Below are 142,239 nucleotides of genomic sequence, written 5' to 3' on the forward strand. Positions count from 1 at the left end.
CCAGACAGTGCTGACACTAGAGGGCACCATGCTATCCACATAACACTACACCAGACAGTGCTGACACTAGAGGACACCATGCTATCTACATAACACTACACCAGACAGTGCTGACACTAGAGGGCACCATGCTATCCACATAACACTACACCAGACAGAGCTGACACTAGAGGACACCATGCTATCTACATAACACTACACCAGACAGCGCTGACACTAGAGGGCACCATGCTATCTACATAACACTACACCAGACAGTGCTGACACTAGAGGGCACCATGCTATCCACATAACACTACACCAGACAGAGCTGACACTAGAGGACACCATGCTATCTACATAACACTACACCAGACAGTGCTGACACTAGAGGGCACCATGCTATCCACATAACACTACACCAGACAGTGCTGACACTAGAGGGCACCATGCTATCTACATAACACTACACCAGACAGAGCTGACACTAGAGGACACCATGCTATCTACATAACACTACACCAGACAGTGCTGACACTAGAGGGCACCATGCTATCCACATAACACTACACCAGACAGAGCTGACACTAGAGGACACCATGCTATCCACATAACACTACACCAGACAGTGCTGACACTAGAGGGCACCATGCTATCCACATAACACTACACCAGACAGTGCTGACACTAGAGGACACCATGCTATCTACATAACACTACACCAGACAGTGCTGACACTAGAGGGCACCATGCTATCTACATAACACTACACCAGACAGTGCTGACACTAGAGGACACCATGCTATCCACATAACACTACACCAGACAGAGCTGACACTAGAGGACACCATGCTATCTACATAACACTACACCAGACAGCGCTGACACTAGAGGGCACCATGCTATCTACATAACACTACACCAGACAGTGCTGACACTAGAGGACACCATGCTATCTACATAACACTACACCAGACAGTGCTGACACTAGAGGGCACCATGCTATCCACATAACACTACACCAGACAGAGCTGACACTAGAGGACACCATGCTATCTACATAACACTACACCAGACAGCGCTGACACTAGAGGGCACCATGCTATCTACATAACACTACACCAGACAGTGCTGACACTAGAGGGCACCATGCTATCCACATAACACTACACCAGACAGAGCTGACACTAGAGGACACCATGCTATCTACATAACACTACACCAGACAGTGCTGACACTAGAGGGCACCATGCTATCCACATAACACTACACCAGACAGTGCTGACACTAGAGGGCACCATGCTATCTACATAACACTACACCAGACAGAGCTGACACTAGAGGACACCATGCTATCCACATAACACTACACCAGACAGAGCTGACACTAGAGGGCACCATGCTATCCACATAACACTACACCAGACAGAGCTGACACTAGAGGGCACCATGCTATCCACATAACACTACACCAGACAGTGCTGACACTAGAGGACACCATGCTATCCACATAACACTACACCAGACAGAGCTGACACTAGAGGGCACCATGCTATCCACATAACACTACACCAGACAGTGCTGACACTAGAGGACACCATGCTATCCACATAACACTACACCAGACAGTGCTGACACTAGAGGACACCATGCTATCTACATAACACTACACCAGACAGTGCTGACACTAGAGGGCACCATGCTATCCACATAACACTACACCAGACAGTGCTGACACTAGAGGACACCATGCTATCCACATAACACTACACCAGACAGAGCTGACACTAGAGGGCACCATGCTATCCACATAACACTACACCAGACAGTGCTGACACTAGAGGACACCATGCTATCCACATAACACTACACCAGACAGAGCTGACACTAGAGGGCACCATGCTATCCACATAACACTACACCAGACAGAGCTGACACTAGAGGGCACCATGCTATCTTTATTGTATTGCCCCAGTATCAGTCCATCACTGCAGGTCGCTGTGATGTTCCCATAATACTGCTCCAGTAGCCCCACATAAAGAGCAGCCACTAGAGGGCGCCTTACCTTTCCCATAGTATTGACAGAATATCAACCCATAAAGACTTAAAGATTCAATAATAGTCTCTTGACTGTTTCCTTTGTCTCCTGTAGAATGAGAAGGATGAAGAGCTGACAACTAAGGGCTTCATGAATCTGGTGAGTGGTGGTCCGTGGTGGAGGTGTCTGTGCTACATATTTACCACTTTAGGGCTTGTACCTTCCCGGCATTGGGTTGAAGACACCATAAACACATAGACGGGTCTATGCTACCTGTCTGGAGAACCCCTCTAAGGAAATTTGAGGGTACATGGATCTGGAGCCATCTTGCTGCTTCTCTTCAGTGTTGATCTGATCTTCTGCTTTATCCAGGCTTGGAATGATATTAGGCTCACCTGGGACCCCAAACAATACAATGGTATCGAGACCTTGCGGATCCCCTCTGAGCAGGTGTGGAAGCCAGATATCGTCCTCATGAACAAGTGAGTATGTGGACGACACGGGCGTAGTGTTGGAGCTCCTGCGACCCTGGGTTCCCACCATCACCTCGTCTTTCTCCATTTTGGCAGCAATGATGGTGAGTTTGATGTTGCGTTAGCGGTGGAAGTCCTGATTAACTGGAAGGGGAATGTGACATGGCACCCACCATCCCTGTATCACAGCAGCTGCAGCATTAAGGTGAGGACGCACTGGGCAGCCTTCTGCCATATTGGCTTCTGAGGCCTCCACACCTTCTCCATGGTCGCCGACCTTCTCCATGGTCGCCGACCTTCTCCATCCTCCTTGTCTAGGTGGAGTATTTTCCTTTTGACTGGCAGAACTGCAGCATGGTGTTCGGGTCTCAGACATACGGAGCGGATGAGATCACGCTAGAGCATCCCCGAGATTCCCAAGGAAAGGAAATAACCCAAGTGGTCATCTTTCCAAACACCTTCACAGGTGAGGACACGCTCATGATGAGCGCGGCTCCCGTGGCTGCATAGACCGTGGCTGACGAGACTCGTATACTTGCAGAGAATGGTCAGTGGGAGATTCGCCATCGATCCTCCCGTAAGAACACTCTCCCTACAGACCCCACCTACGAAGACATCACCTTTTACCTGGTGATTCGCCGGAAACCCTTGTTTTACATCGTCAACATCATTGTCCCGTGTATCCTCATTACCATCCTCGCCATCTTTGTGTTTTATTTGCCCCCGGACGCAGGTGAGAAACTGAACTGACTGACGGGTTCATATCTCCACCGCATGCAGGAGCGCAGAAGAGGTCTAGGTGAGCCGAAAAGTGGCCGTGTAGTAGTGCAGTGTATACAGACATAGTGATGTAGTAGTGCGGTGTATACAGACATAGCAGTGTAGTAGTGCGGTGTATACAGACGTAGTGGTGTAGTAGTGCGGTGTATACAGACATAGCAGTGTAGTAGTGCGGTGTATACAGACGTAGTGGTGTAGTGCGGTGTATACAGACATAGTGATGTAGTAGTGCGGTGTATACAGACATAGCAGTGTAGTAGTGCGGTGTATACAGACATAGCAGTGTAGTAGTGCGGTGTATACAGACATAGCAGTGTAGTAGTGCGGTGTATACAGACATAGCAGTGTAGTAGTGCGGTGTATACAGACGTAGTGGTGTAGTAGTGCGGTGTATACAGACATAGTGGTGCAGTAATGCGGTGTATACAGACATAGCAGTGTAGTAGTGCGGTGTATACAGACTAGGGTAAGACGACTCCCTTGGCTGCTTCAGAAGTAGACTCAGGGCACGGTTTCCTCTGCAGGTTTATTGTAATGGCATAAAGCACTGGAGGTTCAGGAAAATAAACACAGCCTTGCTGGCATAATGGCAAAACAAAAGCTAAACGATAGCACAGTCCATATGTGTGTGGGGGGGGTTCGCTCGCACAGGTTATAGCACACCCTTCAGCTCCTCCAGAGCTGAAGCTTTCCAGTCTGGAGACTTGACTCTCCAGACACACAACCACAGAAAAAAAAATAGTGACTGCGCATTTAACCTTGCTCAGCCATACCCTGAAGTGGAGATATGGTGAATGACTTCCCTCCCATCTCTATGTCATTCACACAAAACCATGCCCTTTAGGTGATTTAACCCCCCAACATCCTGGAGGAAAGTTGAAGGTTCAGTTCGCTAAGGCTAGCTTCCGTGGGGAAACATACCTCCTTTTACATATAACACCAGTGACTCTGTCACATATTCCCCACCTCGGTACAAAGCCGGGGGTGTGGGCACCTTCAGACACCAGACAGGAAATTGTGGAGAGGGCATCAGCATTCTCGTGTAACTTCCGGGTGTATGCTCCACATGGAAATTAAAGTCCTGGAGTCCTAAGAACCACCTAGTTACCCGGGCATTCTTACCCTTCTTTTCCCTCAACCACCTCAAAGTGCCATGGTCTGACACGAGCTTAAACTGCCGACCTAGTAGGTAATATCTCAGTGTACCTTATGCCCATTTTATGGTTAAGAACTCTTTTTCCACTATCGCATAGTTCTTTTCGCAGGAAGAGAGATTCCGGCTCAGATAGAAAATGGGATGTTCTTCCCCATTGATCTCTTGAGAGAGCATGGCTCCTAGGCCAACTTCTGAAGTGTCTGTCTGGACCACGAGTTCCTTCTCAAAGTCTGGTGCGACCAGGACCAGCTGCTTGCACAGTGCTAGCTTCAGCTGTTGGAACGCCGTCTCCGTATCATCCGTCCATTTCAGATTCATTGATCTGGTGCCTTTGAGGAGATCCGTAAGTGGCGCCGCCCTCATGGCAAAATTTGGGATAAACCGCCGGTAATACCCCACAATTCCCAGAAACGCTCTCACTTGCTTCTTGGAGAGTGGTTGCGGCCAGTTCTGGATTGCCTCAAATTTATTGACTTGTGGCTTAATTTCGCCTCTCCCGATGACATAGCCCAAGTACTTGGCCTCCTCCTTTCCAATGGCACATTTTTTCGGATTGATAGTAAATCCCGCCTTCCTTAGAGCATCCAGAATCGCCTGTACCTTCCGCAGATGACTAGCCCAGTCTGGGCTAAAGACCACAATGTCGTCAAGGTAGGCTGCGGCATACTTCTTATGTGGGGCTAGGATCCGATCCATGGCCGTCTGGAAGGTGGCTGGGGCCCCCTGCAGTCCGAAAGGCATTCGGGTGTACTGGAAGCACCCATCAGGTATTGAGAACGCCATCTTCTCCTTGGCCCTCTTGGCCATGGGGATCTGCCAGTAGCCCTTCGTCAAGTCGAGGGTGGTAATATACCTCGCCGGTCCAAGCCTCTCGATGAGTTCATCGACGCGGGGCATGCGTCACAATTGAATACCTCATTCAGCCGGCAATAGTCATTGCAAAACCTCCACTCCCCATTGGGTTTTGGCAACTATAGGACTCGACCATCCACTCTTTGACACCTCTATCAGGCCGAGGTCTAACATCCTTTTCACCTCGGACGAAATCACATCCTGGCATGCTTCAGGAATCCTGTAGGGCTCCAGGTTCACTCTGACATGTGGCTCTGTTAACACGTCATGCTCTACCACTTGCTTATGCCTCGGCAACTCTGACAACAGGTCCCGATTCCACTGGAGCAGTTCTCGACATTCTTGCTTCTTGGCCGGCGATAGAGTCTCTGCTATCGTGACATCTTCCACCTTGCCTTCGGGAGCGGCTCCCAGGCAAGGAGCTCCCTGGGGTTCCCGATCTAGCCACGGCTTGAGTAGCTTTACATGGTACACTTGGTGCGTCTTTCTTCGGCCAGGCTGGTGGACCTTGTAGTTCACTTCACTGAGATTCTCCACCACCTCATACGGGCCTTGCCACTTGGCCAGGAACTTACTTTCGATGTTGGGAATAAGAACCAGAACACGATTCTCAGGCTCAGGGCCAGGTTTTTTGTGGGCCCCGGGCAAAAGAGTCTAAGTGGCCCCTTTAACACATACCATGATTCATGAAGCACAGATAAATCAGATAAATAAATATATATATATTACAATGCAAAGATGTCACTTCTTACATTATATGAGTGATATCTATTGTAAATTCCACAATAACCGGTGAATCCTCGCAGCGCACCGTGCAGACTGGACAGTACAGTCCTCCATACAGTATAATGGCTCCATACAGAATGCTGGGCCCCCATATAATGTCCTCCATACAGAATGCTGGGCCCCCATATAATGTACTCCATACAGAATGCTGGCCCCCATATAATGTCCTCCATACAGAATGCTGGGCCCCCATATAATGTCCTCCATGCAGAATGCTGGGCCCCCATATAATGTCCTCCATACAGAATGCTGGGCCCCCATATAATGTACTCCATACAGAATGCTGGGCCCCCATATAATGTACTCCATACAGAATGCTGGGCCCCCATATAATGTACTCCATACAGAATGCTGGGCCCCCATATAATGTCCTCCATACAGAATGCTGGGCCCCCATATAATGTCCTCCATACAGAATGCTGGGCCCCCATATAATGTCCTCCATACAGAATGCTGGGCCCCCATATAATGCCCCCATGCAGAATGCTGGGCCCCCCATATAATGTCCTCCATACAGAATGCTGGGCCCCCATATAATGTACTCCATACAGAATGCTGGGCCCCCATATAATGTACTCCATACAGAATGCTGGGCCCCCATATAATGTACTCCATACAGAATGCTGGGCCCCCATATAATGTCCTCCATACAGAATGCTGGGCCCCCATATAATGTACTCCATACAGAATGCTGGGCCCCCATATAATGTCCTCCATACAGAATGCTGGGCCCCCATATAATGTCCTCCATACAGAATGCTGGGCCCCCATATAATGTCCCCATACAGAATGCTGGGCCCCCATATAATGTACTCCATACAGAATGCTGGGCCCCCATATAATGTCCCCATGCAGAATGCTGGGCCCCCCATATAATGTCCTCCATGCAGAATGCTGGGCCCCCATATAATGTACTCCATACAGAATGCTGGGCCCCCATATAATGTCCTCCATACAGAATGCTGGGCCCCCATATAATGTACTCCATACAGAATGCTGGGCCCCCATATAATGTCCCCATACAGAATGCTGGGCCCCCATATAATGTACTCCATACAGAATGCTGGGCCCCCATATAATGCCCCCATGCAGAATGCTGGGCCCCCCATATAATGTCCTCCATGCAGAATGCTGGGCCCCCATATAATGTCCTCCATACAGAATGCTGGGCCCCCATATAATGTCCCCATGCAGAATGCTGGGCCCCCCATATAATGTCCCCATGCAGAATGCTGGGCCCCCATATAATGCCCCCATGCAGAATGCTGGGCCCCCCATATAATGTCCTCCATGCAGAATGCTGGGCCCCCATATAATGTCCACCATGCAGAATGCTGGGCCCCCATATAATGCCCCCATGCAGAATGCTGGGCCCCCCATATAATGTCCTCCATGCAGAATGCTGGGCCACCTCACCTGCTGCCGCTGCTATGCTCCAGACTCCTAAGACGCGTCTGTCTTACCGCTCTGCGCTGTGACTGTTCAGCAGAGGGCACAGTGGAAAGACGACCCTCTGACCTGCGACGTCACAATCAGGAGCCGCGGAAGATACAGAACCTGCTGTGGAAGCAAAGGGAGAGGTAACTATTGTGTCGGGGCCCTGAGCAAGCAGTCTCGGGTGCTGGCATCGGACTCCTCAGCTCACGGGTCCCATAGCGCGCCAGGGTGGCCGATGGCGAGTTGGCCCCCCCACCTACTCAGGGCTCGTCACTTGCCCGGGTGCTGACGCCGGGACCTCACCGACCAGTTATATTCCCTTACCTGGGATCCTGCGCCTGGAGAAGATGTTCCTTCACGATGGGCATCACTTTCGCCATTCTCTCCTGCAACTGGGCGACATGTTCGATGATGCTCCGGTGCGGCTTGACCTCAGCCTCCCAGGTTTCCTTGGCGATGTGTAGGAGACCTCTTGGATGCCGACCATACAGGAGCTTGAACGGAAAGAAGCCAGTGGAGGCTTGAGGAACTTCCCTGACGGAGACGCGTAGAAATGGTAGCAGGTAGTCCCAGTCTCGCCCATCCTTTCAACGACCTTCTTGAGCATCGCCTTTAAGGTCTTGTTAAAGCGTTCCACTAGGCCGTCCATCTGTGGATGGTAAACTGATTTCCGTCTCTGGGCAATCTGAAGGACTCTGCATAGCTCCTTCATCACCTTGCTCATTAAGGGAGTTCCCTGGTCTGTCAAAATCTCTTTTGGCAGACCTGTCCAAGCAAAAGTATGGACCAGCTCCCGGGCTATACTCTTACTTGATGAGTTCCTTAGGGGTACCACTTCGGGGTACCGGGTCACATAGTCCATGACCACCAGGATGTATTGGTGGCCCTTGGCCGATTTAACTAAGGGACCCACGAGGTACATGGCAATCCTCTCAAAAGGAACCTCAATCACAGGTAGTGGAACTAAGAGACTACAGAAGTGGGAGGAGGGCGCGATTATCAGGTGGGGCAGGACCTACAATAGTTTAGGATCTCACGGTAACATCCTGGTCAATAGAACTTCCTCACTATTCTGTCCGTATCCGTTCTCTCTGGTATGGCCATGGAATTAACAGCTGTTCCACTATCTCTTCACCTTTTAGTTTGGTCACCTGGTATAATAACTCCCCCTGTACTGGGGGTACCTGGTGTCTGCCCCCGGCTCTTGAGCAACCCCATTACACACAGTAACATTGTCCCACGCCCCCTTCAAGGTCAAGTCCCGAACTTGAGCAGACCCAAAGTTGTCCCCGGGCACCTCTAATTCAGGGAGGTCGGCCTCCTCAGTCACAGTCTCGTCCTCGTCGCCGACAAGGACACACAATGGGAACCCATCCACTTCAGTTTTCAGCAGGGGGTATTTCCCTAGGGACCTGGCTTTTGTCCACACGACTTAGCCTGGTTCCCTTTCCCCACAAGTCCCAGAATAAAGAAAAATCGCGCCCCAGTATGACGGGATGTAGCAAGTCCTTGACCACCCCGACCTCTTGGGATTGGGCACCACAGTCTGTTCCCACTGTCACTCTGGCCACAGGGTAGTCCTTGGTGTCCCCATGTATGCAGCGAACGCCCACAGTCTTGGCAGAGATCAGCTGGTGGGGAAGGGTGGCACTGATTTAGGTTACCAGACTCCCTGAGTCCAATAGTCCAAGCACCATCACCTCATTAATGGACACGGCACACGCCTGTGGCCCCTCACCAGGTTGACCATCCATGCTACTTAGAGGCTGGATAGTCATAATAGGAGCAACGCCGGCGTAGACTGCAGTCTATACGTTCAGGGGACATATGACACCAGGCGGCTATGTGTCCAGGGTTAGGACACCGCCAACATACCACATTCCTCACAGCCGTCCTTGCAGGGCCCTCTGTGGGATTGGGACCCCCATTTGTCACTCTAGACCCATTACGTGGTGAGCCCACCCCTCTTTGGGTACTACAGTACGGGGAATTTACTATGTCCCGTTTCCCGAGGGATTTTTCGGCCACTTGGTACCTCTCAACCAGGCCCATAAGTTTGTCTGCGTTCCGAGGGTCGCCCTAGGCAACCCAGGTCTGCACCGGCCTGGGAAGGGAATGGATGAACCTGTCCATCACCACACGCTCGACCATCTGGGCAGGAGAGGAAGACTCTGGCTGCAGCCATTTCTGGACTAGATCTAGAAAGTCAAACTCGCATGTAAAGTGCCATGGAATTAATGGCGCTATAATAATAATCTGTGAGCGGGGTGGTATGTCGCCAGCATACGCCCAGTGGCGGACCTTTTGCGCTCTGACAGACATAGTCACTCCTGAACGTGCCAATATCTCTGTTTTTAATTTGGCATACTCCTTTGCATCCTGTAGGGCCAGGTCATAGTAGACCTTTTGGGGTTCACCCGTTAAACAGGGGACCAGCACCTCCGCCCAATGCTCTGGCAGAAGCTTTTCCCACTCTGCTATCCTTTCGAAAACAGTCAGAAATGACTCAACATTGTCCCCTGGTGTCATCTTTTGCATTGCTCGCCTTAACGCCTTCCGGACGCAGGAGACATCACCTGGAGTTGGGGGAAGGGCGGATTCTCTGGTGTGGACCTCCCCTGCTAGGAGCTCCATCTGCCGTTGTTGTTGTTGGAGCTGTTGTGTCAGAAGTTTATTTCTCTCCTGCTGCATTTGCTGTTGCTCCCAGTGCTGCTGCTGCTGCATACTCTGCTGGCTCTGTAGGTGTTGCTGCTGCATGCTCTGTTGGCTCTGGAGCAGGTGCTTAATGAGCTCCTCCATGCTTCCGGACTTCTCTGGCTGGCGGTCTTTACCCAGGACATCCACCGGTCTCTGTGGCAGGTACACGTGTTCCTGGACTCTTGCACGCATTCTCCACCAACTGTGGTAGGACAACTCCCTTGGCTGCTTCAGAAGTAGACTCAGACGGTTTGCTCTGCAGGTTTATTGTAACGGCATAAAGCACTGCAGGCTAAACAAAATAAACACAGCCTTTCTGGCATAACAGCAAAACAAAAGATAAATTATGGCACACTCCATATGTGTGTGGGGGGTTCGCTCGCACAGGTTATATCACATCCTTCAGCTCCTCCTGTGCTGACTCTTTCCAGTCTGGAGACTTGACTCTCCAGACACACAAACACAGAAAAAAAAATAGTGACTGAGCATTTAACCTTGCTCAGCCATACACTGAGGTGGAGATATGGTGAATGACTTCCCTCCCATCTCTATGTCATTCACACAAAACCACTCCCTTTAGGTGATTTAAAACATAACATCCTGGAAGAAATTTTTCAGTTCGGTAAGGCTAGCAGCCGTGGTGAAACATACCTCCCATCAACATAACAGCAGTGACTCTGTCACAAGACGTAGTGGTGTAGTAGTGCGGTATATACAGACATAGTGGTGTAGTTGTGCGGTGTTTACAGATAGCAGTGTAGTAGTGAGGTGTGTACAGATAGCGGTGTAGTAGTGCGGTGTATACAGACATAGAGGTTCCTCTGGTCGACCTTCCTATTTCCGTGTCCCTCCAGGTGAGAAGATGACTCTCTCCATCTTCGCCCTCCTCACCCTCACCGTCTTCCTGCTGCTTCTGGCTGATAAGGTCCCGGAGACCTCGTTGGCCGTTCCTATCATCGTCAACTACCTGATGTTCACCATGATCCTCGTCACCTTCTCCGTCATCCTGAGTGTGGTGGTCCTGAACCTGCACCACCGCTCCCCCAACACCCACCATATGCCCCAGTGGGTGCGGCAGGTATGGTGCGCTGAGGCAGTTATGGTGCGCTGCGTGGTGCTCCTGCCTCCACATGTGTGAGGCCGTGTACCCGGGGAGGACGGCTCTCCTTGTGTTAATGTCGCCCTTCTGTCTTTAGATCTTCATCCTTCTTCTGCCCCGATATCTCCGGATCAGCCGTCCTAAGCCCGAGCCCCCTGTAGTGACCCTTCCACCTGTACGGACAGTCGCCGCTCCACGACACGCGGACGAGTACTTTATACGGAGACCTGAAAATGACTTCATCTTCCCCAAACCAGAACGGTAGGTAACGAGCGTTGGCCGTCCACAGCCGAGGAGATGAGGACATGTCTACTCCATACTGAGGTGATGGCGGTAGTAGAGAGGGACTCCAGAATCCCGTACTGTGGAGGCCAATGGTGTCCACCCCGGGTGTGAGGCCATGTTCCGGGGCTGATTTGTAGGGTCCTCTGACCACACAGGTACCAGGCGGAGGCCTTCTCCAGAGACATGAAGTGGTTCCTGGATGGTCCCAGTCTGGGTCTCACTCTCCCTCCAGATCTACAGTCCGCGGTCAGCGCCATCCGATACCTCGCGCAGCAGCTGCAGGAACAAGAGGACTATGATGCTGTAAGTATAGCTGTATAGACGGAGCTCTGCCAGGAGTATTAATAGTAGTATAGCTCTATAGACTGAGCTCTGCCAGGAGTATTAATAGTATTATAGCTCTATAGACGGAGCTCTGCCAGGAGTATTAATAGTAGTATAGCTCTATAGACGGAGCTCTTCCAGGAGTATTAATAGTAGTATAGTCCTATAGATTGACGTCTTCCAGGAGTATTAATAGTAGTATAGTCCTATAGATTGACGTCTTCCAGGAGTATAAGCTGATTACTTTGTTTCCTGCGGCAGCTGAAGGAGGACTGGCAGTACGTTGCGATGGTGGTCGATCGCCTCTTTCTCTGGACGTTCATCATTTTCACCACTCTGGGGACTCTGACCATCTTCCTGGACGCCAGCTTTAATCGCCCTCCAGACGTCCCTTTCCCTTGACCCTGGTTCCATGTGCTGCATCCTGAGAGCCCGATGCTACTGGTGCCTTGTGCGTGATGGGGAGCGCAGACATGGTCATAGCCCTCAAGTAGTAAGCAGCATGCCGAGCATCACCCTACAGACACGTGACGCCCACGTCACCCATCGCCCAGATAGAACATCACCCAGTTGGTGTCTCGTCTTCTCTTGTTAATTTAAATAAAGAATTTTTTTCATTTTTCAGATCCTGTGACGCCATTTATTTCTGTATGTGTAGAATATCCCACTGTATACCCTTCTGCCATAGAAAAAAATATTACCCACTTCATGACCAGCACTTAATAGAGGCACTCTGGCTGTTATGACTAGCTGTCCCTCTGGTTGGTGTGATCTGCTGATCCCCTGGCTGTTATGAACAGCTGTCCCTCTGGTTGGTGTGATCTGCTGATCCCCTGGCTGTTATGAACAGCTGTCCCTCTGGTTGGTGTGATCTGCTGATCCACTGGCTGTTATGAACAGCTGTCCCTCTGGTTGGTGTGATCTGCTGATCCCCTGGCTGTTATGAACAGCTGTCCCTCTGGTTGGTGTGATCTGCTGATCCACTGGCTGTTATGAACAGCTGTCCCTCTGGTTGGTGTGATCTGCTGATCCACTGGCTGCTATGAACAGCTGTCCCTCTGGTTGGTGTGATCTGCTGATCCACTGGCTGTTATGAACAGCTGTCCCTCTGGTTGGTGTGATCTGCTGCAGACAAAATGCACAACCGGAATCTACGAGGATTCCTGACACAGAGACTTGGTGGACTGTGAAATGCTGGGATAATTGTCCTGATGGAAGTTCCATTGGTGGCCAAGTTTTAGCTTCTCACAGAAGACAAAACGTTCTCCAGCGATTTCCTGATACTTGATACTTCCACACACTGCAGGTCTCCGGTCCTAGAGCTGCACTGCAAACATCGCTGAGCCACCACTGCGATTCACTGTAGACATCACCAAGCCACTGCCATGCTTCATTGTAGACATCTCGAGCCACTGCCATGCTTCAATGTAGACATCTCGAGCCACCACCATGATTCATTGTACACATCACCCAGTCACCACCATAGTTCCATTGTAAACCTCACCAAGCCCCCACCCTGCTCTACTGTAGAGATCACCGAACTCCCGCCATGATTCACTGTGGATGACGCGCCCCCAGGGCGGTGGGGTACTCGGCAGCCGGGCCTCTGTGGATGCCGGCGGGGAATATCACGGTGGCTGGCCTGGTCCATGGCCCAGGGCGGTCAACAAAAAGGGGAATTATTTATAGGGGGTTTGGAAAGTTTGTGACGCCACCTGTGGAATGCGGCTAAAGGGAGCCGCCGCTGCGGGGCAGTCCTCTGAGGCAGATGTTAGGGCAGCTTATGATGGAACGGCTCCCCACAGGAGGAGCGGGCCTCAGGGCAGCGTGGGATAATGGATGGTGGTACAGGGGAGAGATGGCCAGGACAGTTCAGGGAGAAATGACGGACACTCACACGGGGTTTGCTTCGGTACCTTTACTGGTGCAGATGCAGGTACAATCCAGGGTACTCGGTAAGCAGGGTGCAGTTCTGGACTCTCCCCAGTGAGCGGGTATAGGGCCTCCTGATCCGTTGCTTCCACTTGCTAAGCTTCTGACCTGCCTGGAGCTAGACCTGGCTTTGTTATTGTCTCCCTTTCTCTCTTGCACCTGCTGACCTGGTGGTAGGGCCTTCTCTTGGAGATCACTCTCCCTGGACGCTGGGGCCTCCGTGACTCCTAGCCCTGGTACAATAGTCAGCGTTGGTCGACCTGGGACTTGTAGTCCTCCAGGTATCCGGTGGTCCCTATTGGGTATAAAGGGTCCCTGTAGGCGCAGACCCGGTGTATGGGTCTTCTCTTCTCTCCTTTCCTCTTTGCCGTCGGCCACACTCATGGCCCTCACTAGGCTTCAACTCGTGCTGTAGGCCTTGGCTCGCCTAAGCACAGCAGCCAGCGTGCTGCCTCTTCACTGGTCTCAGTGGTGTTCATTTCACCGAAGAAAGAACATGAGGGACCCGCCTGAAAACCTCAATGTAGGCCCTGGGCTTGGCTACAGGGCATAGGTGATCCAGGTGCTGGATCACGTCTTCCACCACGCCAAATGGTTTTTTGTTCTGTGGTCACTTAAGGGGCACTCCAGGGAGTGCAACTATGTACAGGAACAGTTTTTGCGCTGCTCACAGTCCTCAGCCTTTATACCCTGACGGGTAATTAAATAAACACATGTATTTAATTTCAGTTTATACAATAAATAATAGTAGACAGTACCCCACTGGGTAACTATCTACACTGCAGGTATTTCTAACTTACTCCTTATACCTGGCAGGGACCTGGCCTTTTGTACTGCGTGTTGACCTACGTGGTACTGGGGTGTTGTTGATGTCTGTGTTTGCACTGTCTGCTACCCTGTCAGATCTACGTGTGGGCAAATTGTAGAACTGTCTTAACCTCTCGATGGGACTGGCAAGTACACTGGTTACTGGGCCTACTGGCTCTGCTTCTGCCGGTGATCCTTCTTCCGGGGACTCTTCCTGAGCAGGCTCTTCTGGGGCACTTACAGGTCTTACTTGCAGTCTAGGGTCTTCTGGCTGTTGGTAGAAGTGCATCACAGGTATTTTTACGGCTCCATCCAGTTGAGGCCAATCTACCGGGAAATCTCCTAAGACAGTATGGAGTACTTCTTCTTTGGGTTCTTCAGTTACTATAAGAGGTACTTCTTCCTGTGGCTTCAATAGACCTGGGCACAATTTCAAGTGGTCTCTTAAGACTGTTACAGCTGTCTTACCTCCATCTTTACTGATTAGACAGGTTTTTCTATTATCGAACCTGGAATCCAACACAGTGTAAGGCTCTCTTTCCCACTGGTCGTCAAGCTTGTGGCTTCTTCTCTTTCGCTTCAGCACAACTTCTTGGCAAAACTCCTTGAACAACTCTGCTTCAAAGGCAGGGCCTTGATCCGTCAGCACCTTATCCGGGTATCCATGGGGCCTGCAGACGTATGCTTGAAACGTCCTTGCTGCAGTTTCAGCCGTCAGATCCTTGACGGGGGCTACCACCAGGAACCGGAAGTAGTGATCCACCATGGTCAGGGCATAAGAGTAGCCTGACCTGCTGGGTGACAGTTTGACGTGATCCAAAGCGACGATCTCCAGGGGCTGGGTTGTCTTGATGGACTGCAGGGGTGCTTTCTGGCTGACGTAGTCTTTTCTTCTGAGGCTACAGGGTCCACAATTCCGGCACCACCTCTCTATGGAGCTCCGCATTTCAACCCAATAAAACCGACTCTTCAGGAGAGTTTCCAGCTTCTTCCAGCCAAAGTGCCCTGCTTGATCGTGGTAGGCCTTCAATACCATCTGGATGTCTGTCCTGGGCACTACGATCTGCCATACCATCTCATGGGTCCTCGGGTTAACATACCTTCGGCACAGCTTCTCTCTATAGATGAACAGCCGGCTTCTCTCATTCCACAGTTGCTTGGCTTGTGGAGACACGTCCTTCTCCAGGGAGGAACCTTCCTGAGTTATCAGTTCTTTGATACGGCTGACAACCGGGTCGCTGTCCTGGGTCTCCTTCCAACTGTGATGAGGTAAAGGGTTTAGTGTCTTACCACGATATCTCCTGGAGGTGCGCTGCTCGTGGACCATCCCATTTCTATGGAAGGCAGGTAGCTCAATTTCCTCCAGGTCATCCACTTCTTCAGTGTCCGACTGGTGAGGCATCCTGGATAGGGCATCGGCGTTGGCGTTCTTGTGGCCTGCCCGGTACTTGATGGTGAACTGATAGTTTGACAGTCGGGCCATCCAACGCTGTTCCATGGCTCCCAACTTGGCTGTCTCTAGATGTGTCAAGGGGTTGTTGTCAGTGTAAGCCGTGAACTTAGTGGAGGCCAAGTAGTGCTTGAATCGTTCAGTGATGGCCCAGGCCAAGGCCAGGAGCTCCAACTTGAAGGAGCTATAGTTTTCCGGATTCCTCTCGGTCGGACGAAGCTTCCTGCTGGCATAGGCGATCACCTTCTCTTGGCCATTCTGCTTCTGACTTAACATAGCTCCTAACCCCTCGTTGCTGGAATCTGTGTACAGCAGGAACGGTTGGTTGTAGTCAGGGTAGGCCAGGATTTCTTCGCCAGTCAGGATCTCTTTCATCACTGCAAAGGACTCAGCTTGCTCTTTATCCCACTGGAAGGGCTGGTTTCTGCCTCTCCCGGACTGTCCTACCAGGAGATCTTGCAAAGGCGCTGCCTTCTTGGTGTAGTCCTTTACAAATCTCCGGTAATACCCGACCAGTCCCAGGAACTGACGTACCTCCTTGAGATTCTTCGGCTCTGGCCATTTCTGGCAGTGACCTCCGGGTCTGGTGCTTGCCCTTCTGGACTGACAATGTGCCCCAGGTACTGAACCTTTCTCTTGAGCAGCTGGCACTTGGAAGGCTTCAATTTCATCCCATACCGGGACAACGACTCAAATACTTCCGCCAGGTGCTTCAAATGGTCCTCATACGTCTTGGAGTACACTATCACGTTATCTAGGTATAGCAGCACGGTCTCGAAGTTACGGTGTCCGAAACAGCACTCCATCAATCTCTGGAACGTTCCGGGGGCGTTGCAGAGTCCGAACGGCATACTGTTGAACTCGCAGAGTTCCATCGGGGTGGTGAAGGCTGTCTTCTCCCGATCCTCCTCAGCCACAGCTACTTGCCAGTACCCACTAGTGCGGTCAAGGGTGGAGAAGTAATTTGCAGACTTTAAGGCAGCTAGGGACTCCTCTATGCGTAGTAAAGGGTATGCATCTTTATGTGTAATGCGATTTACTTGTCTGTAATCTACACACATCCTCATGCTTCCATCCTTTTTCCTGACCAGGACTAGGGGAGCTGCCCAGGGACTGCAACTATCCCTTACTACCCCTGCCTTTTTCGTGTCGTGTAACATCTCCTTCGCCTTCTGGTAGTGAGCTGGTGGTATAGGCCTGTAACGTTCTTTGATGGGTGGATGGTCACCTGTGGGTATATGGTGTTGTACCCCTTTAATCCTCCCAAAATCAAGTGGGTGTTTGCTGAATACCTGTTCGTATTCCTGGACCACTCTGTAAACACCGTGTTTCTGATGGACAGGAGTGGCGTCAGTCCCAACATGGAGCTGTTGAAGCCAATCCTCCACCTGAGCTTCTGAGTCATTGTCCTCCACTGTATCTGGTGGGGTCAAGGATTCCACTGTGTGTATGGCATCATCATTCACAGTATACAATCTGGCAACAGTGGCGTATCTTGGTAATTTAACTTCATCCTCCCCACAATTTAGGAGACGTACAGGTACCCTCCCATTGCTTACATCAACCACCCCCCTGGCAGTTAAGAGTGTAGGTCTGTGCTCTGAGCTAATGGGCTCCACTACCGCCTGGTAGTTCTGTCCCTTGAGACCTATTGCTGCTCTGCACCAAATCAGCATTTCACTCATCGGGGGAATCACAATGGGTATCGGGTCTGTCACCAGTACATTACCAATCTCACCACCTGTTAGCTTTACCTGTTGCTGGTACATAAGGGCTCGGATCTCTGTTTACCGGTCATAGAATACATGTCTAGCACACCGCATATTTTTCTCTTGAATCCGGACAGGGTGTCTGGTTTGCCATTATACTGGGGAAGCCATTTCGCTCCAGGGATATACGGCAGGGTCATGGGTATCAACGGAGTCACGACCCCTGCTGGTGGAGTGGCCGCTCCAGCCTGTGCATCGCCGGGCGCAGGTTGGGCATCTGGAGCGTTAACCGGTGCTCCGGCTGCTTGCTGGTCGTCGGCCATGGTCGCGCCCCCCTAGTGAACCGGAGCCTACCTTCTTCACTTTCTTTATCAGGTAGGCCGCAGCTTCGCGGGCGACGGTCTTCTTCCAGGACCTTGCGTCGCTCGCGTCTGACGTCAGAGCATCCTCTGGGCTCCTTCCAGGACCTGACGCTTCCTGGTTCGACGTCAGGGGCAGGGCATGTCCTCGACTTCGCGCGCTTCCAGCGGTTATGCCTCTCCGATTCCTGCGGTTACGCCTCTCTTCTTCCCGCACGGCGACAGGAAGATGGCGGGAAATCTCGGGAATGGCGGGAAACCTTCACCACAGTGAGTATTACCGTCTTTTAAGGCGCACAGTACCCGGTGGCGACGGGCACTTATCCTGTTCATGATGCCAAGGCTGACGCGCCCCCTGGGGCGTGGGGTGCCCGGTTCCCGGCCGGTGGATGCTGGGGGGGTGATGTCACAGTAGCGGTAACCCGGTCCGTGACCCAGGGCGGTCAGTAAAAGGGGGGATATTTATAGGGGATTTGGAAAGTTCGTGACGCCACCTGTAGAATGCGGCTAAAGGGAGCCGCCGCTGCGGAGCAGTCCTCTGGAGCTGGTGTTACGGCAGCAGGGATGGTGTGGCTCTCCACAGGTAGAGCTAGCTCCAGGGCAGCGTGGGGTGTAATGGATGGTGGTGCAGGAGAGAGACGGCAGGACGGTCCCGGAGGAAAGACGGACACTCACACGGGGGTAAGCTAAACTCTAACTTCTGACTGAGCTGCCTGGCTCCACCCTCCCTATATATATCCCTAACGGGCTCCCTCTGGTGGCCTGAGGTGGTAGGGTGGAGGTGTGTGAATGTGTGAGGGCCTCTTGTGGAGAAGTCCATCCATGTGTCGCGCCCCCGGGGGCCTTACTGTTTTGGGGGACAGTATATATATATATATATATCTCACGGTGGCTGGCCCAGGGCGGACAGTGCACAAAAAGGTGTAGCGATTACTAACAAAGTTCAGAGAAATTCGTGACGCCACCTGTTGTGTCTGGTGAAGGTCATCAGCGCTGCAGCAGTCCTCTGAGGCAGGTGACAAGGCAGCTAAAGATGGTACAGCTTCCCACAGGTGGAGCGGGCATCAGGGCAGTGTAGATAGATAGATGGTGGAATGGTGTGCTGGGCGCTGTAGTGCGGTGAGGATCAGTGATGCCGGTGAAGAAATAGACAGAGGCTGTTCAATGCAGTCGTCCAAGGTTTTACTGACAGTTCTTAGGCAATTCACAAATGCACTTTGCAGGTGTAGGCCTCCCTCGTCGTGCTGCGTTCACCGGGCAGGGGTTCAATCCTTTCTCAAGCAAACTTAGGAATGCCTGGCGGAACCCCACTTTCATATCTACCTATCTTGACCTTTTTCACACTCTGTCCTTCTCACCGCTGCCCTACGCTGCCCACTCTCATTCCTGCTCGGGTATGCTGAAGTCCTTCCTGTACATCGGATCCGGGACCAACCTGACCCCCTGGGGTGTAGCAACCGATCCTTCCTGACACCTGGCAGGAGCGGGGCGTACGGGTGCCGTCCTGCACGCGCCGTACCCCCTGGGATCTCTTAAGTAGAATGGAGCCTGCTCCCCTCCGGGGCCTCTATCCTAGGCCCTAACTTGTGGAGCAGAGCCCTGACTGAGCCTCTGCTCCCGGACTGTTCCTCTGAACAGCCCTCACTAGAACTCTCCACTGTACTCGACTGAACTGACTTCTAGACCAAATATGGCTTCCTATTATATACTTACTGTATATGTGCTCCGTGTAACTGTTTCCTCCACCCACACCCACTATTGGTTCCCCCTACCTTTGGGTTACCCCCCTACTCCAGCCAGGGCCAGGGCTCAGCAGAATACTACATTGCGTCTTGCCCCTCCTGCTAGCCTGGGATAGTGTAGTGTTGGATGTAGGTATTGGGGTCCCGGGCAGCACTCCCATCCTACCTGAGAGAAGGGAGACACCACACCTCGGGGTGAGGTGCAGTATCTCTGTGGCGACTGAACCCTCAGGGGCGCCACATTCCCCCCCGGTAAAACACAGCACGTCCGCGGGCTGGAATAAAGCAAAACAGGGGGTAAATGACATGCAAAATTTTATAAGACATTTCTTCCCTTTATGGGAGGTACACTTTCTTTAAACTTTACATTGCAAAATACTTTTCTCATAAAACATTATAAGAGCACTTTTTCAAGAAAGTTCCTGCACCAGGGTGCAACAGTAGTAGCATGAGGGACCCGCTCCAAACCCTCAAAGTAGGCCCTGGGCGTGGCTGCAGGGCATAGATGATCCAGACACTGGACCTCGTCTTCTGCCACGCCAACGGGTTTTTGTTCTGAGGTATTATGTTTCAAGTATAAAACCAAGAGGGTGCACTTTAAGAAGTGCTAAACTATATACAAAGTCAATGTCGGGCTGCTCACAGTCCTCAGCCTGTGTACCCTGATGGGTATTTATAGAAAACTTCACACTATATAGAAAACATTATTATAAAGTCAACATGGTAAACTCAGCAAAAACAACACAGCACCCGGACGAGTGACTATAAACAGTTATTTGCAGTCCCAGTACCAAGCCTAGTTCTGGGGACCCCTCCTGCGGTACTCCTGATGCTTCCATGACCCAGCCGGTTCACGAGGGACTTCCTGCAGGGGATTATCCTTGGAGACGCGGTACACCTGCAGGGCATACCAGCCACGTTCACCATGATCCCGGGTGAACGTGACGTGAACCCCAGGGTAGAGGTTCCGGTCGGGATGGCCTTCTTCCAACTCGGGCTCTACATCCCGCCGGTTTACGAAAATGTCCCGGTTAAATTCAGGACTGCGAATGAAGCCCCACCCAGCCTTGAGGTTGAACTTGACAATGATGCCTTCCTCACGGGGGCTGGGGTTGGCTGTCTCCGCCTTGCAGGTCTGCGCCTTGGCGGCCTTGTCACGGGCCTCCAGGCGTTCACTGCGCGCCGCCCGCGCGCGTCGCTCCTTCTTGAGCTGCCGGAGCTCCTGCTTGCAGAACTCCTGCCTTTGTAGTGCTTCGGCCTCGGTCTCCCGTGGGAACCCCATCAGGTTTTCCCCCCGGTTGTCCCAGCGTAACTCCACTCCGCTGGTATAGGCGATCGGGGAGCAGCAGGTACGGCTGCTTGTCCTCCATCTGGGCGGACCAGTCGAAGGCCGGCGCTCCGCACACCCACTGGGGTGCCGGAGGTGGCGGGAGGGTTTCCAGCAGTAGGCCCGCAGCTTCAGCGCCCGGGATGAAAGGTTCCGGACAGGCGCTATACATTTGACCTTCTGGTGCAGCGCCCGGGGGCGACAGTTCCGGGACGACTCTTGGTGGGTGGCCCTCTGGTTCCGCGCCCGTTTAGTTTATTCAGCAGCTCGCCTTTCCATTTGGCGATCACTGCCTGCTGGGCCTGCTCGACCTGCTGGCCCAGCTCGAGAACCTCATTCTCGAGGAACTCCACGTCCTCCGGGGACAGCTTCTTCTTCTCCTGGGTGAGGGGGGTCACCTCTTGCAGTGGCAGGCCTGAGGCGGAGGCTGGACTCTCGCGTGCTTCCATCTCGGCTGCCGGGTGCTGTCTGACCAGACCGGTGGAGACCACCCCCTGTCTCCATTCTTTCTCTCCGCCTCCTTTCTTCTTTTGGGGCCGGTCCCATGGCAACTTGCTGTTGGAAACTCCCTGTGATGGCCCTCCTGCTTTGACGGACACATCTATGCGGACAGTCACTGTTGCAAGGGGCAGGGCCTGCTTTCGGCACCATTCTGGGACCCGGCCCACGATGAAAGGCTCCATTTTGTTGTCTTTTGGCATGCAGACAATGGCGCCCATTCTTCTGGGGCGGGCGCCACATTCAGTATCACAACGCAACTGTTTAGGCACACTTCACCCACTGGTACGGGCTGGTCACGCATCCTGTTCGTGACGCCAGTTGGGATGTCGCGCCCCCGGGGGCCTTACTGTTTGGGGACAGTATATATATATATATATGTATCACGGTGGCTGGCCCAGGGCGGACAGTGCACAAAAAGGGGTAGCGATTACTAACAAAGTTCAGAGAAATTCATGACGCCACCTGTGGTGTCTGGTGAAGGTCACCAGCGCTGCAGCAGTCCTCTGAGGCAGGTGACAAGGCAGCTAAAGATGGTACAGCTTCCCACAGGTGGAGTGGGCCTCAGGGCAGTGTAGATAGATAGATGGTGGAATGGTGTGCTGGGCGTTGTAGTGCAGTGAGGATCAGTGATGCCGGTGAAGAAACAGACAGAGGCTGTTCGATGCAGTCGTCCAAGGTTTTACTGACAGTTCTTAGGCAATTCACAAATGCACTTTGCAGGTGAAGGCCTCCCTCGTTGCGCTGCGTTCACCGGGCAGGGGTTCAATCCTTTCTCAAGCAAACTTAGGAATGCCTGGCGGAACCCCACTTTCATGTCTACCTATCTTGACCTTTTCCACACTCTGTCCTTCTCACCGTTGTCCTACGCTGCCCACTCTCATTCCCGCTCGGGTATGCTGAAGTCCTTCCTGTACGCCGGATCCGGGACCAACCTGACCCCCTGGGGTTTTGAGTGTAGCAACCTGACACGCCCCCTGGGCCGTGTGTGTGTGGGGATACCCGGAACCGGACCTTTTGGGGATGCTGGGGGTTGTAGGCCTTGCGTGGCGGCGACCTGGTCCGTGCCCAGGGCGGTCAAACCAAATGGCAGTCTATATGCTGAATGTCCGACTACGCCACCCGTGGATTGCGGTCAGAGTGAACAGCCGCTGCAGGGCAGACCGCTGAGGCTGGTGTTGTGGGTGCAGCAGAGGGTAGTATAACGCCCCACGGGAGGAGCATAGCCTCAGGGCAGCGAGTGCAGATGTTGGGGGTGATGGTGCGCGGGAGCAGCAGTAATGACACAGAGTCCTGTAATGCAGTCCAGGGTATTTACTCACAGTTCTTTATCCACGTTACTCCAGCTGGTCATAACGTCCCACGTCGCACTGTGCTCACCAGGTGAGGGGCTCGGCCTACTCCCAGATAACTTTGGAGCGTTTCACAGGACCCCCCTTTGTGTGTCCTTTCTCTGGCCTGTCATACCCCACCAGTGACCTCGTTTCTGTCCTGCTTCCTCGGGCCTTCTCGGGTAAACGTTGGTGCCGTTTCCCTGACCCTATGTGGTGCCTTCCTAGTGGGTGTAGCGAGGGGCTGCGCCACCTAAAATGTCACAGCCTCCGGTTTCTAGCTGAGGGTCGTTCCCCGCCTCCACTAGTTTCGGGGACCAGTCTCCCCCTTTGGCCTGACCCCCCTACGCAGGTAGATTCGGGCGTGCGGTGGCAACTCGCCGGTCCACTCCTTCCTCCAGGCTCCGGCTGCTCTCCCAGGCCTGCCTGCGGAGCAGAGCCCCATGCAGAGGCCCTTACTCTGTCACTTCTTCTCTCTGACTGAACACAGAACTAAGATGGTGCCCACCTTTTATACCTCCTTCTCAGTGCACCCAGGAACTGCCCTCTCCCTCCTATGCACTACAGGGTCCCCCTTCCTCGGTGTTCCCTACTCCAGCCAGGGCCAGGGCTCAGCAGAAAACTACATTGCGTCTTGCCCCTCCTGCTGGCCTGGGGTAGTGTAGTGTTGGATGTAGGTGTTGGGGTTCCGTGCAGCACTCCCTCCTTACCTGAGAGAAGGGAGACACCACACCTCGGGGTGAGGTGCAGTATCTCTGTGGCGACTGAACCCTCAGGGGTGCCACACATGCACCCTTCTAGGTTCTGTGGCACCAATGCGCAGCAGGGCACCACATATACTGTATATATATTCCATGTGTTGGAATCGGAGGTGTATATACTATACGCTCACTGCGAGTTCCCCAATAACCGACCAAGAAGTGGAAGTAGCCCCGGTCTCGTCCATCACCAATTTCTAATTGTCCTAATGATTGGAAGCAGCGGTGCGATCTGTTTCTGATCTCCCTGGCACACAGGCAGAATGTGGACGGATAAAGAGGAAATTTATTTAGAACAAAAAGTTACAATTAAAAAGGGATAAAAGTATAAAAAGTGAATACAATACCCCCATATATATGAGAGTGGGGTCCGCACTAAAAGAATTTACTGAACAGTTCTGGCTCTGCCTAGGGATCAGTGCACGGGCTGAACCGAGGATGGGAGATCAGGAAAAATTAGAGAAATCATAAAACAGAAACCAACATGAGTCCTCAAGGGTAATTCTGGATAATTCTGTGGCAGAAAACATCAGACACCTGAGATCTGCAGAGCTTCGTAACTGCAGGCGCTGCCTCACGACCCCTGCAGGCGCAGCCCCACGATCTCTGCACGCGCTGCCCCACGATCTCTGCAGGCGCTGCCCCACGATCTCTGCAGGCGCTGCCCCACGATCTCTGCAGGCGCTGCCCCACGATCTCTGCAGGCGCTGCCCCACGATCTCTGCAGGCGCTGCCCCACGATCTCTGCAGGCGCTGACCCACGACCTCTGCAGGTGCTGCCCCACGACCTCTCCAGGCGCTGCCCCACGACCTCTCCAGGCGCTGCCCCACGACCCCTGCAGAAGCAGCTCCACGACCCCTGCAGGTGCTGCCCCACGATCTCTGCAGGCGCTGCCCCACGATCTCTGCAGGCGCTGCCCCATGACCCCTGCAGGCGCAACCCCACGATCTCTGCAGGTGCTGCCCCATGATCTCTGCAGGCGCAGCCCCACGACCCCTGCAGGCTCTGACCCACGACCTCTGCAGGTGCTGCCCCACGACCTCTCCAGGCGCTGCCCCACGACCTCTCCAGGCGCTGCCCCACGACCCCTGCAGAAGCAGCTCCACGACCCCTGCAGGTGCTGCCCCACGATCTCTGCAGGCGCTGCCCCACGATCTCTGCAGGCGCTGCCCCATGACCCCTGCAGGCGCAACCCCACGATCTCTGCACGCGCTGCCCCACGATCTCTGCAGGTGCTGCCCCATGATCTCTGCAGGCGCTGCCCCATGATCTCTGCAGGCTCTGACCCACGACCTCTCCAGGCGCTGCCCCACGACCTCTCCAGGCGCTGCCCCGGCCTTTTATACAGAGACACAATATTATGTCATATCAGATACATCACAAGTGATAATCAATAAACTACCAATATGTTATAATAGCTGTAATGATTATAGTCTCCCCGCGGAGCCTGAACAACCAGCGGAGCCTGAACAACCAGCAGAGCCTGAACAACCAGCAGAGCCTGAACAACCAGCAGAGCCCGGCCTCAGCACAGAGCAGCAGCAGCAGCCAGGCGGAAGGAAGGAGCAGTTCCCGGAAACCAGCATGACAGCAGTCCGGAGCCCAGCCCTGCAGTCTGCTCTGGGTGAGTGCAGCCTTACAAGATTACTGTCCACAGCTTCCAGTCACTGACCTGCACTGCAGGACCATGGTGAGTGGTTTGGCTGGCGACCGCCCTCTAAAGCCTTGGCCCCTACAGCCGCCCAAACCACTGATCATATGCAGTCATTCCGGCCCTAAAGACGAGGAGAGAAATAAGCCAGGGGGCAAATGTCCTCCTACCCGTCCTGCTCCACTGTAGGCATCACCAAGCCCCCGCCGTGCTCAGCTGTAGATATCACTAAGCCACCGCTGTGCTTCACTGTAGACATCATCAAGCCTCCCCTGCATTTCACTGTAGATATCGCCGAGCCCCCACTGTGCTCCACTGTAGACATTATCGAGACCCCACCATGCTCCACTATAGACATCGCCGAGCCCCCACTGTGCTCCACTGTAGACATCACCGAGCCCCCGCCATGCTCCACTGTAGACATCACCGAGCCTCTCCTGCATTTCACTGTAGACATCACCGAGCCTCCGCCATGCTCCACTATAAACATCACCGAGCCCCCACCTTGCTTCACTGTAGACATCACCGAGCCCCCATCGTGTTCCACTGTAGACATCACAAGTCCCTGCCGTGCTCAACTGTAGAAATCATCAAGCCTCCCGTGTGTTTCACTGTAGACATCATTGAGCCCCCGCCGTGCTCCACTGTAGACATCACCGACACCCCGCCATGCTCCACTGTAGACATCACCGAGCCTCCCCTGCATTTCACTGTAGACATCATTAAGCCTCCTCTGCATTTCACTGTAGACATCACCGAGCCTCCGCCATGCTCCACTATAAACATCACCGAGCCTCCGCCATGCTCCACTGTAGACATCATTAAGCCTCCTCTGCATTTCACTGTAGACATCACTGAGCCCCCACTGTGCTCCACTGTAGACATTATCGAGATCCCAGCATGCTGCAATATAAACATCACCGAACCCCTACCTTGCTTCACTGTAGACATCACCGAGCCCCCGCCGTGCTCCACTGTACAAATCACGAGCCCCTGCCATGCTAAACTGTAGACATCATCAAGCCTCCTGTATTTCACTGTAAACATCATCAAGCCCCCACCATGCTCCACTATAGACCTCACCGACCCCCTCCATGCTTCACTGTAGACATCACCGAGCCCCCGCTGTGCTCCACTGTAGACATCACGAGACCGTGCCGTGCTCAACTGTAGACATCAAGCCTCCCGTTTGTTTCACTGTAGACATCACCGAGCCCCCATCGTGCTCCACTGTAGACATCACACGTCCCTGCCGTGCTCAACTGAAGAAAATCAAGCCTCCCTCCCATGTGTTTCACTGTAGACATCACTGAGCCCCCACCGTGCTCCACTATAGACATCACCAACACCCCGCCATGCTCCACTGTAGACATCATTGAGCCTCCCCTGTGTTTCACTGTAGACATCACCGAGCCCCTGCTGTGTTCAACTGTAAATATCACTGAGCCCCCGCCATGCTTCACTGTAGATATCACTGAGTTCCCACCATGCTCCACTGTAGACATCATCAAGCCTCCCGTTTATTTCACTGTAGACATCACCGAGCCCCCATCGTGTTCCACTGTAGACATCACACGTCCCTGCCGTGCTCAACTGTAGAAAATCAAGCCTCCCTCCCATGTGTTTCACTGTAGACATCACTGAGCCCCCACCGTGCTCCACTGTAGACACCATTGAGCCTCCCCTGTGTTTCACTGTAGACATCACCGAGCCCCCGCTGTGTTCAACTGTAAATATCACTGAGCCCCTGCCGTGCTTCACTGTAGATATCACTGAGTTCCCACCATGCTCCACTGTAGACATCATCAAGCCTCCCTTGTGTTTCACTGTAGACATCACCGAGCACCCGCTGTGCTTCACTGTAGGCATCACCGAGCCCCTGCCATGCTTCACAGCAGATATCACCGAGCCCTCGCCGTGCTCCACTGTAGACATCACCGATTCCCCCGCCGTGCATCATTGTAGACATTGCAGAACTCCCGCCGTGCTCCACTGTAGGCATCACCAACACCCCGTCGTGCTTCACAGTAGGCATGACCGAGCCCATTCCATGCTCCGCTGTAGACATCACCGAGCCCCCCCATGCTCCACTGTAGGCATGACCGAACCCCCGCCATGCTTCACTGTAGTCATCACTAGAGATGAGCGTTGTTCTACTCGAACTGTTCGCCAATCTCAAATTCGAGCTGTTTTGGGCGGTGTTCGAGTTGTTCGACGAACCCGAACGATTTGCAAAAAATTCGGCTGTTCGAGGTTATGTTCGATAACTGTTCGTGCACCAAAAGCGTGTCCTGCATGTCTGGCGCTATTTAGAGCACCAATCACGCAGGGATTGTCTGCCACTCACTGTAATGCCACAGCCATGGTGGTTGTGGCATTACAGTGATTGCCCAAATCGATGGGAACAGTGCCAACAGTGAAACATGAAAAGCCGGCAATTCAGCAGCGGCATACACCGGTACCCGACAATTTAGAACAGAAAGAATAGAGAATCACACATAGATTAGATAGATAGAAACATGTCAGTCACATATATATGAAGTACAGTGACAGTGTTGCTTACTGTACTTGTCATTTAGTGTAAAGGATTTATTAAAAAATATAATAGTGTTTTCGTGCACCGTCTCTTTAAAAAAGCCGGCCGGCAATTCAGCATCTGTACCCGACAATTTATAACAGACAGAATAGAGCTTCACACATAGATTAGATAGATAGAAACATGTCAGTCACATATATAATAAGTACAGTGACAGTGTTGGTTACTGTACTTGTCATTTAGTATTAAAATAAAGGATTTATTATTAAAAAAAATTGGTGTGGGGTTCCCCGTAATTTTAGTCTCTAGCGGAGGTTAAGCAGACGGCTGGGGCAGATGTTTGAAGCCTGGGAAGGGGGTAATACCCACGGAGCTTCCCAGGCTACTAATATCAGCCCCCAGCTGAATACCTAGCCTTTACTAGCTATTAAAATGGAGGACCCCCCCCAAAAAAATGACGTGGGGGTCCCCCCTAATTTAATAGCTAGCAAAGGCTAGGCAGACAGCTGGGGGCTGATATTAATAGCCTGGGAAGGGAACCATGAATATTGGCCCCCTCCCAGGCTAGAAACACCAGCCGTCAGCCGCCCCAGAAATGGCGCATCCATAGGATGCGCCAATTCTGGCACTTAGCCTCGCTCTTCCACGCTGCCCTGGTGCGGTGGCAGGGGGTAATAGGGTTGGGGTTGATGTCAGCTTATAATGCCAGCTGACATCAAGCCCAGGTTAGTAATGGAGAGGCGTCTATAAGACACCCCCATTACTAACCCCATAGTCAAAGTTACAAAAAAACACAAACACCCAGAATAAAGTCCTTTAATTGAAATAAAGACACATTCCTTTATTGTTCTAAATTAAACCATACTTACCATCACGCCCATTCCAGCTGAAGCCAACGATCTCCTGCAATAAAAGAAAAATAATAAACCAACCTCATCCTTACCTTTCCATGGTTCCCATGACAGCTTCAGCTCTGCTACATCGAGATGACAGGCTGGACCGCAGCAGAACGCTGCCATCCAGCCTGTCATCCCGCGGACACTCAGAAGCGCAGGCATGCTTGCGCTCTGCAGTGTCTGGCTGTGACGGCATAAAGATGAGACGAGTTCATGTCCAATGAACTCGGCGCACCTCAAGCACGTCACTGACAGCGTGGGAGAATTCTCACGCTGAAGTGCTGAGTGCAGGAGAATTCTCCCACGCTGTCAGTGACGTGCATGAGGTCAGCTGAGTTCATTGGACATGAGCTTGTCTCATCTTTATGCTGTCACAGCGAGACACTGAGGAGCGCAAGCATGCCTGCGCTTCTCAGTGTCTGCGGGATGACAGGCTGGATGGCAGCGTTCTGCTGCGGTCCAGCCTGTCATCTCGATGTAGCAGAGCTGAAGCTGTCGTGGGAACCATGGAAAGGTAAGGATGAGGTTGCTTTATTATTTTTCTTTTATTACAGGATATCGTTGGCTTCAGCTGGAATGGGCGTGATGGTAAGTATGGTTTAATTTAGAACAATAAAGGAATGTGTCTTTATTTCAATTAAAGGACTTTATTCTGGGTGTTTGTGTTTTCTTTTAACTTTGACTATGGGGTTAGTAATGGGGGTGTCTTATAGACGCCTCTCCATTACTAACCTGGGCTTGATGTCAGCTGGCATTATAAGCTGACATCAACCCCAGCCCTATTACCCCACTGCCACCGCTACAGGGCAGCGTGGAAGAGCGAGGCTAAGTGCCAGAATTGGCGCATCCTATGAATGCGCCATTTCTGGGGCGGCTGACGGCTGGTGTTTCTAGCCTGGGAGGGGGCCAATATTCATGGTTCCCTTCCTAGGCTATTAATATCAGCCCCCAGCTGTCTGCCTAGCCTTTGCTAGCTATTAAATTAGGGGGGACCCCACGTCATTTTTTTGGGGGGTCCCCCATTTTAATAGCTAGTAAAGGCTAGGTATTCAGCTGGGGGATGATATTAGTAGCCTGGGAAGCTCCGTGGGTATTACCCCCTTCCCAGGCTTCAAACATCTGCCCCAGCCGTCTGCTTAACCTCCGCTAGAGACTAAAATTACGGGGAACCCCACGCCAATTTTTTTTAATAATAAATCCTTTATTTTAATACTAAATGACAAGTACAGTAACCAACACTGTCACTGTACTTCATATATATGTGACTGACATGTTTCTATCTATCTAATCTATGTGTGATGCTCTATTCTGTCTGTTATAAATTGTCGGGTACCGGTGTATGCCGCTGCTGAATTGCCGGCGGCTTTTTTAAAGAGACGGTGCATGAAAACACTATTATTTTTTTTAATAAATTCTTTGCAGTAAATGACAAGTACAGTAAGCAACACTGTCACAGTACTTCATATATATGTGACTGACATGTTTCTATCTATCTAATCTATGTGTGAAACTCTATTCTGTCTGTTATAAATTGTCGGGTACCGCTGCTGAATTGCCGGCCAGCTTTTTTAAAGAGACGGTGCACGAAAACACTATTTTTTTTAATAAATCCTTTACACTAAATGACAAGTACAGTAAGCAACACTGTCACTGTACTTCATATATATGTGACTGACATGTTTCTATCTATCTAATCTATGTGTGATGCTCTATTCCTTCATGTCTAAATTGTCGGGTACCGGTGTATGCCGCTGCTGAATTGCCGGCCGGCTTTTTTAAAGAAAGCGTCTTCTGAGCAGTTTGTCAGCTTTTGGACACCTTTGAAGGTGTTTTCTATGTGTTCCTATGTGTTTTTGTTTGCCTGCCATTGGTTTTAACGGTGTTCGACGGTGTTCTAAGGTGTTCGACGAACAGTTCGACGAACAGTTCCTCGAACATCCCGGTGTTCGACGAACCGAACCGAACCCGAACACTACGGGGGTGGCTCAACACTACTGTAGACATCACCGAGCCCCCGCCATGCTCCACTGAAGGCATCACTGAGCCCCTGTCGTGCTTTACCTTAAATTTCACCGAGCCCCCGCCATGCTTCACTGTAGACATCACCGAGCCCCCGCTGTGATTCATTGTAGACATCGCCGAGCTACCTCCATGCTCTACTGTAGCCATCACCAAAACCCTGCCGTGCTTTACAATGAAGCATAGGCAGGGGCTCGGTCATGCTTACTGTGGTCATCACCACACTCCCACCGTGCTCTACTGTAGACTTCACTGAGCCCCCGCCGTGCTCTACTGTAGGCATGACCAAGCCCTTGCCAGGCTTCACTGTATACATTGCCGAGCTCCTGCCGTACTCCACTGTAGACCTCACCGAGCCCCTGCCGTGCTGTACTGTAGATATAACTGAGCCCCTGCCGTGCTTCACTGTAGACATCACCGAGCCCCCATCATGCTTCACTGTAAACATCACCGAGTCTCCACTATGCTTCACTGTAAGAGGGTTGTTCTTTTAAGCATATGCTTCATTTTTCCTCCTTTATATTCTCCACAGAACAGAACCCCATAGCTTCTAGTTATTTCTAGTTTGAACAGATTGGAGGCTTCTGGGTCATAAGTGGAGGTGTCTTGTAGATTGTCAGCAATTAGTATATTCATTACTGTGCAAACTGAATCCTCAGCATCTGCTGCTCACAGATGTTGCTGCAACGTCTTCTGCAGTCACTGGAGGGTTTTTGAGCACTTGCCTCCACGTGAATCAGGTGACAGCCAGTGACAGCGATTGCAGCCTCCAGCCATATCTCTAGAATCACCAGGATCAGTCACTGCTGTTGGATATTGCATCCTTCTCCTTATTCATACAATGATGTCTACTCATCATGACAGCCTGAGAATATTAGTAACCTGGAGGCCACTGCCCAAGAGGACTGGGCTAAGATTACTCAGGAATGCTGCCTGAAAGCTGTTGTCTCATGAGCCATCACATCTGCAGCAGGTCACACCAGCCAGAGAGGCAGCAGTTTTTACCAGGATGAGGGGCAGCAGGTCCAGAAAGGCAGCAGGTTCTACCAGCCAGAGAGGCAGCAGGTCACACCAGCCAGAGAGGCAGCAGGTCACACCAGGCAGAGAGGCAGCAGGTCACACCAGCCAGAGAGCCAGCAGGTCCAACCAGGCTGAGGGTTTCTGCTAAGTACTAGAGCCGCTGGTCATGAAGGGGTGAATAATGCGGAGACGATCTTGTTCAGACGATCGTTCTCCTTTCTGCTCTTTGTACCGGTTTTGTCAGACATTTATTTAGTCTCTTAACCATGATTGTGTCCCTTATTACCGCCCTGCGGGTGTTTATCGCCCTTTGGTCCCGTGCGTGACGCTGCTCAGCTGTCATTATCTGCATATGTCTCACGGGGCTGGACAGTGACACTTCTGAGCTGTCACTAGACTCATGTTTCCATTATTCCGCTGGGGTCTTAGTGTTATTTGTGGATGCAGCCTTTATATTTAGTGACGCTGTTTGTCCATCTTTTATCTCATCACTCGTCCAATGGTTTAAAATAGCAAACGACGGCTAGAGAATCCACAAGGTGAGTGGTGAAGATAGTGGTTTGTGTTATCACCTCCCTCCCCCAGTGTATAACATCCGGCCCCCTCACCTCCCTCCCCCCAGTGTATAACATCCGGCCCCCTCACCTCCCTCCCCCCAGTGTATAACATCCAGCCCCGTCACCTCCCTCCCCCCCAGTGTATAACATCCAGCCCCGTCACCTCCCTCCCCCCCAGTGTATAACATCCAGCCCCGTCACCTCCCTCCCCCCAGTGTATAACATCCGGCCCCCTCACCTCCCTCCCCCCAGTGTATAACATCCGGCCCCGTCACCTCCCTCCCCCCAGTGTATAACATCCGGCCCCGTCACCTCCTTCCCCCAGTGTATAACATCCGGCCCCGTCACCTCCCTCGCCCCCCAGTGTATAACATCCGACCCCCTCACCTCCCTCCCCCCAGTGTATAACATCCGGCCCCGTCACCTCCCTCGCTCCCAGTGTATAACATCCGACCCCGTCACCTCCCTCCCCCCCCCAGTGTATAACATCCGGCCCCCTCACCTCCCTCCCCCCAGTGTATAACATCCAGCCCCGTCACCTCCCTCCCCCTCAGCGTATAACATCCGACCCCGTCACCTCCCTCCCTCCAATGTATAACATCCGGCCCCGTCACCTCCCTCCCCCCAGTGTATAACATCCGGCCCCGTCACCTCCCTCCCCCCAGTGTATAACATCCGGCCCCGTCACCTCCCTCCCCCAGTGTATAACATCCGGCCCCGCCACCTCCCTCCCCCCCAGTGTATAACATCCGACCCCGTCACCTCCCTCCCCCCAGTGTATAACATCCGGCCCCGTCACCTCCCTCCCCCCAGTGTATAGCATCCGGCCCCGTCACCTCCCTCCCCCCAGTGTATAACATCCGGCCCCGTCACCTCCCTCCCCCCAGTGTATAACATCCGGCCCCGTCACCTCCCTCGCCCCCAGTGTATAACATCCGGCCCCCTCACCTCCCTCCCCCCCAGTGTATAACATCCGACCCCCTCACCTCCCTCCCCCCAGTGTATAACATCCGGCCCCGTCACCTCCCTCCCCCAGTGTATAACATCCGGCCCCGTCACCTCCCTCCCCCAGTGTATAACATCCGGCCCCCTCACCTCCCTCCCCCCAGTGTTTGCTGAATACCTGTTCGTATTCCTGGACCACCCTGTATACACCTTGTTTTTGATGGACAGGAGTGGCGTCAGTCCCAACATGGAGCTGTTGACGCCAATCCTCCACCTGAGCTTCGGAGTCATTGTCCTCCACTGTATCTGGTGGGGTCAAGGATTCCACTGTGTGTATGGCATCATCATTCACAGTATACAATCTGGCAACAGTGGCGTATCTTGGTAATTTAACTTCATCCTCCCCACAATGTAGGAGACGTACAGGTACCCTCCCATTGCGTACATCAACCACCCCCCTGGCAGTTAAGAGTGTAGGTCTGTGCTCTGAGCTAATGGGCTCCACTACCGCCTGGTAGTTCTGTCCCTTGAGACCTATTGCTCCTCTACACCAAATCAGCATTTCACTCATCGGGGGAATCACAATGGGTATCGGGTCTGTCACCAGTACATTACCAATCTCACCACCTGTTAGCTTTACCTGTTGCTGGTACATAAGGGCTCGGATCTCTGTTTACCGGTCATAGAATACATGTCTAGCACACCGCATATTTTTCTCTTGAATCCGGACAGGGTGTCTGGTTTGCCATTATACTGGGGAAGCCATTTCGCTCCAGGGATATACGGCAGGGTCATGGGTATCAACGGAGTCACGACCCCTGCTGGTGGAGTGGCCGCTCCAGCCTGTGCAGCGCCGGGCGCAGGTTGGGCATCTGGAGTGTTAACCGGTGCTCCGGCGGCTTGCTGGTCGTCGGCCATGGTCGCGCCCCCCTAGTGAACCGGAGCCTACCTTCTTCACTTTCTTTATCAGGTAGGCCGCAGCTCCGCGGGCGACGGTCTTCTTCCAGGACCTTGCGTCGCTCGCGTCTGACGTCAGAGCGTCCTCTGGGCTCCTTCCAGGACCTGACGCTTCCTGGTTCGACGTCAGGGGCAGGGCATGTCCTCGACTTCGCGCGCTTCCAGCGGTTATGGCTCTCCGATTCCTGCGGTTACGTCCCTCTTCTTCCCGCACGGCGACAGGAAGATGGCGGATAATGGCAGGAAATCTCGGGAATGGCGGGAAACCTTCACCACAGTGAGTATTACCGTCTTTTAAGGCGCACAGTACCCGGTGGCGACGGGCACTTATCCTGTTCGTGACGCCAAGGCTGACGCACCCCCTGGGGCGTGGGGTGCCCGGTTCCCGGCCGGTGGATGCTGGGGGGGTGATGTCACAGTAGCGGTAACCCGGTCCGTGACCCAGGGCGGTCAGTAAAAGGGGGGATATTTATAGGGGATTTGGAAAGTTTGTGACGCCACCTGTAGAATGCGGCTAAAGGGAACCGCCGCTGCGGAGCAGTCCTCTGGAGCTGGTGTTACGGCAGCAGGGATGGTGTGGCTCTCCACAGGTAGAGCTAGCTCCAGGGCAGCGTGGGGTGTAATGGATGGTGGTGCAGGAGAGAGACGGCAGGACGGTCCCGGAGGAAAGACGGACACTCACACGGGGGTAAGCTAAACTCTAACTTCTGACTGAGCTGCCTGGCTCCACCCTCCCTATTTATATCCCTAACGGGCTCCCTCTGGTGGCCTGAGGTGGTAGGGTGGAGGTGTGTGAATGTGTGAGGGCCTCTTGTGGAGAAGTCCATCCATGTGTCGCGCCCCCGGGGGCCTTACTGTTTTGGGGGACAGTATATATATATATATATATATCACGGTGGCTGGCCCAGGGCGGACAGTGCACAAAAAGGGGTAGCGATTACTAACAAAGTTCAGAGAAATTCGTGACGCCACCTGTGGTGTCTGGTGAAGGTCACCAGCGCTGCAGCAGTCCTCTGAGGCAGGTGACAAGGCAGCTAAAGATGGTACAGCTTCCCACAGGTGGAGCGGGCCTCAGGGCAGTGTAGATAGATAGATGGTGGAATGGTGTGCTGGGCGCTGTAGTGCGGTGAGGATCAGTGATGCCGGTGAAGAAATAGACAGAGGCTGTTCAATGCAGTCGTCCAAGGTTTTACTTGCAGTTCTTAGGCAATTCACAAATGCACTTTGCAGGTGTAGGCCTCCCTCGTCGTGCTGCGTTCACCGGGCAGGGGTTCAATCCTTTCTCAAGCAAACTTAGGAATGCCTGGCGGAACCCCACTTTCATATCTACCTATCTTGACCTTTTTCACACTCGGTCCTTCTCACCGCTGCCCTACGCTGCCCACTCTCATTCCCGCTCGGGTATGCTGAAGTCCTTCCTGTACGTCGGATCCGGGACCACCCTGACCCCCTGGGGTGTAGCAACCGATCCTTCCTGACACCTGGCAGGAGCGGGGTGTACGGGTGCCGTCCTGCACGCGCCGTACCCCCTGGGATCTCTTAAGTAGAATGGAGCCTGCTCCCCTCCGGGGCCTCTATCCTAGGCCCTAACTTGTGGAGCAGAGCCCTGACTGAGCCTCTGCTCCCGGACTGTTCCTCTGAACAGCCCTCACTAGAACTCTCCACTGTACTCGACTGAACTGACTTCTAGACCAAATATGACTTCCTATTATATACTTACTGTATATGTGCTCCGTGTAACTGTTTCCTCCACCCACACCCACTATTGGTTCCCCCTACCTTTGGGTTACCCCCCTACTCCAGCCAGGGCCAGGGCTCAGCAGAATACTACATTGCGTCTTGCCCCTCCTGCTAGCCTGGGATAGTGTAGTGTTGGATGTAGGTGTTGGGGTCCCGGGCAGCACTCCCATCCTACCTGAGAGAAGGGAGACACCACACCTCGGGGTGAGGTGCAGTATCTCTGTGGTGACTGAACCCTCAGGGGCGCCACATTCCCCCCCGGTAAAACACAGCACGTCCGCGGGCTGGAATAAAGCAAAACAGGGGGTAAATGACATGCAAAATTTTATAAGACATTTCTTCCCTTTATGGGAGGTACACTTTCTTTAAACTTTACATTGCAAAATACTTTTCTCATAAAACATTATAAGAGCACTTTTTCAAGAAAGTTCCTGCACCAGGGTGCAACAGTAGTAGCATGAGGGACCCGCTCCAAACCCTCAAAGTAGGCCCTGGGCGTGGCTGCAGGGCATAGATGATCCAGACACTGGACCTCGTCTTCTGCCACGCCAACGGGTTTTTGTTCTGAGGTATTATGTTTCAAGTATAAAACCAAGAGGGTGCACTTTAAGAAGTGCTAAACTATATACAAAGTCAATGTCGGGCTGCTCACAGTCCTCAGCCTGTGTACCCTGATGGGTATTTATAGAAAACTTCACACTATATAGAAAACATTATTATAAAGTCAACATGGTAAACTCAGCAAAAACAACACAGCACCCGGACGAGTGACTATAAATAGTTATTTGCAGTCCCAGTACCAAGCCTAGTACTGGGGACCCCTCCTGCGGTACTCCTGATGCTTCCCTGACCCAGCCGGGTCACGAGGGACTTCCTGCAGGGGATTATCCTTGGAGACGCGGTACACCTGCAGGGCATACCAGCCATGTTCACCATGATCCCGGGTGAACGTGACGTGATCCCCAGGGTAGAGGTTCCGGTCGGGATGGCCTTCTTCCAACTCGGGCTCTACATCCCGCCGGTGTACGAAAATGTCCCGGTTAAATACAGGACTGCGAATGAAGCCCCACCCAGCCTTGAGGTTGAACTTGACAATGATACCTTCCTCACGGGGGCTGGGGTTGGCTGTCTCCGCCTTGCAGGTCTGCGCCTTGGCGGCCCTGTCACGGACCTCCAGGCGTTCATTGCGCGCCGCCCACGCGCGTCGCTCCTTCTTGAGCTGCCGGAGCTCCTGCTTGCAGAACTCCTGCCTTTGTAGTGCTTCGGCCTCGGTCTCCCGTGGGAACCCCATCAGGTTTTCCCCCCGGTTGTCCCAGCGTAACTCCACTCCGCTGGTATAGGCGATCGGGCACCCTTGTGTGGGGAGCAGCAGGTACGGCTGCTGGTCCTCCATCTGGGCGGACCAGTCGAAGGCCGGCGCTCCGCACACCCACTGGGGTGCCGGAGGTGGCGGGAGGGTTTCCAGCAGTAGGCCCGCAGCTTCAGCGCCCGGGATGAAAGGTTCCGGACAGGCGCTATACATTTGACCTTCCGGTGCAGCGCCCGGGGGCGACAGTTCCGGGACGGCTCTTGGTGGGTGGCCCTCTGGTTCCGCGCCCGTTTAGTTTATTCAGCAGCTCGCCTTTCCATTTGGCGATCACTGCCTGCTGGGCCTGCTCAACCTGCTGGCCCAGCTCGAGAACCTCATTCTCGAGGAACTCCACGTCCTCCGGGGACAGCTTCTTCTTCTCCTGGGTGAGGGGGGTCACCTCTTGCAGCGGCAGGCCTGAGGCGGAGGCTGGACTCTCGCGTGCTTCCATCTCAGCTGCCGGGTGCTGTCTGACCAGACCGGTGGAGACCACCCCCTGTCTCCATTCTTTCTCTCCGCCTCCTTTCTTCTTTTGGGGCCGGTCCCATGGCAACTTGCTGTTGGAAACTCCCTGTGATGCCCCCCTGCTTTGACAGACACATCTATGCGGACAGTCACTGTTGCAAGGGGCAGGGCCTGCTTTCGGCACCATTCTGGGACCCGGCCCACGATGAAAGGCTCCATTTTGTTGTCTTTTGGCATGCAGACAATGGCGCCCATTCTTCTGGGGCAGGCGCCACATTCAGTATCACAACGCAACTGTTTAGGCACACTTCACCCACTGGTACGGGCTGGTCACGCATCCTGTTCGTGACGCCAGTTGGGATGTCGCGCCCCCGGGGGCCTTACTGTTTGGGGACAGTATATATATATATATATATGTATCACGGTGGCTGGCCCAGGGCGGACAGTGCACAAAAAGGGGTAGCGATTACTAACAAAGTTCAGAGAAATTCATGACGCCACCTGTGGTGTCTGGTGAAGGTCACCAGCGCTGCAGCAGTCCTCTGAGGCAGGTGACAAGGCAGCTAAAGATGGTACAGCTTCCCACAGGTGGAGTGGGCCTCAGGGCAGTGTAGATAGATAGATGGTGGAATGGTGTGCTGGGCGTTGTAGTGCAGTGAGGATCAGTGATGCCGGTGAAGAAACAGACAGAGGCTGTTCGATGCAGTCGTCCAAGGTTTTACTGACAGTTCTTAGGCAATTCACAAATGCACTTTGCAGGTGAAGGCCTCCCTCGTTGCGCTGCGTTCACCGGGCAGGGGTTCAATCCTTTCTCAAGCAAACTTAGGAATGCCTGGCGGAACCCCACTTTCATGTCTACCTATCTTGACCTTTTCCACACTCTGTCCTTCTCACCGTTGTCCTACGCTGCCCACTCTCATTCCCGCTCGGGTATGCTGAAGTCCTTCCTGTATGCCGGATCCGGGACCAACCTGACCCCCTGGGGTTTTGAGTGTAGCAACCTGACACGCCCCCTGGGCCGTGTGTGTGTGGGGATACCCGGAACCGGACCTTTTGGGGATGCTGGGGGTTGTAGTCCTTGCGTGGTGGCGACCTGGTCCGTGCCCAGGGCGGTCAAACCAAATGGCAGTCTATATGCTGAATGTCCGACTACGCCACCCGTGGATTGCGGTCAGAGTGAACAGCCGCTGCAGGGCAGACCGCTGAGGCTGGTGTTGTGGGTGCAGCAGAGGGTAGTATAACGCCCCACGGGAGGAGCATAGCCTCAGGGCAGCGAGTGCAGATGTTGGGGGTGATGGTGCGCGGGAGCAGCAGTAATGACACAGAGTCCTGTAATGCAGTCCAGGGTATTTACTCACAGTTCTTTATCCACGTTACTCCAGCTGGTCATAACGTCCCACGTCGCACTGTGCTCACCAGGTGAGGGGCTCGGCCTACTCCCAGATAACTTTGGAGCGTTTCACAGGACCCCCCTTTGTGTGTCCTTTCTCTGGCCTGTCATACCCCACCAGTGACCTCGTTTCTGTCCGGCTGCCTCGGGCCTTCTCGGGTAAACATTGGTGCCGTTTCCCTGACCCTATGTGGTGCCTTCCTAGTGGGTGTAGCGAGGGGCTGCGCCACCTAAAATGTCACAGCCTCCGGTTTCTAGCTGAGGGTCGTTCCCCGCCTCCACTAGTTTCGGGGACCAGTCTCCCCCTTTGGCCTGACCCCCCTACGCAGGTAGATTCGGGCGTGCGGTGGCAACTCGCCGGTCCACTCCTTCCTCCAGGCTCCGGCTGCTCTCCCAGGCCTGCCTGCGGAGCAGAGCCCCATGCAGAGGCCCTTACTCTGTCACTTCTTCTCTCTGACTGAACACAGAACTAAGATGGTGCCCACCTTTTATACCTCCTTCTCAGTGCACCCAGGAACTGCCCTCTCCCTCCTATGCACTACAGGGTCCCCCTTCCTCGGTGTTCCCTCCCCCTACTCCAGCCAGGGCCAGGGCTCAGCAGAAAACTACATTGCGTCTTGCCCCTCCTGCTGGCCTGGGGTAGTGTAGTGTTGGATGTAGGTGTTGGGGTTCCGTGCAGCACTCCATCCTTACCTGAGAGAAGGGAGACACCACACCTCGGGGTGAGGTGCAGTATCTCTGTGGCGACTGAACCCTCAGGGGTGCCACACATGCACCCTTCTAGGTTCTGTGGCACCAATGCGCAGCAGGGCACCACATATACTGTATATATATTCCATGTGTTGGAATCGGAGGTGTATATACTATACGCTCACTGCGAGTTCCCCAATAACCGACCAAGAAGTGGAAGTAGCCCCGGTCTCGTCCATCACCAATTTCTAATTGTCCTAATGATTGGAAGCAGCGGTGCGATCTGTTTCTGATCTCCCTGGCACACAGGCAGAATGTGGACGGATAAAGAGGAAATTTATTTAGAACAAAAAGTTACAATTAAAAAGGGATAAAAGTATAAAAAGTGAATACAATACCCCCATATATATGAGAGTGGGGTCCGCACTAAAAGAATTTACTGAACAGTTCTGGCTCTGCCTAGGGATCAGTGCACGGGCTGAACCGAGGATGGGAGATCAGGAAAAATTAGAGAAATCATAAAACAGAAACCAACATGAGTCCTCAAGGGTAATTCTGGATAATTCTGTGGCAGAAAACCCCAGACACCTGAGATCTGCAGAGCTTCGTAACTGCAGGCGCTGCCCCATGACCCCTGTAGGCGCAGCCCCACGATCTCTGCAGGCGCTGCCCCACGATCTCTGCAGGCGCTGCCCCACGATCTCTGCAGGCGCTGCCCCACGATCTCTGCAGGCGCTGCCCCACGATCTCTGCAGGCGCTGCCCCACGATCTCTGCAGGCTCTGACCCACGACCTCTGCAGGTGCTGCCCCACGACCTCTCCAGGCGCTGCCCCACGATCTCTGCAGGCGCTGCCCCACGACCCCTGCAGGTGCAGCCCCACGATCTCTGCAGGCGCTGCCCCACGATCTCTGCAGGCGCTGCCCCACGATCTCTGCAGGCGCTGCCCCACGATCTCTGCAGGCGCTGCCCCACGATCTCTGCAGGCGCTGCCCCACGATCTCTGCAGGCTCTGCCCCACGACCTCTGCAGGTGCTGCCCCACGACCTCTCCAGGCGCTGCCCCACGATCTCTGCAGGCGCTGCCCCATGATCTCTGCAGGCTCTGACCCACGACCTCTGCAGGCGCTGCCCCACGACCTCTCCAGGCGCTGCCCCACAATCTCTGCAGGCGCTGCCCCACGACCCCTGCAGGTGCAGCCCCACGATCTCTGCAGGCGCTGCCCCACGATCTCTGCAGGCGCTGCCCCACAACCTCTGCAGGTGCTGCCCCACGACCTCTCCAGGCGCTGCCCCACGATCTCTGCAGGTGCTGCCCCATGATCTCTGCAGGCTCTGACCCACGACCTCTGCAGGCGCTGCCCCACGACCTCTCCAGGCGCTGCCCCACGATCTCTGCAGGTGCTGCCCCATGATCTCTGCAGGCTCTGACCCACGATCTCTGCAGGTGCTGCCCCATGATCTCTGCAGGCGCTGCCCCATGATCTCTGCAGGCTCTGACCCACGATCTCTGCAGGTGCTGCCCCATGATCTCTGCAGGCGCTGCCCCATGATCTCTGCAGGCTCTGACCCACGACCTCTGCAGGCGCTGCCCCGGCCTTTTATACAGAGACACAATATTATGTCATATCAGATACATCACAAGTGATAATCAATAAACTACCAATATGTTATAATAGCTGTAATGATTATAGTCTCCCCGCGGAGCCTGAACAACCAGCGGAGCCTGAACAACCAGCAGAGCCTGAACAACCAGCAGAGCCTGAACAACCAGCAGAGCCTGAACAACCAGCAGAGCCTGAACAACCAGCAGAGCCTGAACAACCAGCAGAGCCCGGCCTCAGCACAGAGCAGCAGCAGCAGCCAGGCGGAAGGAAGGAGCAGTTCCCGGAAACCAGCATGACAGCAGTCCGGAGCCCAGCCCTGCAGTCTGCTCTGGGTGAGTGCAGCCTTACAAGATTACTGTCCACAGCTTCCAGTCACTGACCTGCACTGCAGGACCATGGTGAGTGGTTTGGCTGGCGACCGCCCTCTAAAGCCTTGGCCCCTACAGCCGCCCAAACCACTGATCATATGCAGTCATTCCGGCCCTAAAGACGAGGAGAGAAATAAGCCAGGGGGCAAATGTCCTCCTACCCGTCCTGCTCCACTGTAGGCATCACCAAGCCCCCGCCGTGCTCAGCTGTAGATATCACTAAGCCACCGCTGTGCTTCACTGTACACATCATCAAGCCTCCCCTGCATTTCACTGTAGATATCACCGAGCCCCCACTGTGCTCCACTATAGACATCGCCGAGCCCCCACTGTGCTCCACTGTAGACATCACCGAGCCCCCACCATGCTCCACTGTAGACATCGCCGAGCCTCCGCCATGCTCCATTGTAGACATCATCAAGCCTCCCTCATGTTTCACTGTAGACATCACTGAGCCCCCGCCGTGCTCCACTGAAGGCATCACTGAGCCCCCGTCGTGCTTTTCCTTAAATTTCACCGAGCCCCCGCCATGCTTCACTGTAGACATCACCGAGCCCCCGCTGTGATTCATTGTAGACATCGCCGAGCTACCTCCATGCTCTACTGTAGCCATCACCAAAACCCTGCCGTGCTTTACAATGAAGCATAGGCAGGGGCTCGGTCATGCTTACTGTGGTCATCACCACACTCCCACCGTGCTCTACTGTAGACTTCACTGAGCCCCCGCCGTGCTCCACTGTAGGCATGACCAAGCCCTTGCCAGGCTTCACTGTATACATTGCCGAGCTCCTGCCGTACTCCACTGTAGACCTCACCGAGCCCCTGCCGTTCTGTACTGTAGATATAACTGAGCCCCTGCCGTGCTTCACTGTAGACATCACCGAGCCCCCATCATGCTTCACTGTAAACATCACCGAGTCTCCACTATGCTTCACTGTAAGAGGGTTGTTCTTTTAAGCATATGCTTCATTTTTCCTCCTTTATATTCTCCACAGAACAGAACCCCATAGCTTCTAGTTATTTCTAGTTTGAACAGATTGGAGGCTTCTGGGTCATAAGTGGAGGTGTCTTGTAGATTGTCAGCGATTAGTATATTCATTACTGTGCAAACTGAATCCTCAGCATCTGCTGCTCACAGATGTTGCTGCAACGTCTTCTGCAGTCACTGGAGGGTTTTTGAGCACTTGCCTCCACGTGAATCAGGTGACAGCCAGTGACAGCGATTGCAGCCTCCAGCCATATCTCTAGAATCACCAGGATCAGTCACTGCTGTTGGATATTGCATCCTTCTCCTTATTCATACAATGATGTCTACTCATCATGACAGCCTGAGAATATTAGTAACCTGGAGGCCACTGCCCAAGAGGACTGGGCTAAGATTACTCAGGAATGCTGCCTGAAAGCTGTTGTCTCATGAGCCATCACATCTGCAGCAGGTCACACCAGCCAGAGAGGCAGCAGTTTTTACCAGGATGAGGGGCAGCAGGTCCAGAAAGGCAGCAGGTTCTACCAGCCAGAGAGGCAGCAGGTCACACCAGGCAGAGAGGCAGCAGGTCACACCAGGCAGAGAGGCAGCAGGTCACACCAGCCAGAGAGCCAGCAGGTCCAACCAGGCTGAGGGTTTCTGCTAAGTACTAGAGCCGCTGGTCATGAAGGGGTGAATAATGCGGAGACGATCTTGTTCAGACGATCGTTCTCCTTTCTGCTCTTTGTACCGGTTTTGTCAGACATTTATTTAGTCTCTTAACCATGATTGTGTCCCTTATTACCGCCCTGCGGGTGTTTATCGCCCTTTGGTCCCGTGCGTGACGCTGCTCAGCTGTCATTATCTGCATATGTCTCACGGGGCTGGACAGTGACACTTCTGAGCTGTCACTAGACTCATGTTTCCATTATTCCGCTGGGGTCTTAGTGTTATTTGTGGATGCAGCCTTTATATTTAGTGACGCTGTTTGTCCATCTTTTATCTCATCACTCGTCCAATGGTTTAAAATAGCAAACGACGGCTAGAGAATCCACAAGGTGAGTGGTGAAGATAGTGGTTTGTGTTATCACCTCCCTCCCCCAGTGTATAACATCCGGCCCCCTCACCTCCCTCCCCCCAGTGTATAACATCCGGCCCCCTCACCTCCCTCCCCCCAGTGTATAACATCCAGCCCCGTCACCTCCCTCCCCCCCAGTGTATAACATCCAGCCCCGTCACCTCCCTCCCCCCCAGTGTATAACATCCAGCCCCGTCACCTCCCTCCCCCCAGTGTATAACATCCGGCCCCCTCACCTCCCTCCCCCCAGTGTATAACATCCGGCCCCGTCACCTCCCTCCCCCCAGTGTATAACATCCGGCCCCGTCACCTCCTTCCCCCAGTGTATAACATCCGGCCCCGTCACCTCCCTCGCCCCCCAGTGTATAACATCCGACCCCCTCACCTCCCTCCCCCCAGTGTATAACATCCGGCCCCGTCACCTCCCTCGCTCCCAGTGTATAACATCCGACCCCGTCACCTCCCTCCCCCCCCCAGTGTATAACATCCGGCCCCCTCACCTCCCTCCCCCCAGTGTATAACATCCAGCCCCGTCACCTCCCTCCCCCTCAGCGTATAACATCCGACCCCGTCACCTCCCTCCCTCCAATGTATAACATCCGGCCCCGTCACCTCCCTCCCCCCAGTGTATAACATCCGGCCCCGTCACCTCCCTCCCCCCAGTGTATAACATCCGGCCCCGCCACCTCCCTCGCCCCCAGTGTATAACATCCGGCCCCCTCACCTCCCTCCCCCCCAGTGTATAACATCCGACCCCCTCACCTCCCTCCCCCCAGTGTATAACATCCGGCCCCGTCACCTCCCTCCCCCAGTGTATAACATCCGGCACCGTCACCTCCCTCCCCCCCAGTATATAACATCCGGCCCCGTCAACTCCCTCCCCCAGTGTATAACATCCGGCCCCGTCACCTCCCTCTCCCCCAGTGTATAACATCCGGCCCCGTCACCTCCCTCTCCCCCAGTGTATAACATCCAACCCCGTCACCTCCCTCCCCCAGTGTATAACATTCGGCCCCGTCACCTCCCTCCCCCCCCAGTGTATAACATCCGGCCCCGTCACCTCCCTCCCCACAGTGTATAACATCCGGCCCCGTCACCTCCCTCCCCCCAGTGTATAACATCCGGCCCCGTCACCTCCTCCCCCCAGTGTATAACATCCGGCCCCGTCACCTCCCTCCCCCAGTGTATAACATCCGGCCCCGTCACCTCCCTCCCCCCCCAGTGTATAACATCTGGCCCTGTCACCTCCCTCCCCCAGTGTATAACATCCGGCCCCGTCACCTCCCTCCCCCCCAGTGTATAACATCCGGCCCCATCACCTCCCTCCCCCCCAGTGTATAACATCCGGCCCCGTCACCTCCCTCCCCCCCAGTGTATAACATCCGGCCCCGTCACCTCCCTCCCCCCCAGTGTATAACATCCGGTCCTGTCACCTCCCTCCCCCAGTGTATAACATCCGGTCCTGTCACCTCCCTCCCCCAGTGTATAACATCCGGCCCCATCACCTCCCTCCCCCCCCAGTGTATAACATCCAGCCCCGTCACCTCCCTCCCCCACAGTGTATAACATCTGACCCCATCACCTCCCTCCCCCCCAGTGTATAACATCCGGCCCCCTCACCTCCCTCCCCACAGTGTATAACATCCGGCCCCGTCACCTCCCTCCCCCCCAGTGTATAACATCCGACCCCGTCACCTCCCTCCCCACAGTGTATAACATCCGGCCCCGTCACCTCCCTCCTCCACAGTGTATAACATCCAACCCCGTCACCTCCCTCCCCCAGTGTATAACATCCGGCACCGTCACCTCCCTCCCCCAGTGTATAACATCTGGCCCCCTCACCTCCCTCCCCCCAGTGTATAACATCCGGCCCCGTCACCTCCCTCCCCCCCCAGTGTATAACATCCGACCCCGTCACCTCCCTCCCCACAGTGTATAACATCCGGCCCCGTCACCTCCCTCCTCCAGTGTATAACATCCAACCCTGTCACCTCCCTCCCCCAGTGTATAACATCCGGCCCCGTCACCTCCCTCCCCCCCCAGTGTATAACATCCGACCCCGTCACCTCCCTCCCCACAGTGTATAACATCCGGCCCCGTCACCTCCCTCCTCCAGTGTATAACATCCAACCCCGTCACCTCCCTCCCCCAGTGTATAACATCCGGCCCCGTCACCTCCCTCCCCCCCAGTGTATAACATCCGGCCCCGTCACCTCCCTCCCCCCCAGTGTATAACATCCGACCCCGTCACCTCCCTCCCCCCAAGTGTATAACATCCGGCCCCGTCACCTCCCTCCCCCCCAGTGTATAACATCCGACCCCTTCACCTCCCTCCCCCCCAGTGTATAACATCCGGCCCCGTCACCTCCCTCGCCCCCCAGTGTATAACATCCGGCCCCGTCACCTCCCTCCCCCCAGTGTATAACATCCGGCCCCGTCACCTCCCTCCCCCAGTGTATAACATCCGGCCCCCTCACCTCCCTCCCCCCAGTGTTTGCTGAATACCTGTTCGTATTCCTGGACCACCCTGTATACACCTTGTTTTTGATGGACAGGAGTGGCGTCAGTCCCAACATGGAGCTGTTGACGCCAATCCTCCACCTGAGCTTCGGAGTCATTGTCCTCCACTGTATCTGGTGGGGTCAAGGATTCCACTGTGTGTATGGCATCATCATTCACAGTATACAATCTGGCAACAGTGGCGTATCTTGGTAATTTAACTTCATCCTCCCCACAATGTAGGAGACGTACAGGTACCCTCCCATTGCGTACATCAACCACCCCCCTGGCAGTTAAGAGTGTAGGTCTGTGCTCTGAGCTAATGGGCTCCACTACCGCCTGGTAGTTCTGTCCCTTGAGACCTATTGCTCCTCTACACCAAATCAGCATTTCACTCATCGGGGGAATCACAATGGGTATCGGGTCTGTCACCAGTACATTACCAATCTCACCACCTGTTAGCTTTACCTGTTGCTGGTACATAAGGGCTCGGATCTCTGTTTACCGGTCATAGAATACATGTCTAGCACACCGCATATTTTTCTCTTGAATCCGGACAGGGTGTCTGGTTTGCCATTATACTGGGGAAGCCATTTCGCTCCAGGGATATACGGCAGGGTCATGGGTATCAACGGAGTCACGACCCCTGCTGGTGGAGTGGCCGCTCCAGCCTGTGCAGCGCCGGGCGCAGGTTGGGCATCTGGAGTGTTAACCGGTGCTCCGGCGGCTTGCTGGTCGTCGGCCATGGTCGCGCCCCCCTAGTGAACCGGAGCCTACCTTCTTCACTTTCTTTATCAGGTAGGCCGCAGCTCCGCGGGCGACGGTCTTCTTCCAGGACCTTGCGTCGCTCGCGTCTGACGTCAGAGCGTCCTCTGGGCTCCTTCCAGGACCTGACGCTTCCTGGTTCGACGTCAGGGGCAGGGCATGTCCTCGACTTCGCGCGCTTCCAGCGGTTATGGCTCTCCGATTCCTGCGGTTACGTCCCTCTTCTTCCCGCACGGCGACAGGAAGATGGCGGATAATGGCAGGAAATCTCGGGAATGGCGGGAAACCTTCACCACAGTGAGTATTACCGTCTTTTAAGGCGCACAGTACCCGGTGGCGACGGGCACTTATCCTGTTCGTGACGCCAAGGCTGACGCACCCCCTGGGGCGTGGGGTGCCCGGTTCCCGGCCGGTGGATGCTGGGGGGGTGATGTCACAGTAGCGGTAACCCGGTCCGTGACCCAGGGCGGTCAGTAAAAGGGGGGATATTTATAGGGGATTTGGAAAGTTTGTGACGCCACCTGTAGAATGCGGCTAAAGGGAACCGCCGCTGCGGAGCAGTCCTCTGGAGCTGGTGTTACGGCAGCAGGGATGGTGTGGCTCTCCACAGGTAGAGCTAGCTCCAGGGCAGCGTGGGGTGTAATGGATGGTGGTGCAGGAGAGAGACGGCAGGACGGTCCCGGAGGAAAGACGGACACTCACACGGGGGTAAGCTAAACTCTAACTTCTGACTGAGCTGCCTGGCTCCACCCTCCCTATTTATATCCCTAACGGGCTCCCTCTGGTGGCCTGAGGTGGTAGGGTGGAGGTGTGTGAATGTGTGAGGGCCTCTTGTGGAGAAGTCCATCCATGTGTCGCGCCCCCGGGGGCCTTACTGTTTTGGGGGACAGTATATATATATATATATATATATCACGGTGGCTGGCCCAGGGCGGACAGTGCACAAAAAGGGGTAGCGATTACTAACAAAGTTCAGAGAAATTCGTGACGCCACCTGTGGTGTCTGGTGAAGGTCACCAGCGCTGCAGCAGTCCTCTGAGGCAGGTGACAAGGCAGCTAAAGATGGTACAGCTTCCCACAGGTGGAGCGGGCCTCAGGGCAGTGTAGATAGATAGATGGTGGAATGGTGTGCTGGGCGCTGTAGTGCGGTGAGGATCAGTGATGCCGGTGAAGAAATAGACAGAGGCTGTTCAATGCAGTCGTCCAAGGTTTTACTTGCAGTTCTTAGGCAATTCACAAATGCACTTTGCAGGTGTAGGCCTCCCTCGTCGTGCTGCGTTCACCGGGCAGGGGTTCAATCCTTTCTCAAGCAAACTTAGGAATGCCTGGCGGAACCCCACTTTCATATCTACCTATCTTGACCTTTTTCACACTCGGTCCTTCTCACCGCTGCCCTACGCTGCCCACTCTCATTCCCGCTCGGGTATGCTGAAGTCCTTCCTGTACGTCGGATCCGGGACCACCCTGACCCCCTGGGGTGTAGCAACCGATCCTTCCTGACACCTGGCAGGAGCGGGGTGTACGGGTGCCGTCCTGCACGCGCCGTACCCCCTGGGATCTCTTAAGTAGAATGGAGCCTGCTCCCCTCCGGGGCCTCTATCCTAGGCCCTAACTTGTGGAGCAGAGCCCTGACTGAGCCTCTGCTCCCGGACTGTTCCTCTGAACAGCCCTCACTAGAACTCTCCACTGTACTCGACTGAACTGACTTCTAGACCAAATATGACTTCCTATTATATACTTACTGTATATGTGCTCCGTGTAACTGTTTCCTCCACCCACACCCACTATTGGTTCCCCCTACCTTTGGGTTACCCCCCTACTCCAGCCAGGGCCAGGGCTCAGCAGAATACTACATTGCGTCTTGCCCCTCCTGCTAGCCTGGGATAGTGTAGTGTTGGATGTAGGTGTTGGGGTCCCGGGCAGCACTCCCATCCTACCTGAGAGAAGGGAGACACCACACCTCGGGGTGAGGTGCAGTATCTCTGTGGTGACTGAACCCTCAGGGGCGCCACATTCCCCCCCGGTAAAACACAGCACGTCCGCGGGCTGGAATAAAGCAAAACAGGGGGTAAATGACATGCAAAATTTTATAAGACATTTCTTCCCTTTATGGGAGGTACACTTTCTTTAAACTTTACATTGCAAAATACTTTTCTCATAAAACATTATAAGAGCACTTTTTCAAGAAAGTTCCTGCACCAGGGTGCAACAGTAGTAGCATGAGGGACCCGCTCCAAACCCTCAAAGTAGGCCCTGGGCGTGGCTGCAGGGCATAGATGATCCAGACACTGGACCTCGTCTTCTGCCACGCCAACGGGTTTTTGTTCTGAGGTATTATGTTTCAAGTATAAAACCAAGAGGGTGCACTTTAAGAAGTGCTAAACTATATACAAAGTCAATGTCGGGCTGCTCACAGTCCTCAGCCTGTGTACCCTGATGGGTATTTATAGAAAACTTCACACTATATAGAAAACATTATTATAAAGTCAACATGGTAAACTCAGCAAAAACAACACAGCACCCGGACGAGTGACTATAAATAGTTATTTGCAGTCCCAGTACCAAGCCTAGTACTGGGGACCCCTCCTGCGGTACTCCTGATGCTTCCCTGACCCAGCCGGGTCACGAGGGACTTCCTGCAGGGGATTATCCTTGGAGACGCGGTACACCTGCAGGGCATACCAGCCATGTTCACCATGATCCCGGGTGAACGTGACGTGATCCCCAGGGTAGAGGTTCCGGTCGGGATGGCCTTCTTCCAACTCGGGCTCTACATCCCGCCGGTGTACGAAAATGTCCCGGTTAAATACAGGACTGCGAATGAAGCCCCACCCAGCCTTGAGGTTGAACTTGACAATGATACCTTCCTCACGGGGGCTGGGGTTGGCTGTCTCCGCCTTGCAGGTCTGCGCCTTGGCGGCCCTGTCACGGACCTCCAGGCGTTCATTGCGCGCCGCCCACGCGCGTCGCTCCTTCTTGAGCTGCCGGAGCTCCTGCTTGCAGAACTCCTGCCTTTGTAGTGCTTCGGCCTCGGTCTCCCGTGGGAACCCCATCAGGTTTTCCCCCCGGTTGTCCCAGCGTAACTCCACTCCGCTGGTATAGGCGATCGGGCACCCTTGTGTGGGGAGCAGCAGGTACGGCTGCTGGTCCTCCATCTGGGCGGACCAGTCGAAGGCCGGCGCTCCGCACACCCACTGGGGTGCCGGAGGTGGCGGGAGGGTTTCCAGCAGTAGGCCCGCAGCTTCAGCGCCCGGGATGAAAGGTTCCGGACAGGCGCTATACATTTGACCTTCCGGTGCAGCGCCCGGGGGCGACAGTTCCGGGACGGCTCTTGGTGGGTGGCCCTCTGGTTCCGCGCCCGTTTAGTTTATTCAGCAGCTCGCCTTTCCATTTGGCGATCACTGCCTGCTGGGCCTGCTCAACCTGCTGGCCCAGCTCGAGAACCTCATTCTCGAGGAACTCCACGTCCTCCGGGGACAGCTTCTTCTTCTCCTGGGTGAGGGGGGTCACCTCTTGCAGCGGCAGGCCTGAGGCGGAGGCTGGACTCTCGCGTGCTTCCATCTCAGCTGCCGGGTGCTGTCTGACCAGACCGGTGGAGACCACCCCCTGTCTCCATTCTTTCTCTCCGCCTCCTTTCTTCTTTTGGGGCCGGTCCCATGGCAACTTGCTGTTGGAAACTCCCTGTGATGCCCCCCTGCTTTGACAGACACATCTATGCGGACAGTCACTGTTGCAAGGGGCAGGGCCTGCTTTCGGCACCATTCTGGGACCCGGCCCACGATGAAAGGCTCCATTTTGTTGTCTTTTGGCATGCAGACAATGGCGCCCATTCTTCTGGGGCAGGCGCCACATTCAGTATCACAACGCAACTGTTTAGGCACACTTCACCCACTGGTACGGGCTGGTCACGCATCCTGTTCGTGACGCCAGTTGGGATGTCGCGCCCCCGGGGGCCTTACTGTTTGGGGACAGTATATATATATATATATGTATCACGGTGGCTGGCCCAGGGCGGACAGTGCACAAAAAGGGGTAGCGATTACTAACAAAGTTCAGAGAAATTCATGACGCCACCTGTGGTGTCTGGTGAAGGTCACCAGCGCTGCAGCAGTCCTCTGAGGCAGGTGACAAGGCAGCTAAAGATGGTACAGCTTCCCACAGGTGGAGTGGGCCTCAGGGCAGTGTAGATAGATAGATAGATGGTGGAATGGTGTGCTGGGCGTTGTAGTGCAGTGAGGATCAGTGATGCCGGTGAAGAAACAGACAGAGGCTGTTCGATGCAGTCGTCCAAGGTTTTACTGACAGTTCTTAGGCAATTCACAAATGCACTTTGCAGGTGAAGGCCTCCCTCGTTGCGCTGCGTTCACCGGGCAGGGGTTCAATCCTTTCTCAAGCAAACTTAGGAATGCCTGGCGGAACCCCACTTTCATGTCTACCTATCTTGACCTTTTCCACACTCTGTCCTTCTCACCGTTGTCCTACGCTGCCCACTCTCATTCCCGCTCGGGTATGCTGAAGTCCTTCCTGTATGCCGGATCCGGGACCAACCTGACCCCCTGGGGTTTTGAGTGTAGCAACCTGACACGCCCCCTGGGCCGTGTGTGTGTGGGGATACCCGGAACCGGACCTTTTGGGGATGCTGGGGGTTGTAGTCCTTGCGTGGTGGCGACCTGGTCCGTGCCCAGGGCGGTCAAACCAAATGGCAGTCTATATGCTGAATGTCCGACTACGCCACCCGTGGATTGCGGTCAGAGTGAACAGCCGCTGCAGGGCAGACCGCTGAGGCTGGTGTTGTGGGTGCAGCAGAGGGTAGTATAACGCCCCACGGGAGGAGCATAGCCTCAGGGCAGCGAGTGCAGATGTTGGGGGTGATGGTGCGCGGGAGCAGCAGTAATGACACAGAGTCCTGTAATGCAGTCCAGGGTATTTACTCACAGTTCTTTATCCACGTTACTCCAGCTGGTCATAACGTCCCACGTCGCACTGTGCTCACCAGGTGAGGGGCTCGGCCTACTCCCAGATAACTTTGGAGCGTTTCACAGGACCCCCCTTTGTGTGTCCTTTCTCTGGCCTGTCATACCCCACCAGTGACCTCGTTTCTGTCCGGCTGCCTCGGGCCTTCTCGGGTAAACATTGGTGCCGTTTCCCTGACCCTATGTGGTGCCTTCCTAGTGGGTGTAGCGAGGGGCTGCGCCACCTAAAATGTCACAGCCTCCGGTTTCTAGCTGAGGGTCGTTCCCCGCCTCCACTAGTTTCGGGGACCAGTCTCCCCCTTTGGCCTGACCCCCCTACGCAGGTAGATTCGGGCGTGCGGTGGCAACTCGCCGGTCCACTCCTTCCTCCAGGCTCCGGCTGCTCTCCCAGGCCTGCCTGCGGAGCAGAGCCCCATGCAGAGGCCCTTACTCTGTCACTTCTTCTCTCTGACTGAACACAGAACTAAGATGGTGCCCACCTTTTATACCTCCTTCTCAGTGCACCCAGGAACTGCCCTCTCCCTCCTATGCACTACAGGGTCCCCCTTCCTCGGTGTTCCCTCCCCCTACTCCAGCCAGGGCCAGGGCTCAGCAGAAAACTACATTGCGTCTTGCCCCTCCTGCTGGCCTGGGGTAGTGTAGTGTTGGATGTAGGTGTTGGGGTTCCGTGCAGCACTCCATCCTTACCTGAGAGAAGGGAGACACCACACCTCGGGGTGAGGTGCAGTATCTCTGTGGCGACTGAACCCTCAGGGGTGCCACACATGCACCCTTCTAGGTTCTGTGGCACCAATGCGCAGCAGGGCACCACATATACTGTATATATATTCCATGTGTTGGAATCGGAGGTGTATATACTATACGCTCACTGCGAGTTCCCCAATAACCGACCAAGAAGTGGAAGTAGCCCCGGTCTCGTCCATCACCAATTTCTAATTGTCCTAATGATTGGAAGCAGCGGTGCGATCTGTTTCTGATCTCCCTGGCACACAGGCAGAATGTGGACGGATAAAGAGGAAATTTATTTAGAACAAAAAGTTACAATTAAAAAGGGATAAAAGTATAAAAAGTGAATACAATACCCCCATATATATGAGAGTGGGGTCCGCACTAAAAGAATTTACTGAACAGTTCTGGCTCTGCCTAGGGATCAGTGCACGGGCTGAACCGAGGATGGGAGATCAGGAAAAATTAGAGAAATCATAAAACAGAAACCAACATGAGTCCTCAAGGGTAATTCTGGATAATTCTGTGGCAGAAAACCCCAGACACCTGAGATCTGCAGAGCTTCGTAACTGCAGGCGCTGCCCCATGACCCCTGTAGGCGCAGCCCCACGATCTCTGCAGGCGCTGCCCCACGATCTCTGCAGGCGCTGCCCCACGATCTCTGCAGGCGCTGCCCCACGATCTCTGCAGGCGCTGCCCCACGATCTCTGCAGGCGCTGCCCCACGATCTCTGCAGGCTCTGACCCACGACCTCTGCAGGTGCTGCCCCACGACCTCTCCAGGCGCTGCCCCACGATCTCTGCAGGCGCTGCCCCACGACCCCTGCAGGTGCAGCCCCACGATCTCTGCAGGCGCTGCCCCACGATCTCTGCAGGCGCTGCCCCACGATCTCTGCAGGCGCTGCCCCACGATCTCTGCAGGCGCTGCCCCACGATCTCTGCAGGCGCTGCCCCACGATCTCTGCAGGCTCTGCCCCACGACCTCTGCAGGTGCTGCCCCACGACCTCTCCAGGCGCTGCCCCACGATCTCTGCAGGCGCTGCCCCATGATCTCTGCAGGCTCTGACCCACGACCTCTGCAGGCGCTGCCCCACGACCTCTCCAGGCGCTGCCCCACAATCTCTGCAGGCGCTGCCCCACGACCCCTGCAGGTGCAGCCCCACGATCTCTGCAGGCGCTGCCCCACGATCTCTGCAGGCGCTGCCCCACGATCTCTGCAGGCGCTGCCCCACGACCCCTGCAGGTGCAGCCCCACGATCTCTGCAGGCGCTGCCTCACGATCTCTGCAGGCGCTGCCCCACGATCTCTGCAGGCGCTGCCCCACGATCTCTGCAGGCGCTGCCCCACGATCTCTGCAGGTGCTGCCCCATGATCTCTGCAGGCGCTGCCCCACGATCTCTGCAGGCTCTGACCCATGACCTCTGCAGGTGCTGCCCCACGACCTCTCCAGGCGCTGCCCCACGACCCCTGCAGAAGCAGCTCCACGACCCCTGCAGGTGCAGCCCCACGATCTCTGCAGGCGCTGCCCCATGATCTCTGCAGGCTCTGACCCACGACCTCTGCAGGCGCTGCCCCACGACCTCTCCAGGCGCTGCCCCACGATCTCTGCAGGTGCTGCCCCATGATCTCTGCAGGCACTGCCCCACGACCTCTGCAGGTGCTGCCCCACGACCTCTCCAGGCGCTGCCCCACGATCTCTGCAGGTGCTGCCCCATGATCTCTGCAGGCTCTGACCCACGATCTCTGCAGGCGCTGCCCCACGACCTCTCCAGGCGCTGCCCCACGATCTCTGCAGGTGCTGCCCCATGATCTCTGCAGGCACTGCCCCACAACCTCTGCAGGTGCTGCCCCACGACCTCTCCAGGCGCTGCCCCACGATCTCTGCAGGTGCTGCCCCATGATCTCTGCAGGCTCTGACCCACGACCTCTGCAGGCGCTGCCCCACGACCTCTCCAGGCGCTGCCCCACGATCTCTGCAGGTGCTGCCCCATGATCTCTGCAGGCTCTGACCCACGATCTCTGCAGGTGCTGCCCCATGATCTCTGCAGGCGCTGCCCCATGATCTCTGCAGGCTCTGACCCACGATCTCTGCAGGTGCTGCCCCATGATCTCTGCAGGCGCTGCCCCATGATCTCTGCAGGCTCTGACCCACGACCTCTGCAGGCGCTGCCCCGGCCTTTTATACAGAGACACAATATTATGTCATATCAGATACATCACAAGTGATAATCAATAAACTACCAATATGTTATAATAGCTGTAATGATTATAGTCTCCCCGCGGAGCCTGAACAACCAGCGGAGCCTGAACAACCAGCGGAGCCTGAACAACCAGCAGAGCCTGAACAACCAGCAGAGCCTGAACAACCAGCAGAGCCCGGCCTCAGCACAGAGCAGCAGCAGCAGCCAGGCGGAAGGAAGGAGCAGTTCCCGGAAACCAGCATGACAGCAGTCCGGAGCCCAGCCCTGCAGTCTGCTCTGGGTGAGTGCAGCCTTACAAGATTACTGTCCACAGCTTCCAGTCACTGACCTGCACTGCAGGACCATGGTGAGTGGTTTGGCTGGCGACCGCCCTCTAAAGCCTTGGCCCCTACAGCCGCCCAAACCACTGATCATATGCAGTCATTCCGGCCCTAAAGACGAGGAGAGAAATAAGCCAGGGGGCAAATGTCCTCCTACCCGTCCTGCTCCACTGTAGGCATCACCAAGCCCCCGCCGTGCTCAGCTGTAGATATCACTAAGCCACCGCTGTGCTTCACTGTACACATCATCAAGCCTCCCCTGCATTTCACTGTAGATATCACCGAGCCCCCACTGTGCTCCACTATAGACATCGCCGAGCCCCCACTGTGCTCCACTGTAGACATCACCGAGCCCCCACCATGCTCCACTGTAGACATCGCCGAGCCTCCGCCATGCTCCATTGTAGACATCATCAAGCCTCCCTCATGTTTCACTGTAGACATCACTGAGCCCCCGCCGTGCTCCACTGAAGGCATCACTGAGCCCCCGTCGTGCTTTACCTTAAATTTCACCGAGCCCCCGCCATGCTTCACTGTAGACATCACCGAGCCCCCGCTGTGATTCATTGTAGACATCGCCGAGCTACCTCCATGCTCTACTGTAGCCATCACCAAAACCCTGCCGTGCTTTACAATGAAGCATAGGCAGGGGCTCGGTCATGCTTACTGTGGTCATCACCACACTCCCACCGTGCTCTACTGTAGACTTCACTGAGCCCCCGCCGTGCTCCACTGTAGGCATGACCAAGCCCTTGCCAGGCTTCACTGTATACATTGCCGAGCTCCTGCCGTACTCCACTGTAGACCTCACCGAGCCCCTGCCGTTCTGTACTGTAGATATAACTGAGCCCCTGCCGTGCTTCACTGTAGACATCACCGAGCCCCCATCATGCTTCACTGTAAACATCACCGAGTCTCCACTATGCTTCACTGTAAGAGGGTTGTTCTTTTAAGCATATGCTTCATTTTTCCTCCTTTATATTCTCCACAGAACAGAACCCCATAGCTTCTAGTTATTTCTAGTTTGAACAGATTGGAGGCTTCTGGGTCATAAGTGGAGGTGTCTTGTAGATTGTCAGCGATTAGTATATTCATTACTGTGCAAACTGAATCCTCAGCATCTGCTGCTCACAGATGTTGCTGCAACGTCTTCTGCAGTCACTGGAGGGTTTTTGAGCACTTGCCTCCACGTGAATCAGGTGACAGCCAGTGACAGCGATTGCAGCCTCCAGCCATATCTCTAGAATCACCAGGATCAGTCACTGCTGTTGGATATTGCATCCTTCTCCTTATTCATACAATGATGTCTACTCATCATGACAGCCTGAGAATATTAGTAACCTGGAGGCCACTGCCCAAGAGGACTGGGCTAAGATTACTCAGGAATGCTGCCTGAAAGCTGTTGTCTCCCTCCCCCCAGTGTATAACATCCGGCCCCGTCACCTCCCTCCCCCACCAGTGTATAACATCCGGCCCCCTCACCTCCCTCCCCCCAGTGTATAACATCCGGCCCCCTCACCTCCCTCCCCCCAGTGTATAACATCCAGCCCCTCACCCCACAGTGTATAACATCCGGCCCCGTCACCTCCCTCCCCCAGTGTATAACATCCGGCCCCGTCACCTCCCTCCCCCCCAGTGTATAACATCCGGCCCCCTCACCTCCCTCCCCCCAGTGTATAACATCCGGCCCCGTCACCTCCCTCCCCCCCAGTGTATAACATCCGGCCCCATCACCTCCCTCCCCCCAGTGTATAACATCCGACCCCGTCACCTCCCTCCCCCCCAGTGTATAACATCCGACCCTGTCACCTCCCTCCCCCAGTGTATAACATCCGGCCCCGTCACCTCCCTCCCCCCCAGTGTATAACATCCGGCCCCCTCACCTCCCTCCCCCCAGTGTATAACATCCAGCCCCGTCACCTCCCTCCCCCCCAGTGTATAACATCCGGCCCCCTCACCTCCCTCCCCCCAGTGTATAACTTCCGGCCCCGTCACCTCCCTCGCCCCCAGTGTATAACATCCGGCCCCGTCACCTCCCTCCCCCCCCAGTGTATAACATCCGGCCCCGTCACCTCCCTCCCCCCCCCCCAGTGTATAACATCCGGCCCCGTCACCTCCCTCCCCCCCCAGTGTATAACATCCGGCCCCATCACCTCCCTCCCCCCAGTGTATAACATCCGGCCCCGTCACCTCCCTCCCCTCCCCCCAGTGTATAACATCCGGCCCCGTCACCTCCCTCCCCCCCCAGTGTATAACATCCGGCCCCATCACCTCCCTCCCCCCAGTGTATAACATCCGACCCCGTCACCTCCCTCCCCCCAGTGTATAACATCCAGCCCCTCACCCCACAGTGTATAACATCCGGCCCCGTCACCTCCCTCCCCCAGTGTATAACATCCGGCCCCGTCACCTCCCTCCCCCCCAGTGTATAACATCCGGCCCCCTCACCTCCCTCCCCCCAGTGTATAACATCCGGCCCCGTCACCTCCCTCGCCCACAGTGTATAACATCCGGCCCCGTCACCTCCCTCCCCCCCCCAGTGTATAACATCCGGCCCCATCACCTCCCTCCCCCCAGTGTATAACATCCGGCCCCGTCACCTCCCTCCCCCCCCAGTGTATAACATCCGGCCCCATCACCTCCCTCCCCCCAGTGTATAACATCCGACCCGTCACCTCCCTCCCCCCAGTGTATAACATCCAGCCCCTCACCCCACAGTGTATAACATCCGGCCCCGTCACCTCCCTCCCCCAGTGTATAACATCCGGCCCCGTCACCTCCCTCCCCCCCAGTGTATAACATCCGGCCCCCTCACCTCCCTCCCCCCAGTGTATAACATCCGGCCCCGTCACCTCCCTCGCCCCCAGTGTATAACATCCGGCCCCGTCACCTCCCTCCCCCCCCAGTGTATAACATCCGGCCCCATCACCTCCCTCCCCCCAGTGTATAACATCCGACCCCGTCACCTCCCTCCCCCCCAGTGTATAACATCCGACCCTGTCACCTCCATCCCCCAGTGTATAACCTCCGGCCCCCTCACCTCCCTCCCCCCAGTGTATAACATCCGGCCCCGTCACATCCCTCCCCCAGTGTATAACATCCGGCCCCGTCACCTCCCTCCCCCCCAGTGTATAACATCCGGCCCCCTCACCTCCCTCCCCCCAGTGTATAACATCCGGCCCCGTCACCTCCCTCGCCCCCAGTGTATAACATCCGGCCCCGTCACCTCCCTCCCCCCCAGTGTATAACATCCGGCCCCATCACCTCCCTCCCCCCAGTGTATAACATCCGACCCCGTCACCTCCCTCCCCCCCAGTGTATAACATCGACCCTGTCACCTCCCTCCCCCCCAGTGTATAACATCCGACCCCGTCACCTCCCTCCCCCCCAGTGTATAACATCCGGCCCCGTCACCTCCCTCCCCCCCAGTGTATAACATCCGGCCCCGTCACCTCCCTCCCCCCCAGTGTATAACATCCGACCCTGTCACCTCCCTCCCCCAGTGTATAACATCCGGCCCCGTCACCTCCCTCACCCCCCAGTGTATAACATCCGGCCCCGTCACCTCCCTCCCCCCCAGTGTATAACATCCGACCCTGTCACCTCCCTCCCCCAGTGTATAACATCCAACCCTGTCACCTCCCTGCCCCAGTGTATAACATTTGGCCCCGTCACCTCCCTCCCCCCCCAGTGTATAACATCCGGCCCCATCACCTCCCTCCCCCCCAGTGTATAATTTCCGGCCCCGTCACCTCCCTCCCCCCCAGTGTATAACATCCGACCCCGTCACCTCCCTCCCCCAGTGTATAACATCAGGCCCCGTCACCTCCCTCCCCCCCCAGTGTATAACATCCAGCCCCGTCACCTCCCTCCCCCCCCAGTGTATAACATCCAACCCTGTCACCTCCCTCCCCCAGTGTATAACATCCGGCCCTGTCACCTCCCTCACCCCCCAGTGTATAACATCCGGCCCCGTCACCTCCCTCCCCCCCCAGTGTATAACATCCGACCCCGTCACCTCCCTCCCCCCCCAGTGTATAACATCCGACCCCGTCACCTCCCTCCCCCAGTGTATAACATCCGGCCCCATCACCTCCCTCCCTCCAGTGTATAACATCCAGCCCCGTCACCTCCCTCCCCCCCAGTGTATAACATCCTCCCCCGTCACCTCCCTCCCCCAGTGTATAACATTCGGCCCCGTCACCTCCCTCCCCCCCAGTGTATAACATCCGGCCCCGTCACCTCCCACCCCACAGTGTATAATATCCGGCCCCGTCACCTCCCTCCCCCCAGTGTATAACATCCGGCCCCGTCACCTCCCTCCCCCAGTGTATAACATCTGGCCCCGTCACCTCCCTCCCCCAGTGTATAACATCCGGCCCCGTCACCTCCCTCCCCCCCCAGTGTATAACATCCGGCCCCATCACCTCCCTCCCTCCCCAGTGTATAACATCCGGCCCCATCATCTCCCTCCCCCCCAGTGTATAACATCCGACCCTGTCACCTCCCTCTTCCAGTGTATAACATCTGGCCCCGTCACCTCCCTCCCCCCCGCAGTGTATAACATCCGGCCCCATCACCTCCCTCCCCCCCCAGTGTATAACATCCGGCCCCATCATCTCCCTCCCCCCCAGTGTATAACATCCGACCCCGTCACCTCCCTCCCCCAGTGTATAACATCCGGCCCCGTCACCTCCCCCCCCCCCCAGTGTATAACATCCAGCCCCGTCACCTCCCTCCCCCCCAGTGTATAACATCCAGCCCCGTCACCTCCCTCCCCCAGTGTATAACATCCGGCCCCGTCACCTCCCTCCCCCCCCAGTGTATAACATCCAGCCCCGTCACCTCCCTCCCCCCCAGTGTATAACATCCGGCCCCGTCACCTCCCACCCCACAGTGTATAACATCCGGCCCCGTCACCTCCCTCCCCCCAGTGTATAACATCCGGCCCCGTCACCTCCCTCCCCCAATGTATAACATCCGGCCCCGTCACCTCCCTCCCCCCAGTGTATAACATCCGGCCCCGTCACCTCCCTCCCCCAATGTATAACATCCGGCCCCGTCACCTCCCTCCCCCAGTGTATAACATCCGGCCCCGTCACCTCCCTCCCCCCCCAGTGTATAACATCCGGCCCCATCACCTCCCTCCCCCCCAGTGTATAACATCCGGCCCCGTCACCTCCCTCCCCCCCAGTGTATAACATCCGACCCCGTCACCTCCCTCCCCCAGTGTATAACATCCGGCCCCGTCACCTTCCTCTCCCCCCAGTGTATAACATCCGGCCCCGTCACCTTCCTCTCCCCCCAGTGTATAACATCCAGCCCCGTCACCTCCCTCCCCCCCAGTGTATAACATCCAGCCCCGTCACCTCCCTCCCCCAGTGTATAACATCCGGCCCCGTCACCTCCCTTCCCCCCCAGTGTATAACATCCGGCCCCGTCACCTCCCTGCCCCCCAGTGTATAACATCCGGCCCCGTCACCTCCCTCCCCCAGTGTATAACATCCGGCCCCGTCACCTCCCTCCCCCCAGTGTATAACATCCGGCCCCGTCACCTCCCACCCCACAGTGTATAACATCCGGCCCCATCGCCGGGAGGGCCGAGAGCGGCTGCAGGGTGGGCCACGAGCGGCTGCAGGGAAGGCCGAGAGCGGCTGCAGGGAGGGCCGAGAGCGGCTGCAGGGAGGGCCGCGAGCGGCTGCAGGGAGGGTGGCGAGCGGCTGCAGGGAGGGTGGCGAGCGGCTGCAGGGAGGGTGGCGAGCGGCTGCAGGGAGGGTGGCGAGCGGCTGCAGGGAGGGCGGCGAGCGGCTGCAGGGAGGGCGGCGAGCGGCTGCAGGGAGGGCGGCGAGCGGCTGCAGGGAGGGCGGCGAGCGGCTGCAGGGAGGGCGGAGAGCGGCTGCAGGGAGGGCGGAGAGCGGCTGCAGGGAGGGCGGAGAGCGGCTGCAGGGAGGGCCCGTTATCTGCCTCATTTGTGGTGACCACAGTGATGTGAGACAAGGTGTGACTGATAATGACTACTTCTTCCAGGTACTACTCACCCCATCATGGACTACACCATTCGGCCGGCAGAAGCAGCGGACTCTGCACAGATCATGAGGATGATCCGGGTAAAAACGTAATAACACTTTAATGATCCAACCCTGATGTCACATTATATTATATCACACGTCTCCGTCTCCAGGAACTGGCGGAATACGAGAAAATCACGCACCTCATCAAGCTGACGGAGGAAGGTAAGGGGGGCACAGGCACTAGATATGGGGAGATGTGGACATTAGATATGGGGGACATGGACACTAGATTTTGGGGGGGTGTAGATTCAAGATATAGGGGATGTGGACATTAGATATGGGGGGTGTGGGCACTAGATATGGGGGGTGTAGGGGACAGGGGAACTAGATTTGGGGGTGATGTAGGTGCAAGATATAGGGGGATGTGAGCACTAGCTATGGGGGGATGTAGGCACTAGATATAGGGGGATATAGGGGACGTGAACATCAGATATTGGGGGATGTAGTGGACGTGGGCACTAGATTTGGAGGGACGTGGGCTCTAGATATAGGGGGTTTATGGGGACATGGGTGCTAGATATGGGGGGGATGTAGGAGGACGTAGGTGCAAGATATAGGGAGAATGGGGGTGCTAGATATCGGGGGATGTGGGCATTAGATACAGGGGGGACTTGGGCTATAGATATGGGGAGGTTTAAGGGAATGTGGGCATTAGATAAGGGGGGTGTAGGTGGAAGATATAGATGGAATGTGGGTGCTGGATATGGGGGGGAATGTTGGCACTAGATATTGTGGGGGGGATGTAGCGGCACACTTGGGGGTGTGTATAAGGTCAGTATATTTGGGGGCAGTAGCGTTGGCGGTGGCACACTACTGTCGGTAATGTCGGGAATGACGTCTTTTCTCCTCACAGTATTGCACCAGGATGGATTTGGGCCGACTCCGTGGTTTCGTTGTTTGGTAGCTGAACTACCAGAAAGTGAAAAAGGCGAAAGTGGTGAGTGACCGATCGACCCGCACCAGGCGGTGCACACATACCGCAATAATGCCTCCATCATAAGGTCACATATCAGGTACCGTATGTATGTGATATAATGGTGTTAGTATGTATTACTGCACTGACACTGTAATAATGAGCACACCGGAACATACCGTAATAATGAGCACACCAGAACATACCGTAATAATGAGCACACCAGAACATACCGTAATAATGAGCACACCGGATCATACCGTAATAATGAGCACACCGGAACATACCGTAATAATGAGCACACCGGATCATACCGTAATAATGAGCACACCGGAACATACCGTAATAATGAGCACACCGGAACATACCGTAATAATGAGCACACCGGAACATACCGTAATAATGAGCACACCGGAACATACCGTAATAATGAACACACCGGAACATACCGTAATAATGAGCACACCGGAACATACCGTGATAATGAGCACACCGGAACATACCGTGATAATGAGCACACCGGAACATACCGTAATAATGAGCACACCAGAACATACCGTAATAATGAGCACACCGGAACATACCGTAATAATGAGCACACCGGAACATACCGTAATAATGAGCACACCGGAACATACCGTAATAATGAGCACACAGGAACATACCGTAATAATGAGCACCCAGGAACATACCGTAATAATGAGCACACCAGAACATACCGTAATAATGAGCACACAGGAACATACCGTAATAATGAGCACCCAGGAACATACCGTAATAATGAGCACACCAAATCATACCATAATAATGAGCACACCGGAACACACCGTAATAATGAGCACACCAGAACATACCGTAATAATGAGCACACCGGACATATACCGTAACAATGAGTACACCAGTACATACCGTAACAATGAGCACACCAGTACATACCGTAACAATGAGCACACCAGTACATACCGTAACAATGAGCACACCAGAACATACCGTAACAATGAGCACACCAGAACATACCGTAACAATGAGCACACCAGTACATACCGTAATAATGAGCACACCAGAACATACCGTAATAATCTGCATACCAGAACATACCGTAATAATCTGCATACCAGAACATACCGTAATAATCTGCATACCAGAACATACTGTAATTGTAAACATCTGAGGTTGTGGGTTTTAGTAATCACCTAGGCAGGTTAACGATGCAACAATATTTTATTCCTCACATCCATGGTAATACAGCAATTCCATGTAAATGTCCAAAATACAATTGTCTCAATCCACAAGATCTCCTCCCCGGGACAGTAGTTCCACTGCCTTTGTGCCAGTATAGTCTGTAGTCACAGCCTCCTATCCTCGAGATGACAGGTAAAATGATGGACAATCCAACAATCCTTTAAGAAAGTTTAAATCCAAATGACAGATCCCACAACTGGAGCACGCTTATCCAGCCCAGTCGGTAAATGATCTCCAACACTCCATAAGCCATCGATCCATCCATCCTTCCAGGTCCTCAGGCTAGATACTATCCCTTCGACGACACTCCACCATCTCCTGACGAGCAAGCAGAACATTAATAAAATGCAGAAAGCAAATCTCTAATAAAACACTAATAATTCTGTGATGGAAAAGTCTCAGTCTTTAGTAAGTGGGCAGCTCCTCACCGGAATAACGTGCAAATGTTGGCGATTATAATAATTAATTCTATGTATATAGTAATGGAGGATGGGGGTTTAGGTGAGTGATGTATGATGGCAGTAGTAATTCCATGGTGTTATTACAGGTCGCCCCTTTGCCGGTTACGCCCTCTTTGCTCACAGTTACAGCAGTTGGACGGGTCGGACTCTTCATCTGGAGGATCTGTATGTCTGTCCGCAGTTCAGAGGTCAGTGATTGGGGATCCCTCTATAATGATATGTACACTGCCCAAAACTCACAGGAGATAATGGGGGCAGGAACCTACCATTGTGTTGGGGAGGGAAAGATGGGGGCGGTGGGGATGGAGTCAGTGGGGGGGCAGGACCCAACCACTGTATTATATGGGGGTGGGGGCAGGACCCTACCTCTGTATTATATGGGGTGGGGGCAGGACCCTACCACTGTATTATATGGGGGTGGGGGCAGGACCCTACCACTGTATTATATGGGGGTGGGGGCAGGACCCTACCACTGTATTATATGGGGGTGGGGGCAGGACCCTACCACTGTATTATATGGGGGTGGGGGCCGGACCCTACCACTGTATGATATGGGGGTGGGGGCAGGACCCTACCACTGTATTATATAGGGGAGGGGGCAGGACCCTACCACTGTATTATATGGGGGTGGGGGCAGGACCCTACCACTGTATTATATGGGGGTGGGGGCAGGACCCTACCACTGTATTATATGGGGGTGGGGGCAGGACCCTACCACTGTATTATATGGGGGAGGGGGCAGGACCCTACCACTGTATTATATGGGGATGGGGGCAGGACCCTACCACTGTATTATATGGGGGTGGGGGCAGGAACCTACCATTGTATTATATGGGGGTGGGGGCAAGACCCTACCACTGTATTATAGGGAGGTTGGGGCAGGACCATACCACTGTATTATATGGGGGTGGGGGCAGGACCCTACCACTGTATTATATGGGGGGGGGCAGGACCCTACCACTGTATTATATGGGGGGTGGGGGCAAGACCCTACCACTGTATTATATGGGGGTGGGGGCAAGACCCTACCACTGTATTATATGGGGGTGCAGGACCCTACCACTGTATTATATGGGTGGGGCAGGACCCTACCACTGTATTATATGGGTGGGGCAGGACCCTACCACTGTATTATATGGGTGGGGCAGGACCCTACCACTGTATTATATGGGGTGGGCCGTCAGAACGAGCAGTGGCTGGTACTGGGATATACGGCTAGTCTGTGACTACTGATGGTCTTTCTCTCGGGCAGGTCGCGGTCTGGGGAGGCGGCTGATGATACGAGTGGCGCAGGTGAGTGGCGGTGTCTCATCGGGTCATGTGACTATTATTGGTAGCGATTATGTGACGTCTACATCAGTCTGCACCATTATTCTGTGCTGGGGGACCTGCAGATCTGTACTGCCAGTATATGGCAGCCAATGGGCTATTATCACCTCCGCCCATGTCACTTTACAGGAAGGAGTGAAGTCCGGCTGCTCTCAGATCCACCTCTCCGTGCTGAAGTGGAACAGTCCGGCCATCGGCCTCTACCGCTCCCTGGGGGCGGAGAATCTGACCGAAGAGCCCGGCTACCAAGTCATGAGCTTCCATGAGGAGGCGCTGAGGAACATGGCGAAGGAGGAGCCTCAATGATGGACATAAAGGGCTGATCCACACTGAGACCCCGATATGTAGCACAGAGTGTGGCGATCGCCACATCATTGTAAGAAAGGTGCAAGAAGCGAAGCCTTGGGGACCAGACGTTACCTGCCCAGCTGTCATCGGACGCAAATAGCTTACAAGCTCTGTGCTGCTGTGAGTGAACGGCTGTGTAGTGATGTTAGTATAAATATAATCCGGAGATCTCCGGGCATCTCGTCTGCAGTTCTTGGATTCCGAATGTGAAAAACAGAACAAGTTCTAGAAAGTAGGGAAAGCGCAACAAGCGCAGCGCTACACATGGAGAGCAGGGAGAGCGCAACAGGCGCAGCGCTACACATGGAGAGCAGGGAGAGCGCAACAGGCGCAGCACTACACATGGAGGGCAGGGAGAGAGCAACAGGCGCAGCACTACATATGGAGAGCAGGGAGAGCGCAACAGGCACAGCACTACACATGGAGGGCAGGGAGAGAGCAACAGGCACAGCACTACACATGGAGGGCAGGGAGAGAGCAACAGGCACAGCACTACACATGGAGGGCAGGGAGAGAGCAACAGGCACAGCACTACACATGGAGGGCAGGGAGAGAGCAACAGGCGCAGCACTACACATGGAGGGCAGGGAGAGAGCAACAGGTACAGCACTACACATGGAGGGCAGGGAGAGAGCAACAGGCGCAGCACTACACATGGAGAGCAGGGAGAGCGCAACAGGCACAGCACTACACATGGAGGGCAGGGAGAGAGCAACAGGCACAGCACTACACATGGAGAGCAGGGAGAGCGCAACAGGCACAGCACTACACATGGAGGGCAGGGAGAGAGCAACAGGCGCAGCGCTACACATGGAGGGCAGGGAGAGAGCAACAGGCGCAGCACTACACATGGAGGGCAGGGAGAGAGCAACAGGCGCAGCGCTACACATGGAGGGCAGGGAGAGAGCAACAGGCACAGCACTACACATGGAGGGCAGGGAGAGAGCAACAGGCGCAGCACTACACATGGAGGGCAGGGAGAGAGCAACAGGCGCAGCGCTACACATGGAGGGCAGGGAGAGAGCAACAGGCGCAGCGCTACACATGGAGGGCAGGGAGAGAGCAACAGGCGCAGCACTACACATGGAGGGCAGGGAGAGAGCAACAGGCGCAGCGCTACACATGGAGGGAAGGGAGAGAGCAACAGGCGCAGCACTACACATGGAGAGCAGGGAGAGCGCAACAGGCGCAGCACTACACATGGAGGGCAGGGAGAGAGCAACAGGCGCAGCACTACACATGGAGAGCAGGGAGAGCGCAACAGGCGCAGCACTACACATGGAGGGCAGGGAGAGAGCAACAGGTGCAGCACTACACATGGAGAGCAGGGAGAGCGCAACAGGCGCAGCGCTACACATGGAGGGCAGGGAGAGAGCAACAGGCGCAGCACTACACATGGAGAGCAGGGAGAAAGCAACAGGCGCAGGACTACACATGGAGGGCAGGGAGAGAGCAACAGGCTCCACAACTACACATGGAGGGCAGGGAGAGAGCAACAGGCGCAGCACTACACATGGAGGGCAGGGAGAGAGCAACAGGAGCAGTGTAACATACCTGGCGGCGTCTTTGCATAGTGGTCCATCTCCCACTGTGCAAGAGCGCGCACTCTATCTCCAATCCAGAATGTCTCTCTGGCTTCCCTTCATGCTGTCTGTTTGCCTCTGTGTCTGCTGCTTAAGGGCGGCGCCCGATCACTTCCTGCTTTTTGTACCTACTGCAGGCACACCCCTTGTGCGTCCTCAGCCTATTGCTGTCTGTCACCTGGTATTTAACCCAGCTGCTCCAATGAATCCCTGCCTGAGCATTGTGTTTCATTCAGTGTGGTCTTTCACTCTGAATGTGCCAGGTCCCCTTCTGTGTTCTGTTGTCTGCCTATCCTGGAGGCTGTATTTCCAGGCCTGTCTGAACACGCTCCTTGCCTGTTCGTCTCGCCTTGTAGGGGCCGCATACCTAGACCCGCACCTGTATCTTGTCTGTCCTGTCTGAACACGCTCCTGGCCTGTTCCTCTCACCTTCTAGGGGCCGCATACCTAGACCCGCTCCTGTATCTTGTCTGTCCTGTCTGAACACGCTCCTGGCCTGTTCCTCTCACCTTCTAGGGGCCGCATACCTAGACCCGCTCCTGTATCTTGCTACTGTGTCTGTTCTTGTCTGTATACTCTTCTAGCCTGTTTTCCCGTGTTTCTCTATGTCCGTACCTTTCCTTTTTCTGCAGAGTCTGAACTCGTACCTAACTCCTGCTCGTTGTCTCTGTACTCCCGTTTGTGAGTTTGTGGTCCACTCGCTACTTCACTGCAAGTACCCTGTGGGTATCTGGTTCTGCCTTTCCCTTCCTGTCTGTTCCGTGTGAACAGAGCCCTGTCCCCCCTGCTCTGCCTTGCTCACCGCTCCGGCGGTTCTAGCCTGCTCTGCCTTTGCTCACCGCTCCGGCGGTTCTAGCCTGCTCTGCCTTTGCTCACCGCTCCGGCGGTTCTAGCCTGCTCTGCCTTTGTTCACCGCTCCGGCGGTTCTAGCCTGCTCTGCCTTTGCTCACCGCTCCGGCGGTTCTAGCCTGCTCTGCCTTTGCTCACCGCTCCGGCGGTTCTAGCCTGCTCTGCCTTTGCTCACCGCTCCGGCGGTTCTAGCCTGCTCTGCCTTTGCTCACCACTCCGGCGGTTCTAGCCTGCTCTGCCTTTGCTCACCGCTCCGGCGGTTCTAGCCTGCTCTGCCTTTGCTCACCGCTTCGGCGGTTCTATCCTGCTCTACTCTTGCTCACCGCTCCAGGCGGCCTCATCCTGCTCTACTCTCGCTCACCGCTCCTGGCGGCCTCGTCCTGCTCTACTCTTGCTCACCGCTCCTGGCGGCCTCGTCCTGTTCTACTCTTGCTCACCGCTCCTGGCGGCCTCGTCCTGCTCTACTCTCGCTCACCGCTCCAGGCGGCCTCGTCCTGCTCTACTCTCGCTCACCACTCTAGGCGGTCTCGTCTTGCCCTGCTCTCGCTCACCACTCTGGGCGGCCTCGTCCTGCTCTACTCTTGCTCACCACTCTGGGCGGCCTCGTCCTGCTCTACTCTTGCTCACCGCTCCAGGCGGCCTCGTCCTGCTCTACTCTTGCTCACCGCTCCAGGCGGCCTCGTCCTGCTCTACTCTCGCTCACCGCTCTAGGCGGTCTCATCTTGCCCTGCTCTCGCTCACCACTCTGGGCGGCCTTACTCTGCTGTGTTTGTCCGCCACATCTGTGGTTCTGTTCCTGAGTCCCAGTGTGTACTGGGTCCTATCCCACCTGTGTTCCTACCTGCTAGTGCCTCCCTGTCTGCACTCCAGCCGTGATTGCCTGTACCCCCCTGCCTGCATACCCGCCTGCCTGCATACCAGTCTTGCCTACCTATACCCACCAGTCTGTGTGCCAGCCTAACCTGTCTGTTCCTCCTTGGTGCACTGGCGTCGTATGCCGTCGTGCGACCCTGGTCGGATCGGGTGAATACCTAGTTACGCCCCTCCAGGCATTCACTCTCCGGCACGGTCCAGTGGAATCACACGCACACGCCGCTCAGCCCGGGCGTGTACATTACAAGCAGCACTACACATGGAGGGCAAGGAGAGAGCAACAGGCGCAGCAGTACACATGGAGGGCAGGGAGAGAGCAACAGGCGCAGCACTACACATGTAGGGCATGGAGAGAGCAACAGGTGCAGCACTACACATGGAGGGCAGGGAGAGAGCAACAGGCGCAGCACTACACATGGAGGGCAGGGAGAGAGCAACAGGTGCAGCACTACACATGGAGGGCAGGGAGAGAGCAACAGACGCAGCACTACACATGGAGGGCAGGGAGAGAGCAATAGGCACAGCACTATACATGGAGGGCAGGGAGAGAGCAACAGGCACAGCAGTACACATGGAGGGCAGGGAGAGAGCAACAGGAGCAGCACTACACATGGAGGGCAGGGAGAGAGCAACAGGCGCAGCACTACACATGGAGGGCAGGGAGAGAGCAACAGGTGCAGCACTACACATGGAGGGCAGGGAGAGAGCAATAGGCACAGCACGAAACATGGAGGGCAGGCAGAGAGCAACAGGCGCAGCAGTACACATGGAGGGCATGGAGAGAGCAACAGGTGCAGCACTACACATGGAGGGCAGGGAGAGAGCAACAGACGCAGCACTACACATGGAGGGCAGGGAGAGAGCAATAGGCACAGCAGTACACATGGAGGGCAGGGAGAGAGCAACAGGAGCAGCACTACACATGGAGGGCAGGGAGAGAACAACAGGCGCAGCACTACACATGGAGGGCAGGGAGAGAGCAACAGGTGCAGCACTACACATGGAGGGCAGAGAGAGAGCAACAGGAGCAGGACTACACATGGAGGGCAGGGAGAGAGCAACAGGCGCAGCACTACACATGGAGGGCAGGGAGAGAGCAACAGGTGCAGCACTACACATGGAGGGCAGAGAGAGAGCAACAGGCGCAGCACTACACATGGAGGGCAGGGAGTGAACAACAGGCGCAGCACTACACATGAAGGGCAGGGAGAGAGCAACAGGCGCAGCGCTACACATGGAGGGCAGGGAGAGAGCAACAAGAGCAGCACTACACATGGAGGGCAGGGAGAGAGCAGCAGGCGCAGCACTACACAAGGAGAGCAGGGAGAGAGCAACAGGCGCAGCACTACACATGGAGGGCAGGGAGAGAGCAACAGGCACAGCACTACACATGGAGGGCAGGGAGAGAGCAACAGGCGCAGCACTACACATGGAGGGCAGGGAGAGAGCAACAGGCGCAGCACTACACAAGGAGGGCAGGGAGAGAGCAACAGGCGCAGCACTACACATGGAGGGCAGGGAGAGAGCAACAGGCTCCAAAACTACACATGGAGGGAGGGAGAGAGCAACAGGTGCAGCACTACATATGGAGGGTAGGGAGAGAGTAACAGGTGCAGCACTACACATGGAGGGCAGGGAGAGAGCAACAGGCCCCACAACTACACATGGAGGGCAGGGAGAGAGCAACAGGTGCAGCATAACACATGGAGGGCAGGGAGAGAGCAACAGGCGCAGCACTACACATGGAGGGCAGGGAGAGAGCAACAGGCGCAGCACTACACATGGAGGGCAGGGAGAGAGCAACAAGAGCAGCACTACACATGGAGGGCAGGGAGAGAGCAGCAGGCGCAACACTACACAAGGAGAGCAGGGAGAGAGCATCAGGCGCTGCACTACACATGGAGGGCAGGGAGAGAGCAACAGGTGCAGCACTACACATGGAGGGCAGGGAGAGAGCAACAGGTGCAGCACTACACATGGAGGGCAGGGAGAGAGCAACAGGCGCAGCACTACACATGGAGGGCAGGGAGAGAGCAACAGGCGCAGCACTACACAAGGAGGGCAGGGAGAGAGCAACAGGCGCAGCACTACACATGGAGGGCACGGAGAGAGCAACAGGCTCCAAAACTACACATGGAGGGAGGGAGAGAGCAACAGGTGCAGCACTACATATGGAGGGTAGGGAGAGAGTAACAGGTGCAGCACTACACATGGAGGGCAGGGAGAAAGCAACACGCCCCACAACTACACATGGAGGGCAGGGAGAGAGCAACAGGTGCAGCACAACACATGGAGGGCACGGAGAGAGCAACAGGCGCAGCACTACACATGGAGGGCAGGGAGAGAGCAACAGGCGCAGCACTACACATGGAGAGCAGGGAGAAAGCAACAGGCGCAGCACTACACATGGAGGGCAGGGAGAGAGCAATAGGCGCAGCACTATACATGGAGGGCAGGGAGAGAGCAACAGGCACAGCAGTACACATGGAGGGCAGGGAGAGAGCAACAGGAGCAGCACTACACATGGAGGGCAGGGAGAGAGCAACAGGCGCAGCACTACACATGGAGGGCAGGGAGAGAGCAACAGGTGCAGCACTACACATGGAGGGCAGGGAGAGAGCAATAGGCACAGCACGAAACATGGAGGGCAGGCAGAGAGCAACAGGCGCAGCAGTACACATGGAGGGCATGGAGAGAGCAACAGGTGCAGCACTACACATGGAGGGCAGGGAGAGAGCAACAGACGCAGCACTACACATGGAGGGCAGGGAGAGAGCAATAGGCACAGCAGTACACATGGAGGGCAGGGAGAGAGCAACAGGAGCAGCACTACACATGGAGGGCAGGGAGAGAGCAACAGGTGCAGCACTACACATGGAGGGCAGAGAGAGAGCAACAGGCGCAGCACTACACATGGAGGGCAGGGAGAGAGCAACAGGCACAGCACTACACATGGAGGGCAGGGAGTGAACAACAGGCGCAGCACTACACATGAAGGGCAGGGAGAGAGCAACAGGCGCAGCACTACACATGGAGGGCAGGGAGAGAGCAACAAGAGCAGCACTACACATGGAGGGCAGGGAGAGAGCAGCAGGCGCAGCACTACACAAGGAGAGCAGGGAGAGAGCAACAGGCGCAGCACTACACATGAAGGGCAGGGAGAGAGCAACAGGCGCAGCACTACACATGGAGGGCAGGGAGAGAGCAACAGGCGCAGCACTACACATGGAGGGCAGGGAGAGAGCAACAGGCGCAGCACTACACAAGGAGGGCAGGGAGAGAGCAACAGGCGCAGCACTACACATGGAGGGCAGGGAGAGAGCAACAGGCTCCAAAACTACACATGGAGGGAGGGAGAGAGCAACAGGTGCAGCACTACATATGGAGGGTAGGGAGAGAGTAACAGGTGCAGCACTACACATGGAGGGCAGGGAGAGAGCAACAGGCCCCACAACTACACATGGAGGGCAGGGAGAGAGCAACAGGTGCAGCATAACACATGGAGGGCAGGGAGAGAGCAACAGGTGCAGCACTACACATGGAGGGCAGGGAGAGAGCAACAGGCGCAGCACTACACATGGAGGGCAGGGAGAGAGCAACAAGAGCAGCACTACACATGGAGGGCAGGGAGAGAGCAGCAGGCGCAGCACTACACAAGGAGAGCAGGGAGAGAGCATCAGGCGCTGCACTACACATGGAGGGCAGGGAGAGAGCAACAGGTGCAGCACTACACATGGAGGGCAGGGAGAGAGCAACAGGCACAGCACTATACATGGAGGGCAGGGAGAGAGCATCAGGCACAGCACTACACATGGAGGGCAGGGAGTGAACAACAGGCGCAGCACAACACATGGAGGGCAGGGAGAAAGCAACAGGCGCAGCACTACACATGGAGGGCAGGGAGAGAGCAACAGGTGCAGCACTACACATGGAGGGCAGGGAGAGAGCAACAGGCACAGCACTACACATGGAGGGCAGGGAGAGAGCAACAAGAGCAGCACTACACATGGAGGGCAGGGAGAGAGCAACAGGCTCCAAAACTACACATGGAGGGAGGGAGAGAGCAACAGGTGCAGCACTACATATGGAGGGTAGGGAGAGAGTAACAGGTGCAGCACTACACATGGAGGGCAGGGAGAGAGCAACAGGCCCCACAACTACACATGGAGGGCAGGGAGAGAGCAACAGGTGCAGCATAACACATGGAGGGCAGGGAGAGAGCAACAGTCGCAGCACTACACATGGAGGGCAGGGAGAGAGCAATAGGCACAGCACTACACATGGAGGGCAGGGAGAGAGCAACAAGAGCAGCACTACACATGGAGGGCAGGGAGAGAGCAGCAGGCGCAGCACTACACAAGGAGAGCAGGGAGAGAGCAACAGGCGCAGCACTACACATGGAGGGCAGGGAGATAGCAACAGGCGCAGCACTACACATGGAGGGCAGGGAGAGAGCAACAGGCGCAGCACTACACATGGAGGGAAGGGAGAGAGCAACAGGCGCAGCACTACACAAGGAGGGCAGGGAGAGAGCAACAGGCGCAGCACTACACATGGAGGGCAGGGAGAGAGCAACAGGCTCCAAAACTACACAGGGAGGGAGGGAGAGAGCAACAGGTGCAGCACTACACATGGAGGGCAGGGAGAGAGCAATAGGCACAGCACGAAACATGGAGGGCAGGCAGAGAGCAACAGGCGCAGCAGTACACATGGAGGGCATGGAGAGAGCAACAGGTGCAGCACTACACATGGAGGGCAGGGAGAGAGCAACAGACGCAGCACTACACATGGAGGGCAGGGAGAGAGCAATAGGCACAGCAGTACACATGGAGGGCAGGGAGAGAGCAACAGGAGCAGCACTACACATGGAGGGCAGGGAGAGAGCAACAGGTGCAGCACTACAAATGGAGGGCAGAGAGAGAGCAACAGGCGCAGCACTACACATGGAGGGCAGGGAGAGAGCAACAGGCACAGCACTACACATGGAGGGCAGGGAGTGAACAACAGGCGCAGCACTACACATGAAGGGCAGGGAGAGAGCAACAGGCGCAGCACTACACATGGAGGGCAGGGAGAGAGCAACAAGAGCAGCACTACACATGGAGGGCAGGGAGAGAGCAGCAGGCGCAGCACTACACAAGGAGAGCAGGGAGAGAGCAACAGGCGCAGCACTACACATGAAGGGCAGGGAGAGAGCAACAGGCGCAGCACTACACATGGAGGGCAGGGAGAGCGCAACAGGCGCAGCACTACACATGGAGGGCAGGGAGAGAGCAACAGGCGCAGCACTACACATGGAGGGCAGGGAGAGAGCAACAAGAGCAGCACTACACATGGAGGGCAGGGAGAGAGCAGCAGGCGCAGCACTACACAAGGAGAGCAGGGAGAGAGCAACAGGCGCAGCACTACACATGGAGGGCAGGGAGATAGCAACAGGCGCAGCACTACACATGGAGGGCAGGGAGAGAGCAACAGGCGCAGCACTACACATGGAGGGAAGGGAGAGAGCAACAGGCGCAGCACTACACAAGGAGGGCAGGGAGAGAGCAACAGGCGCAGCACTACACATGGAGGGCAGGGAGAGAGCAACAGGCTCCAAAACTACACAGGGAGGGAGGGAGAGAGCAACAGGTGCAGCACTACATATGGAGGGTAGGGAGAGAGTAACAGGTGCAGCACTACACATGGAGGGCAGGGAGAGAGCAACAGGCCCCACAACTACACATGGAGGGCAGGGAGAGAGAAACAGGTGCAGCACAACACATGGAGGGCACGGAGAGAGCAACAGGCGCAGCACTACACATGGAGGGCAGGGAGAGAGCAACAGGCGCAGCACTACACATGGAGAGGAGGGAGAAAGCAACAGGCGCAGCACTACACATGGAGGGCAGGGAGAGAGCAACAGGCGCAGCAGTACACATGGAGGGCATGGAGAGAGCAACACGTGCAGCACTACACATGGAGGGCAGGGAGAGAGCAACAGGCACAGCAGTACACATGGAGGGCAGGGAGAGAGCAACAGGAGCAGCACTACACATGGAGGGCAGGGAGAGAGCAACAGGCGCAGCACTACACATGGAGGGCAGGGAGAGAGCAACAGGTGCAGCACTACACATGGAGGGCAGGGAGACAGCAATAGGCACAGCACGAAACATGGAGGGCAGGCAGAGAGCAACAGGCGCAGCAGTACACATGGAGGGCATGGAGAGAGCAATAGGTGCAGCACTACACATGGAGGGCAGGGAGAGAGCAACAGACGCAGCACTACACATGGAGGGCAGGGAGAGAGCAATAGGCACAGCAGTACACATGGAGGGCAGGGAGAGAGCAACAGGAGCAGCACTACACATGGAGGGCAGGGAGAGAGCAACAGGTGCAGCACTACACATGGAGGGCAGAGAGAGAGCAACAGGAGCAGGACTACACATGGAGGGCAGGGAGAGAGCAACAGGCGCAGCACTACACATGGAGGGCAGGGAGAGAGCAACAGGTGCAGCACTACACATGGAGGGCAGAGAGAGAGCAACAGGTGCAGCACTACACATGGAGGGCAGGGAGAGAGCAACAGGCACAGCACTACACATGGAGGGCAGGGAGTGAACAACAGGCGCAGCACTACACATGGAGGGCAGGGAGAGAGCAACAAGAGCAGCACTACACATGGAGGGCAGGGAGAGAGCAGCAGGCGCAGCACTACACAAGGAGAGCAGGGAGAGAGCAACAGGCGCAGCACTACACATGAAGGGCAGGGAGAGAGCAACAGGCGCAGCACTACACATGGAGGGCAGGGAGATAGCAACAGGCGCAGCACTACACATGGAGGGCAGGGAGAGAGCAACAGGCGCAGCACTACACAAGGAGGGCAGGGAGAGAGCAACAGGCGCAGCACTACACATGGAGGGCAGGGAGAGAGCAACAGGCTCCAAAACTACACATGGAGGGAGGGAGAGAGCAACAGGTGCAGCACTACATATGGAGGGTAGGAAGAGAGTATCAGGTGCAGCACTACACATGGAGGGCAGGGAGAGAGCAACAGGCCCCACAACTACACATGGAGGGCAGGGAGAGAGCAACAGGTGCAGCATAACACATGGAGGGCAGGGAGACAGCAACAGGCGCAGCACTACACATGGAGGGCAGGGAGAGAGCAACAGGTGCAGCACTACACATGGAGGGCAGGGAGAGAGCAACAAGAGCAGCACTACACATGGAGGGCAGGGAGAGAGCAGCAGGCGCAGCACTACACAAGGAGAGCAGGGAGAGAGCATCAGGTGCTGCACTACACATGGAGGGCAGGGAGAGAGCAACAGGTGCAGCACTACACATGGAGGGCAGGGAGAGAGCAACAGGCACAGCACTACACATGGAGGGCAGGGAGTGAACAGGCGCAGCACTACACATGGAGGGCAGGGAGAGAGCAACAGGCGCAGCACTACACATGGAGGGCAGGGAGAGAGCAACAGGCACAGCACTACACATGGAGGGCAGGGAGAGAGCAACAAGAGCAGCACTACACATGGAGGGCAGGGAGAGAGCAGCAGGCGCAACACTACACAAGGAGAGCAGGGAGAGAGCAACAGCCGATGCACTACACATGGAGGGCAGGGAGAGAGCAACAGGTGCAGCACTACACATGGAGGGCAGGGAGAGAGCAACAGGCACAGCACTACACATGGAAGGCAGGGAGTGAACAACAGGCGCAGCACTACACATGGAGGGCAGGGAGAGAGCAACAAGAGCAGCACTACACATGGAGGGCAGGGAGAGAGCAGCAGGCGCACCACTACACAAGGAGAGCAGGGAGAGAGCAACAGGCGCAGCACTACACAAGGAGAGCAGGGAGAGAGCAACAGCCGCTGCACTACACATGGAGGGCAGGGAGAGAGCAACAGGTGCAGCACTACACATGGAGGGCAGGCAGAGAGCAACAGGCACAGCACTACACATGGAAGGCAGGGAGTGAACAACAGGCGCAGCACTACACATGGAGGGCAGGGAGAGAGCAACAAGAGCAGCACTACACATGGAGGGCAGGGAGAGAGCAGCAGGCGCACCACTACACAAGGAGAGCAGGGAGAGAGCAACAGGCGCAGCACTACACATGGAGGGCAGGGAGAGAGCAACAGGCGCAGCACTACACATGGAGGGCAGGGAGAGAGCAACAGGCTCCAAAACTACACATGGAGGGAGGGAGAGAGCAACAGGTGCAGCACTACATATGGAGGGCAGGGAGAGAGCAACAGGCCCCACAACTACACATGGAGGGCAGAAAGAGAGCAACAGGTGCAGCATAACACATGGAGGGCAGGGAGAGAGCAACAGTCGCAGCACTACACATGGAGGGCAGGGAGAGAGGAACAGGCGCAGCACTACACATGGAGGGCAGGGAGAGAGCAACAAGAGCAGCACTACACATGGAGGGCAGGGAGAGAGCAGCAGGCGCAGCACTACACAAGGAGAGCAGGGAGAGAGCAACAGGCGCAGCACTACACATGGAGGGCAGGGAGAGAGCAACAGGCGCAGCACTACACATGGAGGGCAGGGAGAGAGCAACAGGCGCAGCACTACACATGGAGGGCAGGGAGAGAGCAACAGGCGCAGCACTACACAAGGAGGGCAGGGAGAGAGCAACAGGCGCAGCACTACACATGGAGGGCAGGGAGAGAGCAACAGGCCCCACAACTACACATGGAGGGCAGGGAGAGAGCAACAGGTGCAGCACAACACATGGAGGGCAGGGAGAGAGCAACAGGCGCAGCACTACACATGGAGGGCAGAGAGAGAGCAACAGGAGCAGCACTACACATGGAGGGCAGGGAGAGAGCAACAGTAGCAGCACTACACATGGAGAGCAGGGAGAGAGCAACAGGAGCAGTACTACACATGGAGGGCAGAGAGAGTGCAACAGGCGCAGCACTACACATGGAGGGCAGGGAGAGAGGAACAGGCGCAGCACTACACATGGAGAGCAGGGAGAAAGCAACAGGCGCAGCACTACACATGGAGGGCAGGGAGAGAGCAACAGGCTCCACAACTACACATGGAGGGCAGGGAGAGAGCAACAGGCGCAGCACTACACATGGAGGGCAGGGAGAGAGCAACAGGAGCAGCACTACACATGGAAAGCAGGGAGAGAGCAACAGGCGCAGCACTACACATGGAGGGCAGGGAGAGAGCAATAGGCACAGCACTATACATGGAGGGCAGGGAGAGAGCAACAGGTGCAGCACTACACATGGAGAGCAGGGAGAGCGCAACAGGCGCAGCACTACACATGGAGGGCGTAACAGACCCCGAACACCAATTTTAGGCTATGTGCCCACGTTGCAGAAATGAAGGAGGGGTGGAGGGCAGGGAGAGAGCAACAGGCGCAGCGCTACACATGGAGGGCAGGGAGAGAGCAACAGGTGCAGCACTACACATGAAGAGCAGGGAGAGCGCAACAGGTGCAGCACTACACATGGAGGGAGGGAGAGAGCAACAGGCGCAGCACTACACATGGAGGGCAGGGAGAGAGCAACAGGTGCAGCACTACATATGGAGGGTAGGGAGAGAGTAACAGGTGCAGCACTACACATGGAGGGCAGGGAGAGAGCAACAGGCCCCACAACTACACATGGAGGGCAGGGAGAGAGCAACAGGTGCAGCACAACACATGGAGGGCAGGGAGAGAGCAACAGGCGCAGCACTACACATGGAGGGCAGGGAGAGAGCAACAGGCGCAGCACTACACATGGAGGGTAGGGAGAGAGCAACAGGCGCAGCACTACACATGGAGGGCAGGGAGAGAGCAACAGGCGCAGCACTACACAAGGAGGGCAGGGAGAGAGCAACAGGCGCAGCACTACACATGGAGGGCAGGGAGAGAGCAACAGGCTCCAAAACTACACATGGAGGGAGGGAGAGAGCAACAGGTGCAGCACTACATATGGAGGGTAGGGAGAGAGTAACAGGTGCAGCACTACACATGGAGGGCAGGGAGAGAGCAACAGGCCCCACAACTACACATGGAGGGCAGGGAGAGAGCAACAGGTGCAGCACAACACATGGAGGGCAGGGAGAGAGCAACAGGCGCAGCACTACACATGGAGGGCAGGGAGAGAGCAACAGGCGCAGCACTACACATGGAGGGCAGGGAGAGAGCAACAGGCGCAGCACTACACAAGGAGGGAAGGGAGAGAGCAACAGGCGCAGCACTACATATGGAGGGCAGGGAGAGAGCAACAGGCTCCAAAACTACACATGGAGGGAGGGAGAGAGCAACAGGTGCAGCACTACATATGGAGGGTAGGGAGAGAGTAACAGGTGCAGCACTACACATGGAGGGCAGGGAGAGAGCAACAGGCCCCACAACTACACATGGAGGGCAGGGAGAGAGCAACAGGTGCAGCACAACACATGGAGGGCAGGGAGAGAGCAACAGGCGCAGCACTACACATGGAGGGAGGGAGAGAGCAACAGGTGCAGCACTACACATGGAGGGCAGGGAGAGAGCAACAGGTGCAGCACTACACATGGAGAGCAGGGAGAGAGCAACAGGCGCAGCACTACACATGGAGGGCTGGGAGAGAGCAACAGGCGCAATACTACACATGGAGAGCACGGAGAGCGCAACAGGCGCAGCACTACACATGGAGGGCAGGGAGAGAGCAACAGGCGCAGCACTACACATGGAGGGAGGGAGAGAGCAACAGGCGCAGCACTACACATGGAGGGCTGGGAGAGAGCAACAGGCTCCACAACTACACATGGAGGGCAGGGAGAGAGCAACAGGCGCAGCACTACACATGGAGGGCAGGGAGAGAGCAACAGGAGCAGCTCTACACATGGAAAGCAGGGAGAGAGCAACAGGCGCAGCACTACACATGGAGGGCAGGGAGAGAGCAATAGGCACAGCACTATACATGGAGGGCAGGGAGAGAGCAACAGGTGCAGCACTACACATGGAGAGCAGGGAGAGCGCAACATGCGCAGCACTACACATGGAGGGCGTAACAGACCCCGAACACCAATTTTAGGCTATGTGCCCACGTTGCAGAAATGAAGGAGGGGTGGAGGGCAGGGAGAGAGCAACAGGCGCAGCGCTACACATGGAGGGCAGGGAGAGAGCAACAGGCCCCACAACTACACATGGAGGGCAGGGAGAGAGCAACAGGTGCAGCACTACACATGAAGAGCAGGGAGAGCGCAACAGGTGCAGCACTACACATGGAGGGAGGGAGAGAGCAACAGGCGCAGCACTACAAATGGAGGGCAGGGAGAGAGCAACAGGCGCAGCACTACACATGGAGGGCAGGGAGAGAGCAACAAGAGCAGCACTACACATGGAGGGCAGGGAGAGAGCAGCAGGCGCAGCACTACACAAGGAGAGCAGGGAGAGAGCAACAGGTGCAGCACTACACATGGAGGGCAGGGAGAGAGAAACAGGCGCAGCACTACACATGGAGGGCAGGGAGAGAGCAACAGGCGCAGCACTACACATGGAGGGCAGGGAGAGAGCAACAGGCGCAGCACTACACAAGGAGGGCAGGGAGAGAGCAACAGGCGCAGCACTACACATGGAGGGCAGGGAGAGAGCAACAGGCTCCAAAACTACACATGGAGGGAGGGAGAGAGCAACAGGTGCAGCACTACATATGGAGGGTAGGGAGAGAGTAACAGGTGCAGCACTACACATGGAGGCCAGGGAGAGAGCAACAGGCCCCACAACTACACATGGAGGGCAGGGAGAGAGCAACAGGTGCAGCACAACACATGGAGGGCAGGGAGAGAGCAACAGGCGCAGCACTACACATGGAGGGCAGGGAGAGAGCAACAGGCGCAGCACTACACATGGAGGGCAGGGAGAGAGCAACAGACGCAGCACTACACAAGGAGGGCAGGGAGAGAGCAACAGGCACAGCACTACACATGGAGGGCAGGGAGAGAGCAACAGGCTCCAAAACTACACATGGAGGGAGGGAGAGAGCAACAGGCTCCAAAACTACACATGGAGGGAGGGAGAGAGCAACAGGTGCAGCACTACATATGGAGGGTAGGGAGAGAGTAACAGGTGCAGCACTACACATGGAGGGCAGGGAGAGAGCAACAGGCCCCACAACTACACATGGAGGGCAGGGAGAGAGCAACAGGTGCAGCACAACACATGGACGGCAGGGAGAGAGCAACAGGCGCAGCACTACACATGGAGGGAGGGAGAGAGCAACAGGTGCAGCACTACACATGGAGGGCAGGGAGAGAGCAACAGGCGCAGCACTACACATGGAGGGCTGGGAGAGAGCAACAGGCGCAGCATTACACATGGAGAGCAGGGAGAGCGCAACAGGCGCAGCACTACACATGGAGGGCAGGGAGAGAGCAACAGGCACAGCACTACACATGGAGGGCAGGGAGAGAGCAACAGGCGCAGCACTACACATGGAGGGAGGGAGAGAGCAACAGGCGCAGCACTACACATGGAGGGCAGGGAGAGAGCAACAGGCGCAGCACTACACATGGAGGGCAGGGAGAGAGCAACAGGAGCAGCACTACACATGGAGAGCAGGGAGAGAGCAATAGGCACAGCACTATACATGGAGGGCAGGGAGAGAGCAACAGGCGCAGCACTACACATGGAGGGCAGGGAGAGAGCAACAGGCGCAGCACTACACATGGAGGGCAGGGAGAGAGCAACAGGAGCAGCACTACACATGGAAAGCAGGGAGAGAGCAACAGGCGCAGCACTACACATGGAGAGCAGAGAGAGAGCAACAGGCGCAGCGCTACACATGGAGGGCAGGGAGAGAGCAACAGGCGCAGCGCTACACATGGAGGGCAGGGAGAGAGCAACAGGCGCAGCGCTACACATGGAGGGCAGGGAGAGAGCAACAGGTGCAGCACTACACATGGAGAGCAGGGAGAGAGCAACAGGCGCAGCACTACACATGGAGGGCTGGGAGAGAGCAACAGGCGCAATACTACACATGGAGAGCACGGAGAGCGCAACAGGCGCAGCACTACACATGGAGGGCAGGGAGAGAGCAACAGGCGCAGCACTACACATGGAGGGAGGGAGAGAGCAACAGGCGCAGCACTACACATGGAGGGCAGGGAGAGAGCAACAGGCTCCACAACTACACATGGAGGGCAGGGAGAGAGCAACAGGCGCAGCACTACACATGGAGGGCAGGGAGAGAGCAACAGGAGCAGCTCTACACATGGAAAGCAGGGAGAGAGCAACAGGCGCAGCACTACACATGGAGGGCAGGGAGAGAGCAATAGGCACAGCACTATATATGGAGGGCAGGGAGAGAGCAACAGGTGCAGCACTACACGTGGAGAGCAGGGAGAGCGCAACATGCGCAGCACTACACATGGAGGGCGTAACAGACCCCGAACACCAATTTTAGGCTATGTGCCCACGTTGCAGAAATGAAGGAGGGGTGGAGGGCAGGGAGAGAGCAACAGGCGCAGCGCTACACATGGAGGGCAGGGAGAGAGCAACAGGTGCAGCACTACACATGAAGAGCAGGGAGAGCGCAACAGGTGCAGCACTACAGATGGAGGGAGGGAGAGAGCAACAGGCGCAGCACTACAAATGGAGGGCAGGGAGAGAGCAACAGGCGCAGCACTACACATGGAGGGCAGGGAGAGAGCAACAAGAGCAGCACTACACATGGAGGGCAGGGAGAGAGCAGCAGGCGCAGCACTACACAAGGAGAGCAGGGAGAGAGCAACAGGCGCAGCACTACACATGGAGGGCAGGGAGAGAGAAACAGGCGCAGCACTACACATGGAGGGCAGGGAGAGAGCAACAGGCGCAGCACTACACATGGAGGGCAGGGAGAGAGCAACAGGCGCAGCACTACACAAGGAGGGCAGGGAGAGAGCAACAGGCGCAGCACTACACATGGAGGGCAGGGAGAGAGCAACAGGCTCCAAAACTACACATGGAGGGAGGGAGAGAGCAACAGGTGCAGCACTACATATGGAGGGTAGGGAGAGAGTAACAGGTGCAGCACTACACATGGAGGGCAGGGAGAGAGCAACAGGCCCCACAACTACACATGGAGGGCAGGGAGAGAGCAACAGGCGCAGCACTACACATGGAGGGCAGGGAGAGAGCAACAGGCACAGCACTACAGATGGAGGGCAGGGAGAGAGCAACAGGCTCCAAAACTACACATGGAGGGAGGGAGAGAGCAACAGGCTCCAAAACTACACATGGAGGGAGGGAGAGAGCAACAGGTGCAGCACTACATATGGAGGGTAGGGAGAGAGTAACAGGTGCAGCACTACACATGGAGGGCAGGGAGAGAGCAACAGGCCCCACAACTACACATGGAGGGCAGGGAGAGAGCAACAGGTGCAGCACAACACATGGACGGCAGGGAGAGAGCAACAGGCGCAGCACTACACATGGAGGGAGAGAGCAACAGGTGCAGCACTACACATGGAGGGCAGGGAGAGAGCAACAGGCGCAGCACTACACATGGAGGGCTGGGAGAGAGCAACAGGCGCAGCATTACACATGGAGAGCAGGGAGAGCGCAACAGGCGCAGCACTACACATGGAGGGCAGGGAGAGAGCAACAGGCACAGTACTACACATGGAGGGCAGGGAGAGAGCAACAGGCGCAGCACTACACATGGAGGGAGGGAGAGAGCAACAGGCGCAGCACTACACATGGAGGGCAGGGAGAGAGCAACAGGCGCAGCACTACACATGGAGGGCAGGGAGAGAGCAACAGGAGCAGCACTACACATGGAGAGCAGGGAGAGAGCAATAGGCACAGCACTATACATGGAGGGCAGGGAGAGAGCAACAGGCGCAGCACTACATATGGAGGGCAGGGAGAGAGCAACAGGCGCAGCACTACACATGGAGGGCAGGGAGAAAGCAACAGGAGCAGCACTACACATGGAAAGCAGGGAGAGAGCAACAGGCGCAGCACTACACATGGAGGGCAGGGAGAGAGCAATAGGCGCAGCACTACACATGGAGGGCAGGGAGAGAGCAACAGGCGCAGCACTACACATGGAGGGCAGGGAGAGAGCAACAGGCGCAGCACTACACATGGAGGGCAGGGAGAGAGCAACAGGCGCAGCACTACACATGGAGGGCAGGGAGAGAGCAACAGGCGCAGCACTACACATGGAGGGCAGGGAGAGAGCAACAGGCGCAGCACTACACATGGAGGGCAGGGAGAGAGCAACAGGCGCAGCACTACACATGGAGGGCAGGGAGAGAGCAATAGGCGCAGCACTACACATGGAGGGCAGGGAGAGAGCAACAGGCGCAGCACTACACATGGAGGGCAGGGAGAGAGCAACAGGCGCAGCACTACACATGGAGGGCAGGGAGAGAGCAACAGGCGCAGCACTACACATGGAGGGCAGGGAGAGAGCAATAGGCACAGCACTATACATGGAGGGCAGGGAGTGAACAACAGGCGCAGCACTACACATGGAGGGCAGGGAGAGAGCAACAGGCGCAGCGCTACACATGGAGGGCAGGGAGAGAGCAACAGGCGCAGCACTACACATGGAGGGCAGGGAGAGAGCAATAGGCACAGCACTATACATGGAGGGCAGGGAGAGAGCAACAAGAGCAGCACTACACATGGAGGGCAGGGAGAGAGCAACAGGCTCCAAAACTACACATGGAGGGCAGGGAGAGAGCAACAGGTGCAGCACTACACATGGAGGGCAGGGAGAGAGCAACAGGCGCAGCACTACACATGGAGGGCAGGGAGAGAGCAATAGGCACAGCACTATACATGGAGGGCAGGGAGTGAACAACAGGCGCAGCACTACACATGGAGGGCAGGGAGAGAGCAACAGGCGGAGCACTACACATGGAGGGCAGGGAGAGAGCAACAGGCGCAGCACTACACATGGAGGGCAGGGAGAGAGCAACAGGCGCAGCGCTACACATGGAGGGCAGGGAGAGAGCAACAGGCCCCACAACTACACATGGAGGGCAGGGAGAGAGCAACAGGCGCAGCACTACACATGGAGGGCAGGGAGAGAGCAACAGGCGCAGCACTACACATGGAGGGCAGGGAGAGAGCAACAGGCGCAGCACTACACATGGAGGGCAGGGAGAGAGCAACAGGCGCAGCACTACACAAGGACGGCAGGGAGAGAGCAACAGGCACAGCACTACAGATGGAGGGCAGGGAGAGAGCAACAGGCTCCAAAACTACACATGGAGGGAGGGAGAGAGCAACAGGCTCCAAAACTACACATGGAGGGAGGGAGAGAGCAACAGGTGCAGCACTACATATGGAGGGTAGGGAGAGAGTAACAGGTGCAGCACTACACATGGAGGGCAGGGAGAGAGCAACAGGCCCCACAACTACACATGGAGGGCAGGGAGAGAGCAACAGGTGCAGCACAACACATGGACGGCAGGGAGAGAGCAACAGGCGCAGCACTACACATGGAGGGAGGGAGAGAGCAACAGGTGCAGCACTACACATGGAGGGCAGGGAGAGAGCAACAGGCGCAGCACTACACATGGAGGGCAGGGAGAGAGCAACAGGCGCAGCACTACACATGGAGGGCAGGGAGAGAGCAACAGGAGCAGCACTACACATGGAAAGCAGGGAGAGAGCAACAGGCGCAGCACTACACATGGAGAGCAGAGAGAGAGCAACAGGCGCAGCGCTACACATGGAGGGCAGGGAGAGAGCAACAGGCGCAGCACTACACATGGAGGGAGGGAGAGAGCAACAGGCGCAGCATTACACATGGAGAGCAGGGAGAGCGCAACAGGCGCAGCACTACACATGGAGAGCAGGGAGAGAGCAACAGGAGCAGCACTACACATGTAGGGCAGGGAGAGAGCAACAGGCGCAGCACTACACATGGAGGGAGGGAGAGAGCAACAGGCACAGCACTACACATGGAGGGCAGGGAGAGAGCAACAGGCGCAGCACTACACATGGAGGGCAGGGAGAGAGCAACAGGAGCAGCACTACACATGGAGAGCAGGGAGAGAGCAATAGGCACAGCACTATACATGGAGGGCAGGGAGAGAGCAACAGGCGCAGCACTACACATGGAGGGCAGGGAGAGAGCAACAGGCGCAGCACTACACATGGAGGGCAGGGAGAGAGCAACAGGAGCAGCACTACACATGGAAAGCAGGGAGAGAGCAACAGGCGCAGCACTACACATGGAGAGCAGAGAGAGAGCAACAGGCGCAGCGCTACACATGGAGGGCAGGGAGAGAGCAACAGGCGCAGCGCTACACATGGAGGGCAGGGAGAGAGCAACAGGCGCAGCACTACACATGGAGGGCAGGGAGAGAGCAACAGGCGCAGCACTACACATGGAGGGCAGGGAGAGAGCAACAGGCGCAGCACTACACATGGAGGGCAGGGAGAGAGCAACAGGAGCAGCACTACACATGGAGAGCAGGGAGAGAGCAACAGGAGCAGCACTACACATAGAGGGCAGGGAGAGAGCAACAGGCGCAGCACTACACATGGAGGGCAGGGAGAGAGCAACAGGCGCAGCACTACACATGGAGGGCAGGGAGAGAGCAACAGGCGCAGCACTACACATGGAGGGCAGGGAGAGAGCAACAGGCGCAGCACTACACATGGAGGGCAGGGAGAGAGCAACAGGCGCAGCACTACACATGGAGGGCAGGGAGAGAGCAATAGGCGCAGCACTACACATGGAGGGCAGGGAGAGAGCAACAGGCGCAGCACTACACATGGAGGGCAGGGAGAGAGCAACAGGCGCAGCACTACACATGGAGGGCAGGGAGAGAGCAACAGGCGCAGCACTACACATGGAGGGCAGGGAGAGAGCAACAGGCGCAGCACTACACATGGAGGGCAGGGAGAGAGCAACAGGCGCAGCACTACACATGGAGGGCAGGGAGAGAGCAACAGGCGCAGCACTACACATGGAGGGCAGGGAGAGAGCAATAGGCGCAGCACTACACATGGAGGGCAGGGAGAGAGCAACAGGCGCAGCACTACACATGGAGGGCAGGGAGAGAGCAACAGGCGCAGCACTACACATGGAGGGCAGGGAGAGAGCAACAGGCGCAGCACTACACATGGAGGGCAGGGAGAGAGCAATAGGCACAGCACTATACATGGAGGGCAGGGAGTGAACAACAGGCGCAGCACTACACATGGAGGGCAGGGAGAGAGCAACAGGCGCAGCGCTACACATGGAGGGCAGGGAGAGAGCAACAGGCGCAGCACTACACATGGAGGGCAGGGAGAGAGCAATAGGCACAGCACTATACATGGAGGGCAGGGAGAGAGCAACAAGAGCAGCACTACACATGGAGGGCAGGGAGAGAGCAACAGGCTCCAAAACTACACATGGAGGGCAGGGAGAGAGCAACAGGTGCAGCACTACACATGGAGGGCAGGGAGAGAGCAACAGGCGCAGCACTACACATGGAGGGCAGGGAGAGAGCAACAGGCGCAGCACTACACATGGAGGGCAGGGAGAGAGCAACAGGCGCAGCACTACACAAGGACGGCAGGGAGAGAGCAACAGGCACAGCACTACAGATGGAGGGCAGGGAGAGAGCAACAGGCTCCAAAACTACACATGGAGGGAGGGAGAGAGCAACAGGCTCCAAAACTACACATGGAGGGAGGGAGAGAGCAACAGGTGCAGCACTACATATGGAGGGTAGGGAGAGAGTAACAGGTGCAGCACTACACATGGAGGGCAGGGAGAGAGCAACAGGCCCCACAACTACACATGGAGGGCAGGGAGAGAGCAACAGGTGCAGCACAACACATGGACGGCAGGGAGAGAGCAACAGGCGCAGCACTACACATGGAGGGAGGGAGAGAGCAACAGGTGCAGCACTACACATGGAGGGCAGGGAGAGAGCAACAGGCGCAGCACTACACATGGAGGGCTGGGAGAGAGCAACAGGCACAGCACTACAGATGGAGGGCAGGGAGAGAGCAACAGGCTCCAAAACTACACATGTAGGGAGGGAGAGAGCAACAGGCTCCAAAACTACACATGGAGGGAGGGAGAGAGCAACAGGTGCAGCACTACATATGGAGGGTAGGGAGAGAGTAACAGGTGCAGCACTACACATGGAGGGCAGGGAGAGAGCAACAGGCCCCACAACTACACATGGAGGGCAGGGAGAGAGCAACAGGTGCAGCACAACACATGGACGGCAGGGAGAGAGCAACAGGCGCAGCACTACACATGGAGGGAGGGAGAGAGCAACAGGTGCAGCACTACACATGGAGGGCAGGGAGAGAGCAACAGGCGCAGCACTACACATGGAGGGCTGGGAGAGAGCAACAGGCGCAGCATTACACATGGAGAGCAGGGAGAGCGCAACAGGCGCAGCACTACACATGGAGGGCAGGGAGAGAGCAACAGGCACAGTACTACACATGGAGGGCAGGGAGAGAGCAACAGGCGCAGCACTACACATGGAGGGAGGGAGAGAGCAACAGGCACAGCACTACACATGGAGGGCAGGGAGAGAGCAACAGGCGCAGCACTACACATGGAGGGCAGGGAGAGAGCAACAGGAGCAGCACTACACATGGAGAGCAGGGAGAGAGCAATAGGCACAGCACTATACATGGAGGGCAGGGAGAGAGCAACAGGCGCAGCACTACACATGGAGGGCAGGGAGAGAGCAACAGGCGCAGCACTACACATGGAGGGCAGGGAGAGAGCAACAGGAGCAGCACTACACATGGAAAGCAGGGAGAGAGCAACAGGCGCAGCACTACACATGGAGAGCAGAGAGAGAGCAACAGGCGCAGCGCTACACATGGAGGGCAGGGAGAGAGCAACAGGCGCAGCGCTACACATGGAGGGCAGGGAGAGAGCAACAGGCGCAGCGCTACACATGGAGGGCAGGGAGAGAGCAACAGGCGCAGCACTACACATGGAGGGCAGGGAGAGAGCAACAGGCGCAGCACTACACATGGAGGGCAGGGAGAGAGCAACAGGAGCAGCACTACACATGGAGAGCAGGGAGAGAGCAACAGGAGCAGCACTACACATGGAGGGCAGGGAGAGAGCAACAGGCGCAGCACTACACATGGAGGGCAGGGAGAGAGCAACAGGCGCAGCACTACACATGGAGGGCAGGGAGAGAGCAACAGGCGCAGCACTACACATGGAGGGCAGGGAGAGAGCAACAGGCGCAGCACTACACATGGAGGGCAGGGAGAGAGCAACAGGCGCAGCACTACACATGGAGGGCAGGGAGAGAGCAATAGGCGCAGCACTACACATGGAGGGCAGGGAGAGAGCAACAGGCGCAGCACTACACATGGAGGGCAGGGAGAGAGCAACAGGCGCAGCACTACACATGGAGGGCAGGGAGAGAGCAACAGGCGCAGCACTACACATGGAGGGCAGGGAGAGAGCAACAGGCGCAGCACTACACATGGAGGGCAGGGAGAGAGCAACAGGCGCAGCACTACACATGGAGGGCAGGGAGAGAGCAACAGGCGCAGCACTACACATGGAGGGCAGGGAGAGAGCAATAGGCGCAGCACTACACATGGAGGGCAGGGAGAGAGCAACAGGCGCAGCACTACACATGGAGGGCAGGGAGAGAGCAACAGGCGCAGCACTACACATGGAGGGCAGGGAGAGAGCAACAGGCGCAGCACTACACATGGAGGGCAGGGAGAGAGCAATAGGCACAGCACTATACATGGAGGGCAGGGAGAGAGCAACAAGAGCAGCACTACACATGGAGGGCAGGGAGAGAGCAACAGGCTCCAAAACTACACATGGAGGGCAGGGAGAGAGCAACAGGCGCAGCACTATACATGGAGGGCAGGGAGAGAGCAATAGGCACAGCACTATACATGGAGGGCGTAACAGACCCCGAACACCAATTTTAGGCTATGTGCCCACGTTGCAGAAATGAAGCAGAAAATTTCTGCTTCATTTCCTCATGTCCTCTCCCGGAAAAATGCATGCACAATTACCTTGCGTTTTTTCATGCATTGCAATAAGGTAATTCCATATGCGGAACCGCAAAATGAATGAACATGCTGCGGATTTTTGAACGCATGGGCATAGAACTTGCGGATTCTCATTGGGGACAATGGGGGGCGGATTACCAAGCGTTTTACAAGCGTTTCCGCTGTGGAAAATCAGCAGCAAAAACGCTTGTAATCCGCAACGTGGGCACGCAGCCTTATAGTATTCCCCATCCTGCAGTGTCCTCCCCAGTAATGGCTGATAACAGAGAGCAGTGTAGTGACATGACTTGCTCAGCAGATTTATCTAGCACTATGCTGCTGTTCTGTGTTGTCAACCAGGTGCAGAGGTTTTTTGTTCCGGAAGTGGCGGTGTGCCCAGAATATGTGTCCCCTCCTGACTCCTCCCCCAGCTGCTCGCTGTTTCTGTAGTGGAGTCTGGACGCTCAGGTTACAGAGAATTATACACAGGAGCGGCCTCTAGTGTTAGCAGCGGAGCATTACACCGACGGCTGCAAGATACTGAAGAAGTAGGGGGCGGAGCTGGAGTGAGTGACAGGGGGCGGGGCCGGAGTGAGAGTGACAGGGGGCGTGGCGCACACACGTGCTGGGAGAACATGGCTGGGCACAGAGTGAGAGCAGCGGAGGCGGGAGACTGCGAGGAGATACTGCGCATGATCCGGGTGAGGAGGAGACTGGTGCCGAGGACCGGGGGAGGGGGGGAGGAGTGGACTGGGGCCGAGGGAGGGGAGAAGAGAAGGAGACAGGGGCCGAGGACCGGGGGAGGGGGAAGAGGAGGAGTCAAGGGCCGAGGACCGGGGGAGAGGAGGAGGAGGGAGGGGGAGGGGGAAAGAGGAGGAGACAAGGGCCGGGGGAGGGGGAAAGAGGAGGAGACAAGGGCCGGGGGAGGGGGTAAGAGAAGGAGACAAGGGGAGGGGGGAAGAGGAGGAGTCAGGCGCCGGGGAAGGGGGGAAGGGGGGAAGAGGAGGAGACAGGGGCCGGGGGAGGGGGAAGAGGAGGAGACAGGGGCCGAGGACCGGGGGAGGGGGGAGGAGGAGGGAGACAGGGGCCGGGGGAGGGGGGAGGAGGAGGAGGGAGACAGGGGCCGAGGACCGGGGGAGGGAGGAGGAGGAGGGAGACAGGGGCCGAGGACCGGGGGAGGGGGGAGGAGGAGGGAGACAGGGGCCGGTGGAGGGGGAAGAGGAGGAGACTGGTGCCGAGGACCGGGGGAGGGGGGAGGAGTGGACTGGAGCCGAGGGAGGGGGGAAGAGAAGGAGACAGGGGAGGGGGGAAGAGGAGGAGACAGGGGCCGAGGACCGGGGGAGAGGAGGAGGGAGGGGGAAAGAGGAGGAGACAAGGGCCGGGGGAGGGGGTAAGAGAAGGAGACAAGGGGAGGGGGGAAGAGGAGGAGTCAGGTGCCGGGGGAGGGGGGAAGAGGAGGAGACAGGGGCCGGGGGAGGGGGGAAGAGAAGGAGACGGGCGAGGACCGGGGGAGGGGGGAAGAGGAGGAGACAGGGGCCGAGGACCGGTGGAGGGGGGAAGAGGAGGAGACAAGGGCCGGGGGAGGGGGTAAGAGAAGGAGACAAGGGGAGGGGGGAAGAGGAGGAGTCAGGCGCCGGGGAAGGGGGGAAGAGGAGGAGACAGGGGCCGGGGGAGGGGGAAGAGGAGGAGACAGGGGCCGAGGACCGGTGGAGGGGGGAAGAGGAGGAGACAGGGGCCGAGGACCGGGGGAGGGGGGAGGAGGAGGGAGACAGGGGCCGAGGACCGGGGGAGGGGGGAGGAGGAGGGAGACAGGGGCCGAGGACCGGGGGAGGGGGGAGGAGGAGGGAGACAGGGGCCGGTGGAGGGGGGAAGAGCAGGAGACTGGTGCCGAGGACCGGGGGAGGGGGGAGGAGTGGACTGGGGCCGAGGGAGGGGGGAAGAGAAGGAGACAGGGGCCGAGGACCGGGGGAGGGGGAAGATGAGGAGTCAAGGGCCGAGGACCGGGGGAGAGGAGGGGGAGGGGGAAAGAGGAGGAGACAAGGGCCGGGGGAGGGGGTAAGAGAAGGAGACAAGGGGAGGGGGGAAGAGGAGGAGTCATGTGCCGGGGGAGGGGGGAAGAGAAGGAGACAGGGGAGGGGGGAAGAGAAGGAGACAAGGGCCGAGGACCGGGGGAGGGGGGAAGAGGAGGAGACAGGGGCCGGGGGAGGGGGTAAGAGAAGGAGACAAGGGGAGGGGGGAAGAGGAGGAGTCAGGTGCCGGGGGAGGGGGGAAGAGGAGGAGACAGGGGCCGGGGGAGGGGGGAAGAGGAGGAGACAGGGGCCGAGGACCGGGGGAGAGGAGGAGGGAGGGGGAAAGAGGAGGAGACAAGGGCCGGGGGAGGGGGTAAGAGAAGGAGACAAGGGGAGGGGGGAAGAGGAGGAGTCAGGTGCCGGGGGAGGGGGGAAGAGGAGGAGACAGGGGCCGGGGGAGGGGGGAAGAGAAGGAGACGGGCCGAGGACCGGGGGAGGGGGGAAGAGGAGGAGACAGGGGCCGAGGACCGGTGGAGGGGGGAAGAGGAGGAGACAAGGGCCGGGGGAGGGGGTAAGAGAAGGAGACAAGGGGAGGGGGGAAGAGGAGGAGTCAGGCGCCGGGGAAGGGGGGAAGAGGAGGAGACAGGGGCCGGGGGAGGGGGAAGAGGAGGAGACAGGGGCCGAGGACCGGGGGAGGGGGGAAGAGGAGGAGACAGGGGCCGAGGACCGGGGGAGGGGGGAGGAGGAGGGAGACAGGGGCCGGTGGAGGGGGGAAGAGGAGGGAGACTGGTGCCGAGGACCGGGGGAGGGGGGAGGAGTGGACTGGGGCCGAGGGAGGGGGGAAGAGAAGGAGACAGGGGCCGAGGACCGGGGGAGGGGGAAGAGGAGGAGTCAAGGGCCGAGGACCGGGGGAGGGGAGGGGGAGGGGGAAAGAGGAGGAGACAAGGGCCGGGGGAGGGGGTAAGAGAAGGAGACAAGGGGAGGGGGGAAGAGGAGGAGTCAGGCGCCGGGGGAGGGGGGAAGAGGAGGAGACAGGGGCAGGGGGAAGAGGAGGAGACAGGGGCCGAGGACCGGGGGAGGGGGGAAGAGGAGGAGACAGGGGCCGAGGACCAGTGGAGAGGGGAAGAGGAGGAGACAGGGGCCGAGGACCGGGGGAGGGGGGAGGAGGAGGGAGACAGGGGCCGGTGGAGGGGGGAAGAGGAGGAGACTGGTGCCGAGGACCGGGGGAGGGGGGAGGAGTGGACTGGGGCCGAGGGAGGGGGGAAGAGAAGGAGACAGGGGCCGAGGACCGGGGGAGGGGGAAGATGAGGAGTCAAGGGCCGAGGACCGGGGGAGAGGAGGAGGGAGGGGGAGGGGGAAAGAGGAGGAGACAAGGGCCGGGGGAGTGGGTAAGAGGAGACAAGGGGAGGGGGGAAGAGGAGGAGTCAGGTGCCGGGGGAGGGGGGAAGAGAAGGAGACAGGGGAGGTGGGAAGAGAAGGAGACAGGGGCCGAGGACCGGGGGAGGGGGGAAGAGGAGGAGACAGGGGCCGGGGGAGGGGGTAAGAGAAGGAGACAAGGGGAGGGGGGAAGAGGAGGAGTCAGGCGCCGGGGGAGGGGGGAAGAGGAGGAGACAGGGGCCGGGGGAGGGGGGAAGAGGAGAAGACAGGGGCCGAGGACCGGGGGAGGGGGGAAGAGGAGGAGACAGGGGCCGAGGACCGGTGGAGGGGGGAAGAGGAGGAGACAGGGGCCGAGGACCGGTGGAGGGGGGAAGAGGAGGAGACAGGGGCCGAGGACCGGGGGAGGGGGAGGAGGAGGAGACGGGCCGGTGGAGGGGGGAAGAGGAGGAGACTGGTGCCGAGGACCGGGGGAGGGGGGAGGAGTGGACTGGGGCCGAGGGAGGGGGGAAGAGAAGGAGACAGGGGCCGAGGACCAGGGGAGGGGGAAGAGGAGGAGTCAAGGGCCGAGGACCGGGGGAGGGAGGGGGAAAGAGGAGGAGACAAGGGCCGGGGGAGGGGGTAAGAGAAGGAGACAAGGGGAGGGGGGAAGAGGAGGAGTCATGTGCCGGGGGAGGGGGGAAGAGGAGGAGACAGGGGGAGGGGGGAAGAGAAGGAGACAGGGGCCGAGGACCGGGGGAGGGGGGAAGAGGAGACAGGGGCCGAGGACCGGTGGAGGGGGGAAGAGGAGGAGACAGGGGCCGAGGACCGGGGGAGGGGGGAAGAGGAGGAGACAGGGGCCGGTGGAGGGGGGAAGAGGAGGAGACTGGTGCCGAGGACCGGGGGAGGGGGGAGGAGTGGACTGGGGCCGAGGGAGGGGGGAAGAGAAGGAGACGGGCCGAGGACCGGGGGAGGGGGTCAAGGGCCGAGGACCGGGGAAGGGGGGAAGAGGAGACAGGGGCCGAGGACCGGGGGAGGGGGGAAGAGGAGGAGACAGGGGCCGGGGGAGGGGGGAAGAGGAGGAGATGGGCCGGTGGAGGGGGGAAGAGGAGGAGACAGGGGCTGAGGACCGGGGGAGGGCGAAGAGGAGTAGTCAAGGGCCTAGGACCGGGGGAGGGGGGAAGAGGAGGAGGGAGGGGGGAAGAGGAGGAGACAAGGGCCGTGGACCGGGGGAGGGGGTAAGAGAAGGAGACAAGGGGAGGGGGGAAGAGGAGGAGACAGGGGCCGGGGGAGGGGGGAAGAGGAGGAGACAGGGGTCGAGGACCGGGGAAGAGGGGGAGACAGGGGCCGGTGGAGGGGGGAAGAGGAGGAGACTGGGGCTGAGGACCGGGGGAGGGGGGAAGAGGAGGAGACAGGGGCCGAGGACCGGGGGAGGGGGGATGAGAGGGAGTCAGGGGCCGGGTGGAGGGGGAAGAGGAGGAGACAGGGGCCGAGGACCGGGGGAGGGGGGAAGAGGAGGAGACAGGGGCCGAGGAGTGGGGGAGAGTAGGAGACAGGGACCGAGGACCAGGGGAGGGGGGAGAGGAGGAGACAGGGACCGGGGGAGGGGGGAAGAGGAGGAGACAGGGGCCGAGGACCTGGGGAGGGGGGAAGAGGAGGAGACAGGGCCGAGGACCGGGGGATGGGGGGGGAGAAGGAGACAGGGGCCGAGGACCGCGGGGGATGGGGGGGGAGACAGGGGTCGAGGACCGGGGGATGGGGGGAGGAGGAGAAGACTGGGGCCGAGGGGACGGGAGGGGGGAGGAGGAGGATACAGGGGCCGAGGAACAGGGGAGGGGACAGGGGCCGAGGACCAGGGGAGGGGGGGAGGAGGAGGAGACAGGGGCCGAGGACCGTGGGGGAAGGGGAGGAGACAGGGGCCAAGGACCTGGAGAGGGGGGAAGGGGAGGAGACAGGGGCCGAGGACCGGGGGAGGGGGTAAGAGGAGGAGACTGGGGCCGAGGACTGGGGGAGGGGGGAAGAAGAGGAGACAGGACCGGGGGAGGGGGGAGAGGAGGAGACAGGGACCGAGGACCAGGGGAGGGGGGGAGAGGAGGAGACAGGGACCGGGGGAGGGGGGAAAAGGAGGAGACAGGGGCCGAGGACCTGGGGAGGGGGGAAGAGGAGGAGACAGGGGCCGAGGACCTGGGGAGGGTGGAAGAGGAGGAGACAGGGGCCGAGGACCAGGGAAGGGGGGAAGAGGAGAATACAGGGGCCGAGGACCGGGGGGGGGGAAGAGGAGGAGACAGGGGCCGAGGACCGGGGGAGGGGGGAAGAGGAGGATACAGGGGCTGAGGACCGGGGAGGGTGGGGGCAAGGAGACAGGGCCGAGGACCGGGGGATGGGGGGGAGGAGGAGACGGGCCGAGGACCGGGGGATGGGGGGAGGAGGATACAGGGGCCGAGGAACGGGGGAGGGGACAGGGGCTGAGGACCGTGGGAGCGGGGAAGAAGAGGAGACAGGGGCCGAGGACCTGGGGACGGGGGGAAGGGGAGGAGACAGGGGCCGAGGACCGGGGGAGGGGGTAAGAGGAGGAGACAGGGGCCGAGGACCGGGGGAGCAGGGAAGAAGAGGAGACGGGGACCGAGGACCTGGGGAGGGGGGAAGAGGAGGAGACAGGCGCCGAGGACCTGGGGAGGGGGAAAGAGGAGGAGACAGGAGCCGAGGACCTGGGGAGGGGGGGATAGGAGGAGACAGGGGCCGAGGACCGGGGGAGGGGGGAAGAGTAGGATACAGGGGCCGAGGAGGGGGGGAGGAGTGGGACAGGGGCCGAGGACCGGGGGAGGGGGGAAGAGGAGGAGACTGGGGGAGGGGGGAAGAGGAGGAGACGGACCGGGGGACGGGGGAAGAGGAGGAGACAGGGCCGAGGACCGGGGGAGAGGAGGAGACTGGGACCGAGGACCGGGGGAGAGGAGGAGACAGGGACCGAGGACCAGGGGAGGGGGGGAAAGGAGGAGACAGGGACCGAGGACCGGGGGAGGGGGGAAGAGGAGGAGACAGGGGCCGAGGACCTGGGGAGGGAGGAAAAGGAGGAGACAGGGGCCGAGGACCTGGGGAGGGGGGAAGAGGAAGAGACAGGGGCCGAGGACCGGGGGAGGGGGGAAGAGGAGGAGACAGGGGCCGAGGACCGGCGGGGAGGGTGGGGGCGAGGAGACAGGGCCGAGGACCGGGGGATGGGGGGGCTGGAGGAGGAGACAGGAGCCGAGGACCGGGGGATGGGGGGAGGAGGAGAAGACTGGGGCGGAGGGGAGGGGGGGAGGAGGAGGATACTGGGGCCGAGGAACGGGGGAGGGGACAGGGGCCGAGGACCGGGGGAGGGGGGGGTAGGAGGAGACAGGGGCCGAGGACCGTGGGAGGGGGGAAGGGGAGGAGACAGGTGCCGAGGACCTGGGGAGGGGGGAAGGGGAGGAGACAGGGGCCGAGGACCTGGGGAGGGGGGAAGGGGAGGAGGCAGGGGCCGAGGACCGGGGGAGGGGGTTAGAGGAGGAGACAGGGGCCAAGGACCGGGGGAGGGGGGAAGAAGAGGAGACAGGGGCCGAGGACCTGGGGAGGGGGGAAGAGGAGGAGACAGGGGCCGAGGACCTGGGGAGGGGGGAAGAGGAGTAGACAGGGGCCGAGGACCGGGGGAGGGGGGAAGAGTAGGATACAGGGGCCGAGGACCGGAGGAGGGGGGGAGGAGAGGGACAGGGGCCGAGGACCGGGGGATGGGGGGGAGGAGGAGGAGACAGGGGCCGAGGAACGGGGAAGGAGGAGGAGACAGGGGCCGAGGACCGGGGGAGGAGGAGGGGACAGGGGCCAAGGACCGGAGGAGGAGACAGGGGCCAGGGGAGGAGGAGGAGACAGGGACCGGGGGAGGGGGAGGAGACAGGGACCGGGGAAGGAGGAGACAGGCGCGAGGACCTCGGGAGGGGAGAAGGAGGAGACAGGGGAGGAGGTGGAGACAGGGACTTGGGGAGGGGGAGGAGACAGGGACCGGGGAAGGAGGAGACAAGCGCCGAGGACTGGGGTAGGGGAGAAGGAGGAGACAGGGGGAGGGGGAGGAGACAGTAGTCGAGGGGAGGCGGAGGAGACAGGGGTCGAGGAACGGGGGAGGGGGAGGAGACGGGCCGAGGAACGGGGGAAGAGGAGGAGACAGGGGCCGAGGAACGGGGGAGGAGGAGGTGACAGGGGCCGAGGAACGGGGAAGGAGGAGGAGACAGGGGCCGAGGACCGGGGGAGGAGGAGGGGACAGGGGCCAAGGACCGGAGGAGGAGGAGGAGACAGGGGCCAGGGGAGGAGGAGGAGACAGGGGGAGGGGGAGGAGACAGGGACCGGGGAAGGAGGAGACAGGCGCGAGGACCTCGGGAGGGGAGAAGGAGGAGACAGGGGAGGAGGTGGAGACAGGGACTTGGGGAGGGGGAGGAGACAGGGACCGGGGAAGGAGGAGACAAGCGCCGAGGACTGGGGTAGGGGAGAAGGAGGAGACAGGGGGAGGGGGAGGAGACAGGAGTCGAGGGGAGGCGGAGGAGACAGGGGTCGAGGAACGGGGGAGGGGGAGGAGACGGGCCGAGGAACGGGGGAAGAGGAGGAGACAGGGGCCGAGGAACGGGGGAGGAGGAGGTGACAGGGGCCGAGGAACGGGGTAGGAGGAGGAGACAGGGGCCGAGGACCGGGGGAGGTGGGAGGAGGAGACAGGGGCCGAGGACCGGGGGAGGAGGAAGCAGGGGCCGAGGACCGGGAAAGGGGGGAGGGGGGAGGAGGAGACAGGGGCCGAGGACCGGGGGAGGAGGAAGCAGGGGCCGAGGACCGGGGGAGGAGGAGCCGGGATAGGAGGAGACAGGGGGAGGAGGAGACAGAGGTCGAGGAACGGGGGAGGAGGAGGAGGAGACAGGGGAGGGGGAGGAGGAGACAGGGGAGGTGGGGAGGAGGAGGAGGAGACAGAGGTCGAGGAACGGGGGAGTGAGGGTGGGAGGAGACAGGTCGAGGAACGGGGGAGGGAGGGTGGGAGGAGACAGAGGTCGAGGAACGGGGGAGGGAGGGGGGGAGGAGACAGAGGTCGAGGACCGGGGTACGGAGGGGGGAGGAGACATGGGCCAAGGACCGGGGAGGGTGGGGGGGGAGACAGGGGCCGTGCATCGGGGGATGGGGGGGAGGAGGAGGAGACAGGGGCCGAGGACCGGGGGATGGGGGGGAGGCGAAGGAGAAGACAGGGGCCGAGGACCGGGGGATGGGGGGGAGGAGGAGGCGAAGACAGGGGATGGGGAGGAGGAGGAGGCGAAGACAGGGGATGGGGAGGAGGAGGAGGAGAAGACAGGGGCCGAGGACCAGGGGAGGGGAGAAGGAGGAGACAGGAGCCGAGGACCAGGGGAGGGGAGAAGGAGGAGACAGGGACCGAGGACCGGGAGAGGAGGAGGAGGAGACAGGGACCGAGGACCGGGAGAGGAGGAGACAGGGACCGAGGACCGGGGGAGGAGGAGGAGGACACAGGGGCCAAGGACCGGGGGAGGAGGAGACAGGGGCCAAGGACCGGGGGAGGAGGAGGAGACAGGGGCCGAGGACCAGGGAAGGGGAGGAGGAGACAGGGACCGGGGGAGGGGAGGAGGGAGGAGACAGGGGCCGAGGAACGGGGGAGGAGGAGGAGACAGGGGCCGAGGACTGGGGGAGGGGAGGGGGGAGGAGACAGGGGCCGAGGAACGGGGGAGGAGGAGGAGACAGGGGCCGAGGACCAGGGGAGGGGGGAGGAGGAGAAGACAGGGGCCGAGGGGAGGGGGGGGAGGGGGAGACAGGGACCGGGGGAGGAGACAGGGGCCGAGGACCAGGGAGGGTGGGGGCGAGGAGACAGGGCCGAGGACCGGGGGATGGGGGGGAGGAGGAGGAGGAGACAAGGGCCAAGGAGCGGGGGATGGGGGGGAGGAGGAGACAGGGACCGGAGGAGGGGAGGTGACAGGGGCCGAGGAACGGGGAAGGAGGAGGTGACAGGGGCCGAGGAACGGGGAAGGAGGAGGAGACAGGGGCCGAGGACCGGGGGAGGAGGAGGGGACAGGGGCCAAGGACCGGAGGAGGAGGAGGAGACAGGGGCCAGGGGAGGAGGAGGAGACAGGGGGAGGGGGAGGAGACAGGGACCGGGGAAGGAGGAGACAGGCGCGAGGACCTCGGGAGGGGAGAAGGAGGAGACAGGGGAGGAGGTGGAGACAGGGACTTGGGGAGGGGGAGGAGACAGGGACTGGGGAAGGAGGAGACAAGCGCCGAGGACTGGGGTAGGGGAGAAGGAGGAGACAGGGGGAGGGGGAGGAGACAGGAGTCGAGGGGAGGCGGAGGAGACAGGGGTCGAGGAACGGGGGAGGGGGAGGAGACAGGGGCCGAGGAACGGGGGAAGAGGAGGAGACAGGGGCCGAGGAACGGGGGAGGAGGAGGTGACAGGGGCCGAGGAACGGGGTAGGAGGAGGAGACAGGGGCCGAGGACCGGGGGAGGGGGGAGGAGGAGACAGGGGCCGAGGACCGGGGGAGGAGGAAGCAGGGGCCGGGGGAGGGGGGAGGAGGAGACAGGGGCCGAGGACCGGGGGAGGAGGAAGCAGGGGCCGAGGACCGGGGGAGGAGGAGGAGGAGCCGGGGGAGGAGGAGACAGAGGTCGAGGAACGGGGGAGGAGGAGGAGGACACAGGGGACCAAGGACCGAGGGAGGAGGAGGAGGAGACAGGGGCCAAGGACCGGGGGAGGAGGAGGAGACAGGGGCTGAGGACCGGGGAAGGGGAGATAGGAGGAGGAGACAGGGGTCCCCCGAGGACCAGAGGAGGGGTGGGGGATGTGTGTGGCCCCTGTGTCCGTCTTCTGTTTCTTCATCTTCCTTCTTTTCTGCAGGAATTGGCGGATTATGAGAAATTATCTGATCAAGTGAAGATGACGGCGGGAGGTGCGGATCTGTGTAGTTGTGCTGGTGGGGGTGGTAGTAGTGCTGGTGGGGGTGGTAGTAGTGCTGGTGGGGGTGGTGGTAGTGCTGGTGGGGGAGGTAGTAGTGCTGGTTGGGGTGATGGTAGTGCTGGTGGGGGTGGTGGTAGTGCTGGTGGGGGTGGTGGTAGTGCTGGTGGGGGCGGTGGTAGTGCTGGTTGGGGCGGTGGTAGTGCTGGTGGGGGTGGTGGTAGTGCTGGTGGGGGTGGTGGTAGTGCTGGTGGGGGTGGTGGTAGTGCTGGTGGGGGCGGTAGTAGTGCTGGTGGGGGCGGTAGTAGTGCTGGTGGGGGCGGTAGTAGTGCTGGTGGGGGTGGTGGTAGTGCTGGTGGGGGTGGTAGTAGTGCTGGTGGGGGTGGAGGTAGTGCTGGTGGGGGCGGTAGTAGTGCTGGTGGGGGCGATAGTAGTGCTGGTGGGGGTGGTGGTAGTGCTGGTGGGGGCGGTAGTTGTGCTTGTGGGGGCGGTAGTTGTGCTTGTGGGGGCGGTAGTAGTGCTGGTGGGGGCGGTGGTAGTGCTGGTGGGGGTGATAGTAGTGCTGGTGGAGGTGGTGGTAGTAGTGCTTGTGGGGGTGGTGGTAGTGCCGGTGGGGGCGGTGGTAGTGCTGGTGGGGGCAGTAGTAGTGCTGGTGGGGGTGGTGGTAGTAGTGCTGGTGGGGGTGATGGTAGTAGTGCTGGTGGGGGTGGTGGTAGTAGTGCTGGTGGGGGTGGTGGAAGTAGTGCTGGTGGGGGTGGTAGTAGTGCTGGTGGGGGTGGTAGTAGTGCTGGTGGGGGTGGTAGTAGTGCTGGTGGGGGTGGGGGTGGTAGTAGTGCTGGTGGGGGTGGTAGTAGTGCTGGTGGGGGTGGTAGTAGTGCTGGTGGGGGTGGGGGTGGTAGTAGTGCTGGTGGGGGCGGTGGTAGTGCTGGTGGGGGCAGTAGTAGTGCTGGTTCGGGGTGGTAGTAGTGCTGGTGGAGGTGGTAGTAGTGCTGGTGGGGGCGGTGGTAGTGCTGGTGGGGGCAGTAGTAGTGCTGGTTCGGGGTGGTAGTAGTGCTGGTGGAGGTGGTAGTAGTGCTGGTGGGGGTGGTGGTAGTGCTGGTGGGGGTGATAGTAGTGCTGGTGGGGAAGGTAGTAGTGCTGGTGGGGGTGGTGGTAGTAGTGCTGGTGGGGGTGGTGGAAGTAGTGCTGGTGGGGGTGGTAGTAGTGCTGGTGGGGATGGTAGTAGTACTGGTGGGGGTGGTAGTTATACTGGTGGGGGTGGTAGTATTATTAGTCTTGGACCCCTCTACTTGTTGCTCCGTTCTTTCAGGTCTTCGCCAGGACGGATTTGGTGACTCTCCGCTCTTCAGATGTTTAGTTGTGGAAAATGAAGATGAGAAAGAAGTGTCTGGTCAGTAACATGACAGCACCGTATAGGGGGGGAGGAAACTGTCAGTAACGACATAGCACTGTATACGGGGGAGGACACTGTCAGTAACATGACAGCACTGTATACGGGGAGAGGACACTGTCAGTAATGAGACAGCACTGTATACGAGGAGAGGACACTGTCAGTAACGAGACAGCACTGTATACGGGGAGAGGACACTGTCAGTAACGATACGGCACTGTATATCGGGGGAGGACACTCAGTGACTAGACGGCACTGTATACAGGGGAGGACATTGTATTGGGGGAATACATTAGACTTCGACCCCTGGAGTCGGGCGCTGAGGCTGATGAGATTTCGTGCTGCTCCCGGAATCTTCTGTTTTTTGTGATATTTTTGGAGGGGTCCCTCCCCTGTGACCCCCCCCCCTCCGCGTAGTGGATGTCATCGGCCTCATTTCCAGGATCATTTTTTGTGCCCCTCGTGGTAAATGTTATCGGCCTCGTTCCTGGGATCGGTTTTTGCCCCCATGTGGTAGATGTCATCGGCCTCGTTCCTGGGATCGGTTTTTGCCCCCATGTGGTAGATGTCATCGGCCTTGTTCCCAGGGACATTGTTTGCAATTTCCGGAGTTGGTTTTTGCTCCCTGTGCGGTAGATGTCATCGGCCTCATTCCCAGGATCGTTTTTTGCTCCCTGTGTCTTAGATGTCATTGGCTTCGTTCCTGGGGCTGTTTTTTGTGTCCCTCATGATAGATGTCATCGGCCTGATTTCTGGGGTCGGTTTTTGTGCCCCTCATGGTAGATGTCATCAGCCTGATTTCTGGGGTCGGTTTTTGTGCCCCTCGTGGTAGATGTCATCGGCCTCGTTTCTGGGGTCGGTTTTTGTGCCCCTCATGGTAGATGTCATCGGCCTCATTCCTGGGATCGTTTTTTGCTCCCACGTGGTAGATGTCATCGGCCTCATTCTCAGGGTCGGTTTTTGCCCCTGCGTGGTAGATGTCATCGGCCTCATTCTCAGGGTCGGTTTTTGCCCCTGCATGGTAGATGTCATCGGCCTCATTCTCAGGGTCGGTTTTTGCCCCTGCGTGGTAGATGTCATCCGCCTCATTCTCAGGGTCGGTTTTTGCCCCTGCATGGTAGATGTCATCGGCCTCATTCTCAGGGTCGGTTTTTGCCCCCGCGTGGTAGATGTCATCGGCCTCATTCTCAGGGTCGGTTTTTGCCCCCGCGTGGTAGATGTCATCAGCCTCATTCCCAGGGTCGGTTTTTGCCCCCGCGTGGTAGATGTCATCGCCCTAATGCCTGGGGTTGGTTTTTGCTCCTGCATGGTAGATGTCATCAGCCTTGTTCCCGGGATCGGTTTTTGCCCCCGTGTGGTAGATGTCAACGGCCTCGTTCCTGGGGTTGGTTTGTGCTCCCCGCATGGTAGATGTCATCGGCCTCGTTCCTGGGGTCGGTTTTTGCTCCCACGTGGTAGATGTCATCGGCCTCATTCTCAGGGTCGGTTTTTGCCCCTGCGTGGTAGATGTCATCGGCCTCATTCTCAGGGTCGGTTTTTGCCCCTGCATGGTAGATGTCATCGGCCTCATTCTCAGGGTCGGTTTTTGCCCCTGCGTGGTAGATGTCATCCGCCTCATTCTCAGGGTCGGTTTTTGCCCCTGCATGGTAGATGTCATCGGCCTCATTCTCAGGGTCGGTTTTTGCCCCCGCGTGGTAGATGTCATCGGCCTCATTCTCAGGGTCGGTTTTTGCCCCCGCGTGGTAGATGTCATCAGCCTCATTCCCAGGGTCGGTTTTTGCCCCCGCGTGGTAGATGTCATCGCCCTAATGCCTGGGGTTGGTTTTTGCTCCTGCATGGTAGATGTCATCAGCCTTGTTCCCGGGATCGGTTTTTGCCCCCGTGTGGTAGATGTCAACGGCCTCGTTCCTGGGGTTGGTTTGTGCTCCCCGCATGGTAGATGTCATCGGCCTCGTTCCTGGGGTCGGTTTTTGCTCCCTGTGTTGTAGATGTCATCAGCCTCGTCCCTGCGGTTGTTTTTTGCTTCCTGCGTGGTAGATGTCATCGGCCTCATTCCCGGGATCGGTTTATGCCCACGTATGGTAGATGTCATCGGCCTTGTTCCTGGGGCCGGTATTTGCTCTCCGCATGGCATATGTCATTGGCCTCATTCCTGGGGTCGGTTTGTGCTTCCCACGTGGTAGATGTCATCGGCCTCATTTCTGGGGTCCGTTTTTGCTCCCTGCATGGTAGATGTCATCGGCCTCATTCCCAGGATTGTTTTTTGCTCCCCGTGTGGCAGGTGTCATCGGCCTCGTTCCTGGGGCTGTTTTTTGTGACCCTCGTGGTAGATGTCATCGGCCTCATTTCCGAGGTCGGTTTTTGTGCCGCTCGTGGTAGATCTCATCGGCCTCATTTCTGGGGACGGTTTTCGTGCCCCTCGTGGTAGATGTCATCAGCCTTGTTCCTGGGATCGGTTTTTGCTCCCGCGTGGTGGATGTCATCGGCCTTGTTCCTGGCATCGGTTTTTGCTCCTATGTGGTAGATGTCAATGGCCTTGTTCCCGGGGTTGTTTTTTGCCCCTGCATGGTAGATGTCACCGGCCTCATTCCTGGGGTTGATTTTTGCTCTCCGCGTGGTAGATGTCATCGGCCTCTTCCCAGGGTAGTTTTTTGCCCCTACGTGGTAGATGTCATCGGCCTCGTTCCTGAGGCCGGTTTTTGCTCCCTGTGTGGTAGATGTCATTGGTCTTATTCCCGAGGTCGATTTTTGTGCCACTCGTGGTAGATGTCATCGGACTCATTCCTGGGGTCGGTTTTTGTGCCACTCATGGTAGATGTCATCAGCCTCATTCCTGGGGTTGGTTTTTGCCTCCCGCCTGGTAGATGTCATCGACCTTATTCCCGGCGTCGGTTTTGCTCCCCGCGTGGTAGATGTCATCAGCTTTGTTCCTGGGATCGTGTTTTGCTCCCGCGTGATAGCTGTCATCGGCCTCATTCATGGGGTCATTTTTTGCTCCCCGCTTGGTAGATGTCATCGACCTCATTCCTGGGGTTGGTTTCTGCCCCCGCGTGGTAGATTTCATGGGCCTCATTCCTGGGGTCGGTTTTTGCTCCCTGCATGGTAGATGTCATCGGCCTTATTCCTGGGGTCGGTTTTTGCTCCCTGTGTGGTAGATGTCGTCGGCCTCGTTCCTGGGGCCGTTTTTTCTCCCTGTGTGGTAGATGTCATCGGCCTCATTCCTGGGATCAGTTTTTGACCACGTATGGTAGATGTCATCGGCCTCGTTCCTGGGGCCAGTGTTTGCCCCGCGTGGTAGATATCATCGGCCTTGTTCCTGGGGCTGGTATTTGCTCCCCGCATGACATATGTCATTGGCCTCATTCCTGGGGTTGGTTTGTGCTTCCCTTATGGTAGATGTCATTGGCCTCATTCCCAGGATTGTTTTTTGCTCCCCGTGTGGTAGGTGTCATCGGCCTCGTTCCTGGGGCTGTTTTTTGTGCCCCCCATGGTAGATGTCATCGGCCTCATTTCCAGGGTCAGTTTTTATGCCCCTTGTCTTTGATGTCAACAGCCTTGTTCCTGGGATCGGTTTTCTCTCCCATGTGGTAGTTGTCATCGGCCTTGTTCCCGGCATCGTTTTTTGGCCCCGCGTGGTAGATGCCATCGGCCTCATTCCTGGGGTCGATTTTTGCTCTCCACGTGGTAGATTTCATCGGCCTCGTTCCTGGGATCGGTTTTTGCTCCCCGCATGGTAGATGTCATCAGCCTCCTTCCTGAGGCCGGTTTTTGCTCCCTGTATGGTAGATGTCATCGACCTCATTCCCGGGGTCGGTTTTTGTGCCACTCAAGGTAGATGTCATCGGCCTCATTCCTGGGGTCGATTTTTGTGCCACTCGTGGTAGATGTCAACGGCCTCATTCCCAGGGTTGGTTTTTGCTTCCCGCCTGGTAGATGTCATCAGCCTCATTCCTGGGGTAGGTTTTTGTGCGCTTCGTGGTAGATGTCATCAGCCTTGTTCCTGGGATCGTTTTTTGTTCCCGCGTGGTAGATGTCAATGGCCTTGTTCCCGGGGTTCGTTTTTGCCCCCGCGTGCTAGATGTCATTGGTCTCATTCCCGGGGTGAGTTTTTGTGCCACTCGTGGTAGATATCATCGGTCTCATTCCTGGGGTCGGTTTTGTGCACCTTGTGGAAGATGTCATCAGCCTTGTTCCTCGGATCGGTTTTTGTTCCCGCGTGGTAGATGTCAATGGCCTTGTTCCCGGGGTTGGTTTTTGCCCCCGCGTGCTAGATGTCATCGGTCTCATTCCCGGGGTGAGTTTTTGTGCCACTCGTGGTAGATATCATCGGTCTCATTCCTGGGGTCGGTTTTGTGCACCTTGTGGAAGATGTCATCAGCCTTGTTCCTGGGATCGTTTTTTGTTCCCGCGTGGTAGCTGTCAACGGCCTCATTCCCGGGGTTGGTTTTTGCTTCCCGCCTGGTAGATGTCATCGACCTCTTCCCGGGGTGGTTTTTGCTCCCCGCGTGGTAGATGTCATCTGCCTCATTCTTGGGGTCGGTTTTTGCTCTCCACGTGGTAGATTTTATCGGCCTCGTTCCTGGGGTCGGTTTTTGCTCCCTGCATGGTAGATGTCATCAGCCTCCTTCCTGAGGCCGGTTTTTGCTCCCTGTATGGTAGATGTCATCGACCTCATTCCCGGGGTCGGTTTTTGTGCCACTCAAGGTAGATGTCATCGGCCTCATTCCTGGGGTCGATTTTTGTGCCACTCGTGGTAGATGTCAACGGCCTCATTCCCAGGGTTGGTTTTTGCTTCCCGCCTGGTAGATGTCATCAGCCTCATTCCTGGGGTAGGTTTTTGTGCACTTCGTGGTAGATGTCATCAGCCTTGTTCCTGGGATCGGTTTTTCTTCCCGCGTGGTAGATGTCATCGGCCTTGTTCACAGCATCGGTTTTTGCCCCCGCGTGATAGATGTCAACGGTCTCATTCCCGGGGTGGGTTTTTGTGCACCTTGTGGTAGATGTCATCAGCCTTGTTCCTCGGATCGGTTTTTGTTCCCGCGTGGTAGATGTCAATGGCCTTGTTCCCGGGGTTCGTTTTTGCCCCCGCGTGCTAGATGTCATCGGTCTCATTCCCGGGGTGAGTTTTTGTGCCACTCGTGGTAGATATCATCGGTCTCATTCCTGGGGTCGGTTTTGTGCACCTTGTGGAAGATGTCATCAGCCTTGTTCCTCGGATCGGTTTTTGTTCCCGTGTGGTAGATGTCAATGGCCTTGTTCCCGGGGTTGGTTTTTGCCCCCGCGTGCTAGATGTCATCGGTCTCATTCCCGGGGTGAGTTTTTGTGCCACTCGTGGTAGATATCATCGGTCTCATTCCTGGGGTCGGTTTTGTGCACCTTGTGGAAGATGTCATCAGCCTTGTTCCTGGGATCGTTTTTTGTTCCCGCGTGGTAGCTGTCAACGGCCTCATTCCCGGGGTGGTTTTTGCTCCCCGCGTGGTAGATGTCATCTGCCTCATTCTTGGGGTCGGTTTTTACTCCCTACGTGGTTGATGTCATCGGCCTCATTTCCAGGATCGTTTTGTGCCCCTCATGGTAGATGTCATCGGTCTCGTTCCTGGGATCGTTTTTTTCCCCCATATGGTGGATGTCATCTGCCTCGTTCCTAGGGCCAATGTTTGCCCCAGCGTGGTAGATGTCATCGGCCTTGTTCCCGGGGCCATTGTTTGCTCCCCGCGTGGTATATGTCATTGGCCTCATTCCTGGGGTCGGTTTTTGCTTCCCGCATGGTAGATATCATCGGCCTTTTTCCCGGGATCGTTTTCTGCTCCCCGTGTGGTAGATGTCATCGGCCTAATTTCCGGGGTTGTTTTTTTCTCCCTGCCTGGTAGATGTCATCGGCCTCATTCCCAGGATCTTTTTTTGCTTCCTGTGTGGTAGATGTCATTGGCTTCGTTCCTGGGGCTGGTTTTTGTGCCCCTCGTGTTAGATGTCATCGGCCTCATTTCCGGGGTCGGTTTTTGTGCCCCTCATGGTAGATCTCATCAGCCTCATTCCCAAAGCAGGTTTTTGTACCCCTCATGATAGATGTCATCGGCCTTATTTCTGGGGTCGGTTTTTGTGCCCTTTGTGGTAGATGTCACCGGCCTCGTTTCTGGGGTCGGTTTTTGTGCCCCTCATGGTAGATGTCATTGGCCTCATTCCTGGGATCGTTTTTTGCCCACGCATGGTAGATGTCTTCGCCCTCATTCCCGGGGTCAGTTTTTGCCCCCACTTGGTAGATGTCATCAGCCTCATTCCTGGGGTTGGTTTTCGCTCCTGCGTGGTAGATGTCATTGGCCTTGCTCCCGGGATAGTTTTTTCCCCCCGTGTGGTAGATGTCATGGGCCTCATTCCTGGGGTCAGTTTTTGCTTCCCGTGTGGTAGATGTCATCGGTCTTTTCCCGGGGTTGGTTTTTGCTCCCCGCGTGGTAGATGTCATCGACCTTGTTCCTGGGGTCGGTTTTTACTCCCTGTGTGGTAGATTTCATCGGCCTCGTTCCTGGGGTCTGTTTTTGCTCCCTGCGTGGTAGATGTAATCGACCTCATTCCCGGGATCGTTTTTTGCCCACGTATGGTAGATGTCATCGGCCTCGTTCCTGGGGCCAGTGTTTGCCCCACATAGTAGATGTCATCAGCCTTGATCCTGGGGTTGGTATTTGCTCCACGCATGGCATATGTCATTGGCCTCATCCCTGGGGTCGGTTTTTGCTCCCCGCGTGGTAGATGTCATCAGCCTTGTTCCTGGGATTGGTTTTTGCTCCCCACGTGGTAATTGTCATCAGCCTCCTTCCTGAGGTCGGTTTTTGTGCCACTCATGGTAGATGTCAATGGCCTCATTCCTGGGGTTGGTTTTTGCTCCCTGTGTGGTAGATGTCATTGGCCTCATTTCCGGCTTCGGTTCTTGCTCCCCACGTGGTAGATGTCATCGGCCTCATTCCTGGGGTCGGTTTTTGTGCCCCTCGTGGTAGATGTCATCAGCCTTGTTTCTGGGATCGGTTTTTGCCCCTGCGTTGTAGATGTTATCGGCCTCATTCCTGGGGCCAGTTTTTGCTCCCCGCTTGGTAGATGTCATCAGCCTCATTCCCGGGGTCGGTTTTTGTGCCACTCGTGGTAGATGTCAACGACCTCATTCCCGGCGTTGGTCTTTGCTTCCCGCCTGGTAGATGTCATCGACCTCATTCCCGGCGTCGGTTCTTGCTCCCCGCGAGGTAGATGTCATCGGTCTCATTCCTGGGGTCGGTTTTTGTCTGCCTCGTGGTAGATGTCATCAGCCTTGTTCCTGGGATCTTTATTGTTCCCGAATGGTAGATGTCATCGGCCTCATTCCCGGGGTCGGTTTTTGCCCCTATGTGGTAGATGTCAATGGCCTTGTTCCCGGGGTTGGTTTTTGCCCCCGCGTGGTAGATGTCATCGGCCTCATTCTCGGGCTCTGTTTTTGTGCCACTTGTGGTAGATATCATCGACCTCATTCCTGGGGTGGGTTTTTGTGCCACTCGTGGTGGATGTCAACTGCCTCATTCCCGGGGTTGGTTTTTGCTCCCCGCGTGGTAGATGTCATCGGTCTCATTTCTGGGGTCGGTTTTTGTGCCCCTCATGGTAGATGTCATCGGCCTCATTCCCGGGGTCGGTTTCTGCTTCCCGCGTGGTAGATGTTATCTGCCTTGTTCCCGGGATCGGCTTTTGCCCCCGTGTGGTAGATGTCATCGGCCTCCTTTCCAGGACTAGTTTTTGCCCCCGCGTGGTAGAAGTCATTGGCCTCCTTTCCGGGACTAGTTTTTGCCCCCGCGTGGTAGATGTCATCGGCCTCCTTTCCGGGACTAGTTTTTGCCCCCGCGTGGTAGATGTCATCGGCCTCCTTTCCGGGACTAGTTTTTGCCCCTGCGTGGTAGATGTCATCGGCCGTCATGACGGATGTATAGCAGCCGGCTACTGACGCTGCACAAGCTACCACATGACTGTCCACACCGCTGACCCCTTCCTCCGTCTCTTCCAGGGCCCCGGCTGGTGGGCTACGCTCTTGCCTTCTTCACCTACAGCACCTGGGAGGGGCGGGCGCTCTACCTGGAGGACCTGTACATCATGCCGGAGTACCGAGGTACCTGCATCCAACTGCACCCACAGCAGCACAAAGGGTTTCAGCAAAGAAGCACACGGTGCATAGACTGTGCGGCAGGAAAGCAACATCGCCCCTTTCACTACACCCATGACCTGTACATAGGGGAATGAGTGCTGCCCCCAAGCAGCACAGAGTATTTCAGTATTTTTCTCCAGTGATATCCAGAGCTGCGGTCACTATTCTGCTGTTACATCGTGTCGAATCCTCCAGTCACCTCCAGAGCTGCAGTTATTATTCTGCTGTTATATCATATCTTATCCTCCAGTCACCTCCATAGCTGCAGTCACTATTCTGCCCCCTGTGTAGCGCTCCTGCCCCCCTGTGTAGCGCTCCTGCCCCCCTGCGTAGCGCTCCTGCCCCCCTGTGTAGTTCTCCTGCCCCCCTGCGTAGCGCTCCTGCCCCCCCTGTGCAGCGCTCCTGCCCCCCCTGTGCAGCGCTCCTGCCCCCCTGCGTAGCGCTCCTGCCCCCCTGTGTAGTTCTCCTGCCCCCCTGTGTAGCGCTCCTGCCCCCCTGCGTAGCGCTCCTGCCCCCCCTGTGCAGCGCTCCTGCCCCCCCTGTGCAGCGCTCCTGCCCCCCTGCGTAGCGCTCCTGCCCCCCTGTGCAGCGCTCCTGCCCCCCTGTGCAGCGCTCCTGCCCACCTGTGCAGCGCTCCTGCCCCCCTGTGCAGTGCTCCTGCCCCCTGTGCTAACGCTCCTGTTTTGCAGGCAGAGGCATCGGCTCCCGTCTGTTTGCTGCTGTCGCGGAGGTGAGTGGTCTGCGACCGTGGGGCTGTAGTTATATAACTGCAGGAGGCGGCTGTGTTATTACAGGATTATAGATTATTCTGATCCATCGGTGGCTCCGGTAATCCAGCGCTGGTCTGTAACTGCACGGTGTCCTCCATTGTCTAGTGCGGGACTTGTATACTCTGCCTTTAGTTATATCCTCCATGTCTAAGGCTTCTGACGGTGGGGGTCTCTCCTTGTCCCTCTCTAGGTCTGCCTGTCATTGGGGTCTCTCCTCCCTGTCCCTCTCTAGCTCTGCTTGATATTCGTGTCTCTCCTCCTTGTCCCTCTCTAGCTCTGCTTTACGTTGGGGTCTCTCCTCCTTGTCCCTCTCTAGCTCTGCCTGACGTTTGGGTATCTCCTCCCTGTCCCTCTCTGGCTCTGCCTGTCGTTGAGGTCTCTCCTCCCTGTCCTTCTCTAGCTCTGCGTCTCGTTGGGGTCTCTCTTCCCTGTCCCTCTCTAGCTCTGCCTCCCGTTGGGGTCTCTCCTCCTTGTCCCTCTCTAGCTCTGCCTGACGTTGGGGTCTTTCCTTCTTGTCCCCCTCTAGCTCTGCCTGTCGTTGGGGTATCTCCTCCCTGTCCCTCTCTAGCTCTGCCTCTCGTTGGGGTCGCTCCTCCTTGTCCCTCTCTAGCTCTGCCTCTCGTTGGGGTCTCTCCTCCCTGTTCCTCTCTAGCTCTGCCTCTCGTTGGGGTCTCTCCTCCCTGTCCCTCTCTAGCTCTGCCTCTCGTTGGGGTCTCTCCTCCTTGTCCCTCTCTAGCTCTGCCTGACGTTGGGGTCTTTCCTTCTTGTCCCCCTCTAGCTCTGCCTGACGTTGGGGTCTCTCCTCCCTGTCCCTCTCTAGCTCTGCCTCTCGTTGGGGTCGCTCCTCCTTGTCCCTCTCTAGCTCTGCCTCTCGTTGGGGTCTCTCCTCCCTGTTCCTCTCTAGCTCTGCCTCTCGTTGGGGTCTCTCCTCCTTGTCCCTCTCTAGCTCTGCCTGACGTTGTGGTCTGCCCTTCTTGTCCCTCTCTAGCTCTGCCTGTCGTTGGGGTGCGCTCGTCTGCAACTCTCCGTCCTGGATTGGAACCAGTCCGCCATCTCCTTCTACCGCTCCCGCGGGGCACGGGACCTGTCTCAAGAGGAGGGCTGGCGCCTCTTCCGCTTCCTTCCTGAAGATCTCCGCCAGGTGAAGGCGAATAATCCCAGCTGACGACGCAGATGACGCCTCCTTACAGAATCCCTGCTGGACAAGGGCCCCCCAGGACCCCGCTGTACCCCAGTGTTCGGGCTGTGACATGTGAACCTCTGTCCCCGATGTCAGTAAACGTCCTACCTCTGCTGCTTTTCTGTTATCTCTCAGGTTCTGCGCATGATCAGCAGTGTGAACATACTGTGCCCAGGTCTCTTGTGTTCAGTTGTGTGTATGGCGCCCCGTATAGTGATCAGTAGTGAATACATACTGCATTCCCCAAGGTGCTCAATGGTGTGTATAGCACCCCCCCCCCCCCCCCCAAAATGATCAGCAGTGTGTATGCTTCACCCCTTGCTGATCAGCTGACATATTTACACCTGACTACTTTTATGTAGAAAAAATACCCTATGGGCTCAGGGTAAGAAAACCTAGTCGTACATATAGGCCGTACCCCTCCCCCCATTAATGTGACATCCATAGAGCACATCGGAGGCAATCTTCAGATCAGCCTGTCACTGCGGCCCACCTCTTTCCTCCCCTTGCGTGTCAGCTGCGGCTCCCCGCTCTCCTCCCCTCGCGCATCCGCTGCAGCTCGTCTCTATTCCCTTCACCTCGCGCAGCACCTGTGGCCCTCTCTCTTACCCCAGATCTCGCTCGGCACCTGAGGCTCCCCTCTATTCCCCCCCACCTCGCGTGGCACCTGCATCTCCCCTCTCTCCCCCCACACCTCTTGCTGCACCTGCTGCTCCCCTCTCTTTCCCCCGACCTCGCGCGGCTCCCCTCTCTCCCCCCCCACCTCGTGCGGCTTCCCTCTCTTCCCCCACATCTCGGGGGGGGGGGCACCTGCTGCTCCCCTTTCTCCCCCCACCACCTCGCGTGGCACCTGCAGCTCCCCTCTCTCCTCCCCTCGCGCATCAGCTGCGGCTCCTCTCTCTTCCCTCCACCTCACGCGGCACCTGCGGCTCCCCTCTCTCCTCCCCTCGCGCATCAGCTGCGGCTCCTCTCCCCTCCACCTCACGCGGCACCTGCGGCTCCCCTCTCTCCTCCCCTCGCGCGTTGGCTGCAGCTCCCCTCTCTTCCCTCCACCTTGTGCGGCACCTGTGGCCCCCTCTCTTGCCCCACACCTCGCTTGCCACCTCGCGCGGCACCTGCGGCTCGCCTCTCTTCCACCCAATCTCGCGGCACCTGTGGGTCCCCTCCCACACCCCCCCCCCCACCTTGCGCGGCACCTGCGGCTCTCCGCTCTTCCTCTCCATCTCATGCGTCACCTGTGGCTCCCCCCCCCCATCTCACGGCACCTGCAGCCCCCCCCCCACCTCGTGCGGCACCTGCTGCTTCCCTCTCTTCCCCCACATCTCGGGGGGCACCTGCTGCTCCCCTTTCTCCCCTCACCAACTCGCGCGGCACCTGCGGCTCCTCTCTCCTCCCCTCGCGCGTCGGCTGCGGCTCCTCTCTCTTCCCTCCACTTCACGCGGCACCTGCGGCTCCTCTCTCCTCCCCTCGCGCGTCGGCTGCGGCTCCTCTCTCTTCCCTCCACCTCACGCGGCACCTGCGGCTCCTCTCTCCTCCCCTCGTGCGTCGGCTGCGGCTCCTCTCTCTTCCCTCCACCTCACGCGGCACCTGCGGCTCCTCTCTCCTCCCCTCGTGCGTCGGCTGCGGCTCCTCTCTCTTCCCTCCACCTCACGTGGCACCTGCGGCTCCCCTCTCTCCTCCCCTCGCGCGTTGGCTATTGCTCTTCTCCCCTCGCTCGTTATCTGCGACTCCCCTCTCTTCCCTCCACCTCGTGCGGCACCTGTGGCCACCTCTCTTGCCCCACACCTCGCTTGCCACCTCGCGCGGCTCGCCTCGCCCCCCCCCATCTCGCGGCACCTGCGGGTCCCCTCTTTCCCTCCCATCTCGCGGTACCTGCGGGTCCCCTCTCCCCCCCCCCCCCCACCTTGCGCGGCACCTGCGGCTCCCCTCTTCCCCCCCCCCCCCCGCCTCGCACGGCAGCAGAGCTAGAGAGGGACATGGAGGAGAGACCCCCAACTACAGGCAGAGCTAGAGAGGGACAAGGAGAGACCCCTTCTTCAGAAGGTGGGGGGGTGTCTGAGCATTTCACGTTTGGCTTCCTTCCTCTTTTTACCATCTTGGTTCAGCATGAGTGAGATATTGGTGTGATTCTTAATCCTTCTGGCTACACCTGTCACTGGTCATCTACCGAATAGAGTGCATGTATATCATTGTATATGGGGGCTTGTGATGTCACTGTTGGTCTAACGGTGGGAAGATATCGTCTATATTGATTGATTGTATTAGGACCAGGAGATCGATGCTCAGTGTGTCTGGATCCACCACTGATAGTGATACCTCAAGGAGAATCTACAGGGCGAAAAAAAGAACTTACCCAGAAAACTTATGTCTGTGTCCAAAGAGATTCCGGTTGCCGGGATGGTGCATTGAATCTTGCCCATGGCGGTGAGAGATGGCAGGAAGATCCAAGATATCTTGGATCATGGTGATGATCATTACCTTGAGGGTGTTTCTATTCTGGGCCCGTGACGGAGAGAGTTGCTGTGAGAATTCATCATATCTTAGACCATGGCTGTGAGGGTAGCCGGGAGGGTCATTCATATCTTGGCCTATGATGGTGAGGGTTGATGGGAGAGGTCTTTGTATTTTAGACCATGGTGGTGAGGGTTCTTTGTTTTTTGACCCATGATGCTGAAGGTTGCTAGCAGGATTCTTCTTTCTTGGCCCATGGAGGGGGGTTCTTTGTATCTAGAACTGTGGCGATGAGGGTTGTCGGGAGGGTTCTTCGTGTCTTGACCCATGATGATGAAGGTTGCCAGAAGGGTCCTTCATATCTTGGCCCATGGTGTTGAGGCTAGTCCGGAGGGTCTTTAATATCTTGGCCCATGACAGTGGGGTTTCCCCAGAGGGTTTTTCATATTTTTGACCGTGGCAGTGAGGGATGCCAGGAGGGTTTTTGTTTCTTGGCCCATGTTGATGAGAGTTCCTGAGACAGTTTTTATTTTAGACCGTGTTGGTGAGGGTTACTAGGTGTGTTTTTTTGTTTTTTTTGGCCCATGGTGGCGAAGATTGCTGGCAGGGTTCTTCATGTCTCAAACCCATGATGACGGTTGCCAGAAAGGGCCTTCATATCTTGGCCAGTTTTATCTTGGTCTAAGGGGGTTTCGTATCTTAGACCATGACAGTGAAGGGTGCCGGGAGAGTTCTTTGTTTCTTGGCCCAGGGCAGTGAGAGTTGCTCAATCACTTTCATGCATGGAATCCATTTCCATAACAACATTAAACATAACCTGAGTTTTGATCCAGCTGATTGTCAGGTTGACGTCCCTCGGCCGCACGTTTCTAATGCCTTTTGTCTGGGACAATAGAACTTAACGAGTCGGATGACTTGTTGGATGAGGAGTGGCCCCATATAGCACAACTTCCTTCTCTACCACAATCAAACTGGTCCGGTGAGATCCACGGACATAAAGCCTCACATCTACCGGGTCCCAGTCAGTGACCGAAGAGAAGAGCGTCCAAGGCGGAGGTGAGTGAAGGTCCAGGGGGCAAGGGGACGAGATGCCTCATTTCTGAAGAGAAAAGACAAATCTGATTTATAAAGGATAATAATACATGGAGATTAAAAAACAGGAGCTCAGTGTTAGAATTTATCTTTGGAGAGAAAAAGAGAATAACCACTAAAATGACACTCGACTATATAAACTAGAAGAAACCGCCGAAGAAAAAAGTACTAAAAACAAACCACGAAGCCGCGATAAACCTGCAGCTCCATAAGACAACTCCAAGCGATGACTATAATCAGCTCTGATGGATGACCAGGGACTGGGGAGTAATAGTGGGCACATCAGACGGGATTAAATGGTGGATGACCAGAGACTGGAGAGATTAATAGTGGTAACATCATAGAAGGGGGATTACATGGTGGATGACCGGAGATTGGGGAGAGTAAGGGTGGACACATAGAGGGAATTACATGGTGGATGATCGGGGATTGGGGAGAGTAATGGTGGATGACCAGAGATTGGGGAGAGTAAGGGTGGACACATAGAGGGAATTACATGGTGGATGACCAGAGATTGGGGAGAGTAAGGGTGTACACATAGAGGGGATTACATGGTGGATGATTGGAGAAAGTAATGGTGGACACAGCATAGAAGGAGGATTATATGATGAATGATTGGGGATTGAGGAGAGTATTTGGTGGACATGTAGAGGGAATTACATGGTGGACGATTGGGGAGTGTATTGATGGACATATAGAGGGGATTAAATGGTGGATGACCAGAGACTGGAGAGATTAATAGTGGTAACAGCATAGAAGGGGGATTACATGGTGGATGATCGGGGATTGAGGAGAGTAATGATGGACATACTAAGGGGATTACATGGTGGATGACCGGGGATTGAGGAGAGTAATGATGGACATACAGAGGGGATTACATGGTGGATGACCGGAGATTGGGGAGTGTAATGGTGGATGACCAAAGATTGGGGAGAGTAAGGGTGGACACATCATATAGGGGATTACATAGTGGATTCCCAGAGATGATGAGAGATTAATGTGAGTAATGATGGACACATCATAGAGTGGATGACCAGGGATTGAGCTGAGTATTTGGTGGATATATAGAGGGCATTACATGATGGGTGACCGGAGATTGGGGACACAGCACAGAGGGGATTAAATGGTGGATGACCAGGGATTGAGAACACAGCATAGAGAGGATTAGATGGAGGATGTCTGGAGATTGAGCAGAGTAATGGTGGATCAGTATAGAGAGTATTAGAAGGGGGATGACCGGGGATTGGTGGACACGGGACAGAGAGGACTAGATGGCGGATTTCTGGAGATGGAGGACAGTAACGCTGGATACAGCATATAGAAGAGTCTAGATGACCGGGGATTGAGTACAGTAATGGTGGACACGGCACGGAGCATACATGGTGGCTTCTCGCTGGATTACTCTGCACTGTAGGTTGTTTCAGACTTTGCACTTTCTTCTCTTCTTTCGTCAGATCATGCAGTCGGTTTCAGTGCAGCCCGCGGCGGTTGGTCAAGCGGTTTCGGTCGCCTACATGAACATAAATGAATGGAGCTCGGGGATCTGTGACTGTTGTCAGGACTTGGGCATATGTAAGTTCTGTAACATCCTTCTCCGAGGTCCTCGCTATAAATAAGGGCTGGTTCTGAATTGCAGGGTGAGATTGGGTGAAGAAGGAAGCCTTGTTGATTCTCGGTGAAGGTGGCGGCACTGATGTATGTTGGACGTACGGTAGATTAGAAGGATCTCCATCCCCGGGTTCTCCCTGTGGGTAGTGGGTGCCATGTTTGAGGTTGGACCCCGGCTAGGGCTGGTTGTGAGGAATCTGGGCTGTGAGAGAATCGTCTGTTGGTGGAACATTATGGATGGGGACCTTTCCTGGGTGACATTTTAGGGCTCTGCCTCCAGTTTTGGGTTGGGGAAAACATCTCCGTATAATCTGATATTCTATAATGTTTGAGAAAAAGTCTTTGGAACCATTTCTTTGTGGATTTCTTATTTTTTGAGGCACAGTTTCTAGGCCGTTGCTTTCTTGTGGTTGATGTTGGTGGGATACTTGTGGTGGGTGAAATGTCTCTTTTCGCTGTCCCAGATACCGGAGACGCTTGCAATGAATTTGTCTTCCTCCCTTTGCCCTCAGGCTGCTTTGGCTTTTGGTGTTTCCCATGTTTCCAGTGTAAGACGGTCAGTGATTTTGGAGAATGTCTCTGTCTCCCACTCTTGGATCCTGGATCGTGCGGTGGTTACACAGGAACTAGCTTAGCCGGCTCCCCAGTCTCTCTGGCCATGCGGGCTTCTGTCAGAGAACGATACCGGATCAGGGTGAGTATCCTCTGCGTCCTGGAGGGGTCGTTGTGGCATGGAGGTGGGGAAGACCTGGTCCAGCCTTGATCTCGTGCCCACCAGCTGAGGTGTACATCTATATCTTCTGTTCCTCTGCACAGGGCTCCATCTGCGATGACTGCTGCATGCTGTGCTGTTGTTTCACCTGCTCCTGGTGCCAAATGGCTCGCGAGATCAAGAAAAACAAGCAGTCCGTCAACTTTGTGACCGCCCAGACGACAATGGTGACTGGGCCCATGGCACCTCAACACTACCAAGCATATCCTCCACGAACATATTAGATTCTCCAGCTCCATGAACGTCAGAGTGTGATCTTGTAAGGATGAGAACATGAGGAACATCTGGTTAAGGGAGCATGCATGTCACGTAAACCCCACCAATACTTGTACTAGTAGTGTATAGATAGGGCTCGGCAGGCAAGGAGGGGAACACCTTCTGAGAGTGAGGTCTGTCCCCCGAACACTTGATGCACCTACAGATACCAAACACAACCCAGAGATTTGGTCCTCTGCTCCTTCTCAAGAAGATGCTCATATTTCCTTAATAAATGAATCTCTTTCTCTTGGAAAGTCATTATTGTCTGTACATCCCATCTTCTATTCACTTGCGTAATCTCATCAAGCTGGAAGGTCCTGGCGCAGAGTGGCTGCTAGGGACCGATGCCAAGTTAGGCAATGTTCACACGTTGCTTTTTTTGCTGCAGACAAAAAGCATGTTTTGCTGGGTTTCTTGCTGCGTTTTTTTGCTGCATTTTTTCAGGATCCTAAAGTTCAGCTTTGCTTCCACCATACAAGCATGAACAATACAAAGTGTTCGGCCACCAACACAAGACGTCTGTGACACCATAAAACATTTTTGGAAAAAGGCAATTTGATCTAATTATTTAGTGGAAAAAGTTTTTGTATGCCTGAAAAAATAGTGACTATTCTGAACTAAAAAGTTAATTTGAGTTAATAAAAAAATGCAGAATTGCAAATGTAAAAACTGCAGGGGAAGTGAATTGGTCGGCCATAGTTTACATAACACATAGTCAGTGCATTGAGTAGGTCAGCCATTGTTCACTTTTAGACATTGATGTGGCATTACTTACTTTCACACATTGATAGGGCTGTGTTTACTTTAACACATTGGTTGGGCATTGAGTTGGTCAGGCATTATTTACTTTCACACACTGGTTGGGCATTGTTTACTTTCACACACTGGTTGGGCATTGTTTACCTTTATATACTGGTTGGGAATTGTTTACTTTTGCACATTGATAGGTCAGTGTTCACTCACACGTTGGTAGGGCATTGTTTACTTTCACAAATTGGTAGGGCATTGAATTAATCATTGTTTACTTTAACACATTGGTTGGGCATTGAGTTGGTCGGGCATTATTTACTTTCACACACTGGTTGGGCATTGTTTACCTTTATATACTGGTTGGGAATTGTTTACTTCTGCACATTGATAGGTCAATGTTCACTCACACGTTGGTAGGGCATTGTTTACTTTCACAAATTGGTAGGGCATTGAATTAATCATTGTTTACTTTAACACATTGGTTGGGCATTGAGTTGGTCGGGCATTATTTACTTTCACACACTGGTTGGGCATTGTTTACCTTTATATACTGGTTAGGAATTGTTTACTTTTGCACATTGATAGGTCAGTGTTCACTCACACGTTGGTAGGGCATTGTTTACTTTCACAAATTGGTAGGGCATTGAATTAATCATTGTTTACTTTAACACATTGGTTGGGCATTGAGTTGGTCGGGCATTATTTACTTTCACACACTGGTTGGGCATTGTTTACCTTTATACACTGGTTGGGAATTGTTTACTTTTGCACATTGATAGGTCAATGTTCACTCACACGTTGGTAGGGCATTGTTTACTTTCACAAATTGGTAGGGCATTGAATTAATCATTGTTTAACACATTGGTAGGGCATTGCGTTGGTTGGTCATTGTTTACTTTCACACATTACTAATTTAATTAAACTGTACTAATAATACAATCCCACTTATCCTGAGTTTCTGAAATCTCAGAGCTTTTGCTGGTATTGTGACGAGCAGCTTTTAATTTGCATTAAAAAAAACGCAGCAAAAACGCAACGTGTGAACATATCCTTAAGCTGGTAAAGACACAAGATTGACACTTATGTATCATAACATTTGCCAAAACAGGGAAGGCACGGGCAACAAAACGGGAAAGGGCAACTTATGCCACAACCATTATAGCTAAAAGGCTCAGGAAGCCGCACCTTCCTATCATGGGGACATCCGGTCCATACTCGCTGTGTGCACAGGCTGCTCAGTGGTTAAGAATTGAGCGTGCAGGGTTGTGGGGTTGGGACCCCGATGACCCCATATAACATCCCCTCTCCAGCTGTAGGATTGTCACCCATAAGAGCACAGCAGCCCAAGGAATTAAATTAGGACAACTTTGCTAAGTGAATACAAAGTGAACCAAAAATAAACCTGCTACGATGGTCCCTGAAATCTGAAGGAGAAGAGCAGCTCATGCTGAGACCTACGAGAGTCCGAGCTCTGAGACTGCACAATGTCTCCTGGTTTGTAGGCCAGGGCCCCATAGAGGAAACCACTTATAATACTTGTGTAATGTAGGACAGGTCCTCCAGAACAGGAGACGCTCATATTCATGGCCGAATGAATACTGGACCGTCCACTGGAGTTATGGTTGTACACTGGTGGAATCTGGATTTTCTCTCCACTATGATGAAAGTGAAGATTTTACTCATCCAAGTTATAGTGTTGATGTCCTTCACTTTTCACCCAACATCAACTGGAGCCCAAAAAAACAGTATATATGTCCACTGGGCCAGATCATAGTACATTTGGGGGTAAAGGCCAACAATATGGCCACCTAGCAGCTGAAGATCCTGAAAAATTGTCCTATAATGTTCTTAAAGTATAAAAAAATCCATTATCACGAGGTGGCAATGTCTTTATGACTTCCACAGACCTCAGAGTCCACCAAATTTCCCTGACCTCTCTAGGTCCCTGTACACATCAGAACTGTCTGTCCTCCCTCCTTACTCAGGACTCATCTGTCTTCTTCCAGACTTCTTTGTCCTTCTCCCCTTAGTCTTCTCTGCACCCCCCCTAGGTCCCGCTATTGTAGGATCTCACCGTGGAAGATATAGTTTCCATTAAGAACTTAAAATATTATTTACTTTTAGAAACAAAAAAAAAGCTAATAAAAATGTTGAGGAGTTCTCCATGGAGCGGGTGGTCCCAGATTGCTACTACATGACCTAGGAGCACAAAGATGGGCGATTGTTCCGTCTTCTAATGATCCAAGCCTCGTTAACATCTACTAGCCGTTGTTATCAGAAACTAAACATTGTCAAGGCTGAGAGAGGATCGTCCCCTCTTCCCAGCTGCAGTGAGCTGTATGTGGGAGGTGCGGGGAGAAGAAGCAAATAAGTAATGAACCATCTCGAATCAAGGTCGAAGGGGCCTCAAGAAAGGAAAGTTATTGAATTCTTCATACCGTGTGGACACTACAGCTTCTATAAAGGAATTCATTTATGCATAGTCCAGACATAGGTCTAACAAACCACTTGTGTTTCCCTTAACTGTCCCCAGTCCAGACCCCGCTACCCCGGAGACTTCTCAGTTCTCTCCTCCATGTCTCTCTGTATTACATGTCTCCCTCCAGATCCCAATGTCCCCTTCAGCCCCCCCACCTGTTCTCTTTAGACACGACTGTGACCTTAGGACCCCTCAGTCCTCCTTCAGACTCCCCTATTCCCTCCCGACCAATACCTCTCCCATCTAGACTTTGCTTCTCTGTTCCCATTTCCTTCAGACGACTTGCCCTCTCCAAATCTTTATCCTCCTCCAGAAATCTGCGTCACCATCCTGTTCCCTCTGTCTCTCCAAACCCATCGGACCAGGGGTCACTGACTGCTTAGGGCCCCTGTGCAAGAAATATGTCTGGGCCCCCTCCCTGCTCAGCATTCTGCTTATGATGAGGGCAATCTGGCCATGGGACCCCCCGGAGACTCGGGCCCTGAGCAACAGGCAACATCTCCGTTAGGATTGGGTTCTGCTGAGCTCAACCATGTATATATTATATGACATTATATGTCTGGTATCTACACACGTGGTCAAAATTGTTGGTGCCCCTCGTTTAATGAAAGAAAAACCCACAATGGCCACAGAAATAACTTGAATCTCACAAAAGTAATAATAAATTAAAAATCTATGAAAATTAACAAATGAAAGTCAAACATTGCTTTTCTGCTTCCACAGAATTTTAAAAAAAATGAAATTCGTGAAATCGGCCTGGACAGAAATGATGGTTCTTCTTCTTCTTCTTAACTTAATATTTTGTTGAACCTTTTGAGGCGATCACTGCAATCAGACAATTCCTGTAACTGTCAATGAGACTTCTGCACCTAGCGACAGGTATTTTGGCCGACTCCTCATGAGCAAACTGCTCCAGTTGTCTCGTGGTTGAAGGTTGCCTTCTCCAGACGACATGTTTCAGCTCTTTCCAAAGATGCTCAATAGGATTTAGGTCAGGGCTCATAGAAGCCACTTCAGAATAGTCCAATGTTTTCCTCTTAGCCATTCTTGGGTGTTTTTAGCTGTGTGTTTTGGGTCATTATCCTGTTGCAAGACCCATGTGACCTGCGACTGAGACGCAGCTTTCTGACACTGGGCATCACATTTCTCTCTAGAATCCCTTGATAGTCTTGAGATTTCATTGTACCCTGCACAGATTCAAGACCCCCTGTGCCAGATGCAGCAAAGCAGCTCCAGAACATAACAGAGCCTCCACCATGTTTCACAGTAGGGACAGTGTTCTTTTCGTGATATGCTTCATTTTTCCGTCTGTGAACATAGAGCTCATGTGCCTTGCTAAAAACTTCCATTTTTGTCTCATCTGTCCATAGGACATTCTTCCAGACGCTTTGTGGCTTGTCAACATGTAGTTTGGCAAATTCCAGTCTGACTTTTTTATAATTTTTTTTCAACAATGTTGTTCTCCTTGGTCATCTCCCATGAAGTCCACTTTGAATCAAACAATGACAGATGGTGAGATCTGACACTGATGTTCCTTGAGCTTGAAGTTCACCTTTAATCTCTTTAGAAGTTATCCTGGGCTCTTTTGTTACCATTTGTATTATCCGTCTCTTTGATTTGTCATCAGTTTTCCTCCTGGGGCCATGTCCAGGGAGGTTGGCTACAGTCCCATGGATCTTACATTTCTGAATAATATGTGCAACTGTAGCCACAGGAACATCAAGCTGCTTGGAGATGGCTTATAACCTTTACCTTTAACATGCTTGTCTATACTTTTCTTTCTAATCTCCTGAGACATCTCTTTCCTTTGCTTCCTCTGGTCCATGTTGAGTGTGGTACACACCATGTCACCAAACAGCACAGTGAGTATCTGTAGCCCTATATACAGGCACAGTGAGTATCTGTAGCCCTATATACAGGCACAGTGAGTATCTGTAGCTCTATATACAGGCACAGTGAGTATCTGTAGCCCTATATACAGGCACAGTGAGTATCTGTAGCCCTATATACAGCACAGTGAGTATCTGTAGCTCTATATACAGGCACAGTGAGTATCTGTAGCTCTATATACAGGCACAGTGAGTATCTGTAGCTCTATATACAGGCACAGTGAGTATCTGTAGCTCTATATACAGCACAGTGAGTATCTGTAGCTCTATATACAGCACAGTGAGTATCTGTAGTCCTATATACAGCACAGTGAGTATCTGTAGTCCTATATACAGGCACAGTGAGTATCTGTAGCTCTATATACAGCACAGTGAGTATCTGTAGCCCTATATACAGGCACAGTGAGTATCTGTAGCTCTATATACAGGCACAGTGAGTATCTGTAGCTCTATATACAGCACAGTGAGTATCTGTAGCCCTATATACAGGCACAGTGAGTATCTGTAACCCTATATACAGGCACAGTGAGTATCTGTAACCCTATATACAGGCACAGTGAGTATCTGTAACCCTATATACAGGCACAGTGAGTATCTGTAGTCCTATATACAGGCACAGTGAGTATCTGTAGCCCTATATACAGCACAGTGAGTATCTGTAGCCCTATATACAGCACAGTGAGTATCTGTAGTCCTATATACAGGCACAGTGAGTATCTGTAGCCCTATATACAGGCACAGTGAGTATCTGTAGCCCTATATACAGCACAGTGAGTATCTGTAGCCCTATATACAGCACCGTGAGTATCTGTAGCCCTATATACAGGCACAGTGAGTATCTGTAGCCCTATATACAGCACAGTGAGTATCTGTAGCTCTATATACAGCACAGTGAGTATCTGTAGCTCTATATACAGGCACAGTGAGTATCTGTAGTCCTATATACAGGCACAGTGAGTATCTGTAGCTCTATATACAGGCACAGTGAGTATCTGTAGCTCTATATACAGGCACAGTGAGTATCTGTAGCTCTATATACAGCACAGTGAGTATCTGTAGTCCTATATACAGGCACAGTGAGTATCTGTAGCTCTATATACAGCACAGTGAGTATCTGTAGTCCTATATACAGGCACAGTGAGTATCTGTAGCTCTATATACAGCACAGTGAGTATCTGTAGCTCTACATACAGCACAGTGAGTATCTGTAACTCTATATACAGCACAGTGAGTATCTGTAGTCCTATATACAGGCACAGTGAGTATCTGTAGCTCTATATACAGCACAGTGAGTATCTGTAGCTCTACATACAGCACAGTGAGTATCTGTAGCTCTATATACAGGCACAGTGAGTATCTGTAGCTCTATATACAGCACAGTGAGTATCTGTAGCTCTATATACAGGCACAGTGAGTATCTGTAGCTCTACATACAGCACAGTGAGTATCTGTAACTCTATATACAGGCACAGTGAGTATCTGTAGTCCTATATACAGCACAGTGAGTATCTGTAGCCCTATATACAGCACAGTGAGTATCTGTAGCTCTATATACAGCACAGTGAGTATCTGTAGCTCTATATACAGGCACAGTGAGTATCTGTAGCTCTATATACAGGCACAGTGAGTATCTGTAGCTCTATATACAGGCACAGTGAGTATCTGTAGCTCTATATACAGCACAGTGAGTATCTGTAGCCCTATATACAGCACAGTGAGTATCTGTAGCCCTATATACAGGCACAGTGAGTATCTGTAGCTCTATATACAGCACAGTGAGTATCTGTAGCTCTATATACAGCACAGTGAGTATCTGTAGCTCTATATACAGCACAGTGAGTATCTGTAGTCCTATATACAGCACAGTGAGTATCTGTAGCTCTATATACAGCACAGTGAGTATCTGTAGCTCTATATACAGCACAGTGAGTATCTGTAGCCCTATATACAGCACAGTGAGTATCTGTAGCCCTATATACAGCACAGTGAGTATCTGTAGCCCTATATACAGCACAGTGAGTATCTGTAGCCCTATATACAGGCACAGTGAGTATCTGTAGTCCTATATACAGCACAGTGAGTATCTGTAGTCCTATATACAGGCACAGTGAGTATCTGTAGCCCTATATACAGCACAGTGAGTATCTGTAGCCCTATATACAGCACAGTGAGTATCTGTAGCCCTATATACAGCACAGTGAGTATCTGTAGCCCTATATACAGCACAGTGAGTATCTGTAGCCCTATATACAGCACAGTGAGTATCTGTAGCCCTATATACAGCACAGTGAGTATCTGTAGTCCTATATACAGCACAGTGAGTATCTGTAGCTCTATATACAGGCCCACTGACTGATTACAAGATTGTGGACACAACTTGATTGAACATGTCCCTTTTGTCACATTATTTTCAGGGGTGCCATCATTTCTGTCCAGGCCGATTTCATGAGCAATGTCTGACTTTCATCTGTTCATTTTCATAGATTTGTAATTTATTATTACTATTGTCAGATTCAAGTTATTTCTGTGGCCATTGTGGGTTTTTCTTTCATTAAACGAGGGGAACCAACAATTTTGACCACGTGTGTATACCGTCTAGTATCTGATAGTATACTACAAATAACAGTATGGACGATTGTAGCAGACTGCACTATTCTGTAATATATATATTTTTTACAGTGTTTGTTGCAACCTCTGTTCGCATCTATAGGAGACAACTGTTCAACATATACATCATGGTGGAGACGCGGAACAGAGGCCATTTGATCTTATAGGGTTATTCCCCAAATAAATCAAGTTATCCCCAATCCTGATGATAAGGGATAATGACTGACTGTTGGGGGACTGACCACTGGGACCCTCAGCAATCCTGAGAACAGAATTCTGCAGCTCAGCAATGACTGGATTGGAGGCGCATGTGACTTCTGCTCTATTCATTGTCTATGGAACTGATGGAAACAGCGAGTGCAGCGCTCAGCAGCTCCATAGATAATGGAGGGAGCAGAGGCCATGTATGCTCAACTCTGCTCCACTCAGGATGGGACGCAGAGCCCTGATCTCAGAACCTCTGGGGCCCAGGGGTCGGTTCCTGTGGATTACAGAGAACTTCATTGTTTGGTGAATAACCCTTTATAGAGCCGGGAGGATTTTCCGATCCTTTATAATTACAGAATCACACATGACCCAAAAACAAATATGTTCACACTCATAGATACACACACATAGATATGTGGCACCCATGCGGGTTCAGTCGCCACAGAGGTACTGCATCTAACCCAGAGGTGTGGTGTCTCCTCTCAGGTAAGGATGGAGTGCTGCCAGAGACCTTAACACCTGCATCCAACACTACACTGCTCCAGGCCGGCAGGAAGGGCAAGATGCGTCGCTCTCCTGCTGAGCCCTGTCCCTGGCTGGAGTAGGGGGAACCATGTAGTGGGTGTGGGTGGAGGAAGTAGTTCGGGGGAGCTCAGTAAGAAGTGATATAAAAGAGAGGGTGGAACATTCTAGAGGGAGTCCAGTCTGAGGAGATTGAGTCAGAGGAAGAGTTGGGAGCAGTGAGGAGGCCCAGTGAGTGAGGAGGCCCAGGAGAAGGCGAGGAGGAAGGAACGGGAGCAGAGGGAAGGCTCCAGGAGTGAAGAAGGCATCCCAGGGGTACGGGCAGTGCTGAAGGCCACCCGTACGCCCGAATCTACCAGGCGGTGGAGGGATCGAGCCGCAGAGGGGACCGGCCCCTAACTAGTGAGAATTGCAACGTTCAACTAGAAACCGGAGGCTTCTACTCTTTTAGGGTGTAGTAGCCGCATCCGCACTCAAGTCACCAAAAAGGTAACCACATAGGATCCAGGGAACTCCAGGTTGCCCAGAAAGATCCGAGGATACCGGCTTGGGACATTGTTTGGCGAGGTGCAGGGCAGGAGGGTGAGGGCCAGCGCAGGAAGACGGCTGAGAAAGACATCTAGAACGGGGTCCTGTCAGGCACTCTGGGATTACCTGAGGGATTGCTGAACCCCTGCCCGGTGAATGCAGCACGACGTGGGAGGTTATAAGGTGGCAGTTGTAACCAGGAGCAAACTGTGAGTAAACCCTGAAGACTGAACCCCACTGTCTCCGTGAATCATTGCTGCACCATCACCCCCTGCCCTACACCGCACAACCACAGTTACTTCATCATCTACCATCACCGCACGGCCCTGGAGCTAAGCTCTACCTGTGGAGAGCTGAACCAACTCTGCTGCATTCACACCAGCTCCGGAGGATCTGCACCGCAGCGGCGGCTCCCTTTGGCCGCATACCACAGGTGGCGTCACGAACATTAAACATAAAAACTATAATCCTTTTCTTTAAAACCCCTTTTATTGACCGCCCTGGGTCACAGACCGGGTCACTGCCACTGTGACATCTCCCCTAGCAACGACTGACCCGGCACCCAGTACCCCACGGCCCAGGGGGCGCGTCAGATACACACATATAGATACAGATACATAGATACACACATAGATACACACACATACAAAGGGTACGGAAAGTATTCAGACCCCTTTAAATTTTTCACTCTTTGTTTCATTGCAGCCATTTGGTAAATTCTAAAAAGTTCATTTTTTCTCATTAAAGTCCACTCTGCCCCATCTGGACTGAAAAAAACAGAAATGTAGAAATTTTTGCAAATTTATTAAAAAAGAAAAACTGAAATCTCACATGGTCATAAGTATTCAGACCCTTTGCTCAGACACTCATATTTAAGCCACATGCTGTCCATTTCCTTGTGATCCTCCTTGAGATGGTTCTACTCCTTCACTGGAGTCCAGCTGTGTTTAATTAAACTGATAGGACTTGATTTGGAAAGGCGCACACCTGTCTATATAAGACCCCACAGCTCACAGTGCATGTCAGATCAAATGAGAATCATCAGCTCAAAGGAACTGCCCAAGGAGCTCAGAGACAGAATTGTGGCAAGACACAGATCTGGCCAAGGTTACAAAAGAATTTCTGCATTACTCAAGGTTCCTAAGAGCACAGTGGCCTCCATAATCCTTAAATGGAAGAAGTTTGGGACTACCAGAAGTCTTCCTAGACCTGGCCATCCAGCCACACTGAGCAATCATGGGAGAAGCGCCTTGGTGAGAGAGGTAGAGAAGGACCCCAAGATCACTGTGGCTGAGCTCCAGAGATGCAGTAGGGAGATAGGAGAAAGTTCCACAAAGTCAACTATCACTGCAGCCCTCCACCAGTTGGGCCTTTATGGCAGAGTGGCCCGACAGAAGCCTCTCCTCAGTGCGAGACATATGAAAGCCCACATAGAATTTGCTCAAAAACACAAGGACTCCCAGACTATGAGAAATAAGATTCTCTGGTCTGATGAGATGAAGATAGAACTTTTGGTGATAATTCTAAGCGGTATGTGCAGAGAAAACCAGGCATTGCTCATCACCTGCCCAATACAATCCCAACAGTGAAACATGGTGGTGGCAGCATCATGCTATGGGGGTGTTTTTCAGCTGCAGGGACAGGATGACTGGTTGCAATTGAAGGAAATATGAATGCAGCCAAGTACAGACATATCCTGGATGAAAACCTCTTCCAGAGTGCTCTGGACCTCAGACTTGGCCGAAGGTTCACCTTCCAACAAGACAGTGACCCTAAGCACACAGATAAAATAACAAAGGAGTGGCTTCAGAACAACTCTGTGACCATTCTTGACTGGTCCAGCCAGAGCCCTGAACTGAACCCAATTGATCATCTCTGGAGAGACCTGAAAATGGCTGTCCACCAACGTTCACCATCCAACCTGACGGAACTGGAGAGGATCTGCAAGGAAGAATGGCAGAGGATCCCCGAATCCAGGTGTGGATTGATGCATCATTCCCAAGAAGACTCATGGCTGTACTAGCTCAATAGGGGTCTTCTCCTCAATACTGAGCAAAGGGGCTGAAGACTTATGACCATGTGAGATTTCAGTTTTTCTTTTTTTAATAAATTTGCAAAAATGTCTACATTTCTGTTTTTTTCAGTCCAGATGGGGTGCAGAGTGGACTCTAATGAGAAAAATAATGAACTTTTTAGAATTTACCAAATGGCTGCAATGAAACAAAGAGTGAAAAATGTAAAGGGGTCTGAACACTTTCCGTAACCACTGTATATACTCATATACACATATACACAGATGCACATATATACACACACATACAGTAGATATACAGACATACTAATCTTCTATATCAGCTGTGCAGCCGTGGAGGAGCTCTGCCACAAAGTTCATAGATCAGCTGAAAAGTGCTGCTTAACCCACTGTGGGGGATGAGGGCACAGTAGAGAGGCCTGATGTCATGGACATATTAAGAAAAGTATTAACAATTTCTCCCAAACCCCTCATTCACCCTCACCTATAGTAATTGTCAAAAGACCAAGAGCTAACACTTGGACCTTCTGCCCCCATACAAATTGACACACACAGCAGTAGTGACTTGTAAACAAATGCCAGCCAAGAGGTGCTACAACCCAATTAAAATGCGAGTGTATTTCCCCCTGGCAGAGGCAGGGGATAATTAGACACAGGCTTGTGACAATTTACATGTAGCTGTGGAAGTTCTATTCCCAGGACGTCAAAGGGAATTTAACAGAGGTCTCCAGACTTTTGGGCACTGACACGAAATATTGAATATTGTAAGTTCCATAATTCCGATAATAATGGGACCTATATTTTTAGTGACAGAGTCAGCTAGGGAACGATATGGATATTTTCCCATAGCTGTGAGCCCCTCCGAGGGGCTGTGGCGCAAAAGTAATAAAATAGCAGACGGCAGCTATATCGTGTGTTGTCTCTGGAGAAAGGTAAAATCATAACGGAAAATATGGTATCACTTTCGGGCCTCTATGATCAACCCATGATAAGTTATTGCAAAAAAAAGATATCTAATAAAAATATGAAGGCTGGAGACCAGCCTCCGTGATGTCATCACAGGGGGTGTGTGAGCAGGTCTCTCCTTAGGCATAAAATAATCCACGGTGGATGAATCAGGACTCATGTTGGAAGTTACATATTTTGTTTAGCACGGGTCATGTTCGCTGAACAGTGCTTCCCTCCACCTATACTGAGTCGTCCCTGCGAACTGTATAGAGTAAGTTTCTTCTTTAATCCTGTTTATTTTGTGTAACTGTATATTCTGTACTGTATTGTCTCCATTTGTAAAATCTTCGTATATTTTTTGTAACGGGTCTGGGAGGTGGAACCTCTGAGCTACTATACAAAGGGGCAGTCCTTGTAAGGAAGCGGGTGGCTCCCAGGGAAGGTGGGCAGGTAGTCACGGCAAGTGACAGGAACAGTCTCTGGGTAGAAAGGCAGGAGGTCACGGCAAGTGACGGGGACAGTCTCTAGACAGGCGGGTGGTTACGGCAAGTGACAGCAGGGTAAGAGTCTCTAGACTGGCAGGTAGTCACGGCAAGTGACGGCAGAGCCTCCAGGTAGGCTAGCTGGCGGGTAGCATGTGAGCGCTCCCAGGTGAGCGGGGAAGAGTCTCTCGGCTGGCTGGCAGGTGGTCTCAGGCAGGTATCAGGCAGGTATCTGGCAGGTATCAGGCAGGTGCTTCCTGAACCGCAGGCGGACTGGTCCATAGACAGACTGGTGGATGCTGGTAGACAGACTGTCGGACCGCAGGTAATGCAAGCAGGTAGACAGAGCTGGAAAACAGACTGGCAACGGAACCTGAGGGCTGAAGCAGAGGTGAAAGGCTTTGCAACAACTTTGCTCGGGCACCTCCATTTTGGAGGAGGTGCCTTATATATGGGAGCTCCACCGGCAATTGGCCGGGGACTCCTTAGGAGAGAGGGAGCGCGCGCGCGCGCCCTAAGCACAGTGCCTGGGAAGCAGCGAGGACGCCGAGGACGGAGCAGGGAGGTGAGGGGAACAGCGTCCCTGCCTAGCAGGAGGCAGGGATGCCGACGCTACAGTACCCCCCCCTTTAGGCCCACCCTTTTTTAGGCCAGAGAGAAATTTATCAAGGATGAGCGGGGCATGGATGTTCTCCCGGGGCTCCCACGTTCTCTCCTGAGGACCAAACCCCTTCTAATCCACTAGAAAAAAGGTCTTTCCTCTTACCCTTTTGGTGGCCAGTACCTCAAACTCGTCTTCAGCGGAAACCGGAGCAGGAGGCGTACCTGTAGACTTGGAAAAAGAGTTAAGTACCACAGGTTTGAGGAGAGATACATGGAAGGAGTTAGGGATCCGCAAGTTGGCCGGGAGTTTCAATTTATAGGCCACAGGGTTGATTTGTTTGATAACTTCCAGTGGGCCGATGAACCGAGGCCCTAACTTGTAGGAAGGAATCTTGAGCCGGACATATTTGGACAAGAGCCAGACTTTATCTCCGGGACGGAATTGGGGCGGATCCAGACGTCTTTTGTCAGCCTGTTTCTTCATCCGCTCGGAGGACTGAAGAAGTGCGGATCTGGTACTCTCCCAAATGGAGGAAAATTCGCTAACAAGAGATTCCGCGGCCGGATTATCCACCGAGGCGGAGACGGGAAACGGGATCCGAGGATGTTGACCGTAGACAATAAAAAAACGGGGATTTGGAGGAAGACTCGCTCTCGTGATTATTATAGGAAAATTCGGCCCACGTTAAAAGATCCACCCAGTCGGAATGGTGGGCATTAATAAAGTACCGGAGGTAACTGGTTAAAATTTGGTTGATCCGCTCTACTTGACCATTGGACTGTGGGTGATAAGCAGAGGAGAAGTCCAAGGTGACCCCCTGCAGTTTACACATGGCTCTCCAGAAGCGAGAGGTGAACTGAACTCCTCGGTCGGATACGATGTGGAGAGGGAGACCATGAAGACGGAAAATATGATGGATAAAGTCTTTAGCCAATTCAGATGCAGACGGGAGGCCCGGCAGGGGAATGAAGTGAGCCATCTTAGAGAAGCGGTCAGCGACCACCCAAATGACCGTACAACCAGCAGAGACAGGGAGATCTGTTATAAAGTCCATGGCTATATGCTGCCACGGGGCAGCAGGTACTGGAAGAGGCAGAAGGCGGCCGGCTGGCAGATGTCTAGGAACCTTGTTGCGGGCGCAGGACGCACAGGCTGAGACAAAGTCTATTACGTCCTTGTGCAGGGTAGGCCACCAGTAATGCCAGGTAATAAGCAGGAGGGTCTTTTTCTGGCCAGCATGGCCAGCTAGCTTAGACGAATGTCCCCAGTGTAGGACTTTCTCACGATCTGTTATGCACACGCCCGGACTGACTGGCGTGTGCGGGTGTTGTGGTTCCACTGGACCATGAACCGGAGAGTGCCTGGAGGGGCGTGACTAAGTATCTGGCCGATCCGACCAAGATGGCACGACGGCATACGACGCCAGTGCACCAGGGAGAAACCGGGCAGAGGGACCAGGTGCTACTCCAGGTCAAACTCCGGACACGGGGGTTGACCCACACAGGGATTACTGGAACAGGCTGGTTAGGCTGGCGCACAGACTGGAGGGTATAGGCAGGCACGACTGGTATGCAGGCAGGCGGGTAAAGGCAAGCGCAGCTAGAGTGCAGACAGGGAGGCACTAGCAGGTAGGAACACAGGCGGGATAGGACCCAGTACACACTGGGACTCAGGAACAATACAGGCAGAGGGGTACAGGCAAGCACAGCTAGAGTGCAGACAGGGAGGCACTAGCAGGTAGGAACACAGGCGGGATAGGACCCAGTACACACTGGGACTCAGGAACAGGCAGGTTAGGCTGGCACAGACTGGTGGATGTAAGCAAACACGGCAGGTATGCAGATGGGTGGATACAGGCGAGTATGCAGGCAGGGAGGTACTGGCCGAAAGGACGGGCTGGAGCACAGAAAGGTTAAGACCCAGTACAGACTGGGTCACAGAACCGCAGATGCGGTAGACAACCACAGCAGAGAGGGAACGCCCGAAGCGGTGGGCAAGAACAGACCAGGACGGGGCTGCAGGAGCAGCGAGCACAAGCAGGGCAGGACAGGACTGCCAGAGCAGCGGGCAGAAGCAGGGCAGGACAGGACTGCCGGAGCAGCGGGCAGAAGCAGGGCAGGACAGGACTGCCGGAGCAGCGGGCAGAAGCAGGGCAGGACAGGACTGCCGGAGCAGCGGGCAGAAGCAGGGCAGGACAGGACTGCCGGAGCAGCGGGCAGAAGCAGGGCAGGACAGGACTGCCGGAGCAGCGGGCAGAAGCAGGGCAGGACAGGACTGCCGGAGCAGCGGGCAGAAGCAGGGCAGGACAGGACTGACGGAGCAGCGGGCAGAAGCAGGGCAGGACAGGACTGCCGGAGCAGCGGGCAGAAGCAGGGCAGGACAGGACTGCCGGAGCAGTGAGCAAAAGGGTCAGAGCGGAGCAAGGCTGCGGAGCAGTGAGCAAGGAGTCAGAGCAGGCTAGAACCGCCGGAGCGGTAAGCAAAGGAGTCAGAGCAGACTAGAACCGCCGGAGCGGTGAGCAAAGGAGTCAGAGCAGGCTAGAACCGCCGGAGCGGTGAGCAAAGGAGTCAGAGCAGGCTAGGCTGAGCAGGGGGGACAGGGCTCTGTTCACACGGAACAGACAGGAAGGGAAAGGCAGAGCCAGACACCCACAGGGTACTAGCAGAGAAGTAGCGAGTGGACCACAAACTCACAAACGGGAGTACAGAGACAACAAGCAGGAGTTAGGTACGAGTTCAGACTCTGCAGAAAAAGGAAGGGAACGGACATAGAGGCAAAACAGGTAAAGGATAGGAGAGAGTTCAGACTGGAACTGAGTGTACGGAGGAGACCGACACTGCAGCGGAATACAGGAGCGGGTCTGGGAATACGGCCCCCAGAGAGGCAGGACGAACAGGCAAGGAGCGTGTTCAGACAGGACAGACAAGATACAGGAGCGGGTCTAGGTAATCAGCCCCTAGAAGGCGGGAGGAACAGGCTAGGAGCGTGTTCAGACAGGCCTGGAAATACAGCCTCCAGGATAGGCAGACAAGAGAACACAGAACGGGACCTGGCACCTTCAGAGTGCAAGCACACACTGAATGAAACACTATGCTCAGGCAGGGATAGATGGGAGCAGCTGAGCTATATACCAAGTGTCAGACAGCAATAGGCTGAGGACGCAGAAGGGGTGTGACCCACAGCAGGTACAAAAAGCAGGAAGTGATCGGGCGCCGCCCTTAAGCAGCAGACACAGAGGCAAACAGACAGCATGGAGGGAAGCCAGAGAGACATTCTGGACTGGAGATCAAGTGCGCGCTCTTGCACAGTGGGAGATGGACCACCATGCAAGGACGCCGCCAGGTATGTTACACGATCATCTACTGTTACGAACGTCTTACCGGGTGGAAGACGATTTAGATCCACGGGAGCTACCAGCATTACCTTGGCGGGGTCGATGATGTGCTTTGGCTCCTCCTCTAGATCGGAGAACAAAAAGGATCGGGACAAGGCATCAGCTTTGATATTTTTGTCTGCTGGGTGAAAATGAAGGATGAAATCAAAGCGGGTGAAGAACAAGGACCACCGGGCTTGGCGGGGGTTAAGTCTTTGGGCACTCTGGAGATAAGCCAAGTTTTTGTGATCCGTGTAGATTATTACCGGGTGAAGAGCCCCCTCGAGCAGGTAACGCCACTCCTCCAGTGCCAACTTAATGGCTAACAATTCTCGGTCTCCTATAGAATAATTGCGCTCAGATGAGGAGAAGAGTTTGGAGAAGAAGTCGCAGGTAACCATTCTTCCGGATGACGACTTTTGGGTGAGCACCGCTCCGGCTCCGGAGGAGGAAGCGTCTACTTCTAAGAAGAATTGTTTGTAGCTGTCCGGATGGTGCAGCACAGGAGCGGAGGAGAAAGCTTGTTTCAAAGACAGGAAGGCCTCCTCTGCCTCGGGCGGCCATTCTTTGGGATTAGCGCCCTTACGGGTGAGCGCAGAGATAGGGGCAGAGGCTGCTACCAGTGAGCGCTCACAGGTCTGGTGAGGAAAGTGTTCATTGGCAGTGTCTGGCTTCCTCCATGACAAGGCCCCCTTTTTGAGTGGAAGCTCTCCTCACAGCTCTCTCCCCGGCTTTTGCATTCAGAATGATTGCGTGCTTGAGAGAGAGGGTCCCCTGTCAAGCAGCACTGGGCCCTTTCACTGAGGGGTCCCTTAGCGGCTGCGTGGGCTGCTGCTTTGGACAGTATGCCCCTGCCTGCAAGGGCCCCCCTGCACCTCTGAGCCCCGGTGCAGCTGCACCGGTGGATTGTCCGCCCCTGAATCTGACTCTTTATTCCCCACTAAACTTCTCTGTACCCTCAAGTCTTGTATATCTTCTTCAGACCCACTTCCCCTCCTCTAGACTCTTGTGTCCTGACTTCAAATCAGTCTTCCTCCTGATGTCTGTGCAGCCCTTTAGTTTTGAAAATCCTGCCAAGCAGACCTTCATCTCCTTCAGATCAGAGCTCCCAGCTTAGCAGACACTGCTCTGCCCTCCTTCTTAATTCTCCACCTCATCCCCATACTTCCTCTGTCCCCATTAGAGGTTTGCCTCAAGAATAATATAGCTTATTTATTTCATTATTATGGATCTTTACATAAATTTGGTGGAGGGTGAGCCTCTTCTTCCTTCGGTCTGTGGAGGTCCTGCTTAGAAGACCTGATTGGGTAGAGAAGCCAACATGTGTAGTAGAGGCGAGAGAGCCTTTAAGAGAACTCTTACATGATGCTTCAAAGATGGAGAGAGACTGCCATCTGCTGGCCAGACACAGTCAAACGGAACCAACATATACAAGAGAAGTTGAAGGGAGAGCAGATTTAGACGCTGGACCAGGTCAGGTGACTTCCAGGAAGGAGTTCCTGGAGATAAAAGGCCATTGCGCCAAGCCTGAGGAGTTTTTGGCACCAAGCAGCAGAGAGGATCAGACGTGTTCTCTGCGTGCTGAGAAGCCCCGCGTGGCGGGCCTAAGCCAGAGGCCTGTGAGGTGCCACAGCCGGGCGCCGGTAGAAGAGCTCCAGATCCCTCACAGATGTGACCCGAGTGCTGTGCCTGCTGAGGAGACTCGGAACCTGCTTGCGGTGCTGAGTGAGTTCGCGGAACCCGACGTCGCCCGCCGACAGACGAGGTCTGGACCCCCCTACCCAAGGCTTGAGAGATTGCCTCCAACAGTCACGCAGAGAGGAGTTGAGAGAAGGCTGCCCCAGGAAAGTCACGCCAGTGAAAGCAGAGGAGCTGCATACGTGAACAGGGCCGTCACTTCTACTGTTCACTCACGGTACCAAGGACAATTGGGTTTAGGTACTCAGGTTGGGAGGGGAACGGTTGGGGCTAAGGAAGCTCAACGTGATCTAATTGAATTTGTCCAGAAAAGACTTTCGGCCTAGCGGGAATAACCGGTGACCCCCGCTAGGGCCATATGCAGAGTTAAAAAAGGACTCACGTGGTGTCTCCCATGATTTAGGGCAACACATCACTTTGAGAAACTTCGTATTTTGCTAACATTTCAAATTACTGTTCATTACCCTTTTTGCCAATCCCTTGCTCAGTGTACCTGTTATATATATATATATATATATATATATATACTGTTTATATTCATCTCTCGCCTTGTGTCTCTGTGCGTTGCATTCCTGCACCTGCATTACACATGCTTTCCCAATCCTGGAAGGATAAGCTCCAGCCTTGCAGTATGAAGGTGCTCAGAGACATCGTCCTGTTCTATATGTTGGATATAATTTCCTCCTATGTCTCTGCCGTTTTCTTTACCTGTCTGCAGGTAATATTTAGCACAAAACAGTTCCCGCAGGCAAAATGAGTCATTTCTGTCACAGGACATAAGATATTCTGCTCTTGTACCTGGAAACAGGAGAACAACCTGAGTAAACACAATGGATGCAAATCCCAGTCTCCTCCCACAGTCAATATTATGTTTGGAGACGCAGAACTGTTACCTGATATCACCGTCTCCTGTCCTGCGCAGACTGGGAGCATAGCCAGTAAAGAGGAAAGAATGGAGACTGATGGAAAAATCACCACCTGGCAGAGAAATGCAAGAGTAGTAATCACACCCACACATCACCCTGTAATTATTACCTAAAAAGTAATAGTGAACAGGAGTGGGAGACTAGAGAAAAGATGAAGGAGGAGGTGGAGCAGGAGACCAGAGAGAAGATGAAGGAGGAGGTGGAGCAGGAGACCAGAGAGAAGATGAAGGAGGAGGTGGAGCAGGAGAGTAGAGAGAAGATGAAGGAGGAGGTGGAGCAGGAGACCAGAGAGAAGATGAAGGAGGAGGTGGAGCAGGAGACTAGAGAGAAGATGAAGGAGGAGGTGGAGCAGGAGACTAGAGAGAAGATGAAGGAGGAGGTGGAGCAGGAGACTAGAGAGAAGATGAAGGAGGAGGTGGAGCAGGAGACTAGAGAGAAGATGAAGGAGGAGGTGGAGCAGGAGACTAGAGAGAAGATGAAGGAGGAGGTGGAGCAGGAGACTAGAGAGAAGATGAAGGAGGAGGTGGAGCAGGAGACTAGAGAGAAGATGAAGGATGACGTGCAGCAGGAGAGTAGAGAGAAGATGAAGGAGGAGGTGGAGCAGGAGACCAGAGAGAAGATGAAGGAGGAGGTGGAGCAGGAGACTAGAGAGAAGATGAAGGAGGAGGTGGAGCAGGAGACTAGAGAGAAGATGAAGGAGGAGGTGGAGCAGGAGACGAGAGACAAGATGAAGGAGGAGGTGGAGCAGGAGACTAGAGAGAAGATGAAGGAGGAGGTGGAGCAGGAGACTAGAGAGAAGATGAAGGAGGAGGTGGAGCAGGAGACTAGAGAGAAGATGAAGGAGGAGGTGGAGCAGGAGACTAGAGAGAAGATGAAGGAGGAGGTGGAGCAGGAGACTAGAGAGAAGATGAAGGATGACGTGCAGCAGGAGAGTAGAGAAAAGATGAAGGAGGAGGTGGAGCAGGAGACCAGAGAGAAGATGAAGGAGGACGTGCAGCAGGAGAGTAGAGAGAAGATGAAGAATGAGGTGGAGCAGGAGACCAGAGAGAAGATGAAGGAGGACGTGCAGCAGGAGAGTAGAGAGAAGATGAAGGAGGAGGTGGAGCAGGAGACCAGAGAGAAGATGAAGGAGGACGTGCAGCAGGAGAGTAGAGAGAAGATGAAGAATGAGGTGGAGCAGGAGACCAGAGAGAAGATGAAGGAGGACGTGCAGCAGGAGAGTAGAGAGAAGATGAAGGAGGAGGTGGAGCAGGAGACCAGAGAGAAGATGGAGGAGGTGGAGCAGGAGACCAGAGAGAAGATGAAGGAGGAGGTGGAGCAGGAGACCAGAGAGAAGATGAAGGAGGAGGTGGAGCAGGAGACCAGAGAGAAGATGAAGGAGGAGGTGGAGCAGGAGACTAGAGAGAAGATGAAGGAGGAGGTGGAGCAGGAGACTAGAGAGAAGATGAAGGAGGAGGCGGAGCAGGAGACCAGAGAGAAGATGAAGGAGGAGGTGGAGCAGGAGACCAGAGAGAAGATGAAGGAGGAGGTGGAGCAGGAGACTAGAGAGAAGATGAAGGAGGAGGTGGAGCAGGAGACTAGAGAGAAGATGAAGGAGGAGGTGGAGCAGGAGACCAGAGAGAAGATGAAGGAGGAGGTGGAGCAGGAGACCAGAGAGAAGATGAAGGAGGAGGTGGAGCAGGAGACTAGAGAGAAGATGAAGGAGGAGGCGGAGCAGGAGACCAGAGAGAAGATGAAGGAGGAGGTGGAGCAGGAGACTAGAGAGAAGATGAAGGAGGAGGTGGAGCAGGAGACTAGAGAAAAGATGAAGGAGGAGGTGGAGCAGGAGACCAGAGAGAAGATGAAGGAGGAGGTGGAGCAGGAGACCAGAGAGAAGATGAAGGAGGAGGTGGAGCAGGAGACCAGAGAGAAGATGAAGGAGGAGGTGGAGCAGGAGACCAGAGAGAAGATGAAGGAGGAGGTGGAGCAGGAGACTAGAGAGAAGATGAAGGAGGAGGTGGAGCAGGAGACCAGAGAGAAGATGAAGGAGGAGGTGGAGCAGGAGACCAGAGAGAAGATGAAGGAGGAGGTGGAGCAGGAGACCAGAGAGAAGATGAAGGAGGAGGCGGAGCAGGAGACCAGAGAGAAGATGAAGGAGGAGGTGGAGCAGGAGACTAGAGAGAAGATGAAGGAGGAGGTGGAGCAGGAGACTAGAGAGAAGATGAAGGAGGAGGTGGAGCAGGAGACCAGAGAGAAGATGAAGGAGGAGGCGGAGCAGGAGACCAGAGAGAAGATGAAGGAGGAGGTGGAGCAGGAGACCAGAGAGAAGATGAAGGAGGAGGTGGAGCAGGAGACCAGAGAGAAGATGAAGGAGGAGGTGGAGCAGGAGACTAGAGAGAAGATGAAGGAGGAGGTGGAGCAGGAGACTAGCGAGAAGATGAAGGAGGAGGTGGAGCAGGAGACTAGAGAGAAGATGAAGGAGGAGGTGGAGCAGGAGACTAGAGAGAAGATGAAGGAGGAGGTGGAGCAGGAGACTAGAGAGAAGATGAAGGAGGAGGTGGAGCAGGAGACCAGAGAGAAGATGGAGGAGGTGGAGCAGGAGACCAGAGAGAAGATGAAGGAGGAGGTGGAGCAGGAGACCAGAGAGAAGATGAAGGAGGACGTGCAGCAGGAGAGTAGAGAGAAGATGAAGGATGAGGTGGAGCAGGAGGCCAGAGAGAAGATGAAGGAGGACGTGCAGCAGGAGAGTAGAGAGAAGATGAAGGAGGATGTGGAGCAGGAGACCAGAGAGAAGATGGAGGAGGTGGAGCAGGAGACCAGAGAGAAGATGAAGGAGGATGTGGAGCAGGAGACCAGAGAGAAGATGAAGGAAGATGTGCAGCAGGAGAGTAGAGAGAAGATGAAGGATGAGGTGGAGCAGGAGACCAGAGAGAAGATGAAGGAGGACGTGCAGCATCAGAGTAGAGAGAAGATGAAGGAGGATGTGGAGCAGGAGACCAGAGAGAAGATGGAGGAGGTGGAGCAGGAGACCAGAGAGAAGATGAAGGAGGAGGTGGAGCAGGAGACCAGAGAGAAGATGAAGGAGGAGGTGGAGCAGGAGACCAGAGAGAAGATGAAGGAGGAGGTGGAGCAGGAGACTAGAGAGAAGATGAATGAGGAGGTGGAGCAGGAGACTAGAGAGAAGATGAAGGAGGAGGTGGAGCAGGAGACCAGAGAGAAGATGAAGGAGGAGGTGGAGCAGGAGACCAGAGAGAAGATGAAGGAGGAGGTAGAGCAGGAGAGTAGAGAGAAGATGAAGGAGGAGGTGGAGCAGGAGACCAGAGAGAAGATGAAGGAGGAGGTGGAGCAGGAGACTAGAGAGAAGATGAAGGAGGAGGTGGAGCAGGAGACTAGAGAGAAGATGAAGGAGGAGGTGGAGCAGGAGACCAGAGAGAAGATGGAGGAGGTGGAGCAGGAGACCAGAGAGAAGATGAAGGAGGAGGTGGAGCAGGAGACCAGAGAGAAGATGAAGGAGGACGTGCAGCAGGAGAGTAGAGAGAAGATGAAGGATGAGGTGGAGCAGGAGGCCAGAGAGAAGATGAAGGAGGACGTGCAGCAGGAGAGTAGAGAGAAGATGAAGGAGGTTGTGGAGCAGGAGACCAGAGAGAAGATGGAGGAGGTGGAGCAGGAGACCAGAGAGAAGATGAAGGAGGAGGTGGAGCAGGAGACCAGAGAGAAGGTGAAGGAGGAGGTGGAGCAGGAGACCAGAGAGAAGATGAAGGAGGAGGTGGAGCAGGAGACTAGAGAGAAGATGAAGGAGGAGGTGGAGCAGGAGACTAGAGAGAAGATGAAGGAGGAGGTGGAGCAGGAGACTAGAGAGAAGATGAAGGAGGAGGTGGAGCAGGAGACCAGAGAGAAGATGAAGGAGGACGTGCAGCAGGAGAGTAGAGAGAAGATGAAGGAGGAGGTGGAGCAGGAGACCAGAGAGAAGATGAAGGAGGACGTGCAGCAGGAGAGTAGAGAGAAGATGAAGGATGAGGTGGAGCAGGAGACCAGAGAGAAGATGAAGGAGGACGTGCAGCAGGAGAGTAGAGAGAAGATGAAGGAGGATGTGGAGCAGGAGACCAGAGAGAAGATGGAGGAGGTGGAGCAGGAGACCAGAGAGAAGATGAAGGAGGAGGTGGAGCAGGAGACCAGAGAGAAGATGAAGGAGGAGGTGGAGCAGGAGACCAGAGAGAAGATGAAGGAGGAGGTGGAGCAGGAGACCAGAGAGAAGATGAAGGAGGAGGTGGAGCAGGAGACCAGAGAGAAGATGAAGGAGGAGGTGGAGCAGGAGACCAGAGAGAAGATGAAGGAGGAGGTGGAGCAGGAGAGTAGAGAGAAGATGAAGGAGGAGGTGGAGCAGGAGACCAGAGAGAAGATGAAGGAGGAGGTGGAGCAGGAGACCAGAGAAAAGATGAAGGAGGAGGTGGAGCAGGAGACCAGAGAGAAGATGAAGCAGGAGGTGGAGCAGGAGACCAGAGAGAAGATGAAGGAGGAGGTGGAGCAGGAGAGTAGAGAGAAGATGAAGGAGGAGGTGGAGCAGGAGACCAGAGAGAAGATGAAGGAGGAGGTGGAGCAGGAGACTAGAGAGAAGATGAAGGAGGAGGTGGAGCAGGAGACTAGAGAGAAGATGAAGGAGGAGGTGGAGCAGGAGACCAGAGAGAAGATGGAGGAGGTGGAGCAGGAGACCAGAGAGAAGATGAAGGAGGAGGTGGAGCAGGAGACCAGAGAGAAGATGAAGGAGGACGTGCAGCAGGAGAGTAGAGAGAAGATGAAGGATGAGGTGGAGCAGGAGGCCAGAGAGAAGATGAAGGAGGACGTGCAGCAGGAGAGTAGAGAGAAGATGAAGGAGGTTGTGGAGCAGGAGACCAGAGAGAAGATGGAGGAGGTGGTGCAGGAGACCAGAGAGAAGATGAAGGAGGAGGTGGAGCAGGAGACCAGAGAGAAGGTGAAGGAGGAGGTGGAGCAGGAGACCAGAGAGAAGATGAAGGAGGAGGTGGAGCAGGAGACTAGAGAGAAGATGAAGGAGGAGGTGGAGCAGGAGACTAGAGAGAAGATGAAGGAGGAGGTGGAGCAGGAGACTAGAGAGAAGATGAAGGA

General features: G+C 55.6%; 4 protein-coding genes across 11 annotated transcripts; all 4 read left to right on the forward strand.

The window, feature by feature from the left end:
• Window positions 1-2,034: 2,034 nt before the first annotated feature.
• On the forward strand, window positions 2,035-12,530 carry CHRNB1 (cholinergic receptor nicotinic beta 1 subunit). Of its 2 annotated transcripts, none has more exons than XM_073651084.1 (9): window positions 2,035-2,176; window positions 2,390-2,499; window positions 2,587-2,695; window positions 2,836-2,956; window positions 3,032-3,223; window positions 11,053-11,276; window positions 11,395-11,558; window positions 11,738-11,885; window positions 12,168-12,530. In XM_073651084.1, exons 1-9 carry the CDS (start codon window positions 2,168-2,170, stop codon window positions 12,306-12,308), a joined length of 1,218 nt encoding a protein of 405 aa, XP_073507185.1. In that variant the 5' UTR covers window positions 2,035-2,167; the 3' UTR covers window positions 12,309-12,530. The 2 variants fall into 2 exon arrangements, with proteins under 2 accessions (XP_073507185.1, XP_073507184.1); XM_073651083.1 differs by having other exon boundaries at window positions 2,036-2,176; window positions 2,809-2,956.
• Window positions 12,531-25,314: 12,784 nt separating this feature from the next.
• On the forward strand, window positions 25,315-66,069 carry LOC141167183 (thialysine N-epsilon-acetyltransferase-like). 7 transcript variants are annotated; one of them, XM_073654603.1, is made up of 9 exons: window positions 25,315-25,444; window positions 41,727-42,037; window positions 55,284-55,492; window positions 61,560-61,639; window positions 61,714-61,765; window positions 62,457-62,540; window positions 64,306-64,407; window positions 65,472-65,512; window positions 65,678-66,069. In XM_073654603.1, exons 3-9 carry the CDS (start codon window positions 55,453-55,455, stop codon window positions 65,852-65,854), a joined length of 576 nt encoding a protein of 191 aa, XP_073510704.1. In that variant the 5' UTR covers window positions 25,315-25,444; window positions 41,727-42,037; window positions 55,284-55,452; the 3' UTR covers window positions 65,855-66,069. The 7 variants fall into 7 exon arrangements, with proteins under 7 accessions (XP_073510704.1, XP_073510706.1, XP_073510701.1 ...); XM_073654605.1 differs by having other exon boundaries at window positions 41,727-41,971; window positions 55,284-55,558; XM_073654600.1 differs by having other exon boundaries at window positions 41,727-41,971.
• A 24,608-nt stretch (window positions 66,070-90,677) lies between these two features.
• Window positions 90,678-112,031, forward strand: LOC141167185 (thialysine N-epsilon-acetyltransferase-like). Its single transcript, XM_073654608.1, has 6 exons — window positions 90,678-90,828; window positions 100,365-100,416; window positions 101,731-101,811; window positions 109,826-109,927; window positions 110,653-110,693; window positions 111,722-112,031. The coding sequence occupies exons 1-6, from the start codon at window positions 90,763-90,765 to the stop codon at window positions 111,896-111,898; spliced, it is 519 nt and encodes a 172-aa protein (XP_073510709.1). The 5' UTR covers window positions 90,678-90,762; the 3' UTR covers window positions 111,899-112,031.
• A 3,096-nt stretch (window positions 112,032-115,127) lies between these two features.
• Window positions 115,128-118,352, forward strand: LOC141167186 (cornifelin homolog). Its single transcript, XM_073654609.1, has 4 exons — window positions 115,128-115,420; window positions 116,911-117,028; window positions 117,577-117,758; window positions 117,881-118,352. Exons 2-4 carry the CDS (start codon window positions 116,914-116,916, stop codon window positions 118,058-118,060), a joined length of 477 nt encoding a protein of 158 aa, XP_073510710.1. The 5' UTR covers window positions 115,128-115,420; window positions 116,911-116,913; the 3' UTR covers window positions 118,061-118,352.
• The last annotated feature ends 23,887 nt before the right edge of the window (window positions 118,353-142,239 follow it).

Source organism: Phyllobates terribilis, unplaced genomic scaffold, assembly GCF_046119375.1.
Source record: "Phyllobates terribilis strain yellow unplaced genomic scaffold, ASM4611937v1 Scaffold_11__3_contigs__length_659146591, whole genome shotgun sequence".
NCBI lineage: Eukaryota > Metazoa > Chordata > Amphibia > Anura > Dendrobatidae > Phyllobates > Phyllobates terribilis.

Excerpts from the sequence above, each read along its gene's own strand:
- CHRNB1 (XM_073651083.1), top strand. Across the intron at positions 3,224-11,052 it reads TTATTTGCCCCCGGACGCAG|GTGAGAAGATGACTCTCTCC; the intron begins GTGAGAAACTGA and ends GTGTCCCTCCAG. Across the intron at positions 11,277-11,394 it reads TGCCCCAGTGGGTGCGGCAG|ATCTTCATCCTTCTTCTGCC; the intron begins GTATGGTGCGCT and ends TTCTGTCTTTAG.
- LOC141167183 (XM_073654603.1), top strand. The coding sequence starts at position 55,453 with ATGACAGCAGTCCGGAGCCCAGCCCTGCAGTCTGCTCTGG. Across the intron at positions 61,640-61,713 it reads AGATCATGAGGATGATCCGG|GAACTGGCGGAATACGAGAA; the intron begins GTAAAAACGTAA and ends CTCCGTCTCCAG. Across the intron at positions 65,513-65,677 it reads TGATGATACGAGTGGCGCAG|GAAGGAGTGAAGTCCGGCTG; the intron begins GTGAGTGGCGGT and ends GTCACTTTACAG.
- LOC141167185 (XM_073654608.1), top strand. The coding sequence starts at position 90,763 with ATGGCTGGGCACAGAGTGAGAGCAGCGGAGGCGGGAGACTGCGAGGAG. Across the intron at positions 90,829-100,364 it reads AGATACTGCGCATGATCCGG|GAATTGGCGGATTATGAGAA; the intron begins GTGAGGAGGAGA and ends TCTTTTCTGCAG. Across the intron at positions 100,417-101,730 it reads AGTGAAGATGACGGCGGGAG|GTCTTCGCCAGGACGGATTT; the intron begins GTGCGGATCTGT and ends CCGTTCTTTCAG.
- LOC141167186 (XM_073654609.1), top strand. The coding sequence starts at position 116,914 with ATGCAGTCGGTTTCAGTGCAGCCCGCGGCGGTTGGTCAAGCGGTTTCG. Across the intron at positions 117,029-117,576 it reads TTGTCAGGACTTGGGCATAT|GCTGCTTTGGCTTTTGGTGT; the intron begins GTAAGTTCTGTA and ends CTTTGCCCTCAG. Across the intron at positions 117,759-117,880 it reads GAGAACGATACCGGATCAGG|GGCTCCATCTGCGATGACTG; the intron begins GTGAGTATCCTC and ends TCCTCTGCACAG.